The sequence below is a fragment of the Electrophorus electricus genome, chromosome 19 (assembly GCF_013358815.1).
Source record: "Electrophorus electricus isolate fEleEle1 chromosome 19, fEleEle1.pri, whole genome shotgun sequence".
Classification (NCBI taxonomy): domain Eukaryota; kingdom Metazoa; phylum Chordata; class Actinopteri; order Gymnotiformes; family Gymnotidae; genus Electrophorus; species Electrophorus electricus.
The window spans coordinates 1,309,903-1,432,401 of record NC_049553.1 but is presented as its reverse complement, the minus strand read 5'-3'; the positions used below and the strand labels follow the sequence as shown (position 1 = coordinate 1,432,401).

The 122,499-nt window shown below is 40.1% G+C and overlaps 6 protein-coding genes across 10 annotated transcripts; 2 read left to right on the top strand and 4 right to left on the bottom strand.

Annotated features, from left to right (window-relative positions):
* Positions 1 to 892: 892 nt before the first annotated feature.
* Positions 893 to 35,680, bottom strand: cacnb2b (calcium channel, voltage-dependent, beta 2b). 4 transcript variants are annotated; one of them, XM_027014552.2, is made up of 14 exons: positions 35,286 to 35,680; positions 16,515 to 16,592; positions 10,086 to 10,208; positions 9,825 to 9,964; positions 9,592 to 9,653; positions 9,305 to 9,327; positions 9,022 to 9,102; positions 8,432 to 8,490; positions 8,194 to 8,303; positions 7,723 to 7,731; positions 7,110 to 7,261; positions 6,552 to 6,647; positions 5,970 to 6,143; positions 893 to 3,558 (listed from the first exon to the last, which is right to left on the bottom strand). In XM_027014552.2, exons 1-14 carry the CDS (start codon positions 35,331 to 35,333, stop codon positions 2,767 to 2,769), a joined length of 1,947 nt encoding a protein of 648 aa, XP_026870353.2. In that variant the 5' UTR covers positions 35,334 to 35,680; the 3' UTR covers positions 893 to 2,766. The 4 variants fall into 4 exon arrangements, with proteins under 4 accessions (XP_026870353.2, XP_026870370.2, XP_026870361.2 ...); XM_027014569.2 differs by lacking the exon at positions 35,286 to 35,680 and adding an exon at positions 23,974 to 24,402; XM_027014560.2 differs by lacking the exon at positions 7,723 to 7,731.
* Positions 35,681 to 39,045: 3,365 nt separating this feature from the next.
* Positions 39,046 to 44,385, bottom strand: si:dkey-32m20.1 (transmembrane protein 236). The gene is made up of 4 exons (XM_027014603.2): positions 42,421 to 44,385; positions 42,181 to 42,253; positions 41,394 to 41,517; positions 39,046 to 39,740 (listed from the first exon to the last, which is right to left on the bottom strand). The coding sequence occupies exons 1-4, from the start codon at positions 42,672 to 42,674 to the stop codon at positions 39,130 to 39,132; spliced, it is 1,062 nt and encodes a 353-aa protein (XP_026870404.2). The 5' UTR covers positions 42,675 to 44,385; the 3' UTR covers positions 39,046 to 39,129.
* A 97-nt stretch (positions 44,386 to 44,482) lies between these two features.
* On the bottom strand, positions 44,483 to 75,870 carry colec12 (collectin sub-family member 12). The gene is made up of 23 exons (XM_035519734.1): positions 75,209 to 75,870; positions 72,080 to 72,130; positions 60,112 to 60,234; positions 56,895 to 56,981; positions 55,739 to 56,782; positions 55,112 to 55,639; positions 53,516 to 53,658; positions 53,182 to 53,291; positions 52,988 to 53,066; positions 50,957 to 51,053; positions 50,007 to 50,091; positions 49,810 to 49,885; positions 49,516 to 49,611; positions 49,278 to 49,424; positions 48,306 to 48,396; positions 48,014 to 48,209; positions 47,743 to 47,837; positions 47,448 to 47,536; positions 47,134 to 47,221; positions 46,942 to 46,996; positions 46,640 to 46,790; positions 46,406 to 46,539; positions 44,483 to 46,312 (listed from the first exon to the last, which is right to left on the bottom strand). The coding sequence occupies exons 1-23, from the start codon at positions 75,213 to 75,215 to the stop codon at positions 46,120 to 46,122; spliced, it is 3,765 nt and encodes a 1,254-aa protein (XP_035375627.1). The 5' UTR covers positions 75,216 to 75,870; the 3' UTR covers positions 44,483 to 46,119.
* A 1,892-nt stretch (positions 75,871 to 77,762) lies between these two features.
* clul1 (clusterin-like 1 (retinal)) lies at positions 77,763 to 80,166 on the top strand. The gene is given in 11 exon segments (XM_035519954.1): positions 77,763 to 77,781; positions 77,889 to 77,987; positions 78,210 to 78,274; positions 78,461 to 78,586; positions 78,972 to 79,116; positions 79,119 to 79,217; positions 79,220 to 79,412; positions 79,490 to 79,548; positions 79,650 to 79,921; positions 80,012 to 80,093; positions 80,096 to 80,166. Coding segments are annotated over 11 exon segments (1,230 nt in total).
* Positions 80,167 to 80,551: 385 nt separating this feature from the next.
* Positions 80,552 to 108,501, bottom strand: yes1 (YES proto-oncogene 1, Src family tyrosine kinase). Its single transcript, XM_035519673.1, has 12 exons — positions 107,957 to 108,501; positions 96,985 to 97,272; positions 95,530 to 95,629; positions 94,529 to 94,627; positions 93,818 to 93,921; positions 93,449 to 93,598; positions 90,632 to 90,787; positions 88,404 to 88,583; positions 88,031 to 88,107; positions 86,894 to 87,047; positions 86,155 to 86,286; positions 80,552 to 83,010 (listed from the first exon to the last, which is right to left on the bottom strand). Exons 2-12 carry the CDS (start codon positions 97,262 to 97,264, stop codon positions 82,802 to 82,804), a joined length of 1,641 nt encoding a protein of 546 aa, XP_035375566.1. The 5' UTR covers positions 97,265 to 97,272; positions 107,957 to 108,501; the 3' UTR covers positions 80,552 to 82,801.
* Positions 108,502 to 114,166: 5,665 nt separating this feature from the next.
* Positions 114,167 to 120,072, top strand: adcyap1b (adenylate cyclase activating polypeptide 1b). 2 transcript variants are annotated; one of them, XM_027013207.2, is made up of 5 exons: positions 114,167 to 114,520; positions 114,920 to 115,024; positions 115,986 to 116,120; positions 116,611 to 116,715; positions 117,225 to 120,072. In XM_027013207.2, the coding sequence occupies exons 2-5, from the start codon at positions 114,921 to 114,923 to the stop codon at positions 117,406 to 117,408; spliced, it is 528 nt and encodes a 175-aa protein (XP_026869008.1). In that variant the 5' UTR covers positions 114,167 to 114,520; position 114,920; the 3' UTR covers positions 117,409 to 120,072. The 2 variants fall into 2 exon arrangements, with proteins under 2 accessions (XP_026869008.1, XP_026869017.1); XM_027013216.2 differs by lacking the exon at positions 116,611 to 116,715 and having other exon boundaries at positions 114,170 to 114,520.
* Positions 120,073 to 122,499: the final 2,427 nt, after the last annotated feature.

The window sequence follows — 122,499 nt, the reverse complement described above, 5'->3', positions numbered from 1 at the left end:
TTATGTAAGGTCTATCCCAGCTGCTGGGTGTTAAGTCTGATTAGTGGTGTGCCTGACTCGAGGCCTCCCTCTGGTGGCCAGAGGGGGCCTTGGCCTGGCACCAATCCTTACAGGTTGCTGTTTTTTAAAAAAAAACAAATTAAAAGATTAGCGAGATTAAAAATTTGTATGACGTGAAACAAAACCTTGTTTCCCTCCTGTCAGTAAAGTTTTTACTGCCTTTTTCAAACTTATGCAGGGGATGGTGATGGTTTTGAGCATTTTATGAGAAGTCAGTTTATGCCAATGGTTTCTCCTAAGGACTGGACCATCTCTGCCATGGTTTCCTCCTTAGGGTCACTGTATGGTATAGCAGGTGGTCTGTCATACCAAACAAGCCACAAGCACAGGAACTGGCTTGGCCTACATTTCTACCTCAATCCTGGCTCTAGTCCTGCAGTGGGTGAAACTGTAGCAGGGTCAAGATGTGGTGTCATATGAGACAGCAAGCTGGGGTACCCTGCTCAAGAAGGAAACCCTTTCAATCACAGGGGAAGGAACATGTGATTATAAGACAATGACATGAAGTGATATGCCTTGTGAATGTTTTTTTTGGCGCCTACAATGCATCACATGTCCAATTATTATGCTATTGATGAATATTATTATTTATAATTAATATAACAATTAACTATTATTAACTGCTATTGATAGTAGAGAAAGCAGGTATATTGTGAAATAAAGCCTTGAATTGCAAGAATACATTTTGTAATGGCCTGCAAATTAATGGTATTAAATTTCAATTCACATACATTTACTACTAATGAGCAATTGCTGAGTTTCACGTTTATGCCCAGGAAAACATCTGATTAAGCTGACTGATCCTTTTTAATTAAAAGACCAACAAACGATGTCAAAAGGACATACCCTACGTTATGTCAAATTGTCAAATTTATTTCTATAGCACTTTTTACAACAGCGATCGCCACAGCAGCTTTATACATGTTTGACTCCAAGCCCACAGTGAGCAAGCCAAGGGCGACAGTGGCAAGGCAAACCTCCCTAGAGTAATATTCACTGACCTCTTTTCAAAGAAAAATAATGACATAAAAAACAATTACAAATAAATAGAATAGAATTGCATACAGTTTGTAATTAAATCAAGGGCGAATCCACCGTGCTGATGTGAAATGCTATGGTGTAGAATATTCAAAAGATTGATTGGGTTGAATCGGTATGTTAGTGGTAAACATCATCAAAAAAAGGTCTAATTACTTGTCATAATTTGATATCATTACTCATTGTAATCAATAATTTGAGTCACAACATTCATTCATTAAAATTTAAATAAATAGGAACGTTCCGGATTCAGCCGATGTTCTGACACTTAACTGGTTTAGCTCTAGTAAACCTGCTATATAGCAGGTTAGCTTCACAGTGTATGTTGCCATAGCAATTAATCTACACTTATTCTGAGCACAGTTTTTGGAATGGAAACTCAGAGTTAACACACATTTAACAGATCCGGGTTAGTTGCTAAACCCACTTTCTGGAATACCCCCCAGGTTTGGGTTTTGTTGTTGTTGTTGCTTATGTTTGCTTGTGTGTTTTTTACTGCATAGTAGTGATAGACATGATGTAACATACATACAAAATAATGCTACACACAGGAGCAGTTAGAAATTTGTAAATGTGTCACCTAGTTTACTGGATTTACTGCTCAGAACTAGATATGGACAAAATTATCCAAGCTGTGGTAGAAAAACACCTCATTTAAGCCAGGCAGTGCACATTGGTAAATGACAGTTAACACCAGAGTCACAAAAGAAGAAACGCAAAAATGCACAAATACCGCTGTAAAGATAAACAGGCTTTACAACAAATTAGCCAGATAAAGACAATGTAGCCCTATATACAGCACTTATAATTACATTATATTGTGAGCATTTATAAATGAATATGCTTGCTATAAAACAATGTTCACTAGTTCTAGATGTGGTGGTGATCAAATTTTTTCTGGGTTTAGCATAACCTGTGTAGCAATGCAATAATACTGAGATGAGTCCCAAAGTGTCCTGCTCACATTCTTCTTTGCATAGCATTCTGATTTAGAAAGTGTATGTAAGGCTTTGATGATCGTATCCACCAAGTATATATTAAAATGTATTACATGATAAACATTAACATTAAAAATAAATAGGTTTCCAAGATTTCACATTCAAAATATAATTTTAGTAACCCCTTCTAAACATTTTTGAATGTGGTTTAGCAACCAGCTAGCTTAAATTTGAATGTTAACAAAAATAATTTGAACAAATTTCAGAATTGTTTTTCATTTTATGCGCCAAGAGAAATAACAAAATATTTAAAAATGAACAATTAGAATTCTTTACCACCAAGTTTGGCTATTTTTGTAACAACATCCAACACAGAAATGCCCCAAAATATTTCATTCAAAATGTTAGCCACCTCTTGAAGATTCTTTTTTCAGGCTTTTGCCAACTAAAGATTCTGCCAAGAACTATTATCCTAGTAATAAACTAATTAAAAACTTTCTGGAAAGAAAATAAACTATACCATGTAAAAGACTATTAAGAGCAATATAAATCAGATATTTTTTATCTTATTTGAAATACGTAGTTTTTCAAGTAATTTACTTATTGCACCTAACTGTGTAGAAAGGCTTAAGTAAATCTAATTTGTAATGTTTTGTGCATGGCAACAGTATAGGTATTGGCATTACACCTACATTTCACTTATCAGAAGTAACACAGTGCAAATCATCATTTAGTGGCGAACGTATATATCGGCGGTCCAGGTCCCAGTCTGTACACATCTGTCTCTGTCCTTCTCCCAGTTCCTGTCTCGGTCCTGCTCTCGACCAGGGCAGTGGTAGTGGTTATGAGGGAGTGTATAGTGCTGTACATGCTGTGTCTGTAGTGGCAGTTTGTGGTGGTGAGAGAGGGGCAGATGTTCATGGTGGAAGCGTAGCGACCTTATCAGTTGTTCCTGGTGGGACTGTAGTTGGCCTTGGTGTCTGTTTTGCCTGGTGTGCTTGTTGTGCTTCAGCTCATAATCCTGTCCACGAGGGGAGAGATCACTGTGGATGTCTGGGGTCTCACGGTGATGATGATGATGGCGATGGTGGTAGTTATGGTGCTGGTTGTTGTTGGGTCTGTGGATTGTAGTCCTGTTGTGGTACATTTTAGTTTGGTCCAGTTTGTTCTTGTCCAGTGGTAGGCGCTGGCGCCGAGGCTCTGTGTACACAGAGTCCTTACTGGGCATCAGCTCCATGTGTGTAGATGGCAGGTGGGAAGGTTGGTGGTTGTAGTACTCGATGCGGTTCATATTGAAATGCCGGCGGTGGTGGTGATGGTGGTGTTGGTGGTGGTGATGATGGTGTTGGCTATGCTGTGGTCTCTTTGGCTCATTCCCCAGGAGCCTCTCATCCTCCACTGCCTCTTCCTCCCTCCCCTCCTCATCTTCTCTCTGCTCTTCATCCCGAGGCAGCTGCTTCCCCTGACTCTCCTGAGATTCTTTCCTTTTGTTAGCCAGTGGCTTCTTGCTTTGTGGTTCATCCTGATGTCATGATTTAAAAACATGAGGTTAGTGTTAAGATATAGTTAACGCTGCATTTTTTCAAAGGTGGGTTGTACAGTTCCCTCCTATAAAAATGGTAACTTTCTTTATTCAAATTGAGTATGAAAATAATAGAAAAATTTTATATATTAAAAAGTAAGAATTTAAAAGTTATTTAAATGAAAAACAAAGGCTAGTTATTTTTTGTCTGCCTAGCTACGTTATATGGTACATCATTTATAGTTAACCATCATGACATGTACAGAAGGATTTTATAGCATGTGACAGTAAACTGACATTGATTCAAAGCACTTATTTTTGGGGCTTCAACACTGAAATTACACTGGAGTGAGGGCTCTTCCAGACTGGCCAAGTGGGGAGCAGCTGGTACGTGAACAAGTCAGAACACACATGTAGGTAGCAAGGCACCTGAAGTGTGGCGGTATAACTTTTTCCAAGTATAATAGCCATAATAATGCACCTATTAGACAGAATTGTTTGAGTTGTTTCAGTAGCCATTTTCTTAATTGTGCTTTAGGGATATAATTTATAATTGGTTTTAAAGGGTTGGTACTAGTTCAGTGTAGTGGTAAGGCTCCACTAGTTTGTCTCATCCAAAATGTCAACAGTGAACTTGAAGCTTCGTATCAGTGAGCTGAATGTAAAATCTTCAGTAGCCCAGGGTCAATGTATTTGTGGTGATTTTAAAAAGACCTTTGTGCCCAACAGTGTATTTTGAAAGGTTCAAAATTTGTTAGGTAGGTCTGCTGCTAGTCCGGGACCAATTCTGTTTAATAAGCAAATATGCATTTATTGCATACTGCATAGTTGCATAGTTATGATGCATGATGACACTGATGGCCGTCCTGAAAGTAATGTCTGCTAAGGTTTTCCTTTTTTGTTAAAATGTTGCATAATAAGATTTGTTCATTTGAAGGAAGTTGCCTCTGGAGTGGATTGATACAATGATACAACAGGTACTATGCCTGCCTTAACCATGAGGTCATGGATAATATGTCTGCATTTTTGTCTTGAGTGTGTTTAGTTCCGCCATGTTCACGGTATTTTTTTGTCGGACTTCACCAAGTTATTGAATCACACTGGGTCCCTTCCTCTGGGCAGTAATTTCCCAATCAAGGCATGAATACAAAATGGTTGGAGGAACTATAAATGAACCAAGGTCTCTGTTGGACAGGATGACAAGGGACAGGGTGTTTGTGCATTTGAGCATGTGGGTTGTGGCCTTCTATCAAAATAGAAATCGAACGTTGGATTGGATTCGAGTATCACTGAAAGGTTATTTTTTTGCTCTGATTCCACAAATGTTTTACACAAACATCTTTTCATCTGCTTGGCTTTCATTATGAGAGGGATGGTTACTTAACTTCCCAAGCTAGCTCAATGTTAGAGTGCACAGAGGTAACACGTCGATATTTGGCAGAGACAAGTAGCGTGGACAGTCACAGCCATTCTTTCTGGGGACACTGAGCATTACTGTCACGGGCGAAGAGTGTGCAAAAAAACGGGAAGCAAATGTGAGTTTCAAAATAAAGACTTAATGAAACACAGGAAAACTAAAAACTAGTTTACAAACAAAAATGAAACAAACCCAACATAACATCAATAACTGAAAAAGTCACACACAGGTGGTATGGCTAATAAGGCAGGAACATGCATAACCTGAAAACCAAAACAGAACATGTGCAAAATGTTAATCGATATCTCATTTAATCCATTTGTTGCACATGGGAATCCATAGATTCCATCCAGTCAGGTAGGGCTTATAAGGAAGTCAGGTATTGAGCACATTTAAAACATTTATATATAAAATATATATAAGAACATTAATAAATGTTTTAAATGTGTTTAATGCCTGACTTCTTTATCAGCTCTATTTGACTGGATGGAACCTATGGAAATGGACAACATATATATATATACACACACTATTAAATATTAACTGTTAAATACTACAGTCTTTCTACTATAGCATTGCCAACAGAACAGCTAACAAGCAGCTTTGACTACTGTGTAAAAATGCACCATTTATGCTCTGAGGCCATTTACTGCAACACACCAACCATGTCTACCTCACTCACCAAAGGTTCTTCTATCTCAAATCTGTCTTCTATGAAAGTGGTAAGGGAGAAACATCATACAGTAATGTCACGAATAAGCACATCACTTATGCTAGAGGTAGGCACCAAGAGCTACACTGTTCTCAACCATTACACTTAAATAATAAACAAAATGTATCAAACAAAACAGACAGAAAATAGTGAGGCAATATTGTCAAATATGACACAGAAAAGAACACAATATTTATGGCTGCTATGAGTGGTATAATTTGCTAAACCCATGTCTATGCAGAAGTATTTTGTGCGTTTGTTTGGGTGTGTGTGTGGGTGTACCTTAGCAGGTGTGGAGCTGGTGGGGTGTGTGTTCTCTGCCAGGTTCTCCATCAGCGGCTTGGCTGGCTCCATTTCTGGGGGATGGGTGGCCCTCCAGTAAGCCTCCAGGAATTCAGCTATGTGTTCACAGGCATCTGAAAGCTGGTTCTCATCTAAGATAACATCAAACATTTCCTAAAAGATAAAAAAGCAATGAGTAGTGTCAGTAATGATGTGAAACTTAATACACACACAATTTGTATGAATTTACTATATGGATCACGGAGAAACAGAGAAGAGGTGAATCTATGTCACTCCCTGCCTCCACGGTCCCATGGCGTGGAGCAACACAAAGCAATTTTAAAAATACAAATTTTTTGATAATCAGATCAAGCCAGTCTCTGAATAAAGCCTGAAGCGCGCCTCAGATAAGGGGACAAGGAAATAAGAGCAACCCAAAAACAAGGACATCCAGGTTGTCATTCCAAATGCAAACATCAGATTTAATTTGATTTCTCAAAATATGTGAAAGATATATTTTGATCTTAAAAGATGTAATTAAATGTACTACATGTTAGAACATGTAGTAGACTGCACTCTTACATTAGGGCACTGGGCAAGTTTATCTGCAGCCACCATCTGAACATTGAGATGTTTGGTCTGAGTCTTTCCCCTGGTCTTTATCAACCTGGTGAGAACCTGAAGCATCAGAAAAAGGTAAAAGAAAGGAAAGGAAAAATAAACAGGGGATGGCTGGAAGAAAACGAGATCATGTAAAGTAAGACCACAACACTCTGTGTACTCTGCCTTTTGAAACTGACATTTTCTGGAGCATTTGGCAGATGCACTTATCAGGAACGTCTTGCATAGTTCTAAGTTTGAGATTACATGTGGGGAAGTTCTACCAAGTGAGCTAGATGTTTTTAAACCTATATAGTTTATGTATCACTGTGGGTTGCCAATATACACATAACACATATAAAACAAGACAGTAATAGTTTTTGATGACAACAATGAATAGGCAGTAATTACTGTATCTATGTAAGCACTTAAATATACTATAAGGAGCTTTGCTCATGGTAATTGGTCATAGTACTGAATTGCTAGGTAAAAGGTGATTGAATGGGTATGTGTTAGGACCCTGTGACTGTGAGCTTTAACCTTGGGGGAGGAGATTTTGACGTAGACAAGAATGGGGGCCAGGGAGGTCTTGCTGAGCTGGATGGGGTGGTTTATAGTATCTGCATCTAGAATCACCAGCTGCAGACTTCGAGCAAGCTCAAAGATCCTCTCTACCTCACCCTGGATCTGAGCTGCAGGAACACAGAGAGCAAGTTCAAACAAGCAACTTACTGTCAAAACAGTATTCACTTAATATGCCTAAAGAGTATTTACGCAAAACATCTAACAGCCTTTTTTGGACAGACAATGAAAATAAACGAAAAGGGGTTTCTTAAAGCTCAGTAACCATAAGATCATAACAGATGTGTTTGAATCACTGCAGAAGTACTCAGTTGAAACAAAACACCCACCATTAAAATGTTATTAAATTATAAAATAAAATTCCCTTGGCTGACTCTGAACAACATAATACTGTCTGTCATAATACTGTGTTTTCTCTACACAAACATCTCAAAATAATGACGATCGTTTGCCTTCTTGTTGCTGAGAAGGCCAAAGTATATACTGGAATCCTGTGGTTAGGAGTGTTCTCTAGCACAAGTGGAAAAGATGTGCTGAATCTAACAGAAATGGATTTGGGAGCAATACGTACCAGCAGTATCTGAGTCAAGAGAGCAATGTGTGGGACAGAGTGGAGACAACCAATCAGATCTCCCTAACAATATGGCCAACAGCAGCTGGCAGCTGCATACTTCATAATCCCAATTAAAGAGAAAATTGCTATTTAGGTATTTTCCAAAGCATCGGTAGACAGACTTTTCTCTGTAAGTGGGAAAAGTCATAAAATTCTGTTGCTTACTACTCAAAGGGTCCATGCCCCAAACATTTAATCCATATAGTCTTGTTTTACCAAAATGTTAAATGGCAATTTAAGGGAATATGGACAAATAATAAATCTTTTAATAAAGTGATTGGTAAATCTGAACTTGGTAAACACCCTTGTTGTTACATTACACTCATCAATTCACTTTTACGATGAGAATCAGTACATTTGTCCTGTACAGATAGCACCTGAAATCTGTGCACAAATGGAAAAAAAGATGAGTTTAAAATGAAGTATTACCTAGACTGGAGCGTGTGTTGGAGCGGTCTATTATAGCATGTTTGTTGGGATTGTTCAGAATTGACCGTTTAGCAAGGGCGATATCTGCCGTAACCCGAGTAATGGTAATTCTATTAAGAAAAAAGACTTATGTGAGGGAAGTGGCATTTAATGACACTATAAATATAAAGAACCTAATAACAAAGATTTCTGTTTGATTAGTTTGTCCTATTTTATGTGGTCTAAAGTGAATACATACCTGCCTTCAAATCTGTGTTTTAAAAAATCAAAGAGAGCCTTTTGCATCATGTCAGTAACCTGCAAAAACAGGAGGAGGGAAGGAGTTTGAGTGAGCCTTTAATCACTACATAATCTGGCCATAAGCACTGACAGATCCTCAGAAGGTAGATTGAAATTAGGGAGCTAAACAGCAGGGGGTGTGGTAGACCGTGCTTGTAAAATCACTGTTATGCCCAGATGTGGAGTGACAGAAGTCACTGTCTTGATTCTTTGAGGTCCACAGTTATTCTTTGTTGCTGTAGTTAATATAGAACTCTTTTGTAAAAAGTGTTACGTATTCTATTTTAATTACTGTTGTATTATGGCATGCTCATAATCAGGAATGTGTTAATACAAAGTATGAAATAATTAAGATGTTATGACAAATAATGTGTTAATTAAAAACACACCATATACTTTCAAACTGTATCAACAACAGTTTGGTTTGAGGGAAAATAAAGATTATGTCTGTTAATGCCCTTAACAAAAAAAAAAAAAAGAAGAAGCCAAAAATCAAGAACTGAGAGGGTTCTGACCACTCCCTGGTGATAATGGTAAACGGGCTGTTACCTCATAGCCCTTGAGAGAAGGTCCCATCAGAACAACAGGACGCATAGAAGGCACTACATCATATGCTGCTAAAAGCTCCCCCTGCAGGAAGGGGGAAGTGCAGGAAAATTATGCTTTGAACTCTGAATGTTTTAATGTTATTAATTAAGATGACTGTGTGTGTGTGTGTGTGTGTGTGTGTGTGTGTGTGTGTGTGTGTGTGTGTGTGTGTGTGTGGGTGTGTATGCTGCAAGTACTATGCTGTATCACAGTCTACCAAATATGCCTTCACATATTTACTTACCGATTTCTTCTTTACTTGCTGAACTGTGATGTCGGAGAGAATAAAAATGACATTTGGTGCCAGAATATAAAATAGTAATGTGGCTCATTTTCTCATATATTTGCCCTATTTAAATCCACAATCTGTGTTATTTAATGTTATTAGAATTGTTAATGAAGAGTGAGGCAAACATGATGAAGTAATGATGTTTGATCTAATCTAATTAGCACATTAATGGATATGGCATAAGGCTATAATGCTGTGGCCTCCAGTGAGTTGACCTTGCCCACTGATTCATTTGAACTCGCCTGTTGTAGGAGGTGTGATTTTCTTCGAGTTCATATCATCTTTGGCAGCACTAGCTGCTTTGCTGAAAAGAAAAATGGGCGATTTTGTCACGATAAATTCGAACCCTCTGCAGATATCGCCAGTATGTCAACTTAAATCTTTATATTCCTATGCAAATGCTTTCACATCTATCCAATTTGTCAAGGTGCTTGCCATATTGGATGGAATGCTTTGTAAGGAACAGGTTGTGTACTTGGCTAGAGCTTTGGCTGCCTTCCTGGCGTGCACCTCTCTCCTGATGAGAATGGTCTCCAGGTTGACTGGGCTCGGGATGAAGCCCACCTCCCCTCCCTCTTTTACTGGCCGGCCAATCCACCAGTCATTATTAAATTTCTGAAAAATAGCAAGATGGCTTATGACTAGTAATGGCATCTCACTAAAGCCAATAACTTCAGGCCAAACCTCTCGACAGGACCTTAAGAGGTCTGCTGGGTGGTGTCTACGGCTCCCTCACTTCTTTGACATGCAGGAAGTCTTTAGCCTCAAAGGAAACTCCATGTCCTGGTATAGGAACGTTGTCATCATCGGCGGGAGTGTATGTGTAGTTTGTACGCACTGCAAATGCAACAGGCTTATACTGCCAAAAAGGAACAGACAAAACACAGTCAAAATGGTAAAACAGTTTCTTGATTCACAACATGTAATTATGAAACATTTTATTTTCTGGAAAAAAAATATATTCTGACATAAAAGGTGGAGAGTAGTGTTGAGAAAAGAGGAAGGCTTTCAGTAGTCTGTGATGAACAAAGACCAAATACACTGTAAATGTATACGAAGTTGTACACAAGTTAGTGTGGGGGTGAGTGAACTTAGAATAGCAGTGGGCACTGAGACAGAAACACTGCTGAGCAATCTTATACTTGTGCTGCATCTGCCTTGGCATACCACTAAAAGCTTTAAATCCCTTACTTTTTTTTTTTTCAGTTTTGCTCACTGAAGGACCATGTCATTTCTTTTCACAGCCATGTTCAACCACCTTCCTGTTAGCCTGTTTATTTTGACTACATTATTATATTTTCACCTTGGAAAAATGGAATTGGAAATGGAATTTAATAACAGTAGTTGTATTAAATACAAATTAATAACAGTCATTTTAATTAAACTTTATTCCTTATCATGAGTTACTGTGAAATTCTGGGTTACATGGCATTTCATTTATAATGTACACTGGTAGGCATTTAGAATGAAGGAGAAATCACAAATTTTATGCAAAGTTCATGTCTATTTTTAAACAAATTGATGACGAATAATTTAGCTGAAAACAAAACAAAACATTGCTTTGAATGTCCAAACAGGCTTTAATTTTTATTTAAACAATGGAAAAACAACAGCAACAAAACAGCCCAGGTAGGTTTTAAGATGTCTAGCTCCTGTGTTAGGATTTATGGTATATTTATAGCATATCATTTTATCATTAAACATTTTACATTTACACTTGCTGTGACCCTGAATTACATCATAGGTGACAAATCATTAGGAAGTTACATCCCTAGTCAAGAGTGTGCCACTGTCTCCAGTGTCTCTTCTCTGTATGGCTTAACCCCCTGATGCTCCATGGACATATGGTCCAGCCTCTTCTTCCTCACTCAGGAAACTAGCTTGGAGTTTGTAGGTTAAAGGGGAGCATGTGTTCAGGTAGGTAAAAGAGACTTGTGAGCAAGTGCAGCACCATTAAATGCTTTATGTTAATGACTTTGAGGGAGGAAAATGACAATAAATACTTTTAAGGAATCACCAACATGCCGTATTATGTCCCTTCATGCACAATGTCAAAATATTGTGTATTGCCCTTGGTTTTGTATGCATAGCAATATACACGTGGAAAAACACACCAGCCGTTCAACTAGTACATGGTACTCCACTGCTGTGCTCCCTTCGTTGGCTTCCAGTAGCTGCACACATCAGATTTAAAACCTTGATGCTTGCCTACAAAGGCAAAAATGGACCAGCCCCTTCATACATGAGGTTAACGGTCAAAGCTCGATTCGTACCTCGAATACTTCGAACCTCAAGTACGGCTCGACTTGAAATACCGTGCTTTGGGTCTCATGGAAGACAAGCATGGAGACTATTTTCTGTCCTGGATCCAAGGTGGTGGAATGAACTTCCACTTGCTGTCCAGACAGCAGAGTCCCTTGCAGTCTTCAAACGCAGACTGAAGACCCATCTATTTGTGGTATATTTAAATGACCACTGACCCTTCTCCTACATTGACTAACTAAATCAGTACTTATTGTAGGGTATTGTTTATTACACTGATGTGGTCTAACAAACTTTAGTACTTATTGTTTATTGCACTTATCATTGTTTAAGAGAGACCTTATGTATTTTGTACTTATAGGCATCAGCAGTGGTCCCTGTATTTCTACAGTATTCTAGATCATTGGTATATTGGACTCTAACTTACTGCACTGGCCAGGATGTATTCTGAGTAAATGACAAAGCACTTTTGTAAGTCGCTCTGGATAAGAGCGTCTGCTAAATGCCGTAAATTTAAACGTAGTACATCTGTCTTTGCTGTAAATGTGCATGCACAAATGCAAGCATATTGCTTTCACTCACAGCTCACACAACCTAAAATATTTAATGTTTACAACAAGGACAAATGTGGCAATCGAGCTGTTAATTGCTTCATTTTAGAAGGTGAAAAAGGGCAAGCTGACTGAAATAGGACAACACACTCCCTGTTCAGTGAATTAATTAAAACCCACCTTAGGGAGTATGTTAATGGAGGTGTTCACTGACTCTTCAAAAACTTCAGAGACTGGAATCTGGAACTACAGGGAACTGCTGGTCAGATTCAAAGTCTAGGTGATACGTTTAGGGTTTTCTGTTGGGTTTTTTGTCATTTGTCACATTTAGCTAGAAGGGCCTTATTAGCGTTCAAATGTTTACAAACAAACAAACAAAAGGCAAGCTATGAAGTCAGAGCAAAACATCTTTTGCTGATTTTGCTCTGATTTTTTCACAGGAAAATCACACCTCCAAAAGTAATGGGGCAAAATTTGTGTTAGTGAAATTTGGTATCACGTTCTGTGTACATTGTACATTGTACACAATGTACATTGTACATTGTCTACATACATACATACACAACCATATACATTGTACATTGTGTATATAAACATAATGTACATACATTGTTGTACATATATAGAATATATATTCCTCTATGCACCCCTGTTTTCTTTTTCCTCAGTTTGGACAGAGCACTCTCAACCATTTCACTACGAGTTATATTGTGTATGACTATGTATGTGACAAATAAACCAAACTTGACTTGACTTGACTGTGGGTAAAAGTTTGAAACAATTAGGCTATTTAGACATATTTAAAAGTAAATTCTTGATGATTTCACAAAATTATTTTGAAATTTAGTTCCCGATTTTAAACCTTTTGTCTCTCAGAACATGAAAGAAAGTTCTTATAGGCTATAACTTGTGTGTCCTAACTTGAGCACAACTTAGATATTAAATATTCGATGCCTGCTGTATGTCAAATTTTCTATTAGCCATATTTATAAGATCTCCAAGTACACAAGTTAATGAGCCTGTTCTTGACCCTGCTACCTCTGATCTCCCTTTGCTTATCCTTTTGGTTGTGTGTCTGTGCACCTAAGGGCAAATTTATCTAGCATGTAATTCTTGACTTTCATTTTCAATATACTAGGACTACAGTCAGTGTTCAGAGTTAAATTTATAGTTAGTTAGTGTTCACATATTAGCGTTGTGATTATTAACTAACTGCTATCATTAACATTAGCCTTGTTAGGTATACTGTGTGTACATGTCTATAAGCTTGGGTTTATGGATGCATAATAATGAATAGTGTTACTTATTGGTATTAAGCTTGTTTAGCTCATAGCTTACATGCTAAGATGTGCACCACCATATGAGTTTATCAGCTAAGATGTGTGCCATTTGATTGGTTCTGCCTTTAGAACCTCACATGGCTCAATCCACTGACGGTACAATCCACTTTAAAAATTTATATCTGTACTTGGGATGTTACATTAACCCCAAATGGGTTGAGGAGTATAATCAGTCAATACAAAAATAAACTGTAACACTTTACATTAAGTGTTGACTAACTAACATAATAATGCATTAGCTAACATGAACAAGACAAAAAGTAACACATTAAAAAGAATGAACTAATATTAACTAAGCATATAACCACTGCATTAATTTATGCTGTTTTCATATGAAATATTGACTAATTAACATTAAGTAATGCATTTGATTACACGAACGGCAAGTGAGGTACTTCATTAATAATGGTTAACCAATGTCAAGTAAACATGTTACAATTACATTAGTTCCTGTTCTTGTATTTTATTCATGTGCAGCAGTTATACAGAATGGTTGGAAAAGCTGTCTTAAGTAATATCTTAATTGGCTGGAATGACACTCAAGCAGTGGAAGCTACTAATTTGTTTCCACTGTATTCTTGAGTGATAAAACATTTACTTCAGCCTAATGCTGTTCTTTCAGTTCCATTCAGTCATTAAAGTTTAGTTGCTTGTCGGGGTTTCATTGTGTCATAGTTCATTGTTGAGGTGGTTCAGCTCCTTTTTCACCTGTTTGTTGCTTGCTTTTGCTTAATGTTACCATGCATATGAGTGAGTGTGAATTTGAAATTTTTTAGGAAGTCATCATGCATTTAGAAACTGTGAATATAAACATGACTGTATAAACAGCATTTTTTAAAAACAAATAATGCCTTTGTAATGCATTACTAACATCTATTAAACATTACTAAACATAGACAATATTGGTTTTCACTTGACATCAGATATATTAAATTCACTGAACAAGACGTTATAAATGTTAGTAATCACGATTGGCCCCTCCTCAGCATCCTGTCATCATGGTAATCCTGTCTCATGCTTTTCTTTACTCCCTTGTTTTGGTTCCATTCCTGTTCCCGTCCTGGTTTTGGTTTTCTCTGTCTCATTTGTATCACCTATTCATTATTAGGTCTCATTAGTACATGTAAATATACCTTGTTTGTTCAGTCATCTTGCTGGTCATTGTGATTCCATGCATCTGTCGTGTTTGCGCTGCCTGTTGTTAATCTAGCCTCTCTTAGGTTTGCTGTTCTTAGTTGGATGTACTAAGCCCTGTCTTATTTAATCTATCTGTGGTATTTGTTCTATCCTGTTGTGTTATATCCTGTTTTTTGTGTTCGTTTCATTGTTATCTTCTTTGTTATGTCTAGAATTCGTGTTGGACGTTTATCTGTTACGGACTACCATGAATATGACCCTGATTTTGGATTTGTCCTTGATAAATCTCGCTCCTCTCAGCGTGTGTGTCTGCTTCACAATTGCTCCACGTCACACAGCATATATTTGGGTATTAATCAAATGTGGGTATTAAAGTCTCTACCCAGCTGTCAGAGCTACTATTATAACTGATGACCTTCAATGTAGCATGAACCTTACATGATCCCTTATTGGCAGAATTTGCAAAATTACAATATTAGCAATAATAACTATTTTCAATTACTCCTATTCAACCCATTTTAGCCTAGCTTAAATGCTTAAACTCCATTATCCCCAAATTTTACTGGAAAAACAAACACCAAGAATTAAACTAACCATGTTACAAAAATCTAAAACGCATGGAGGTACTGAAGCAGTCTTTTCAGTCTTTTTTTCGAATAATCACCTACAGTACATCATCAAATGGATAAAGCCCATTCACTCAGACGAACCTTGGAGGGAAATGGACCAATACCTAACCAGTGAAATCCAAATCTCAGACTTACTGTTTATCAGCTTAATACTCAAACACCTCCCTGTTTAACATGACTGTATTGCACTTAATACAGTACCAAAATATTCAAAGAGTACCCTACCATTCACACACTGCATACAAAAATGATTTAAAATGGGATTCATAGACTTCAAAATATGCTCACTACATACCCCTGATAACTACACTCATGCAATACAGTACTGTTAATTAACCACAGTACTGTAGAGCCCATCCCACTACCCCTATCTCTCTGTCTGTTAGGAGACATATAATTATCAAAGTAAGATTAAAAAGGAAAACAGCAGAATACTTCTCATAGCACTAACTATCATCATAAAAAGAGCCCAGATGAACTAGAAATCGAGGAAGACTAAACTTTACTCACTGGAAAAACTTACATATAGATTATATATCAATGGATCACTAAAAACACAAAAAATCTAATTCATTTCGACCTGGTCAACATTCATGAAATTCCTACAGTAATATTCCAAATTCAGATTCAACTACACCCATTAAGGAACAATAAAAGCCCTCCAAACAATTACCAGAATTTAGTAATCTTCTGCTGGACTCAGTTCTCTTAAAAATTCATACATACACAACCACTCCACATATCTGATCTTTCCATAAACCACCACACACAAACATCAAATAATAGTATTAAGAACAGTTATTATCTGTAGATTGACATATGTATAAATGTTGAATGCCAAATATGTATACACTCATTTTTATTATTATTTGTTTCCTTTATTTGGTTCTTTTTATATTTTTATTTTATTTTGTTATTATTGTTGTTTTGTGTTATTATTTATTTTTCTTTCTCTATATCCCCCACCTTATTGATGACCTCAAAGATTCATGAAATATGTATTATTATCAACCAAGAATTACAGGTTCTCCAAAGGGTGGCAGGCAAAAAAAGTAATGGAAAGTAATCTGATTGTGTAGTTATATTCAGCTCAAATTACACAAGCTTTATTTGTATAACTTCATAATAATGTAGAGGTACTCAACTTGTACAGAGGAACAGAAGACAAGCTATTGGCCAGTAATACAGACCTGACTAAGACATAGCAAGCTGCTGTCTGTCTTGAGTCTGTACAGTTATAGTGTACCTTGGCCTTCTCAAGCTGAACCTGAGCATTCTTCTCCTTTTCCTCAGTGGCCAATGAGTCCTGACGGTCCGCCGCACCCTGACAAAAAAATAAATAAAATAAAATAACACAAGCAAAAGTAATGAATTGCGATGGTGACAAATCACATGATACACCCAAGAAAAACAAAACATAAATATACAAGAGAAAGAGGAAGATAAAACAGTGGTCTTCAATGAAACCTGACAGAAATTGTTTGTTGGATACAGGGAGTGGCGCGGTTAGTAGCAACTTGATAACACAAAATTCAGTTTCCTAGATTTGCTGGACAATTCTATCCATAGATAGAATTCATATGCAGATGCAATTACACCTTTTCTAAAAGGAATGTCTTATCTTGTTAGTCTGCATTGACAAAGATGTAGTAGTTCTCCTGTCCAGTTTTTGGGTTGCAATGCTCCTGCTCCTCACCAAGTCCAGTCTGATGTGTCTGGTGTCTGGTGTTACCCCTGCTCCAGAATTACCTATTTGTCTCTGCCCATGTTCTGCTCCTTGTGTCACCCCTGGTTCAGGTGCTCAACACCTTACATCATCTCTAAAAATCCTCCTGCACTCACATCCTGCACTCTCATCGCTAACATTACATATTGCTCCATATAGACATTACAATGCTAACATCAACTTATAGTATGGGATAAGCAAGATGGTTTAAACCTACTTCAAATAAACCTTACCTAATATTACTCTAGGTAAGTATACATTTTACCCAAATAAATGAAATACTTTGGAATATTAAATCTCTCATAACCAACATCAATAAGTATAAGGGTTTACTAAGGGTTCAATAAGCATAGCATTTCCACCAAACAACCTTGGAAAGATGTAATAATTTTAAAAATAATGCGGCAAGATCTACTGCAGCACAGACTCAAAGGTTAGGGTTAGCTATTCAATCCCCAGTTTCTTTCTTTCATTCTCCTTACTTTATGTTTGAGAAAGTTAATAAAAATGTTAGGTTTGACATCTGTATGATTACAATCATTAGATACCTCACAAAAACAGATGGTGTGATGTCTGCAGGACAAAGCTGCCATCGTTCTCTGCCATACTCCTCATTAAGAGATACAGGTGTGTGTTTGTGAGTCTGTTTGGTGTTCCAGTCAGGCTTACAAGGTCTTTTCCTGGGCTTTGGCACAACTGTTTCAAGTTTCAAAACAGTTTCTTAAAGCCAAGAAAACTATTTATTTTAATTATACATGGAATATCTTACAAGATGAATTAATGAGTTATGAATAACAGCTAAAAACTACAAATCCCATGAGATGGCCACTCTATGGCACAAAGTTTAATTATAATCTGGTCACAATCTGATTGGGCGTTTAAGTCTAACCAATGAACCCTTTTACTGTTATTTAGCAGCACATTAGCTCCACGGTACCCGTGTTAGGTAAATACACTGGTTATCGCCACGATAATAAAATGTGATTCTTATCACATTAGGCAGTACTGACAAAAATAAAATCCCTGGGCTAAATAAAACGTATGGTGAAATCCTTCATCATACATTTTATATCTAAGGCAGTGGGCTTTTGCATTCCTAGGAAGTATGTCTCAAAACAACTCAGTCGTATAGTATAACCTGTGACAGACACCTATTGTACTATGAGTGTACTGTGATTAAGCCATATTCAAAAAAAGAGATTTATCAGGGTTTTTAATTGCTTAAACTATCTGTGTTTAAGCCTACTTATATGCAAAGTAGGCTTATATATATATATATATATATATATATATATATATATATATATATATATATATATATATATATATATATATATACAGTTTTAAAGTTAAATCTATTAATGTTTTGATATATGTGATTATGAATTAGGATACACAATTTTAAAGGTATGGGTTGAAAAACTGTCACGGAACACACCCCTCTCACTGTCAAGTGGTACGGCCTGCCACATGCAGTGGGAGTTAATTGTTTGTCTTGTTTGTAACCACACCCATGTTTAGCACACCTGCACCTGGTTTAGTCTTGTTATGTTGTCCGCATTTAAATGGATGTAGGCATGCGCTTAGTTGTCGGTCATTGCCTCTGTTCACGTTCACAGTAATTGTTCATGTTTGTGCCTTTCGTCCACCATCTCAATGCCTGTGTTTGTGTTCACCGCTTGTGTTAGATGTGAATGCCGATGTGTTCAATGTTCCTCAATAAATGTCTGTCTCTGTCGAGTGATTCTGTACGTCCTGCTCCTTTCCCTGTGGCACTCAGGCCATTACAAAAATCTTTTAAGTGCATTGTGAAACCATTAAAACAAGGCAAAATGTATAGCGGCACTGGCCAGGGGTCCAGAGAATGTTAATAGTAATTCATACTAACTGTCTCCATGCTTTGACGTGAGATGTTTGAAAGGATTCAGTAGTAGCTTTCATCCATACGATAAGGAGTAGGTTAACATTTTTACAGTACATTTTTATTCTTTGATTTTTGATGCTATTGTGAGATAGGTCGGAGACCCACTATACTTGCAAATGATTACACCATTAAGTGTGAGCAGCAAAAACCCTAATGTGGAAAAATAGTACTAAATGAATTGATTTGATAAGTTCATTTTATTTGAGAAATATGGTAAGAACATGTATGCATAACACTTCGTCCTTGGAGAGACTAAACAACAAATATGAATAAAACAATCTAGACAATAGAAATGGTATGTAATAAAAAGAGAGATTTCATGGGAGAAGAAGAGAGAGGGCTCTATCCCCTGAGGAGTCAGGAGCTGTGTTTTTGTTTACTCATGTCTGCCACAGACGTCTGCTCACCCAGCACCAAGTCTTCTGCCACTAAGTGTCATGCAGCATGCTAAACTAAATCCTGCTGAATTATTAAAGAATGCCCCACAGAAGAATTCTGTGTCCACAGCTCTCCAAACCTATACTTAAAGCCTAATTCAATTACATGGACAGCAGATAGTGAATTTCCACAGGAGTTATTCCAGGTAGGTTCCATTTCAATGTTGCACTTCCAGACGATTCTAAATATGTAATTGTAAGCTTGGCTGTCTAAGCCAGGCACCAGTGTGTTCCCTCACACATAGTGGTTGTGATTCTGGCAACTAGCTAAACTCTGGAAAATCATAGGGTTTTGAGAATTAATATAATGTCCTTGGAAAAAAAAGACATTAGGTGAAGAGTTCAATTAAGGCTCCAGAAAATTCAAGGATATTGAAGACTGTCATAGCAAACATATTTGCTACCCTATAACAGTGGCCTGTGAACTTGCTTTCTGTCATAATAGATAGATAGATAGATAGATAGATAGATAGATAGATAGATAGATAGATAGATAGATAGATAGATAGATGTTCAATGTTGTTCAAAGTAAAAAATCTGTGCTAATTTAGATGCCAATCACTGGATAATTTCCATTTTTCAGGCCATTTTCTGTAAACCCTTTCGATGGTTTTACATGAAAATCCCAGGAGATCAGCAGTTTCTGAAATACAGCCCATCTAGCACCAACAAACAAAGTCATGCTCAGAGTCAATGAAATCACCTTTCTTTCCCAGTAGGTCAAACTTCAGCAGGTCGTCTTAAGCATGTCTACATCTAAATGCATTGACTTGCTGCCATGTGATTGACTGATTAGATATTTCCATTAATGAGCAGTTGAACAGGTGTACCTAATAAAGTGGCAGGTGAGTGAATACAGGTTTGCTATTGTCTCTGAAGTAGCATTTCATGCCACTCTCCCTCTCTATTCTTTCTCTTTCTTCTTTTGAGTTTCAAGCAGCTGCAATGTCGTTCCCCGGAAAACTTCACATCATTGTAATTTACTGTCATCCATGTCCCCTAGGTAACTTAATCAATGAGCTTGACCCACTCCTGAGTCAATTCCCCATTGATAGCAATCTACCCATTCTCCTCGGTGACTGCTACAGTCAGACCTACTGTAGCCATCTTGTCTCCTACTGCTGCTCTTTCCACCCAAGGAGGCTGAGCTTTCTCTTGACACTTTGTACTCTTAAGGTGGTGTATAAATATACAATATAAATACATTTGAGTTGACTTGATTTGCTGTTGTGACCATTTGACCTCACTCTCATCCAGTCTCCTCTCATTCACAGAACAGGCAACGTTCTGGACCTGATATTCTGCTGACCTCCCTAGCACTGGACATCACAGTCACATCCACCTCTCAAATCATCACTTTCTCCCTCTCTCTCTCCCCCACTCCCCCTCCTTCTGTCACAACCTGTGCATCCTTCCATCCTTCCCTCCGCCCCTGCTTCTACTATCTTGTCGACCCTTCCTCACCCCCACTCTTTTTCTTTTCTCCTCTGAGTACAGCTACTAATACTTTCCACTCTACACTCTCCTCATCAGTGAATCTTCTGTGCCCTCTTTCCATCAGATCTACAAGATCTGCCTGCCCCCTAACTTTCAGATGTACTGTGTCTCAACCAATTAGAACTAAGAACTGCAGAGAGACAGTGGAGGAAATCTCAACTAGACACAGACCATCACTCATACCAATTTCTTCTTTCCAGGATCTAACTGGTAGTAACATCTGCAAAATTATTCTACTACAGAAAAAATAGAATCATCAACATCTGATCCATGTAAGCTCTTCACTATTTCTTCTTCTCTCCTTAACCCTCCCCTTCCTCTCTTACCTCAGAGGATTTCATCACCTTCTTTGAGGAGAAGGTTGCAAGAATATGCCATCCAAGTCCAAAGCCTGATCTATGCCTCGAGCACTTCGATCTTGAACTACAGCTTAGCTTGAAATGCCATCCTTCAAAGTCCCTCACTGTCTTCAAACGCAGACTGAAGACAGTATTAAAATTGTCACTAATCCTAAACTTACTGAAATATAACATTATCTTGCAATAGCCTGAATTGTACTACTATTGATTGAACCCTCTTAGCAATTATTGTTGTATTTATTACATTAACAGCATTTAGCTGATGTTTTTATCCAAAGCAAATTACAGTTATGACTAAGTACAACTTGAGCAATTGAGGGTTAAGGGCCTTGCTCAGGTGCCCAACAGGGGCAGTGCTTGAACCAGCTGTCTGATTACTAGTCAAGTACCTAAACCACAGAGCTACCAATGCCCATTTATCATATGCACTTAAAATATTCATTTTGCAATTGTTTCTAGGTATCAACATTTACTCTTGTATCTAGCAGTACCTTAGGGAAATGGTATCTTGGACTATAACCTATATTATTGGCTAGAATGCATTTTATGAGTAGATGACAAAGCACTTTTTAAAGTTTCTTTGGATAAGAGTGTCTGCTAAATGCCATAAATGTAAATGTATACATTGATCTGCCAATAATTAACATTTCTTAGGGGGCTTTTTGTGTCATTTACTTGCTTATTCTGAAAACTGTTAATTTTATCTACTACTGTGTTCAGCCACTATTACAATGCTTTATGATATAAGAAATATATCATAAATAATATGATATATAATAAGACCCATAAATGATAGGACAACTCATCTCTTAATAAATTCTGAATGACAAACATTAACTTCTGAAAATTAGGCAGGACGACTCATACTGATGACCATTAGTTGCAAAGTTGCACTCATTATATCTACACCATTTTTACTATATTAGTAAGAATTAGAAATATAATATAATTAGTAAGGATGAAAAAAATATCATGTGTTGTCACTAACTTCAGAAAATTAACATGAGTAAGATGTTATAGACTTCACCTGTGGCAAGTATAGCTACTAGTGGGATTATAACACAAGGTTTTAAAGAGGCAATATGCAGGGATGCCCTCACTCCCCACATCTATTTGTCATATTCATAAAACCATTAGCTGCAACAATGTCAAAATGAGAAAATCAAAGGAATTCATACATAAAAGACCTATAATAAAATTAGTCTATATGCAGATGAAATTTCAGATTAATTGGTTTTATTTAATCAGTTCAGATTAACACCATTAATTGGTCCAAATCCACTAATTCATCACATATTTGGGCATCAAAATTTCACCCCGGCTGTCAGAGTTACCCAGTTTCAATTACAACCTTCGTCTCAAAATAATAAATGAGGATCTCCAACAGTGATCTCCAATTTATTCTCAATGACACCTATTCAATATTCAATGACACCTATTCAGATAAAGTTTTCTGATCAAATAAGTGAAAATTATGTCCTTTACCATTCCAGTACTAACTGTGTTAGTGTATGGTGCCAGAATAAAGAGACTGCAGAATAAAGCTTTCTGCATGACTTTGATTTTATTATGTGAATATATTCATACTTATAATCTACCAAAATGGCTCATTTAAATGTATTTTAGAACTAGCAGGTTATCCGGTATACAAATAAAACACTGCTGAACATGACATCCTGCAGTTTAAATTGATGTCTAATTGTTGATAAAGATTATGGTTTGATTAAGGCTGCTAATAAGATGTATACTATTGTTATAATAATTATTAGCATTATTATTGGTAGTTGTTATGTAATGTTGTTGTCATTGTTGTTGTTGATGACAATCATGAAATAGTTGTCACTATGGTTATAAGATCCTGGAAAAGCTGTAACCCAACTTCCCTTGATGCTGCCCAGTACACAACATGTTCATCATAGTGGGAAACCTGGATAAGACATTTTAAGTAGTCAGCACAAATCTCTCTCTTACACTTTCTCTCTGTCACAGTGCCACAAATTGTATTTAAAACATACAGTATTTTCATTCCATTAACTGTAAGACCACCAATAGTAATTGCAACTGAGACAAAAAAAAATGTGCAGACAACAAGGTCACATTGCCCTGATGAAAGAACACTCATGGCAGGTTTTACCTACTGGGTAATCAGACTCTACACAGGGATATTGGGACCTGGAACCTTAATGCTTTCTGTCACTGCTTAACACTAATAAAGCCTTATTAGCGTTAAGCTGTGACAGAAGGCAATAAGGTTCCTTTCCCAATGACAGTTCCTAAGAGGCATTTGCTATTCTTAATATCTGGAACCTACTGCAGAGTCTTGGACACAATAACAATAGTTCTTATCTTGTATATACAAAATAATATACTTGGGGGTAGAGGCTAGGAATCTTGACAGTATTTCAACACTTTTAAAAGTTAGAACAACTATTTATTTAAAACAATCCTATTTATAGTCAAGTCTGCAGATAATGTTGTTAATAACCAGAGCCAGTGACAAAATTGTGCATCCTAATTGTTTGTTTGTTTGTTTTATTCATTGTTGCTCGAAGAAATCTCGCTTATCACCAATAACCAAGACTGTGCATTTCTGCCCTGATGTTGAAAGAGAACGACAGGAGAGATCTTAGTCTGAGCGCATAGTCCACAGCGAATAAAAGCAATGAGGATTACCACTGAACGCAACAGATGGCACTCTCCTACCTACAGCATCACTCACTATTTACACACATCACAATACAACACAAGGAGACATTTTTTACCTTTTTCTTTGGTGGCATACCAAATAAATCGATTGGCTTGTCGTCCCTCCACGGTTAATTGCGTTAGTAAACTGTTTATAATACCATCCCGGGAGGTCAGAATAACGACTGAGAAATATCCATACGTTATCTTCTTAATCCACTTCGTCCCAGGACTGACGGACAACTTCTCTGAGTCGGGCTAAATACGATTTACTAGGGATTTTAAAGCAATTTCCCCCGCCATCACGTTCCGCTGAAAGCTATCGAAACTAGCGCGAAAACTACGCGAAACGATCATCAAGAAAAACCACGTACCAATGGCCAGTGAGCAAAGCGTGTCACAGTGAGTGTGTCGTTACTCCTAAGGCTCAGGCTTATATACCGGTCTGGCATCTCTTGCTCGCAATACTATCTTCCAACCTTAGCTCGAACTAAGTCTGAACCTAGTTCTCCGACCCCCAGGCTCAGTTGTGTCGGTTAGGTTTTAAGCCACCACTGGCTTCTGGACCTGTTAGAGAAGTGATTATTTTGAGTATGACCCGAATAAAATATAAAAATGTAGTTAATAACTTGGCGCCGTTTTCTTCAGTGTTAAATAACGCATTAACAAATAATTTACATTTTTATTTTATTTTATTATTTTATATATTTTATCTACATTTTATTTATATATATATATATATATAAAAGCAAGTGTGCCTTTCTTATTCAATGTGTATGTTTGTTACTTGATGTGTTTGATTATTTTGTTACCATAAACATCTTGGGGATGGGGTGTGTGTGTGTGTGTGTGTGTGTGTGTGTGTGTGTGTGTGTGTGTGTGTAGAAGAAAGAATCCTGGACACTCTGAGGATAACAGATGGACTGTGATTTTCCATCAAGGCTCCAAATCCCTAGAGACTTTATTTTGGTGTCCCGAGAAACAAATGCAGCTTTATACCAGTGTTACATAACAGGCCAAGCTGAGAACACTTCTGTGTGGAGAGCATTCTGGGGAAGAGACTACAGGTGGATGATTATATGACTAACATCATAGAAATATGGTACCACTGTGAAGTTTGGATACCATGTTTTTTTTTTTAAATCAAACTATTACTAAAGTCCTATACTTGGAGTCTGTGTTTTTTTAATTTTCCCTGTAGTTTAAGACAGTTTAAGTACATAGCAAAATACATAAAAAGATTATAATTTATTTTGCACATATCCAGACATACATCTCAGTTCTCAAATGCAAGTTTATAGCCATGCAGGTCTATTACATGTGCAAATACATGCACACATATTTCTCTGTAAGCCTCTTAGAGAAGGGTAGATCTGTTGTAAAGCTGTGCTTTGTAATATACAGTTGCAAGTGGGTGGGTTGCCCATGCGTGCATTATTGGTGTCCCAGCCATTGCCTTACATAGGCTCGACTACACACATGGCAATCACATGAAGAAGATATCTGCCTAAGCCTGAAAGCACACCTGACATAATAATATCCCTCAGATGGAAGACTGCTAACTTTGATTTAGGTATCAGTCTGGACTGGAAAAATATGAATTCTGAAAGATACAAACTGTGAAGGTCTTGTTGGAATGATGGCAATTGTTTTGGGCCCAGGTTCAGAAAGAATATTTCAACATCTGTCTAAGGTCCACTTTATTGCACTATTGTTAGATAATGTCTGTGATTGACAGGAATCCTCCAGGAGAGTTTAATGTTTGTTTTCTATGTGTGTTTTCCCCAGTAATCCTTGCTCATGATACCATGCACTATGTCACATACATAACTGAGGGGTTTACGGCATTTTTAACTGCACGTCAAGGTCTGCAAGGACAAGAGCTCACCATTTCCCTCGGCTGACACAACAATAGTGATTGTTGTTGAACCTGCTCACGAGCTTGGCCAGTGGTGGAGGGTTGCTGGCAGGCTCCTGATGTCTACATTAATGACAATGGCACCGTGAAGCTCTCAACTCTCTCAAGACAACTGGTGAAACTAAGTGAGAAGTGCAGAAACAGCTCTGTCACTTTAACATCACTCTAAACGATCACCACCCTTAGTCAATAAGCAGCCAGAAACTAACCATTCACCTAAAAATCCTTGACATCTGCATTACAGCCACTTGCAGAGAGGCACCTCAACCCGGGCCTCACAACTGTCCCTAATTAGGAGTAGAAGCTTTCTCCAGCCAATGACCTGAACATGCCAACCTTTGTACTTCACACCCAGGAGACATTCTTATTCTCACCCAGGAGACATTCTTATTCTCACCCAGGAGACATTCTTATTCTTGGGTGTTTTGGGCATGGCTGTGTGGAGGAGAAGCGAGGCATCCTTCACTTCTCTTCAGTTTCAGCATCCGCTGAGCTCCAGGTCCCCTTCAGCTCCACAAAGTGAATTGCACTACTACCAGGCTTTACAATTGTTCTGCAGCCCAGAACCATGAGCAACCAAACATCTTGCATAGCTCAGAGTCTGGTCCAGCCCAGTCCAAATGATCACATACATGGGTCTGAAAGTCAATGCTGAAAACAAGCCATTAAGGAACAAGTAAGTGTCACACTAATATCTTTGTTTGCCTTTGTCCACCTTTACTTTCTCCCACTTAAGGTTAGCTGAATGGAGATTTAGAGAGAAAGAGAAAGGGAAAAAGGTAGGGAAAGAGAGAGAGAACGAGAGAGGGAGAAAGGTAGAGAAAGAGAGAGAAAGAAAGAGAAAGAGAGAGAGAAAGAGAGAACTGAAATGCCCCATCAAAGGCAAGATAGTGTAGGTACAGAAAACGTAGGTACAGTTTGTGTATACCGTTCTTCTTCAGCATGTGTATTACATGCTCCAATCTCAGAAAATATACTAAGTGGGAAACACAATTAGCACTTACAATGAATGAAACTTGGATTTCATACTGAAGCAAACAGCAGACAACTAAACACCTTGCATCTCATTTTGAAGGGTTATGTGTGGACTGAGTCTCGGCCCAGTGAGAGGTTTAGCAACGACAGCTATAACTACTGAACCTAAAACTGGATGAGTTTCATCATCCGAATTTTCCAGCATTTTGCCGTCAGCTATGTGAAATTTATAGGACTGTATTTTATAAACCATGTCCTTGTCAGAGAAAGAATAAAACCTCTGAGTATTTTATATAGGAGTATTTCATGAAGTCCATGGATAAACTGCTGGTGCACTATAAATGTTTCCATGTGTGATAGGCCATTATCAGTGTTAAAAAAAAAAGCATAAACAGGGATTGAGTTGGCGTATGATAAAAGTGTGTCATGGGTCATACGGTGCCATGTCCCACAGAGCAGCACCACAGGTCCTCTGGAGCTTTTTAATTTACAAGCTATGGCATGTGGGAATAACAGAAAGAGCTCTTAACATAGGAATGCCCTTTACCTGCTTTACCCACACTGGCTGTATCCAAAAGGCTGGTCTTTGGGGGAGTGGTGGGTTTGCGAAAGGGACTGGGACAGAGACAGAGACAGAGACAGTGAGTACTGGCTGAACCCCAAAAAGCTGGCCTTTGGGGAGTGGTGGGTTAGAGAGAGAGACCAAGAGATTGAGTACTAGCTGTACTCAAAAGCCTGGAGAGAGACAGAGACAGACAGACAGTGAGCAATGGTCATACCCAAAAGGCTGGCCTTTGGGGGGTGATGGGTTTGAGAGAGAGAGAGAGAGAGAGAGAGAGAGAGAGAGAGAAAGAGAGAGAGAGAGAGACAGAGAGAGCAAAATTGATTTAGAAAAGAAAAAGTGAACAACAGAGAAAAGCATCCTGCAGTAGACCACTGCCTATACAGCTAAACAAGCACTTAATATAATTCAGCCTCTCTCTGCCAAACAGAGGGCAAGCAGAACGTAATATAATGGTCATAGGAAAACACTGAAATGTACAATAGAAAAACTCAATTTTCAACATTTTTGCCATTAAGTAAGGCACTGAGGCTACAAGCCAGAACCATTTCAATGATAATGGCTAGGCCAATTAATTCAAGATAGAATTTATATCCATCAGTGCATGTTCAGAAACTAAGTGTGCTTTGGTTTGTCTCATTGGATTATCATTTGGTTGGTTAAGGTAGGCTCTGAGTTCATTTACTTTTGCCTTAGATTCTGTGAAATTCAAGGCTTGTTGTCTAAACCTAGCTGTTAGTTGCTTGTTAGCTGTAATTACTACAGGTGTAATTTCGCCCTGACTTTAGGTGTGAATTGAAGGGCGGGCTTAGCACTTATTGAACTGAATTAAATTAGGACGGTAATCAACATTTGGAGAAGGTTTGGTGGTGCTCTCAATCAGTTCATCTACATCTCACCTACAGGACTTCACAAACTCAGCTGAGTATCTTCTCGTTATCTCAATCTTTTATCTCATACATCCACAAATCAAGCATCTGAAACGTGTTTCACAATTCCTGTCCACATATCCCACAGATCTCATCGATGCAGTCATAGACATCACAATCTCAGCAACCTCACTGACTCACAATGCTCGGCACCATCACATATTTTGGTGGCAGGAGGGCTCTGAAACTGCCAATCTGCTGTCCAGAAGGCTGACTTCATCTCAGCATTAACATCCCTCCACTTCCTGGCAATAACAGAAACATGGATCACCCCTGAGAACTCTGTGACTTCGGCTGCCCTGTCCTCTGCCTTTTCATTCACCTATTCTCCGAGGCGTCTCGACAGGGGGGGTGGCACAGGTTTACTTTACTAATGTCTTGAGAATGGCATTTCACTCCACTTTCCTTCTCTACACTTTCCATCTCCTCTTTTTAATTTCATGCCATTACAGTGTCTTTCCCCACCAAACTTCTTATCATTGTCATCTACCACCCTCCAGGTTCCCTAGATCACTTCATTGATGAGCTCGACATCCTTCTGAGTCATTTCCCCATTGAAGGAAATCCACTCATTCTCCTTAGTGACTTCAACCTTCCATCAGACAAACTGCATTCCTCCTGCATCCTTCTGCTGTTGACAGCATTTGACCTCACCCTCAACCACTCTTCTCCAAAGCGGGCAATGTTCTGGACCTGATCTTCACCCATACCACCACAACATCGGACATCGCAGTCACCCCCCTCCACCTCTCGGACCATCACTTTCTATCCTTCTCTCGTTCCCTTCCTTCTCTTTCCATCCAGTCCTCTCCAATAGGTTCCTTCTCCCTCCGTCGCAATCTGTACTCCATAACTCCCTCTTCCCTTACTTCTACTATTTTGTCCACCCTTCCTCACCCTGACTCTCTATCCTCTATCTCTTTGAATACAGTTACAAATACTTTCATTTCTACGTTCTCCTCATCAATGAATCTTCTGTGCCCTCTCTCCTCTAGACCTGCTAAGTCCTCCCCACCTGCCTCCTGGCTAACAGAAACAGGAGAGAATGAAGGACTGCAGAGAGACGGAGACAATCTCACGTAGATTCAGACCTCAGCTCATACAAGCCTCTCCTTTCCAAGTTTTCACTGGAAGTAACTTCTGCAAAGTCATCCTACTACAGAGAGAAATTTGATCCACGCAAGCTCTTCACTATTTAACCCTCCCCCTCCCCCTCCTTCTTCATCTCTTACTCCTGAGGATTTTATCACCTTCTTTGAGGTGAAGGTTGCAGCAATCCACCAGTCCTTTTCCGCTGTTCCCACTCCTCCAACCAATGTGCATTCCACAACATCCAACTCTCTGCCTTCTTTTTCTTCTCTCTCTTCAGATGAAATTCTTCAATTCCTGACTTCCAGAAATCTGACTACATGTCCGCTGGATCCAATTCCTTCCACTCTGTTCCAGACAGTCGCAAGAGATCTGCTTCCTTTCATCTCTGTCATCATCAACAACTCCTTATCTTCTGGATACGTGCCTACTGCATTCAAAACCACCAGGGTGTCACCAATCTTAAAGAAGCCACACTCAACAGCTTCAGCATAACCAATTACAGACCGGTATCACTTCTCTCTTTCCTCTCAAAAGCCCTTGAATGAGCAGTTTATAATCAATTGTTTCTTTTTCTCACCCCGAACCAGCTGCATGATCCCAATCAGTCTGGCTACAAACTGGCACATTCTACAGAAACAGCCCTCATAGCAGTGGCTGAGAATCTTCATGCTGCTAAAGCTGCCAAAGACTCATCTGTTTTGATTCTTCTAGACCTTTCAGCAACTTTTGACACAGTGAACCACAACATTCTTCTCTTTGTTCTCTCCAGGCTTGGTGTGACTGGCTCTGCTTGGAGATGGTTTCAGTCCTATCTGGAGGGACAGTCCTATCAGGTGACATGGAGAGGATCCACATCCAAACCATGTAGACTCTCCACTGGTGTTCAACAAGGCTCAGTATTGGGCCCCCTTCTCTTCTCTTTGTATATTCGTTCTCTTGGTGATGTAATATCTTCTCATGGCTTCTCCTACCACTGCTATGCCGATGACACTCAATTATTTCTTTCTTTTCCACCCTCTGACACGCAGGTCTCCAGACATATCTCAGCATGCTTGAATGACATCATGTCATGGATGACAACCCACCACTTGAAGCTCAACCCCAGTAAAACCGAGCTTCTGTTCATCCCAGGTATTCCCAACCCTTACAATGACCCCATTGTTTCCTTTGAGAACTCCCTGGTATCACCATCTGAAGCTGCCCGTACCCTGGGCATAACTTTGGACAACCAACTGTTGTTCTCAACTCATGTTTCTAATCTAACCCGGTCTTGCAGATTCCACCTTTGTAGCATAAGAAGGATGCCACCCTTTCTCTTGCAGTAAGCTACCCAGGCGCTTATGCAGTCTCTTGTGATCTCAAAGCTAGACTACTGCAACTCGCTACTTGCTGGTCTTCCTCTAAGAGCCATCAAACCTCTACAACTTGTCCAGAATGCAGCAGCATGACTGGTCTTCAATCTTCTGAAGTTCACACGTTACTCCACTGCTGCGCTCCCTTCATTGTAGCAGCATGCATCAGATTTAAAACCTTGATGCTTGCCTACCAAGCCAAAAATGGACCAGCCCTTTCATACATGAGGTTAACGGTCAAAGCTCGATTCGTACCTCGAATACTTCGAACCTCAAGTACGGCTCGACTTGAAATACCGTGCTTTGGGTCTCATGGAAGACAAGCATGGAGACTATTTTCTGTCCTGGATCCAAGGTGGTGGAATGAACTTCCACTTGCTGTCCAGACAGCAGAGTCCCTTGCAGTCTTCAAACGCAGACTGAAGACCCATCTATTTGTGGTATATTTAAATGACCACTGACCCTTCTCCTACATTGACTAACTAAATCAGTACTTATTGTAGGGTATTGTTTATTACACTGATGTGGTCTAACAAACTTTAGTACTTATTGTTTATTGCACTTATCATTGTTTAAGAGAGACCTTATGTATTTTGTACTTATAGGCATCAGCAGTGGTCCCTGTATTTCTACAGTATTCTAGATCATTGGTATATTGGACTCTAACTTACTGCACTGGCCAGGATGTATTCTGAGTAAATGACAAAGCACTTTTGTAAGTCGCTCTGGATAAGAGCGTCTGCTAAATGCCGTAAATTTAAACGTAGTACATCTGTCTTTGCTGTAAATGTGCATGCACAAATGCAAGCATATTGCTTTCACTCACAGCTCACACAACCTAAAATATTTAATGTTTACAACAAGGACAAATGTGGCAATCGAGCTGTTAATTGCTTCATTTTAGAAGGTGAAAAAGGGCAAGCTGACTGAAATAGGACAACACACTCCCTGTTCAGTGAATTAATTAAAACCCACCTTAGGGAGTATGTTAATGGAGGTGTTCACTGACTCTTCAAAAACTTCAGAGACTGGAATCTGGCACTACAGGGAACTGCTGGTCAGATTCAAAGTCTAGGTGATACGTTTAGGGTTTTCTGTTGGGTTTTTTGTCATTTGTCACATTTCGCTAGAAGGGCCTTATTAGCGTTCAAATGTTTACAAACAAACAAACAAAAGGCAAGCTATGAAGTCAGAGCAAAACATCTTTTGCTGATTTTGCTCTGATTTTTTCACAGGAAAATCACACCTCCAAAAGTAATGGGGCGAAATTTGTGTTAGTGAAATTTGGTATCATGTCCTGTAGGTAAAAGTTTGAAACAATTAGGCTATTTAAACATATTTAAAAGTAAATTCTCGATGATTTCACAAAATTATTTTGAAATTTAGTTCTCGATTTTAAACCTTTTGACTCTCAGAACATGAAAGAAAGTTCTTATAGGCTATAACTTGTGTGTCCTAACTTGAGCACAACTTAGATATTAAATATTCGATGCCTGCTGTATGTCAAATTTTCTATTAGCCATATTTATAAGATCTCCAAGTACACAAGTTAATGAGCCTGTTCTTGACCCTGCTACCTCTGATCTCCCTTTGCTTATCCTTTTGGTTGTGTGTCTGTGCACCTAAGGGCAAATTTATCTAGCATGTAATTCTTGACTTTCATTTTCAATATACTAGGACTACAGTCAGTGTTCAGAGTTAAATTTATAGTTAGTTAGTGTTCACATATTAGCGTTGTGATTATTAACTAACTGCTATCATTAACATTAGCCTTGTTAGCTATACTGTGTGTACATGTCTATAAGCTTGGGTTTATGGATGCATAATAATGAATAGTGTTACTTATTGGTATTAAGCTTGTTTAGCTCATAGCTTATATGCTAAGATGTGCACCACCATATGAGTTTATCAGCTAAGATGTGTGCCATTTGATTGGTTCTGCCTTTAGAACCTCACATGGCTCAATCCACTGACGGTACAATCCACTTTAAGAATGTATATCTGTACTTGGGATATTACATTAACCCCAAATGGGTTGAGGAGTATAATCAGTCAATACAAAAATAAACTGTAACACTTTACATTAAGTGTTGACTAACTAACATAATAATGCATTAGCTAACATGAACAAGACAAAAAGTAACACATTAAAAAGAATGAACTAATATTAACTAAGCATATAACCACTGCATTAATTTATGCTGTTTTTATATGAAATATTGACTAATTAACATTAAGTATTGCATTTGATTACACGAACGGCAAGTGAGGTACTTCATTAATAATGGTTAACCAATGTCAAGTAAACATGTTACAATTACATTAGTTCATGTTCTTGTATTTTATTCATGTGCAGCAGTTATACAGAATGGTTGGAAAAGCTGTCTTAAGTAATATCTTAATTGGCTGGAATGACACTCAAGCAGTGGAAGCTACTAATTTGTTTCCACTGTATTCTTGAGTGATAAAACATTTACTTCAGCCTAATGCTGTTCTTTCAGTTCCATTCAGTCATTAAAGTTTAGTTGCTTGTCGGGGTTTCATTGTGTCATAGTTCATTGTTGAGGTGGTTCAGCTCCTTTTTCACCTGTTTGTTGCTTGCTTTTGCTTAATGTTACCATGCATATGAGTGAGTGTGAATTTGAAATTTTTTAGGAAGTCATCATGCATTTAGAAACTGTGAATATAAACATGACTGTATAAACAGCATTTTTTTTAAAACAAATAATGCCTTTGTAATGCATTACTAACATCTATTAAACATTACTAAACATAGACAATATTGGTTTTCACTTTACATCAGGTATATTAAATTCACTGAACAAGACGTTATAAATGTTAATAATCACGATTGGCCCCTCCTCAGCATCCTGTCATCATGGTAATCCTGTCTCATGCTTTTCTTTACTCCCTTGTTTTGGTTCCGTTCCTGTTCCCATCCTGGTTTTGGTTCGAACGTCAATTACGGCTCGGCTTGAAATACCTTGCTTCAGGTCTCATGGACGACAAACAGACTATTTTCTGTCCTGGCTCCAAGATGGTGGAATGAACTCCCACTTGCTGTCTGGACAGCAGAGTCCCTTGCAGTCTTCAAACGCAAACTGAAGATTTGCAGAATATTTAAAGGATAACTGACACTGCTCCCATATTGACTGACAAAATGAATACTTATTGTTGGATATTGTTTATGTTGTTTAACAAACTCTAGCACTTATTGTTTATAGCACTTTATCGTTGTTTAAGATAGACCTTTATTTTGTACTTCTAGGTATCAGCATTCATCCCTCTATTTTAGTTCATTGATATGTTTGATTCTAACCTACTGTACTAGGATATATTCTATGAGTAAATGACAAAGCACTTTCGTAAGTCGCTCTGGATAAGCGCGTCTGCTAAATGCCGTAAATGTAAATTTAGAAATCTGTCAGTGCAGTGAAGTGCCTTTGTAAGAAACCTATGCATGTGAACAGGTCAATGGGGGATTTTTAAAAAGTTGAAAAGTTTACAGGTCACTTTATTGTGTAATGGTTTGTTACATCTAAGTAACATTTTAGAGGTCATTTACTTGAATAAGGTCACACAGTACTGCATATTAGTCAACTAATTACAGTCAAAGCAGAGGACATAAAAAAGGTGGAACAATCTACTATCCGAGCTCATTCTACCGTATAGCTAGCAAGTGCTAGTGTTATTGTTTGTTTGGCAATTTTCAGCATGCAACATATCAGTATTAACATACCAACTCTTTTTCTTTTTTTTTTAAACTAAGCACTGCCTCACGTGAGCTGATCTCTAGTGCTCTAGTCACACCCTTACACGCGCTCTTGGAACCACACTAAAGCCGTAGCAGACGCGTCTCCAAAACCGTGATGACAAAGCTCCTCCTAAATTCTTTTGCCGGCACTTGACATCTGTTTGATGACTTCATGTGTTCGCTGGCAACGTAAGTATATCTAGTACCTGTTAGTTTTTGACAGTTCCCGAGCCAAGCGGGCAGTGACTCACGCGCCATCTCTTTTCCACATTGCAGTGGATGTAACTAACGCCACAGCTGCCTCAGTGTAGGACTGAATGTATTCATAGCAATCCTGCCCCAGCTCTTTGCGAGCAGTGTAACCACATGGACAAAGAATAAATTCAATGTTTACTTCTGTCGAATTCACAGCAGGAGGGGGCTGAAGTATTTACACGGTCTGGCTGAGACACACAGGTGAGTCGCAAAGAGATAAAGACCTGAACATTTGCCCTCTCTATAACAGGTTGCCATTATGACATTGACAAAAGTCCCGTTCCATGTTCACGGCAGTTAGCGCGCATGCAGCATCAGGAAAGTAGCTTAAGCATCTTATTAGCTATATTACAAAAATTAACCCAACTTTGAGCATCCACAATTTTCCACTTTCAGATTTTTCTGATATATCTACATTTGCTCTGTATCTCATGAGCTTTTTTTAAGCAGCATATTGATACAGTATAAGGCTGCTGAGCTGAAATTATGTCTATGCTTTTCGCCTCATCTTGGGTTGCCCATGGCAGGAGTTTTTGGTAACAGGTTACTCACGTAGGTGGACTGTACTCTCCGCCAGTGTCCCAGACCACAGCAATGCATCAAGATCACATCCAGGAGTGTAAGAGGAGGGCACAGCAGAGCAGAGGTTCTGGTCACTTCACGTCTGAGAAAGCAACCTAGTCTCCTGAAGGAAGATCCATAAGATCAGTGTGTCCAGTGAAGGCAAGTGTCTGCCTTGTCCAGATGCTCTCTGCTCATGCTTGCGGCTCACAGACAAGTGCAGAAGAGAGCAGTTATTCCTTTGATGACTTCAGTATGCCTAGTGCACCAAGTGTTCCTTTCTGAAATATCATTTCACAACCTCTTCAAGCTGACTTTTTCCCCTTAAAAGCTTTGTTGGTCTACAGACATTCACTGCTAGCTTCAAGCGTGCATATGTGTGTGTGTGTGTGTGTGTGCGCGTGTGTGTGCGCGTGTGGTGCTCCTGCTTACTTTATTTATTTCTCACACACACGCACACACACGTGCGCATGCGCACACACAAACCATGGCTCAGAGTTTAGGATTGATACACGGCAGTGTAAATGTCATTTTCCTGTCTGACTTTCCCTGCGTCAGCCTCTCCCTCCCATTCAGACCAATCAGAGCTCAGAGCAGCGCCACGTCTCTGTGAGCTGTCCTGTCTCCAGTCTACGCAGGCAGAGGCTTGAGCTTAGACTCCTCGCTGTCTCCATCCTTCTCTCTCTCTCTCTCTCTCTCTCTCTCTCTCTCTGTCTCTCTCCACACATTCCTCTCTCTCATTTGAGCAATCTCTCCCTTTCACCTGATCTCCATACAACAGTAAAGCCTGAAGCTGTGTGTATAGGGTTTATAGAGATTAATATGGCACCCATAGTTACTTCTGCTGTTTTTCTCCCTTCATGTCGCAGAGCCAGCAGTGCAGGAGATTTCAATGAATTCAAATGTGGCACCAGCCCCAGTGTCTCTGCTCTCCTCCAATCACACACACAAACACACACCCACACACATATACAGACTTTCTTCTGTCATTCACATCTATCAGTTCACTTGTTTCATCTGGGTTCCGTATCAGTGCATCTGTCCTTTCCTTTGTCTTCTTTATTGTTCTCTGTCTTCTGTTGAGGAGGAGGGCAAGATCACATATAATTTCCTTTTCTGCATCTATTCAGTATGCTATCTGAAGAGGGTTAAGATGAACAAATTAAAATTAAAGTTCCTTTTCTAACAGCTGTGGGAAACACTCGAACAGTTCCACCCTGCTCAAAGGCACCATTTAAATCTCCACGTCATGAGATTTAAGGTGACAAGCAACTCAGAAGGTATAGCTGCCAACTACCAATAAGAGAAAGCTGACTTTTCATTTCAGGTTCAGATTGGCCTGATCTCGCAATCCTGCAGCTGTGGCCTCAGGCAAGGTGTGGGCCCCACATGGTAGTTTGTTCAAGGGCTGATATAATGTGGGACACTTGTACCCTATTCCTCCAATCCTTTCCAATAATGAGAATGTCTTCTGCACTCTCTCTAAATGAAACAAAGATGTAAAAAATGTTTAGATGGGAATACAATTACAGAGAAAATATTCTGGATTTGCACTGTTTATGTGTTACGAGGTTTAATAGGGTGGTGGTGGCCTGGTGGTTGGGCTGCTTGACTTGTGATTGGGAGGTTGCTGGTTCAAGCCCTGCTGTTGGGCCCCTGAGCATGGCCCTTAACCTTCAGTTGCTGAAGGTTTTGGCTGCCCAGCAGTATCCTAGCCCACACCCATTGATGGCATGGCAGTCAGCAGTGGTATTCTGTACCTCTGTGCATGATGGATATGTGTTACAACCCTGGCTGGGTCAATTTTGTCTGTGTATGTACACAAACAATATTGCATTTGTCACAACAGTTATTAGCTTGACCAGGGATGTCTTGATTCCTCAGCTCTGAATGTAGATTAATGTATATCACTTTATATAACACAACATAAATAAAATAACTAGAGCAAATGTTTTGTTGGAGAGAGGAGGCAGGCTTGGCAGTGTGGGAATGGGTTTATGGAACCCAAGACACAGGAGGGGCACTTGCTGTGGTCTTCTGCTGCCGTAGCCCATCGGCTTCAAGGTTCAACGTGTTGTGCATTCAGAGGCGCTCTCCTGCATACCACTGTTGTAACAAGTGGTTATTTGAGTTACTGTTGCCCTTACATCAGCTCAAATCATTCTCCTCTGACATCAACAAAACATATCTTTCCCAGAGAACTGACACACTGGATATTTTATCTTTTTTGACCATTCTTTGTAAATTGCATGTTTACATTTGCAGCATTTAGCAAATTCTTTTATTCAAAGCAACATACAACTGTGCCCAAGTACAGTTCAAACTATTTAAGATTAAGGGCCTCGCTCAGGCACCCAAAAGTGGTAACTTGGTGATGGTGGAGCTTGAACTGAAAACCTTCCATTTACTAGTCTGGTAACTTAACTGCTGATCTTGGTTGTGTTTGAAAATTTCAGTACATCAGCAGTCTATGAAATACTCATGCCAACCAATCTAGCACCAACAACCACATTCAAAGTCACTTAAATTACTTTTGTTTCCCATTCTGATGCTCAGTTTGAACCTCGGTGTGAGATCACCTCACCCATGTTTACATGCTTAAATGCACTGAGTTGCTGCCATGTTATTGGCTGATTAGATATTAACATTAACAAGCAGTTGAACAGGTGTACCTAATAAAGTGGCCAGTGAGTGCATATAGGAGTAAACTTAAATAAACACAAAAACTATTACTGATTTTGATGGGCAACATAAGTATGTATATATTATATAAATGTCCCTGCGAAGTTCTTTTTTTTTTTTTTTGCTGTCACTATTGTGCAGAAATTCTTCAATTATTTGATTAGGTGTATTGAGGCAGGGCCCTTCTATAGATTGTGAGAGGTTTTTAAAGGTGAAGGAAAAATACAGTGGGAGTATGTATGTGTCTGTGTGTTTGTTCTCTCCACACACTGCGCCAACTATCTCCCTGATCTTAGACAGAGGACACCCACCACAAGGTTAGAGTTATCCAGGGCCACACTGTTAGACAGGTGGGGAGAGGAATGAAGCTGTGTTAATTCTGTTGTGTATTTTGTGCATCACAAGGATTAAGATCTTCTGGGAGTTATATATTGCTGCTAGCAATGTAATGTTATATATGTGTGACAAAAATGGTAAAGGGTGGGTTGTTTTAATTTGTTGGTCAATATAAATTATTTTGCCAAAGTTGTAGTGTAGTTTTAAAAAGCTGCTCAGAGAATGCAGGTTTGTTTTATTTCATAAGCAAATAATTTTTGGAGAACAAGGTCAAGTATATTCCCAGCAGCTTCAAAACAGCATAAGTAGAGTTTGTAGTGGAGTATATTGAAGCAGGATAACTTTTGGGATTAAAATTCAAGGAGTCATGGAATCCAGGCAATCATAACATTTCTTTAATAAAATGTCAAGATATAAAACTGAATTTGTGCTAGACCATGGACATAGTTGTTGAAGATGAATAGCAAATAATTATGAAATCAAATAAGCTGCAGTAGCTACCCACAGTGTCCAAGTTGTCCAGTTTGTAGACTGTTCATTTAGACTGGATAGAACATAATACTTTTTAAGAGGTTGCAAATCATCTCTGATGTTATTTCTATTGTTAACTAATATAGTTAGGACAGCATAGGATCTCATAGACTTATATAGCTAAGCATAAATACATGTAATGTGTAGACTTGCAGCACTCGATCATCTTCTCTGATGTAATTTTAGAGAAACAGAATTCTGTGCCTATTTTGTGATGTGTTTATTTGTTGGCCATCTCTAACTTTCCCATTCCAAAGCAAGCCTTAAGCAAGCCACTTCGTGGGCCTCAGAACATACTCCTTCTCTTAAACATCTTCAGTTTGGTCAACCTTAGGAAGTAAACAAATGACAGGCACCCAAGCAGGTTCTTCATGACATAAAGCACTGGGGTCACATAACCAAAGATCCCCATCAGACAGATTCTCAGAACCAGGAAGGGCATGTCCTGTAACAGTACTCCCAGTGCAGCCAGTACAGGACTGTTAGGAGTTAGCACCACCCGCAGCATGGAGAGGTAAGCCAGGATGTAAGTAGGAAAGGCCCAGGCTGAGTAGAAGACTGCCTCAAGGCCAGCCACCCTAACCATCTCCACTGTGTCCAACCAGAACATGAAGGTGTCTATGAAGAGCTCATGCCGAGGGTCTCTGACCCATAAAAAGTGGAGGGAACCCGAGTGAGACTGCCTGGAGTACAGGTAGGCTGTACTGGAAGAGTGGGAGGCGCTGAACCTGCCCACGTCTCCCAAACGTCCCGATGGTGACCCAATTCTGAACTCTGTCCTCAGTGTCGGTCCGTTTTCACCTCCGTTAGTCTGCAGCTGTGCCGACACAGAAGACACCTGCTCCAGGTGAGTCAGCACAGGCCCAGGGTCTTCCAAGTCTGACTCGAAATTATCAGCTAACCATGAGAGAAAACTATTTTAAAACTTCAATTAAAAGCCTATTATACATTCGTTGCCAAAAGTTGAGACTGACACAAATGTTGGTTTTCACGAAGTTTACTGCCTGAGTTTTTTTAGATCCTTTTGTCAGCTGTATATAGGGTATAGGGAAGTACAATTATAAGCATTTCAGATGTTATAAAACTTTTTATTGACAAATACATCCAGTTTAAGCAAAGTCTTAATGTTTAGTATTGAACCTTCTTTTTAAAGACTTCTGTAATTCGCCTTGTCATGCTGGGTATCAGCTTCTGGGCAAAATCTTGACTGATGGCAACCCATTCTTGTCTAATGCTTGGAGTTGATCACAGTTTCTATGTTTGTTTGTCCACCCTCTTTTTGAGGCTTGACCACAGGTTCTCAATGGGATTGAGATCTGGGGAGTTTCCTGGTCATGGACCTAAAGTTTCAATGTTTTGTTTACCGAGCCACTTGGTTATAACTTTTGCCTTGTGAAATGGTGTTTCGTCATGCTGGAAAAAGCATTGCTCATCATCAAAATGCTCCTGGATTGTTGGGAGATGTTCTGATACCATTCCTTATTCATGGAAGTGTTCTTAGGCAAAATTTTGAGCAAACCCACACATGAATGGTCTCAGGATGTATCACTGTTGGCATGACACAGGACTCATGGTAGCTCTCACCTTTTCTTCTCCAGACAATCATTTATCCAGATGTCCCAAACAGTCTGAAAGGGGCTTCATCACAAAAAAAATAACTTTACCCCATTCCTCTGCAGTCCAATCCCTATACTTCCTGCAGAATGTCAGTCTGTCCTTGGTGTTTTTCTTGGAGATATGTGGCTTCTTTGCTGCCTTTCTTGATACCAAGCCATCCTCCAAAAGCCTTCGCCTCACTGTGCATGCAGATGCACTCTCACCTGCCTTCTGACCTGCCATTCCTGAGCAAGCTCTGCACTGGTGGTGACCTGATCCTGTAGGTGTATCCTCTTTAGGAGATGGTCCTGGGACTTTCTTGACTTTCTTGGGCATACTGCAATTGAACCCCTCTCCTTGAAGTTCTTCATGATTTGATAAATGGTTGAATTAAATCAGCTGCCTTGTCCTCATTAAAACTTTCTCCTGAGCTAATGAGAAGCTCACTGAAATGATGTTAGCAGTCCCATTTTGTGGCAGGGCTGAAATGCAGTGGCTAGAATACAATAATTTTTGTGACTAAGTTAATTTTCACGGCAAGGAATGACTTTGCAATTAATTGCAATTCATCTGATATCTCTTCACAGTCTAGAGTTAATGCAAATTGTTACCATAAAAACTGAAGCAGCAAACTTTGTGAAAACCAAAATTTGTGCTAGTCTCAACTTTTGGCCAAGACTATAGTGCATCAGTATAGCACCACGGATAATGAAATGCATATTTCTCGAGTAGTTTTGATTTCATCAAAGACTTTTAGTCTGTAGCAGTTTTCTATACTCCATATTAGTTTTTATTTCAGTCAGTTAACCCTGAATGGACTGAAATGTCCATTTTCAGATATTTTATCTATAACAAATAAAAATAGTGGGTAAGTACAATAGTCAAAGAAAAAAAAAAACCCTCAAAATTTGCTTGATATTAACAGTTGGTCAAAAATCAGTCACTTGCCAATACCTGGTCCTGAGAGGCGATATGGCCGAATTCTCTCCACAATGTCCACGCAGACAAGGGCAAACAGCACTAATGAGACAGGGACTTCACTGAAATTGTCATGGCAAATTCCTGCATGGACCTGAACCTGTCCAAACAGAAACAGCATGTAGTTTTCAGGACAGAATGTCAGGGGTGGACAAATACCTACAGCCTATCAATATACCACCATTAATTAATGTTTAAGCCAGAACCAAAAGTGCTGAATCTTCACTGTGTTAATCAACAACTCTCTTGCTATAGCCTTATTTTTAAACTGAGTAGTATGAAACCAATTTGTGATATTGTGGGACCACGTACTAATCTTGGTGTGAACATCCTGTCTTGTACTGAAAACTGCAGTAAGGATATAGATGATATAGATTCCTTAGGTCATGAAATACTACTTAAAGGAAGGGATTTTATATTCACTTATCATTCACATACTCATGTGACCTTATACAGTCATAATCAAAGCAAACTGCTGGTTGTAACAGAAAACTATTCACATTCCACAACTAAGTTTCGAGTTAATAATAAATCTGTTGTTTTTGGTATGGGTTACTGAGTAACACAAAAGTCTGTCCCTTTTTCTCCCTACATTCAGGTGGGTTGTTCCTTAACCTTCAGATCACACACACGCACACACACAATCACAACTTTATGCAGCTCCAAAAACTTTTATTTCATTTTCATTTCCTGTGGAATCGAACAACCTTGAGTTGTTTATCAGCAATAACATGCTAAAAATACCACCTGAATATGGTTTTACCTGTGAGATGGCAAGGACAACGGCAAAACATGGCAAAGTGTTGAGAAGGGTAAAAGCAAGCGTGACCGGGCGCCTGTGAAAACATGCGTCTTTGATTCAGAGGAAACATTAAATGCAAGTATACGCAAGACGAAAATAACTTTTGTATCAGTAATCAGTACATATTAGAATGTGAATATAGAGAATTTTCTATTACTTTGGTTAGTGTGGCCCACAGAGACAAAAGTCGTGTATGCTCACCAGTTAGTAACATCAGTGATGAAGCTCCTGGACTTCAGGATGAAGAACTTCAGTGGCACCCAGATAAACAGGGTCACAGTGGTCACATACGCTATAGACACTGACACCACCAGCCAGTAGGCTGTAGTATCATTGAGCCTCACGGACCTCATGAGGGAGGCAAAACGCTCCAGAACCACAAAGATGGGCACACTCAGGCACGTGAACTGTAGTAGTTCGTAGAGGAGGAGTTTGATCGTCCTCCCAGAGGGCATCCTGACTGTGTATCTCCAAGTTCCCTAGGAGTGAAATGTCAGTGTGAGCCCCAAGCTGGCTGCATCCAACACCATCCCCAACACAGCAGCTGAACCAGTGCACGGCTGACTGAGTGCGCTGGACTCTGGCACTGCTTACATTGCACTCCCTGTCCTACTCATTTTATTGCCAAAGTAATGAAGCAGTCATGCTTCTCTTTTATGGGGCCACAGTTAGTCAGTGTCAATGCCCAAACTGAAAAACGTCTTAAAAAGATAGGCGTCAGTCTGGATTTTTGGTTTTGACACAGGTACAAAATGAGGTCAACGGGGCATTTTAAAATAAATATCAAGCTCTTAAAATATGTTTGTTGGTAACAAGCAAATCTAAATCTTAAAAAAAGCTGCAATAAAATACATGCTCTTAAAAACATAAAACCTCTACTTCCCCCTAGTGGAACAGGAAATTGCGGTAAACGTCATTATTAAAAATGATTATTTCTGTTCACATGTAATTTATTTCCAAATACTTTATTTATTTCAATTGGCTATTATGTAAGATAATATTCTGTGACAAATTACTAACTGAAAAATTCCATTTGCATTCACCCCTGTGCTAAGATGAAAGATTCTGCCCTAACAAGGACACATTTAGCTTACAATTAACCTCTTTCTGTGAATCATTAAAATGTTTGCATTTAATTCAAGAACCACTGGTGAGATGGTGAATCTGAAAACAAACTGTGAAAACTTCTTAATATGCACAAGATGAGACATGGTCACAAAATAATATCCAAGTGTTTGGATTTTCCAGTGAGCACTGAAAGTGAATCACTTCACCTAGGCATGGCCTAGAACAAGCCGCCTCTCAAAACTCAGCAACATGGTAAAGGAGATTTTGAATGATTGAGTGGCCAATAATCATGCTGAGTTCAGAGTCTGAGTACGGAGCTCAATGGCTGTAAGTGGAATGAAGGTGCACCAGCAAACAGTATCAAGAGTTATGTATACAACTGGGAATGTGGCAAAAGAAGCCACTTGTGAGGAAAGATCACATCAATGCATGTCTAGGGTTTCCCAGAAAGCATAAAAAAGTGACCCTGCTAAAATACAAAATACTATTTGTGGTACAAACCTAACACTGGACATTCCTCAACAACCACCCCCTCAACAGTGAAGTATGTGGGGATACCATTCACCTGCAGGGACTGCATGTCTTGTTCAAACTAATAGATCTGAAGGATAGGTAGATGGCTCAAAATACACAATCGGCCTACTATGATAAAAATAAAGTCTGGAAGAAACTGCAGCTTTCAGCAGGACAATTCTCCCAAGCACAAGACCAATGCAACACAGGATGACCGAATGGTGAAAAATCTACAATTGCTAAAGTCTAGATCTTAATCCAGTCAAGAATCTGTAGCATTATGTTAAAATTTCTGATCAATCATCCAACTATCCTGTACAACTGAAGCTAATCTGCCAAGGGGTGAAAATCATTCCCAAATTGTGTGCAAAGCTGGTAACAAGTTACTCCAACAGACTTAAAGCTATTCTTGAAGAAAAAGGTGATTCTATCAAGTACTAGGGGTTGAGTACCTATGCAAGGAGCATTGTTCACGTTTTAATATACATTTTTAAAAGATGCTGACAAATGTGAACTTTAAAAATTTAGTTTAAGAGCATATTGGTTTGCAATAGAACAAATACTGGCTGGAAGAGAATATGATTTGTAAAGCAAAATAATTTCATAACTTATGGGGATTGATTAGTTTTACAAAGAACTGTGTGGCAAATAAAACTGATTAATAAACCCTGAAACACAGCACTGTATAGACTGTACATCTGGCCTAGTTTTATTGTGAATACTAATTCAGATGATTAAAATGGTACATAAACAACCAGATACATTTAACAGAACCAATATACGTATAACCTTTAAAACACAGAAACAGTCATTTTTCTCTGTTAAGTTTACATCCGGATCCTGGCTCCTTGTGGAATAACCAGAGGGCCACATTAGAAAATGTTCATGGTCCAAAGTCAACCGCTTCTCAGCAACTTTTTGATTGACATGCTCCATCTACACAGACAATGCCACAGGCAGAGAGAAAGCATGCCACCGTTCTTCATACCAACAGACCCAAATGAACTCACTCACTTCATTTTCAGTCTCAGCCTTCACTGAAGCATAAAACTCTGGTACATAACAAGCTTTCCCATATACACAGTACACATCCAGTTCTGAATGAACAATACTCAAGACATTCTAAAACATACATGGTAATTGTTTTAGGTGAGCACTGAAAAGCATCTAGAAACTCACTGGGCCTAAATATTTTAAATGGTTAATTATTATTTTTTTGTTTAGCCACGTTAGTTCTAGGGTTGAAATATATTAAGAGTTGAGCTGAAATTCAAGACAGTGAGTCAGAAGGGTAAATAAAAAGTGCATGACATCATTCAGCAACATTACTGCTGTCCATTCCTCCTCTCAGAGACAGCTGCTCCAACACATGGGAGTTCTTATATATACACATCCACGTGTAGGCAGAATATCTTCCTTTTTCTCTCATTACTTTAAAGTACAGCATATTTAAAACATTATCAAAATAAATAAAAAAGCACACTACAAACAAGATGCTATCAATTTAACACTGTAAAGAAATGTTTAAAGACACTGGGAAGGTGGGCAGTGCCACCCTGCCATGAAGTGTGGGTATTACTGTATGGACCTCACCACTCAGAGATCATGGGGGGTGCTGTGCTACATGGGCCCAGAGGAAAGAAGGGTGACTGTAGTGTTTGGAAAAAGATCTTGCAAGAAGGCCGTACACAAACTCACACCCCACTCTCTCTCTCTCATGCACACGGTCAAGCTCAGCAATGATGAGAGCAAAGGGAGATGAAATCCTTCCAAGCACCCCATCAGCAACAAACACCTGTAACTACTGGGAATTCTGAACCTTTAGGGAAAAGTATGTACAATATTTGCATGCTCTCACTAATGTTTTTCAGCCTTCCTGGAACAAGAAAAAGACTCTTAGTTAGAGTAAGGACACTACCAGAAAAGTCATGTACCTTAGTTTCCATCTTCATTCAACCACCGTATTATAAAAGAGCAAGAAAGAACAAAAGAGAGAATATGCTGAGATGACATTCTTCAAATTGCACAATATAACTTCAGTAGTCAATATCTGGCACCTTTCTATGTGGTCAGATTTAGTGTGTTTTGTGGGTGCTTCTTTAGTGTCTAGATGGGACTGTTGACAAATTGAGGTGATTTATTTATACTGAGACTGATGGTAAGCTAGGAACATTGACCAGTCATGTATGACCTTTAGTCATATTGTTTTAGTGTCAACTTGCATGTATCACCTGTTTGTTCATAAGTGTGGGTGTTCACTCATGCACGCGTGAGTGTGTTTGTTTGTATCTGATTGAGAGAGATCAGTCTCTGTGGGTCCTATAAGAGGGCCTTTTCCGGATAAGGGCTCTGTTGGGTGTCTGTGGGGTTGGGAAGGCTCTGGTTGGCGGGGGTGTTGTAGCTGGGCGTTTGGGACAGGCCGGCCGGCCCGCTGGCACTGCTCTGGTATGCCTGTACCTCAGCTGGGGTAGCGCTGTACACTGCAGGCTGGCCCATATACATGTGAACATCGCTAGGGGACAGAGACACAGAAATTAGTTTTCAAATGAAATAAGTCTCATAAAGGGAGTATTTTGTGGAGATCAGTTCAGTGCGGTGTGGGTACCTGGGGGCTGCCTGGCCTGGCATGGCAGTGGCTGGCTGGTTCATAGCAGGAAGCTGCTCGACAGGAACACTGTAACCTTGCACCCCTGAGCCAGTCATGCTATATTGGCCTGGTGCCACCTGCCCAGGGTACACCTGTTGGGGGGGGTGGGCACACACACATTGAGAGCGAGTGAGCATTGCAGTCATTTGCCCCATTTCATGCTGGTCACAGCACGCCCTGCGAGCTCCTCACCTGCTGGGTGGCATTGGGCTGCTGCATGTAGTATTGCTGGCTCTGCAGCTTGGCATACATGGCATACACTGGATCTTCATTCATCAACTTGGCATACAGCGACAGAGCCTCCATGACCTTCACGTTAAGCTCAGACAACTCTGAGTGCTTCCTGAAAGCACACAGCACATCAGTCAGTGAGAGAGACGATGAAGAACACCTCCAAGCCCTGCAGCAGCATGTCACAATCTCACACTTTCAGGTTTTCAAAACATTTTAAAAAGCTACATTTGTGATCTTGAGCTCTTTCTGCATCTGGATACCTGTCGATCTCTTCAAGTTTTTGATCAATGAGTGGACCCATTTGGTTACAGGCACCTGAAGTGGAGGAGGAGGAGAGGGGGGGAAAAAAAAAAACAAAAAAAAACAAAACACTCTGAGAAAACAGATCCTAGTAGAGGGTATCAGATGGTCCATACAGTATGTGGTCTGCAGGTGGCTGTGCTGTGCCTTACCCTCCAGCTGTAGGAGCTCACAGGCATCGGACTGGTTGTCCGTCGGATCTGCACTCTGGATCATCTGGAGCAGCTGGTCCATTTTCTCCTGCAAGTGTTTACAGCACACCAAAAGTGACCCAGTAGCGCACATATGGGATCAGGGCCCTTCTGAGGTACTAAAATTAATGCAGGTACTGCCCATGATCAGGACTTCCGCAGGCCATGAACGAGCTACCATGTTGAATATGACATTATGCATTTTAGTTTTCCCTCATTTCAAAGACTTGTGCCTGGCAAGAGATAAAAAAAAAAGGACTTAGAGGAGCCCTCACCTCATCTATGTAGACTGGCTCTGGTTCTGGTTCAATGGTCTCGACCTGGATGTCCTCGCTGAACTGCACCGTCTTCTTTTCCGTTTTTACTTATTAGAAGAAGACAAATGCATACATGCGAGGGAGTAGGGAAAGTAGCTCTAGGAGCCTATAATCTGACCATGACATAGGCAGGACAGTGAAGATGAGACAATTCAGACTGCATAGAAAGTCTTTAAAAAGGGCTTCCTATGAGATAAGGAAATTAATGCTGGCTAGACGTTAGAAGTTTGACAAAGCAAGTCACTCTACTCACTCATCTCTGGTTCTGCTGTTAGGTCTGCTGTCACAAAGTTTGACGGAAAGAGCCCCACACCCTGATATGTCTCACCTTTCCACCAGTTAGGGTCACTGTGACAAAGAAAGCATCTCATCATACAAGCAAATCATACAAGCCAGGCCACTTACAGCAACTTCTGCTATGTACAATATAACATATAGCACTACATGGCAAATGCGGAGTAAAACACATCTGTGAAGTGAGATGTTGAGTTTCAGTTCGAGCACTGGTCAAGGTGAAGGGCAACCTGTCATCTAAGATGGTGATCATCTCGCCAGATTTGAAAGTGAGCTCGTTGTCCTCTGCTGCTTCAAAGTCATAGATGGCCCGAACTTTTCGGCCCTCGGGTTTGTGGGAGGGGAGGAGGCTGTTGGCGCTGGGGTACAGCCCAGAGAGGGCGGTCTGTGGCTGGAGACGCTGCTCCTTCAAAGACAGCTCAATCGCTGCACACAGAGGAAGGAGAAAGAACAAGACCAATCTCAATCGTCTACATTTGTCATGTGCATATATTTATAATATAGACAGACTGAGAGACAGACCTTTAGCCAGGTCCTCCTCTTCTTTTTTGTTTGTGGATGTTGCTGGATCTTTAGCCACTAGTGCAGGACTGGCCTTAGCTTGTTCGGCAGCCTGCAAGTATCACAAAACTGATTTCACAAATCAGCTATCCCATACAATGCATTTGCACATTTCCAAAATAAAGTTTCAGTACAGATCACCAAGTGTCACCTATATATTCCAAAATAAATATAACACGAACATAGTAACACAAAATGAATACACTAACATAATAATTATTGAACCAATCAATAATAGAATTCATCCAAAGGAAAATGGTGAGCACTAACAGCAATAATAATAATAATAATAATAATAAAAAACAAAAACAAAATCATGACAATGCTGCGGGGAAGGTTTTGTTTGGTATTACAGATTGTTGTTCATCCAATTAGCTGTCAGAATTCCTGGTGTACCAGATTTAATCTCTCTTGTAATTCTAAAAAAAATGGCCTCACCATTCCTTGAAAATCCTGTGCATATACAAATGAACAAATTGTGATTCTGGCACTTTATAGGGATCTTTAGAGATTGCAGAATACTCTGGTGAAGGCTGACCCATTTTTGTCTATTCTGGAAGTCACCAACCCTAATTTGTGTTATAATTGGACTGCATTTTTCTATTTAGTCATCAGACTGCTGGGGTTGTAACTTAAGAATAATTTTGACAAAACAGCATAGCCCATAAACCATTGTTATGCTCCAGTGTATTGCATGTTATAGAAAGTGATTATAAAATATAGGTCTATTTAAAGGGTCACTCAACTCCCTTCAATATTTATGCAAATGAGTGTAAGGTCTCCTTTAGCATTCATCACCATGACACTGAAATTTGCACTGAGCCCTACCACACAGATTCCTGTCCTCTCCCAGTAACCCTCCGAAAAGGGACCAGTGATTACTGGAAGATAAGAACAGAAGGGGAGACCAGTACACAGTGTTAGTGTGCTAACCTGGGAGCCAACAGCAGGAAAGGTGACGCCCTGCTCCCTCAGGTTCTTGATCATGGCAGATATAAGGCTGAGCTGGGGATCATTTCGGAAGTCCTCTGCCCACTCCACCATAAGGGCCTTGAGCTTCTCACACACCTTAGGGTGGCCCTGAACAAATGAGACTTATGCCTCAGTTTGGGGCCTGGCTAAGAGACTGAGGAACAAGGAAAAGACTACTCTAATAAATGAGTATGCATACCTTGTTTAAGACATTGCTAACTTCACTGGCAAACTCTCTGGAGCATACCTCCAAATGGAATATTTTTCCACAGTTTGACACACAGGCACCTAATAACTGGATGTGAGGACATATATTCAGTACAAAAGTTAGCTGTACATGCAAAATACGATTTTCTTTACTTCTTAGACTTTAGATATTTTTATTGCATTGAACCGCAGTCTTCAATAAAGAAGACACATCTTGAGCTTGACCAAAGGACATTAGTAAGACCAAAATCACTTCAAGATGGGCAAATAAATATCAAATACTTACAGTAAGGGCTTGCATGGCTACATGGGGATCCTTGTGGTTTACTCTCCTCATTATAGAGCGTAGGCATTCTTTAGGTCTATAAATTAGAAGAAATAATCTCTTCTGATATACTGCAGTCTTCACAAGCTTCACAAGCCACACAAGCGATACAAATAAACATATATCACAAAAATGGGCAGGTGATGGATTTGACTAACCCAGTACGTGACTGCCCAATTTTATCACATATGTCCAGTATGAGGCCCCAGTCTTCAGCTGTATTCATCTCACTGGTCGCTTTCTCTGAAGATGAACATTGAGGCAAATCAATCTCCACACGCGCAAAAAGCATGTACTGATGGACAACTATGCAATAAACTATACTGGGCCAGATTTGTGAATGCACTTGACACAGTGCATTCATTTGCAATATTAGAAACCATGACTGGTAAAATATTTTAGCCCAATAAAATGATAGACTAACGCTGATGGGTGTTATCCATAATTATGGCACCTGCACCACTTTATCACTTCCATGTTGAATTTTGGGTGAATCTGTGCATTAGAGAAACCAGGGGAGAAAGGGCTAGCTATGCTATGCTAGCTAGCTAGCTCTTTCTGCCATATAAGTTAGCTAATCACGCTAGCTAGCCCGCTAACGTTACGTAGCTACCTTTCATTCGAGTTCAACATTTGCAGTGTCACTGCAGCTAGATTTTTGATCAAAGTCCAAATTATTGCCACAGCGAGAGACAAATATTTCACCATTCACTGGGTTCTGACGTAGAATAACATACCTGCTCATTTATCTACTGGTCCAAGTGTGTTGCTTACACACAGAAAATGATAACTTAGCCAAATAGCTAGCTACACACCTGACATGACGAGCTTATAACAGCTAGCTAACGTAACTTAGCTAAGATAGATAGCTAACTATCGCTATCGTTAGTCACGTCAAGGATATGGGACAGGTACAAACACACAAATGTTAAGGAATAGCATTGTCCAGCTGTTGTCTTTTGCATTAGCGTTACTTCACCAGAGACAAAAATGCCGACACAAACCAAATCAAACGTGAAACCATGCTAGCACCAGTATAGGTTTGCTAGCTAGCATAACAAGCTAATACAGGGTTTCCTAGCTAGTTAGCTACATTTACCCAACTTACCAACATCTTGATCAAAGGGATTGGACGTGAAAAGAGGCATTGCCGTGGCGTAAACAAGAACAGCAGCCGATATATCTGAACCTGGTCCTCTTTTTACCTCTTTCTGTCAGAACGTAGATGATAAATGAATATACATAATAAAAAGTGGAGGCAAATCTAAACAGTGAAATTGTCTCTCCTTAGCAGCAAAACGCGTTGCATTGTGGGTAGGAAGCAGGGCACCCGCTGAACCTGCCCTCGCTGTGACGTCATTGCATCTGCCAGCGTAACTCACTTACTCCTGCGTCTGTAATATAACATGTCCCTATTGTTATATTTATACCTGAGTGCGAAAAGAAACACAATACGTTTTTTTAAATAATCGCCCTACGATCATATGATTTAGGCTAGGTCACATGACTGACCTATTTTTCGCACACTCTTCAAAAGAAATCCCTCCCTTTTTGTGGATGACCCGTTGTATTAAAGTCGTTATCATGTTATTTCTGCAAAATCATACTGGCAAAGGCCAGAAAATACACAACTACAATTCGAATAAGGCTATCTATAATAAAGAGGACTAGTAGGGATATACAGGAAGAAAGAGAGATATTTTGTTTACGTCCTCAACTTTGGGGAGGGACATGCTAACCCCCCCCCCCCCCCCACACACACACACACCTCCAGAGAGAAAGAGAAAAAAACTACACATTTGATTTAATAACATGTTTCATGCTACACATTCAGTGTTTATGTCTGTGCACAGGTCATTGTTGAAAGTTAGACAATGCGACTAAAAGGATTCAATGTACTCTACGCTGTAGACATAATTTGGCCTACAGAACGTGTTGTCTTGCTGTGCAAAGACAAAACATGGCAGATAAAAATGTGATGCATAAAACAACAAGCAAAGTGTTAACTCATGTAGGTTATAGCAAAATTTCTACATTTTCATGACAATGTTTTCCAATAACTTTCATAATACAATCAAAGTTCCCAAACTTATAGAAAACTTGTAGAAAAGGCCAGGAATTAGTTGACCATTTCCTGAGCACAAGGTCTCATTCAAGGTCTCCTACAATATGTGGTAATTCCATCAGGCCTATACAGTCAATCACATTAAAGATCATAAACATATTTTCACTTGCAACAAAATAATTCACATTATATCTTAGAAAAGTAATGAAAAATATTTGCTATATTTTATTTCAGATAAAATCAACTTAGGCTACCTTTTATGATGGTTACATCTATACACCAAATGCATGTTCAAACTATTTTATACATATGTACTGTATATATTTGAAAGATTGTAGGGATCCATTCATCATACATTATATCACTGAGATTTCAAATTTTATAAAAAATCACAAAAAATGTAACCTAGTACTTGTGTGAAAAACAGCCTGTTTACAATTATTGAAATTATTGCTTTATACTGTGTGTAGCTTATGACATTAGGAGATTCTAGTTTGCTGCATAGTTCATTATATTGCACTAGATTACTGTCGGATAAATTTTATATCATTAAGTAAAAAGATTTATAAAAGCTATTTACAATTGTATATTTAAAATACATTACAGCTTTTCCATTTTTATATCATATTTAGACATGAACATGACTGGTAATATGTATGTCTAATTGTACAACAGTTTGCGACCTCGACAAATTGCTGATTATTGCCGATTTGTTGTTGTCTTCTTTCCTGTCCAACAGCTATCACTGAAATTGTCTCTTGGCAAGGCCATGTTGGTCCTTGTATTGGAAGGAAGTCATGCAACAGAGGCCACTTGAGCAATCTCCCTGATTGTCATATCCAGTCTTCTCTTAGCTCAGCAATGTTTGCTATAAAACTGGAACCATTTCTGTAGAAAACAATGATGAATTTAAGCTTTTCCATGGAGTGAGTAAACAAACAGTTTTTGGTGTACAGTAGTTTTCAAATAGAATAAACATATCATAGGTTGTCTGTGAAATGATCACATACTCTCAACAGTACGTTCACAAATAAATCCAATGCGATCCGTGCAGAAGAAGTCATTCCAGTTGGCCTCATGAATGAGCCCTGCACAGTCCTCGCCCTCTTCATGGCCGTGGCTCCAGTTATCAGGCTGGCCTTGTTTCCAATTCCTAGTGGGGGACGCATACATTGGGAAGAGCTACTGTATGTAATAGGTTCACAAAGAGACTGGTGCACAAATAGTTAAAGTAAATGTGTTGGTATGTATGTGTAAATGTTGCTCACGTAAAGGTGGGGAGTGTTCCATCTACCCATCTCCAAATGTTTTCCTCTACAATGTCTGTAAGACCCAGCCAAAAGTAACCCTTTCCTGCAATTTGCTTCCGTATCCAAAGCTGGTACAAAACAGATTTATATATGTATTCCAGTACATGAAAATACATTTCTATTAAATAGGTTTTGAGCAGAAGCACTTCAGACATTCCAAAAAAAAAACAAAAAAAAAAACAAAAACCAGATAAAGCAGTGTTTGAATTAAACTAGCTTTAACCTGAATCCAGAAAACTAGATTGGAACTAGTAAAATACAGTTAAATATAGAAATCTAACACAAAACCTACCTGCTCATCCTCATCCCTAATAATAAGCATAGAAGAGGTCTTGTTTTTGCATGTTTCTTTTGTCTCAGCAAAACTCAGTCTCTCTGAAGGAGCTGAGAAGTAGTAGCATTTGTCTCTGTAGCTCTTCCATTGAGGTGAACATCCTAAGGAGGAAAAGGAAAACAAAAGATGTCATGTTTTATATCCTTGAAAAAAAAATGCACAAAAAATGATAAATTAGACATTGTTATAGCAGCTCACGATGACACAATGAAAACACAATGAAATGTCTTATGAATGCAATTATATGCACATTTGTTATGTTATATATGTAGGTTAAAGTCTAATTACATCCATAAAAATTTAGTGCTCTGCACAAGTACTGACAGCCCTGGTACACATTGAGTGAAATGCGCTGTAAAAACACTTTTCTTCATCTTTCATTCAAATTATTAACAAAATATAAGATATAGCCTTTATTTGAAGTACAATGATTGAAATGGAAAAACCTAAATCTTTTCATGAAATAAATCTTTACTCAAATCTGTGTGCCTCAATTGTTGGCACCCCTTCATTTACTATATTATGCAACTTCCCCTCTGACTCTTCTCCTATACTGCTTAATGAGATCGGAGAACACATAGCAAAGGATCCGAGTCCATTCAATCAAATCCTTAAGTTTTCAAGGTCCTGCTTGTGCACCCTGCTCTTTGCATTAATTCACAAGCCCACAACATCGCAGATTCCACCACCAAATTTCACAGTGGGAATAAAGTATTTTTCTGCATATGATGTTTGTTGCCACAAAAGATCTATTTTGGTCTCATCTGAATTCAGTCCCACAAAGGTCAAGTAGCATCAGGCAAACTGTGGGCATCTGGGTTTGTTTATCCTTGACATCAGAGACTTTCTTTTGGCAAATCCCCCAAACAACTTGTGGTTATGTATGGCATCTGATTACATTTTGACTCCAAGATCTAATGTCTGCAATTCTTCAGCTGTGATTCTTGCAGATTATTTGGTCCATGCTGAATTTAAACCATCCTCCAAAACAAAGTATATTCCCCATCCATATTTTATGTTTTAAGATTCACTGTAGTGATTAGGAACACCCAAAAGGTCATGAATTCCTATTTCACTAGGGTTTACATATGAGGCCAAATTCCCTTAATTTTCCAACACTCCATCAAGACCATCAAGACCAGAGAATACATCACTTACATTTCCACTGTCAGGACTAAAACTAAGAGGTTTACAGCAACTGGAGAGTCTAAGAATATGCCTGGACATTTGTCTATATTGACACTACACACAATTAGATTTCATTCATAAAAATGTCTAGGGGTGCCATCAATTTCGGCACTTGTGGGTTGTAAAAGATATTTTTTTCATGATAATATTTCTATTTCAATCATTGCTCTTCAAATAATTTGAAAGAAATAAAAGGATAAGCAATAGCTACTGTTTGTTATAATCTGCTGTTTACAAGGGGTATCAATATTTGTGGAGGGCACTGTATTTTAGAGCAAAGGTGCTAGTCTGTGCTGTCAATTTTGATACAATTTTTAACAAACTTCAAGATTACAAAGGGTTCTCTTATAAAGTAAAAGGTTTTACCTGGTGCATTGGAGGGAGGGGGTTCTTGGACTTGGCGGGACACTGAACTTTGTGGTCCTACTGGGGGCAAAGATTTTGCCACTTGGGGAGGAGGTCTACTTGGTCCAGGTGGTCCAGGTGGTCCAGGTGGTCCAGATGGTCCATGAGGACCAACAGGGCCAGCTGGCCCCGGTGGTCCTTGTGGTCCTTCAGGTCCTGCTGGGCCTGTGGGACCTGGTGGCCCCTGGGGTCCCTGAGACCCTGGCTGACCATCTCTGCCAGCAAGCCCAGGCAGACCAGGGTCACCCTTGTCTCCTGGAGGCCCAGCCCTACCCCCTGATCCTCGGGAGCCCTTTGACCCAGGATTTCCTCTTGGTCCAGGGGGTCCTTGGAAGCCTGAGACCCCTTGAGGTCCATGCATCCCTTTGTCTCCTTTAGGCCCTGGTATACCCGGTGCACCTTTTTCCCCAACATCACCTTTCTCACCTGTTTTCCCTGCAGGCCCCTGGGGTCCTCTATCCCCACGAGGGCCTCTAGGACCAGGGGGTCCTGTAAACAGAATATCATTAATTAAAGAATATCATTAATTAAAATTCCATCATTTCTCATTACTAAACCAAACATTCTAGGAACAGATGAAACCACTACCTTGAAGAATGGTGAAATTGGTGATTAGTTGCGAGTGTTTGCTGTCCACCAGTTTCATCTCCTCCATGACTATGGAGAGGCTGCTCACTTCCTTGTCGAGCCTAGTGGTGAGCTCCTCTTGTTGGGCTTTGAGCTCAGTGCTGTCTGCCCTGGCCTCCAGTACACTGCTGTTAAGGGATACCAGTAGGTCTGAGTGCCATGTCAATGTTTTTGCACAGCTGCGAAGGCCATTCAGGTCAGTGCTGATGGCTCCCAGCAGCTGTGTAGCAAAGCTGACATTCCCTGTGATGCGGTCCATGTCTTGCTCATTGTGGTCCAGGCGTGCCTCTAAAGCATCAAACCTGTTGGAGGTGGCATTGTCATGGTCTCGCTGCCGGTCCATGAGCTCATGCAGACTTTGGTCATGACTATCAGTGACAGCTGAGGCATTCTGTACTTGCTCAGATAGAGAGCCAAGCTGAGAGGACATGTCCTCCAGAGCATCACTGTTAGAGCGGGCCAGCACTGAGTTGTTAGCAGCGAGTGCCTGGAGATTCTGCACCTTCTCCCTTAGCCAGTCAGCATCAGATTTAGTTTGCCTGGATACCTGCTGCAAACTCTGGTAGTCATTCTTCAGCTTCTGGACTGCTTGGCTGGTGTCCTCCACTGACCTCTGGAGGGAGCTGATGAGGTTCCTCTGCTGGCTCTGGGTGAAGTTAAGAGTATTGATGCTGTGGGTGGATCGGCTCTGCTCTCTTGTCTGCTCCTCCAGCTCCAATTGTAGCCGTTCTGTGTCCTTCTTCAGCCCACCAATCAGGTTGTTGTATGTGTTCAGGGTGTAGTTGACATTGCGGATGGTGTTTGCATTGTTCTCCAGAAGCTCCTTTAGTGAAAGGTGTCCATTCTGCATGATCTCCCCTGCCCGCTGTAGCTCTTCCAGAGTTGCCCTATTGCTAGATGCATTCAGGGCGATATCATTAATTTGGTTCTGCAATGTCTGGATGTCTGTTTTAAAGGACATTATTTCACTTGTGGCATTCTCTGACTTTTCACCAGTCTGATCATCTGCATGTAAAAGTGTACATCAAAAATTAACCATTAACCAAGCATGTATAAATGGCACAAAACAGAATGCCTTTCATGACTTGGGTTTATAGTGTTAGCAGATGGAACTCACCAAGCTTCTTTAGGTCTGTTTCCACAGCAATGATTTTACCTCCATAGTTCTCCATCCCTTCAGTCACACTGTCCATCTTCTGGACCACTGGAAAACACACAGCAGAAAATCAGCAGATGAGACCAAAAATTAGACCAAACAAAAGCCCACTTGCTTAAACAAGAATTGGACACAGACATGAACCATACATAATTCAGATGCAGTTTTGTGTCCAGATATTCTTGAGGAAGTTACATCAATAGACACTTTAGAGAGAGGGCCAAAAATTAAATTAAGAGAAAGAGACGCTTCTTCTCCTGCAACAGGCAGACCCCACGGCAGATTCACAAGCCAATGGTGAACATATGGATGCACACACTGACAGCATAAACACATTCCACATGCCCAGTCTCATGCAGGAAATCCATGACATTTAATTTCCTCTGGAATGTATAGTGGCCACTCAGGGGTCACACTCTGACTGTTTGGGTGCCTCCTGAGCCACACCGCTGATTCCTACCCGTCTCTCTGGCACCAGTCCTGCTGTTTTTCACCCTGTTTTCTTGTTTTCACATCACTGTGAAAACATAACTGTTTTCTACTAGAGAAAATGCACTCTTCCAATATTTGTTGTATGCTAATGGAGCGATAAAACAGCAAGAACCATAACAGGACATTGCAAACCACAAAATAAATTGTTCATGAACTGGCTAAGGCACATACCATACAGCTTTCTCCTAGATAGGTCTTAGATACTGTAATTCTAGTGAATGATCCTTGTCACATTTATATAGTCTTATATATTTGGACAGGAACTTCCTACCAACTTCACATTCCTGCATTTGGAAGATTAATTTTTGTATAAACCAGAAAATGGCTGGAATTATATCTCAAAACATCTTATGAACTAGACCAGAACTCATAATTAACTCAAAGGTTATTATTCAGTAAATATATCAAAACTAATATGAAAAGTATGCATCAACATGAGTGAGGAATGAGAGGCTGCTGCCAGTGATAGGATACTGGAGTGAAAGGACTCAAGACTGAATGGCCTAAGCCTCAATAACAACTGAAGCCCTTAACATTGAACAACGACATGCTTGTCTTTTTATCAGATATAAACATTTCCAAACTGTGTTCTGCGATCTTTTAGTTTAGTTGTGTGGTGAATCTTTGGTCTTATTCTTGCCTCTACTTCCTCCATGCATTTCAATGTCAGTGGGAATGTTTTCATACTGTCTTTGTAAAGCAGCAATTGTTTTTTTGAATTTGTATTATTTCCCTTTGTGTCCAAAATGACATCTACTACAGCTCTTAGATATTGTTACAAAGCACATTTTCTCTAACTGGTAGAGTATTAGGAAATATGATAGAGGTATCCTATCAGAGGTATCCTTAATGGAAGCAAAATATGAATGAAAAAGAGAGCAGAACATATTGGTTCCTCCATTATTTACACTTCCTGTTTTTGTCTTTTTCTGATGTGTTATTCAGTAGGGCTTTGCAAAACAAACTGAAACCCATCCAAGATGTTGAGTGTTATCATTCCAGACAGCACTTGTGTAACCAAACACATAATGATAACATGCTTGGTGGAACAACAGAACATGGAGGTCCATTTCAAAGGCTTACTGGTTCGCCACGCACTGGGATCAGTGGGGGGTCTGAGCTGTCTCATTTTGTCTCTCTCTCCTTATCTCCCACCATTAGTTTTTGTGGGAGTATTTTTGGGCTAAGCTTAATGACAAGGCTTAAAATTCAACCTAATGACGAGTTATTTGAAACCGTGGACCATTTACATTTATGGCATTTAGCTGACACTTTTATCCAAGATTATGACTGAATACAACTTGAGCAATTGATGGTTAAGGGTCTTGCTCAGGGGCCTAACCGTGGCAACTTGGTGGTGGTAGGGCTTGAACTGGCAACCTTCCGATTACAAGTCAAGTAAATGTTGTGACATAAGGTCACAAAAATAAAGAAGATACTGTTTGATATTAAATGAGATTTAAAAAAACCTTGTATAATAAGCAAACAGGTTTATGACTAAACTAGGAAGAGGGTCAAGACAGTGAGATGGATAACAGGTGATATTTAGTATTGCGTTTACCCAAAGCAACTTACAATTAGGACTGAGTACAACTTGAGGGTTAAAGGTCTTGCTCAGGGGCCAAACAGTAGCAACTTGGCAGTGGTGGGGTTTGAACTAGCAACTTTCCAACTACAAGTCAAGTACCTTAACCAGTGAGCTACTGCTGCTCGTTAGTGAGCTACCACTGCCTGTTACAATGAATTATGATTCCCTGGATTCCCTTTCAGCATGAACGCTATAAACCCTTAAATGGTTTGAGGCTAACTGAAGGCTAAGTTGTATACAAAATCAGTACAATAGGCAACATATTATGGGCATATTATGGGCATGTCAAGCCTTAGCACATTGGGTAAATGGTTATTGCTGTGATTTAGAAGGGAGAACAGCAGAGAAAAAAGTCAAGTACTACTTCAGAGTATAATTGTAACAAATATGAATGCTCAGATTTCTTCAAGTTAATGAAATAGTTAGAATCTAGTTTCTAACTAGTTTCTTCTTTGCAGAACACCTGTACATGACAACTCATACATTTTGTTCATATTTAGGAGAAATTTCTAAGTACAAGAAAGTTGGCGTGAGTTCTTTTAAATCTCTTTAAATTTAGTAATGCAATTTAGGAATGCATTTGTTTATACAAGTGGTTCTGGCCCAAGGCCCAATGTTTAAAAGTCATATTAAGCCTTACACATAATTTATGAATTAGACATAATTCACAATGCAGGGTTTAACAATGTGTCAAGCTCTCTAGGAGAATATAGAAGGCATATGCCACTATAATGACCATGAAGAGATAATGCTTAGAAAAAAAAATTATATATCTGCCTTATGTCAAATTAGAAGAAGAAAAACAAAAACTGCAGAAGACATACAGCATTTAGACATAAATATTCTGACAAACTGGAAGTTTTCTGACAAATATCGTTTGGCTGTAGTATAAACACACAGCATGTTTGGATGGAAGTTTTTGTGATCTTCTAAACATGGGACTGTATTACACAATCACTGGAACACATCATGGAATACATGTTGGCTTACTAGTTTTGTTTCCTGGAATGTTTGTGAATGGAAGAGCATCAATTTTCATACGAAAAGAATATCTTTTCAAATCAACTGACATAAGTGAGTAAAAGGGAGTGGTCATACCTTTGTATCCTAAGACAGCCACAGCTATAGTGAGCAATGCACAAAGGACATAGAGGAGAGCAATGGCTGCCCTAAGAGCCCAGTCATTCCTACATCTGCTGCATTCATTTCCTTCCTGGATACCTGTGCGAGAAGGAACCGTAGCAGTGTGTTAGATGAAAGTAGATGACCCATTAGATGACAGCATGACTGATGAAAATGCAGCTTCTATGCAATCACTCGATGGCCAAACTGGAGTTTGTGAAGCTTTTGGTTCTTCTGCAGAATCTTACAGTTGCATGTCGCATCACTTAACCGCTTGAGTTAAGTGCCAAGTTTCAGAGGCCAAGACTAGTGTGCAGGCCAGACCTGATCTGAACTTTCCTCAGCTACTGAGCAAATTGTAGAATCTTATGGGGAAAAAAGTCAAAATTTGCAAATGTGATCATATTCCCAGCATTCAGGAACATCTTATCATCTGTATTCATGAGAGCAGAAACCAGGGTTATTGTTGTTGTTTTTTCACTAAGTGAGGTTTGAAGTGATGTACTTGCAAAGAAATGGTTTGTTTGTTTGTTTTGTTTGGCCAAACACAGACTTCCCTATCATCCCCTCTTTATGGTCTTTTGGCTAATGCTGGATGGCTAGCAATCATGACTAAGTAGGCTAACCTCCAGCATCCACAATGTCCTGTCTTCTGCTTATATGTCTTATATGACAAAGTTACGGTGTGAGTCTACTTGCAAGACTTCTTTCATCTGGATTGTCAGTTAATAAAACTCGGGGCAGCGAAGGGGTTTAAGCGTCCAAGGGAGGAGTCATGTGGAGCCGATGCTGATGCAGTCAGGCTTCAGTAAATAAATAGCCAAATGTCCAACCACAGGCTCACCTACTACACATTTAGACATTCCACAGCTGGCCGGAGGTCTACTACCACCCCAGTTCAATAGTAATGTGAGCTTTTGTAGGCAGATGGTCACAGTGGCAGCCCTGGCATGCAGATTGTGCTCTAATGAAAGCCCCAGGAGGGAGAGGAAGGGGATGAAGGCGGCAGGTTGTTGTGGGGGGTTGGACCATGTTCTTGGACCCACACATCTGTGTAAACATTGCGGGCGAGCTCTAACCATGGCCCCGGATGTGGGGACTGCAGCCTCCAGGGGATCCCATTTACGTTGAGGGTGATAGGGGGTGGGGGTGGGAACAACCACCCCTCCCCCAGGGCTTATCATCTAAGAGCAGTTTAAAATCACTGTGTAAACAAGCAGTTGTTACCAAACAAAGGGAGAGAGATTTAAGGAAATGTGTTTACTTCCATGTTTGGTCCACTGGAAGAAAACTATTTTCCCAGCCTTCCATTCTCCCAGCATTCATTGATTAATATGTAAATTAGCATGATAATTTGTGTAACCCTGGTTGTCAGTATATTAAGAGAATATTAAACAGACTTTCACAATTCTGATATGAGCTACTTTCATATATTGACAGAGCCATGTTAACAAAATACAGAAACCTGATCAATTCAGGAGTCAGAAGCTAATCTTCCTGTCCAACTGTAACATTTATACACAATGCACAGACACACACACATATTTGCACACGTGACACTGCTATGCACATCTACACACTTTGGTTTAACTATTAATCCTGGAGAGGAAAGCTACACTTAAACGTAAACTTCTACATAAAGTCTTTGCACCCTATTTGCAAAGGCTACTAACTGACCATGCTGGGGCAACAGGGTTTGGGCTAGGAAATTTCCCAAGAGAACATAAATACTAGAGGTGCTTGCACAGGGATATAGAAAGCCTTACACTCTGAGCAGCAAAATCGAAGTTGGAAGAGTAACATCTGTCATCTTAATCACAAATAAGAATCGGATCTGTGATTTAAACAATAAATGTGGCAGAGCATAGAGTCAAACATTCTGAACTTATGAACAGAAGAAAAAGTTTAAAATATGAAATAAAATGTTTTGAACTTGGTGGAGTCGGCCAAGAGTCGTGTGGTGGCTGTGGTGCTAGCTGAGACGGAACAAATAATAAACACAGTAGTGAGAGGTGCAGAAAAAGAGAGAGAGCAAAGAGAGGAGCAAGAAAGAGAAAGAAGGCTGAGGTTCACATTAATGCGTGTAAAACAGCTGTGGTGCATTTGGACTCAGGAAGTCGGTCAGGGTGAATTCCTGTACTGTGCTTGTTTTTTGTTTTTTTTTCCCTGTACCTGAAGTAAGAGCCTAGTCATACAAAACACTGCTGGTGGAAATTTCCATGGCAACAAAAAAAAAAAAAAGAAGCTCTACCACACTAAAGATCCTGGGTAAAGATGCTGAGCAAACATGCTTTTAGGGCCAAATGTATAACTGACAGATCTCCCAAGTCAATACAGAGAAGAAAAAAATGTCAGCACATAACGCATACAAACCACTAAAGAGAAATAAAGGGTTATATTTTACCTTTGTTATTTTAATGACAGTCTATTTCTCTATTAAAGCATATAGTTTATTTGTCATGGAAATATGGACTTGCATTGCTACTAAAATGATGTGTGTCTAGATTAATTGATATTATGTGACTGATTCATAACAAGAAAAAAAAGTGGTATTTCCCCTGCTGTATATGTATTTTCAGGATTGAATTAGTTTGCATAATGAGCATACCAAAAGCATATAGATAGGAAATTTCCTTTAAAGAACATTTATTTTGAAAACCTTCTGGAAGTGTTGGCAATTTTCATTAAATAGCATTGTTCACATGTTACTAATACAGCAATTTAAGCACTTCTTGAGGGCTTTCTTTAAAAAACTGGACCTTTCAAATCACAGACACCAAACAAAAAGGTGCTATCTTAACCCAATTTCTAGCTGCATGGCTTGTTGTGTTTCTCTGATGACTGACTGATTGAAACCCTGGACAGTGTCCAGCAGCTTCTAGTGGGCAAGCACAAGTGCTTGTTTTTCAACCTGGTTTGTAAATGAAGGCAACCCAATATGAAGCCCTAGATATTTGATTCTAGATCAAAATATTTTGGTACACCCTGGTTGTGGCTGTATGGAGCTCTCTGAGGCAGTTCTGCAGCCAGGCTCTCTCTGGCCTGAGTGGAGCAGGCTCCAGGGAGACATGGAGCTGGAAGAGAACCAGGAGCATCATGTTAGGCACCAGAAGTGTTACAATGCTATAGAGGGTGATCTGGCACCCCTGCAGCACCCCATTATAGAACTAACGAAGGCTGGAAAGTTTACACACATGGTCTCTTAGTAACGTCAGACACCGCTGTCAAAACGTTCACCCTTCCAGTTAATCTCCTTAAAATCTGATTAAATTCAACACAGCAGTGCCTGACAGTGCCAACAGTGCTGCTTTCAAGAGCTTTTGCTGGGCACACAAGAAACATACCTTGGAACAATATATACAGTTATTACATACAATTATTAGTCTGGTTGACTGAGAACTATTCATGGCCTACAATATTATTTGCGGAATCTGTATTTTGGTTGTATTTTTTAGTCTTTCAAATTTGTGACATTAGATCAAGCAAGTGTGGCTTCAGCACAAGCATAAAAAGCTTTACAAAAATACATTTTTTAAAATTCTGATCATTACACATCTCCCAAATTGACAGCAGATCATTGCAAAACCACATGCCCTCAACTCATCTCAGTGGAGTACATTTACTCTATCTCTCTCCCACATGCATCCACCAATCGCTTGGTGGAATGTTAACAGGCAGGCACTTACAAAAATGGGAAATAACCACAAAGACAAATTACCACACCATTATGTCAGTAAACCCCTCTACTGCACTGCACGGCACTGCTAGCTTGTAGCACAAACTCTGTTTCTAACATCCTGCTTTTTTTTCTCCACTTTTCTTGACTCCAAGCAGGTTTATGACTCTTTAAACAGGACGGGCCTCATAAGCCATCTGGAGCTCATTAAGCCAAGCGCAAATCAAAGGATACTTAAGAACATTTGATACATTGCCCCACTATGCCAAGGACTAGGGAATAAACATCTAAAATGACAATTCAAATTCTGACAAGGATGCCATAAGGGTTTCAGTAAATGACACCTTTTTGGGTGCTGGCATCACCTATGGTTGAAATGATAGACTTAGCCTCAGTGGTGGAAGGATGCGTCATTGCATGTAACCTGCAATGGAAGAACTGATTGCATAGGTAACCCAAGCAAACCTGCCATGTAAGTGTCTAAGATGCAAGCTCCTATAACGACAGGAATGGCTCAGGTTCACACAGGATGCAGGGGAAAAGCATTTAATTATTTGGCCTATTTTGAGTAATATGATTGGTTTTATTAAAATATGCTGTGTGATTTTGTCAACAGTACATATTACACTAAGAAAGATGATCCTTCTAGCAGATAGGATAGGAGCTACACTGATGGATTTTTGAATTGGTGTATAAGTACTTGTTTACTGACATTCATTGAGTTACAACTCCATGCTAAATTAACTACTTGTTTTATTAGTCTTCAAGTTTCTAATCACAAAACAGATAAATCAATACAGAGTATACTAGGGGGGAAAGCGTCCTCATGGTCCCGTCCTCGTGGTCCCTTATGACATCAGCAAACAAAAGAAATAAAGAAGGAGGGATAGAAGAGGAGGAGGAGGAGGAAGAAGAAGGAGTCTTTGCACGAGTTCAGGCAAATAGGCTCTTGCCTAACATACTGGCACAGTTACTTGTCCATGTGCAGATTGTTTTTCAGCTAAGATAGCTTCCATATGCAATCAAGACCATGTGAGAAAAAAAGATCTGGCTAAATACCATGAGGATTTCTGTGAGTTTTAGTGGCAGAATGGTCTGAGGGAAGGACACCACCATTTTGACATCTTTCAGTGATGCAACTATTGAGCAATCGAGAGGACAGACAGCAGAGCAGCAAACAGCAGAGTCCACTGTGATAGGCTTCAGTCTGGATCAGCATCAGGTTATGAGGTGTGGAGGTGATGATATCTGGCCCCCGCAAGAGAAACTGTCCCGCATTTTCCTAAGATATAAACCTTCAAAAGACTCATTTAAACTAGCCCATAATTGCTGTGATTCAGTTTTGTGTTTGTTTTTATATATATTTTGTATGTGGAGTTGTTTTCTTATGCATGCATGTATGGAATCCCAAGCCAAGTGTCCTACAAAATGGGACAATAAAGTAAACCCTAATTTAAAACTAGTCCAAAGAGAAGGCAGAAAAGGGGAGGTGCAGAAAATCTTACACTAAAACAAAACTGATTCAAGATGAGCCAGACACACATATTCTAATGAAAATCAGGAAGTCAAAACTCCAAAGTGAAATGCCTTAGGTCTAACAGCTAAAAACCAGACGCTACTCTTGTAAATTGGCCTAAAAGACCACTAAAAGAAATATAATTCTCAAAACGTAAACATTTACTGCATAGTACCTCAGTTATTTGAACCATGTTTTTTCCAAGATCACAATTGCAAGAGCTTGGAACCTGAGGGGCATTTTGAGTTTTATGTATATATATCCAATTAAAGCTCTTGACATCAATCTAATGGCAAAAAGATCAGATACACACGATAAACCAATTTATAATAAATTATGATAACGTGTTAATAAACACAGACGGTACAATGTATAGCTGAAATGTACTCTCCTGTAAAAGTGATCAAATGACCCATATTTCCCTCTGGTTCCAAGCCCTCGAGATATATATATATATATATATATATATATATATATATATATATATATTTATTTTTATTTTTTTGTTTGTTTTGTTTTTTTTGGTTTTTTTTTGGGACTGCTTTAGAAAACTACATTTTTCCTTATACATTAAAGTCTTTAAAACTATATCCTATGTCCTGCATTCATCCAGTAATGTGTTATTATGCAGGTGGGGAGTGTTTTCAGTGGACTAGAGTCCTGATGAGAGATCTTATCTATGCACTGCCTTTGCCTTCCTCTACATATGCGCACTCAACATCATGGAGGCCAAAAATGTTTTTAATGGAGCTGCACAGTATGCTGCATCCCCCCCTCACAAACTCCAACCATGCCTCCCCCTTGCTTCTGAGATAGCACATTAGCATGAGATCATTTCCAGTAAAGTGGGACCACATGCCTTGCTACGAGGGGCCTTGTTACAATATAGGCCTGAGGGGCACATGCCATCATGATCACCCAGAGCCCTACGGGACAGCTAACCACCCATTCCAGCAGTGCTCTCATTAGTCTCAAAGTCCAAGAGATCCATCAGGCTCACCATGGTCCACTAACAGCTCAATCAACTGCTTAATGGCCTAGGTAATATGCCTGTACCTATAGTTAAACAAGGAATAACTGATATAACATATCATGCTCATGGGAGCAAAGTTTACATTAAAGTGAGTCCAATGGGACTAATATTAATGACCTCAGTGATAGAGAGCATATTAGGAAATAAAAAAGTTCCCTTTTTCAATCATTCATGGTTATGGTTTTTGAAGTGCCTGAGGGGAATGTGTACGTCAGGGGCTAGTGAAAAGAACACTCGGCACAAATGCCTAGATGGATTTCTACTCCAGCACATCACCATGCTCTTGACAGCCATGTGATATCATTCCTCAGCTTTATGTCATTTTGGCAGATCTAAACAGCTTACTCATTCACCCATTAGCAAAGCTTGGGCTCATAGCCTAGAACATTGATAGCAGGTTAAGGACGAAATGGTCACTGTAAGTGAGAAATGAGAATTATTTTAAATGGCCAACATTAAAATCATGCAAAACTGCAAGCATTTCTCTCTGAAGACATAAGAGGGAGGGACTGTTCATACACCCAGAGAATTTGTTAAGGTCAGGTTACGATTGGGGTAGTTACAGGGACATCCATAAAACTCACATTAATTTATTCGGACATTCAACTGCACCGAGATAACTCTTGTTGTATGAAAAAGTGATTGATAGGACATTTTGGCATTTTCTACATGTATTGTGACACCATTCGTGAGATTCCTGTAAACTGCTGCCTTATTCTCTGGAGAGTATGATCTCAGTGAATCAGATGGTTTGAGAATAAGCCTGGTAAAAATTAGCATGAAATGATTAAGAACACAAAATGACATTGGACAAAATACCACAAATCAGGGAAATAAACTGTCCTCTTAGGAAATCATATGTAGAGTGATTCAAAACAATTCAACACTTGTTGCAATGAAATCCAAGACACACCAAGGACTATTATTAAAGCCATTTAGGAATTTGCCACATACTTTCTTATTCAGCAAAGACAAATGGAGCAAAACCCTTGGGTGTTGTTCAGAAACTTTCAGCTGTGCAGAACCTTACAGAAGCAGCTGGGGTTTATGCACAAGGCCTGGGATGCAGCATGGAGGTTTGGAGGTTTGGAGCAGGAGATGTTCATGCCAGTGGGTGGCCCAGAGAATGGGCCTCACGCCCTGACTCAGCGCATGGCCCCTGGAGCACTTTAAGGCTGAGAGTTACTGTGGCAACTGTCCCCCATCTTACGCAAAGCAAAGACCCTGAAGAGCAGAGTGTCATAAACTGATCAGTACTGCAAAGCCCTCAAACAAATGCAGACCTCAAGCATGTGTGCTGCCTCACACTAATGCACAGTGCCACGAACCCTAAAGAAGAGTGGAACCACATTACCTATTACCTGAGCTGACCAGATCAGTGATCTGGAAAAAAACTGTAAAAAAAAAAAAAACAAGCTTCATTGTAGTATTCAGATGGTCCCAATGTACAGGACTTGAGAGACATGACCATGCATATAACGAGAGAAAAACACTGATTTGAGATTTGCTTGCATAAATACAGTCTTACTGTATTTACAGTCTTACTGTATTTACTGATTCAGAGCTTCTTCAAGAAGCTTATGTAAATATATTAACTTGCAAACAGCTCAACAGAACAACTAATGCAATGCTTGACTATTGATTACTGTTTCAAGCAGTACAATTTAATTTTTTCCCCTCACATCTTCAAAAAACATTGAAGAGAAAAATCTGAATGAATAAAGCATGAGGCAAAGTAATGCTGTGACTCTAGTCCTTTGGACACTAAAAGTCAGGAAAGTTTAAGCAACAAAGGTCCAGTGACACCAGGTCTGAAAATGGGATCTCCAGTAAGCAGTGCCTTTGACTCTGAACAGAGCAAAAGGAAAAATACACATCTATCTTTCACTCACACTCTTTTTTCCCCATTCTTTTTTTCAGGCCAGGAAGCATGGAGTTGATTTTGGCCAGTGTAAGAGCCAAAAGACTTTCATTAATATATCAGACACAGAGCAGCACTTTGGCCCTGCAAAAGAAAGGAAAGCGGCGAGCTCCATCACTAACATATGTGTTGTTTTTGACTTGGTGCCAGACCCTGCTGAGGAGGAGAAGCACTGGATCCATCCATCACAGGAGTGCGACACCCTATCATATGACAGCTTGTTATAGAGGTGCCCGCGTCCCTGGCAGAGGGCACCCCTGGAGGCCCACTGCTGTGATGGTCTGGCATAGGGAAGAGCCAGCCGAACCTAGTCTTCTCCGAGTCAGAGAGTGTACCTTTACCCAAGAGAGACATGTGGGAGTTTGCACCAGATGGGCTTTTTCATACCTTGGATTTATATTCATTTGTTCAGTGCAAAGTGTAAGAGATTCCTGGGTGACCCTGATTCATTTGAGGAGACCACCACTCTAGTGACCACTCCACTTCCTGACCTCTGCACCCTCCTTTGGGCATGTGTCCAGATGTTCTGAGAACAAGCTGGTTTTAAAAGATAGGGAGTATTTATCCCTCCATCGTTGTGGCCCTTGTTTTGTTATTCCTTAAACGGCGATTGCACAACTTACACTACTGCTCTGCAGGATAACAAACACATACTTTTGTGGCCGCGTATTTGTCCTTTCTCAAGAGCCTGCACTGAGAGCTTCAGCAAGAGAGCCTCTGAGGACTAAAACTGGCCTGACCCAGCAATGACCCTAGCCATTTTAAACTGTTGCCCTCTCCAGAACCCTTATGGCCCAAGTCATGTATTTCCTGCTGTGCATGTGTCTTTTGCTCATGGGCTTGACTCAAACCACAGGCATTACTAATGCTCTGTCTTCCACTGAGAGTTGCATGTTCCATTCTCCTGATTCTGATCTGTGCACTCATTTGTATGACACAGTCCATTTACAAATTGGTTTTAGGCTCTTTGCTCATTCATTTCAAAATGGCTCTTGGTACAATCTGGAGAGCTTCCTCCTGAATGATTATCAAAAAGCCATGTAAGAGAAGGCTAAAATCTTGGAGAGCCCCTGGAAGTTAACCTGAAATACTCTGTGACTTGAAAGATAAAATAATGTTCTCACTGCTTGTTTGCCCCCATCTGCATTTTTCTGAACTTATACTGAGAGCATGTATATAGCATATTTCATCTTAACATTATCACTCAAGATTACACAAAGACCCTAAGAAAGGTGTTATAAATCAGTGCACTGCAAACATTCACGCCCATCACTAAGGTTGGGGTAAAGCTGATTGCTATGAGTTTAACACACACCTTTGCACATTAATCTCCATTGTAAAAACCTTCTTCAACCAGCCAAAGGAAATTACATAGTCGATGAGTTATAAACGCAGATATCAATTTTCGGTGTCAGACCCAATAAAAAAATCTTATTTACCCTCAGTGAGGCCACTGGGATGGATTTCTGAATTTCTGAATTCTGAAACTAAATCTGTTCATCTTAGTAGTTCCTCCCCAAATGAACATTATTATAAAAATCTGACTGTATTATGCAAAAAGCACTCAGGTTTTACACAATTTTTTATTGTTTTTAGTTACCCTAATTGTTTCAGTTAAAACTACCCCAGAAAGCATATTTGCATAAGATATTCAGATGAAACAATGAACAAGAGGTTTTGACTAGATGTGGGTGCTTTGACCCTTAAACTGAAGTATGAAGATGGAAAACTGCAATGCCAACAGGTATGTCAGATCCAAAAAGCCATCTTTGAGTATTTATCTTTGGTGCAGTGAGAGGGACTGAATATTTTCCATGCTTCCTTACCCATATCTCAACTGTCTCCTGGAGAAGGCCTGCACCACTATGCTGAGTATTGGCCGGTGGGTCAGGGGCCCTTACAGGGCCCGCACCCCCACAGCTTTTCACTCCAAAGTTGGAGCCCCACCGCCAGACTCCCACAACCAGCAGTCCCAGTCACCCACCTACCTCGACTTCACAGCCACCCAGCCAGATGTGTGAGCTGCTGCTAAACAAATGTCTGCAATGGGTGCAGGAAACAGATCAGCAGCTCTTCAAATTGGGAGATAATCTGTCTCAGGGAAACCACCTTTTCAAAGTGCATGTAAGGGGCCAAGTAGTGGATCAGATTACTCCTGCCAGTGTGATCGTGCTATGTACACGCAGTGCTAATACCTATGGGTGAAAGGCTGGTTAATGAAGTGTTGATGGAAATCCATCACATGGCACAGACCATGAATTAACACCCAGTGACATACGACTTAAGTGTGGAAATGGCTGACATTTGCTTTCTGTACCAGTCACCCAGAGAGATGGACTGCAGTTACAAACAGTTTGAGTTTGAGGTCTGTATAGGACAGGGCATTTAGGAATTAGTAGGCTGCTCTTTCTGTGGCCTAAAAGGATATGGTGTCATGGGGAACTGCATTCTAAAACAGTATCAATATCGGAACAAATCCTGAGCTATATTTTTCCAAAATATGTTTCAAAAGAGCAAAATCAAGCATTAAAAACACGTCTCATATTTAAAACAAAAGATAAATGGAGTGACAAAACACAAATTACATTTAGAACTTTCCATAAGCACCTATTGTAGTGTACTCACCTTGCTACGTAGCATTGGCATTTGGTAAATGTGTATGCTATGATTTTATAGGCACTCTTGCTGGGACTACGTACTAAACAAAAAATCCCACACTATTTAACACCTACATCATCACTGCAAAGCATCGTGCCTTTACATGCAAAACACACTAGAACACAGACCCACACACCATGGCTGTCAGTGCCTGATTCTGAAAATCTGATGCACGTGTGTAAATCATGCCTGTAACAGAGTTCACCTGGGCTCTCAATCAAAACCACTTGCAGGCTACAATTAGACAGACCACAGTGCATGTTCTGCCAAAACATGCAACTTGGTGATCTCCTGCCAATTTAGAAAAGCATAATGAGATTATTTTCAGTCATTATTATGACATTCGTACAAACAGCTACACAGTTCCCCAGGTGTTTATCTTTCAAACTCTGTCAGGCTCATGGACAAAACTACAGGGCACTGCATATGTCAGCTGGACTCTGCCTGTGAACAGAAATCCCAAACCTGTTAGAGATCTAGCAACACTGCATCTTTTCATTACGGGATAGAATAATATAGATATAGATATATAATAATATAGACCATACATTTGCTTTAACACATGACTAAAACAAGTTCTGTAGGTGATCCCAGTGCTTTGTGTTGTTTCAATGCACAGACAAAAACCCAATGCTACTCAGACCACCTACATTCATCCAACTATTAAATTACATACTTAACATGATTTGGTGCCGTAGTGGTTATGTCAAGCTTAGTTATGACCAGGGAAGTTTGCACTTTACACCTTTTGGTAAACTGACACACAATAAAATGTCTCACAAGATTTTTAAGCAATAAAGTTTCTTGTAGTTTATTATAAGGGTCACTGAAACTTGTAGATGGCCTGAGCTCTTGTCTGAAAGTCAGAAGATGGTTAAAAGATTAATGAACAGATATTAACTAAAAAGCCAGATTGCAGTCTGGCTATAATAACCCCGTGTTTATTATAATTATCTGCTTTACCTGTAAAACATAAACCACTTCTCAAACACTTCAATGACACCAAAGAGAAAAGAAACTAGAAGCCAGGCCTATATACATCCGATATATTTGCTCTCTGAAAGAATCCAAAAGAAAAATGTTTCTCAAGCCAAACACACAAAGTCAAACACTTCTGGGTGGTCAGGAACTGCTACTCACCAAACCTTTTGTAGCCAAAGGACTGAACTTCCTCCTCATCATTGAAGTCGTCTACAGAAAGACAAGATGACAGTGTTAGGATATGGAAATCAGAGGCGGTTCAAGTTCATTATTAAGTTAATTTATTACTTGCACAAAAATCTCATTACCAGTAAAGACACCTGGGGAAAAAAGAGAAAGAGAATACATTTCATTTGCATACCAAATGGATTGGAAATGTCAAAAGCCCAAATTGTCAAAAAGAAGTTTCATTTTGGCAAAATAGTTATAAAATAAACTGGACAATTCTGGACCATACTCAATAAAAACTAGCATTGTTGGCTGTATTATAATAATATTATTATTATTATTCCAAGGTCACAAATACTTTGCTTAAGCCTGTGGTCTCCAGAATCAGACTATTTAAATAACACTGGCTAGAAAGTCAGTTCTAAGATTAACAAAATGACACCATACTCATTTCCTCTTCTGATTTTAAAGTTGAGTCTAGTGACCCTGAATGCAGCCAATCCAATGGTCTTTTATGTGAATGTTACACCCACAGGAAATCACATGGGTGACTCTAAGCACATTTACATGCCATCATTGGAGGGCAAAGAAAATAAAGAAAGCACTCACTTTTCTGAGTTCTAAAACTTAAAAAACATTTTTAGATCCTAAATCCACTGACACGCCCCCAAACACACACACACACACACACACACACACACACACACACACAACCACATAAGCCCATTATCACCAGAATAGACATGTAGGCATTATCACTAGAACTGTAGTATAGTGTAATTCTCAAGAATTTAATGGTTGCATAACAGGTTTTAAGATGTTCTGAGAGTGACCATCCACTGCCCAGTGATATGGATACACAGTCATTTACCAGATAAACACATAAAAAGTGCACATCTCTGTTTCTTACATACATTTTGAGTGGAAAACAAACTTTGTAAGTTAGATTTAGTTTTTGCCTTAAAAGGAAGACTGCTTAAAAATGTGTAGTAATGCTAAGCCTGTGCTGAAAAATCACATCCTCAAAAAATATTTCTTGTTTGTTTGTTTGTAGTATTTCTGATACTCTTTGTTAAATTGTTTAGTTATTGAAAATTTGTTTTTAGACACAGTTTACACTGGAGATCAAGGAGTTTGATCTTGTTAAAACAGCATTCCATATGCATCTTATTTAAAATATCTGCTGAATGAGGGGTCACAATGAAGAAATTTAATCAAAATGGCCCAAATACTGTAGTTTGACAAAACAAGGCAACTGTTAATGAAATGAACTGTGAAAAAAAAAAGTGATTAACAATTCAAAAGATATGTTTTCTCTAAACTCATATCAAAACAAGGCAGCTGTGAATTAAATGAACTGTGAAAAAGTGGATTACAATTCAAAAGACATGTTTACTCAAAACTCCAAAACCATAACTTAAACTCAAAACAGATCTGAATTTCATGAATATATAACTCATTTGTCAATTTCCTGGGTTTTAATGCCAAAATTATGTGAGTCTGGCATTTCCGTCATTATCCCAACATGGTGTCACGTGACCACCAATTCAGCCACAATTTACCTGAGGGACTTCTGCTGACTTCTTAAAAACTCTCTTTACAGAAAGAAATCACATAGCAAACTGAAGGATGTGGCAGGCAGAATCACTTTAGCTTACTTTTGTTGTGTATGAATGGTTGACTTCTTTTCTCATTTGCATTTTGGGTTAGTCCATATAAAACTAGTTCACACAGGAACAGGCCAAATGTTTACACACCAGAAACATTTACACAACATCCACGACTTGTATGATCTAGCTACGTGATTCTGTTAGTAAGAAATTCTCTTGATGAACTAAAATCTATTTTCCTCATTCAATATATAGCTTGCTTTGCTCCATTTCAGACCAGGATTTTACACCAGTAAATGTCTTAGGCACTCCAAATAGACAGTTAAACTGAAAGATCAAACATGTAAATGGAAATTGAAACATCAAAAAATGTTTCAATTCCCATTAACTAGGATTACAGAACACTGGGACGACAAGGCCGTGGACTGTGATGAGTTGAACACACACCGCTTAAGTACAGTAAAGGTTCAGCGGAAGTGAAGCTTCATCAGTGTTTTCCAGAAGATGGCAGTAGGATGCTCAGATATCTGATAAAGAGGTTTTCCGCAGATGCTTAGTCTAGTCGTAACAGAACGTAAAAGGTGTTGTTAATGAACGCAAATAGGCTTGCAGCATAGAATATAAATCAGGCATATGTCGTCAAGTGTTTTGACGTATGAGAATTTGTACATTAACTATAATGTGTTATCTATAACTATAATGTTGTCTAACATACAGTCTAAATTTTATCCATTTGCAATGACATGTAAGAAAACTCGGTGAGTTGTGTAACTCTGCCGCTCCAGGTGGTCGCATCAAGATTCATAAAAAGGCTAACAATCGCAGATTAACATCAGGTTCTTGAAACACACTGGGTCTTTTCATTTAATTACATAACCCCGAGTCCTTTTCCCTCCACTGTTCACACACTCGCCTTTACTTATCCTTATATTTAACACCCCACCGTGTCTCTACAAGGGAATGAAGCTTAAATACTAATATTGATATATCTATTGAGTTTTAAACAGTACAAACTTTGTACTTTGTACTATGTACTGTTTAAAACTTAATTTAGACAAATACACGTGAAGAATAACTGTAAAACAATAGATTAAAATATGCGTTTCATATGTAGGCCTATTTATAAAAGTCTTATACAAGCGACCAGATGTTTTCTGTCTGGGTAATAAAAAATAGTCATAGTATGTGTAAACAGATTACACAATGGTCGCGTCAGTAAAACATTGTTGTATTTGCAGATTCTTATTTTAAATCTTAAATCTTATTTTAAGTCTTAAATCTGGACATGCGTCCAAACACACAGCCAACCAACCTTGACACCACGAGCAGTTAATCGCAACCAGATGTTACACACACAGGAGTAAAAGGCATTCTTCTCATAACGGAAAAAAAAAAAAAAAAAACACAATGGAGAAAAATACAAAGAAAAGCGTGGATTCGGTGCTTCGCTGCTCTTAGATTTAACTAAAACACAACATAGCACATCTGAAACACGTACTGCAAACCTTACCCTTCATCGTGGTAAATGGTGAGGCAACCTTGCTTAACGAGTTTGGCGTCAGTGATCACATCAATTGCATGACAAAACTATATTTCAAGAATTATTCCTAAATGCAAAATAAAAGATCTTGTCACCCCGTCCGATTCTTCTAGTTGCGACACGGTTCTAAGCGTCTTGACTCTGGAAAGTTTTCAGATGTCAGCAGTACACCTGAGACCTACGTTCACTTTATTGGTCTCCGTGACGCAGTTGTTGTGACAATTTGCACAAAACATAGACATCAGCGTATTAAAAAAGACGTTTCAAATGTAAAAGCTATCTTCTTCTCCATAAGAATGTATCCACGGTGAATAAGAATGGATGTATGTTAAGTAAGGATGCCTTCGTTACTGCGAGTTGGCTTCTGCCCTAGAGCCACAGAAAATCCGTAGGAAGGTCTGAGTCCGTAGGGTGTCTGCTGGACCACTTGTTTTTTACATCTGAGTGAAATTTTCTGCGCGTTGATTTTTAAAGGAAAACCAGGTGAAAACAACGCGGCACTACTCACTATGCCTCAGACGCGGCTGCGCATCTGGAGTTAACTTAAACCTCACAACCCATGGGAGGGTCCAAACACGTCGCAATACCCCATTTACTTTAAACGGGACTTATCACTCAAAAATATCATATATATTTATATCGCACGGGTATTGCTACAGTGCAGTACTAATATAACTTTCTCTGTTAATTCTAGGATCACCATTGCCAAATCCTACATATTCATTTTTTTTCTTTTACTGAAAATTAGGGAGTGTCCTGCTTTTTTTTTTCCTCCCCTAGTTGGGCTGTTATGCACTTTCACTAAAACTTCTTATTTATGGCAACGTTTTGGAGCGCTCTCAACATCTGTGCTTAACTATGAAACCGTATTGCCTGCCAAGCGAAAAGTCTTCATCCTTCGCATGTGTTGATTGGGGCCTGGAATAGTTTTCACAATTGTTCCCTTCCCATTCCTTTTAATACCAACATTGTTCATTTTGTTCTCTTCGTGCATCAAACTATAATCCCTTTGCCTCTGGGGTCCATAATTAACTTCTCATTCTTCTGGGTGTTTCAGGAGCTCGTGATCCATTGCACCGCCTACTCGCGCCGCAGGAACTAGAGCTCCCGCTTGCCAATTAACTTCATGAGCGTACACGCACACACATCACCAAAACACAGGCATATGAGCTCTGCTGTTGGGGATTTAACTTTTCAACTTTTATATGTCAGTTCCAGTTTTTAGTAACTGACACCAGGAAATAAAATTAAACGGTTATTTTTTCAAATTTATTCTAGTCTATCTGATGATCTAAATATGACATGCCAAGAATATGCAGAGCAAAATAACCATCAGAACAACACAATAATGGCTCATTACCTACTTCTCATTCTTATCGATACCATTCTTTGTAACAAACATCTTCAATCCTTCACTCGCTAGGTGCTGATCAGGCTATGGGATGGAGAGGAGCTGGCTACTTCCAGTGGCCTTTGCTGTTTCTGATTATGAGTGAGAAAATGACTATTTTCAGGGTCACAGCCATGGAAAGAAGGCACTTTTGAAAGGACATGCTTCACTAATGAGAACCACAAGAGGAATGCTGCCCGATGCATCCTTCTGCTACTGACTATACATCAGTGCATATGTAAGAATCCATAAGACTTTTATAACGTGCCATTTTTAATGGTTTTATTATAAATATTATGTAATTTGCACATGTGTATGTATTTTTTATTCAGCTGCCTTGTAATTTGAAATTACTAAGAGAAGCTCACCAATACTTTATCACACATGATATCTGTCTAGGCTACAGGATCAGTCTACCCTAAAAATGCTGTGAGTCCCTCAGGTGCCACTGTCTAAACTCCATGAGGTGGCCGGCATGGTCTTATCCAGCACCATACACAGTCTTTCCATTACAGTGCCATATTCTTAATGAAGGCCCCCTTACAGGGGTTAGCACAATGGTTAGGCTATGACTAACTGACTTGTTTACAGGCTGGCTCTAAATACTTTAATCAGATCACCTCTGATATAAATAGAAGAGTGCAAGGAATGCAAGCATCTGTGGGATCTTGAAAATAACTAAATAATTTAATGTATAATAATAATAATATTATTATTATGGAAAGATAAATTGCAGGAACTCTCTGCTGGGAGTTCAGCTGACAGTTCCTGCAAGCCTTTAGTTGAGGGTTAACAGTGGTAAACTGGCAATTGTGGGGCTTGAATTGGTCTTCTAGTAACCTTCTAGTAACCTTCTGATTACTAGTCCAGTACCTTAATTGCTGAGCTATCCCATTACTGTGAATAATATTTGTATTGGGAACAGTGGCTATTTAGGGAATGCCTGTGACACCACTAAACTGCCACATTGCCTTTCTGGCCCTTCTATTTGAGCTTCAGTGCCCCTTAGTGGTCTATGTTTTGTGTGCTTTACTAGCTCTAACTGAGAGGATGAAATGCCTAACAAGGAATAGCAGGCATACTGTGCACTAAACACAGAGCCCACATTCTGTTTATGGTATCTGTGGAATTACTATGGATCATATCCTCCCATGTAAGAATACAATAACCCAATTCCACCTTATTGAACACTACTGGGGCTTTCTGCTCTTTAGAAAACAACTGAAGGTATATGTCCAGGAAGGTTGCTCTCTCATATAGACTTTGCCGGTCTCGATTCTGTGGAGGAGGAGAATAGGAGAGCGCTGATGCCCTATCTAGCTTTGCTGGCCTCCCTAAAGGCCTTCCACTCTGCCCCTGGTGCTACTCCACTAACCATATCTGCAGATGCACTCAAACATGGGTCTTGTCTAACTATGAGCATTATGCTATTGCAGTAATTCAGAAACTGTGTAGAGTTTGTGCAATTGATTTAGCAGGGGCTGCCTTGCTGTTGATGGAAGTGCATATGTTGTGGTCACCTCAGGAATGGCCTTGAAGAACCCTGTATGGTGTTAAACAGATGAACATGTTGACATGTAGTCATGGGCAGGTCTGAGGTAAAGCAAAAGCACCTGAGGAATTCCCTCCAAAACAATGGAATGAAGGTCAGTGATGTCACTCTGGAAGCTCAATGATGAGTGAATAAAAGATTGAGAAAGAAAGTAATCTATATCTGTTGATGTCAGATAATAAATCTGTTCAGTCTAAAAATCTTGTGAACTCGAAAGAAGTCTGTTAGACTGAACATACAAATATTTGGCACAGTGTTCTGTCCCTCTATTTGCCACCAGGTGGCAGCAGGGATAGCGCAAGGTGTGATGAAGCTGGACAAGACGGTGCAGCAGTGAAAGGAGACACTGAAGTTCTAGTGGAAAGAGTGCTGGCACTGCCTGGAAGTCACCTGCAAGATGACCAAGGCCTACCCCCATGGCTTTTGCCACCTTCTCTAGGAAAGTACATTTACACTGAGCCCTCAATCCAACGACATCACAGCTGACAATATGTCAGTTGCCTCCTATAGCAGAATGAATATAGCAGTGCAGTGGTAGCTCAGTGGATAACGTACTTGATGTAATTGGAAGGTTGCTGTTTCAAGCCGCACCACTGTTAAGTTGCCACTGTTGGGCCCCTAAGCAAGACCCTTAACCCTCAATGGCTCAAGTTGTACTTAATCATAAGTTGCTTTGGATAAAAGTTTCAGGTAAATGTAAAAAGATGTATCTAAAATGGATGCATTTCACTTGGTTTTTCTTCACTTTCAGCTGGAGGGCATCTTTTGGAGGGTGAGCACCTCCTCCTTAGGCCTGCAAGGTACTCTGTTGGAGCCTGCCCCAAACCAGAACACCAAGTTCTCACCCAGAGGTAGTGAGGATTAAGACCTCCTTCAGTAAACTACTCCTCAAGGCAGGTGACTCGATCAACTGCAATGTGTTGCTGGTGTCCTGCTTCCCAGCCAGCTGGACTAGGCTCTCCATGAGGCCTTAGCACCAGAGCTCCAGGAGGAAGAGGAAGGCAAGGTGGCAATCTACCCCACAGGCAAGGCCCTAGATTGGAGGCCTCAGGCACAGGGCTACAGGATGTGCTGGAATTGTTTTTTGCCTTTAGCAGGAATGCGGCAGAGGCGTTGAATGCTGTGATGACCCAGGCTTTCAACAACCTGCATGTCTCCATGCAGGAGGCAGAGACAGAAAAAGATAAAGAAGCGCACACAAATCTGTTTAAATATCTTTCCATGCCCAAAAGGTGGGGTGCAACATTGTGGACATGCTGAAGTGCCTTGTTTCAGAGAAAGGACTGTGCTGCAAATTCCTTCAGGCCAGGAAGCTGGGCAGAGATCTCTGCAGACAGTCAGCAGCATGCAGACAGCTGCAGAGCAAGTGAAACAAAGTATTCAACGTAAGGCCGCATTTCAGATAAGAAAGCATTACACTTGCTGAGTATCGCAAAAAATGATCCTGGTAGTTAGTTTGATATCTTGTGGTCAACTCTGTGGTTACGTGTTACACTTCGATCTTAACCGATCAATCTGTGTGCGTCATGTGTGTCTGACTGTAAGGGAGATGTAAGTCGAACTGGATAAGGCATCTGAGCTGCTGCAGTTCTCCAAGCAGCAGTGTGAGGAGGTGATGGCTATTGGTGATGGCACTAGCTGGCTCAACACCATGGTCTCCGAGTTTGGCAGGGTTGCAGGGCTTGCCAAAGGCAACACCACAGCCAAGAGTGTCTTAGTGTTGGCACAGTGGGCGGATGAGGTGGAGGACAGAAGCAATGAAATTACATAGTGGAAGTGACAGAAATCATCAATTAAACATTTAAGGCTCTTAAGTGTGTCACGTTCTCAGATGGCAACAAAGGAAGGAGCTGATAGCCCAGCAATTAACCATAAATTGAAGGTTCTCATGCTCACTGTGCCAAGCAGCCTGGAACCAAAATTCCTGCTTTTATCCACTATGTAGCCCATGAGGCACTGGGCCTATATAAGCGCAGGTCAAGGTAAGGCAGAGACCAGTATGTGTCACATATCTGCACAGCAACTGAAAAATATGCATAACTCCTTGAGAGAAGCACTGAGGCCCGTACTGTAGCCACAAGGTCTCATCCCCTCCCCCCACTCATCCTAAGTGTTATTTGAGAACAAAGCAAGTGCTCTACAGTTTCCTCTGAATCTGCAACCCTGCCATTTAACCCATCTTTTGGTATGCTTGATAAACTATGAGAGCCCCCAAACTGCAAAACACCATCCTTTATAGTAAATGGTTCAATTCAGCAAAGCAATGCTGAGCTAGACCTCCTTCAATATCAGAAGGCAAGTACACTTTCTCCAAGTTCAGTCTTTCTGCCTTCAGAACTGAGTTGCACTGCAAATACATAATTACACTGCAAACCTTCTCAGACTTTATTTGAGCAACTAAGGAACTAAGGCATGACATTCTTATCATAATAGCAATAACAATGGGAACAAGAAGAGCACAGGAGGGGAAAAAAGGTTTCTTGTTTTAAAATTAACATGATGGAACAGGCAAGTTAAAAGCATTACGTAAAACTTTATTTTTCACTGTACAAATTCTTCAGATTAGTAATTCGTTGCCAACACATCAGTACACACCTTCTCCACACTCTGGTTCACCCCTGCAGCGAAAGCCTTGCCCGGTTCTCTTCCTTCAGAGAACAAAAGAGAGAGATTTATCACAAACTTGTCCATAGCCCTTGTAATACCCTACAGCTCACAGGGACAGAGCGGGGGAGGGGTGGTGGTGTGAAAAGGGGCTGCATTCTGGTGACAGAGGGGGGAAACTCTTGACCCCGGGGTAAAGTGAGCGTCATACACCATGACAAAAGCAAGACCTCTCTCCATACCAAAGGAGGGGATATTTAAACAAATAACACTCATCTTTATCTTCCTTTTACACACTATTAGTGTTTGACTTGCATCAAGTGCAAACTAATGTGAAGACCAAATGAAACAATTATTGACCCCATATGACCACATATAACACTTGTACCTCTCCATAAAACTGCTGAGGTAAAAACTGTTAATAAACTACCATTACCTCGTGGGTTTTAAGCACCTACTAATTACCATTTAAAGATTCATATTCAGGCTTGGCAGGTCAAGCCATTCCATTTAGTTTACACCATCGAATAATGACCACAATGTGCCGTGTGAAGAAATTTTAAAGCTCTTGCTGCTATCAGGATGGAAGGAGAACGTTTCTGACCATTATAACTTTGGATCAGCTCTTGGGCCAAACTCCTGGACGACAGGTACGACGCCAGCGTCCATCTGCACCCAGAGAATCACAGCGCAGCTATGCCAATTGCAAACAGCAGAGGGCGACGGCGTTCCAGAAAATTGGTACAGTACCAAAAAGCTGGGAAGGTGGTTAAGCACGTTTCAAAGTTACAGTAATTCGGTGTGTTCACAAATGTATGGCTGTGACGCAAGTGTAGTGTCTCTCTTCTAATATGAAATAGCGGGACCATATTTCTACATGAACGACTAACGTGGTTATTCACAAACAAGAATAGGGGCGTGGCCTAAGAAATCGAGACACCTTTAATATAATGTGTGGAGATGTAAGTACGGAAAGATCTGATATGTAGACTCTGCTAAAGTTTTCTTTAGGAAATCATTGCATTTACACAAACTAGACCTATGTGCAGATTTAAACGATTTCCAATAGATAATCCAAACTGGAGGGATCATCCACATTGTTAAATTACAGCGGTTCAAAGACTTTAAAAGAATGTACACGCCTCCCATTATAAATATACTTTCACAAAATTTGCAGTTAGCGGAAATAAGGGCTTGTTTTGCTGGCACGTGGTGGAACTCATGAATAGGACTTCCTTGCACACGATGTATCAAATCACTAAAACGCACACAAATATTTAAAAAAAGAAAAAAGTCAGTACATCATGATTTTATGATCCAAGTCACTGACATTGACAAATCTTTCCCCACTAGTTTAACTTACAAAAATCGACCTCTGTTCTCCTCATGCTCTCTGTTCACACGCATACATTCACAATAGCAACTATCCGCTTTCTCTCTTGTTGACAGCATAGCTGACAGTCTTATGCAAATCATTTTTCAACCACAGTTATTGGTCACTTTAAACAAACATTTGAAACTACCTTTTAAAAACAAACAAAAACAAAAAAGGAATTGAAATCTAAAATTAAAGGCAACAGAATCAATACAATTACATTTTTGATTTGAAAACAGTCAGAGGCTGTTTGGGTGATAATTGAAAAACAAAGCAGAGGGGAAACAAAAGACCAGGAAAAGAATACAGAAAACATTTGTGCAACTGTGAACCACCCATCTGCAGTGAACCACTGCTTTCTCTGTGCTGACACGAACCCACACACATGCTCCCTTCCCTTAACACTTCCCTACAGGCTTGCCCCCATTTGAGACAGGCTATCAAAACCAAAAGGTTGCAAATCAAGAGGCCCTAATGTGTACCTTCTGTGCTCTTGAAAACACAAAGGAGTTTTTTAAATAAAATTGTAAAAATTAAAAGAAAGACAGAGAGAAGTTCCCTGGGGGAAGAAGTGTGCAGAGAGGGTGCAGTGGAGTCAGCAGCGCCGCAGCTGGGGATGTGGTCTGCTGGGGGCGAACAGCTCTACAGGTTGTCTCCAGGCTGGTACTGTGGCTCCGTGGCTGTGAAGTAATCCTCCAGGAAAGACTGGATGTACTCGAAGGTGGGCCGCTCGTCAGCCTCCTTCTTCCAGCACAGGAGCATCATCTCGTGCAGCGACTCGGGGCAGCCCTGCGGACAAGGCATCCGGTAGCCCCTCTCCACTTGCTCCAGAACCTCTCTGTTCACCATGCCTGGGCAAACACAGAAACAAAAGTACACTTCTTGTGGAGGACGTTCGAAAAGCATGTACGATAATCCAGTACGCTGCACACATGCATAGGTGTACAGTTACAAGGCATCCTCTACCCTTGTAACTCCCCCATCACTGGGGCAGAAACGTTACTAATTACTACATTACAAGTTACTAGTTACTTCTCTCAATCAACAATGAGAGTAATTACACAACTCATTACCTTAAGTTACTCTCTTAAATATAAATGTAGACCCCATATATAAAGGAATGCCAGCTTAGCCACATCTAAATATAGAATCATCTTTTTTTTGTGCATTTTCTTCTTCTCAATCATTTGAACTGGATAAGCTTTGCCATCTGTATTTTTATGGAAGGCATATTTGTAGCTTACCAGTTATCAGTTATTGTATTTCTCTTTTTCTGGATAGTTATTTCACTTTAGTGTTTAACCTGTTGTGTAAACACAATCATTCCTGCCAGCACAGTCACAATTCCACAAAGACATGCCAGGCACAAGCAACATGCACAAGCATCTTTTTACATACATTATTTACACAATTTTGTTTAATTCACTTTTTTAATATTAGGCCCAATAACATTCAAACTAGGTATATTTAACATTAGGAAATTCAAGTCAACAGTTTGTTTCAAAATGCTTAATCAAATAATCTGATTCACATCTGATACATTCACTAGTGAAGCTTTTTTTATTTTCAATGCCCCACTTGACTTTCCACTTGTACATACACCCAATATCATTTAAATCCTCTTTTTTAAGCAAGCCACCAAATAATCACAGAAAAATACAAGGAGGTGACAGACAGAGTCATCATTAAGTAAACAACTCTGAAGAATGTTAAGAAATCTGTCAAATTTAAGTCATACTCAGTACTTTATTTCTGACAAGAAAGTTTTAACTGGAAACATATTTGCTGCACTTACAGAGAAACAAAAGCCTACACTACCTAGAAACAAGAACATAAAACAAGATAATTAAAATAAATTAATTTATTATTACATTTTTTTCCCCCTGACACTATGCACTTCTGCAGGCCACGTTCCAAGCAGCGATGGACCGATCGCAGTTATAGGAACAAACACCATGGTCATTGGAGTTCTGTTTAGGAGTTTAGCAACAGAACACACCACATGATCTCAAGTTAGCATGCAAATTTTCCTTCCTGCTGCCAGAAGAGCCAATCCTGACCCTCTTTAGTGCCCTCTACAGCCTTGGACAAGCTCAACCACAATATTTTCCCATCCACCCTCACTATTCATGGCATTTCTGATCAACGAAGCAATGGTTTGTAGGCAACTTCTTATTTCTTTCTTGGTAATGTAACGTTCACGAGACTTCCACTTTTATGCTGGTGATACTCATCCGCCTCCTCCCTCCATTGCGTACTTCCATCGCAACTTGGAACTCTGTATTTCTAGAAGACCTCACGGGTAGCAACCGATCCCCTAAAGCTGGATCTCAGCAAGACAGAGCTGTTACATATTCCTGGAGATACCTGCCCACCAAATGATCTGGTCATATCCCTGGGGAACTGCCCTCAGTTGCTTATTCAGTCCTTTGCAATCTTTGGGCTATTGCAACTCACTTCCAGCAGGTCTACCACTATATCTCTTTGCAGAATGCAGCTGCATAATTTGTACTCAACCATTCCAAGTTATCCCACATCACTACACTGTTGGATTACCTTTACTGGTGTCCTGCAGTTGCCTTCATTAGCTTTAAAAGCCAGATGCTTGCCTACAAAGCCAGAAACGGACAAGCCCCCACCTACCTATCTCAAAGCATTGGTTATACGCAGCATCATATATTCTACTCTTCATGCTACAAGTATATGACTTGATCCACCACCCACCCCTCGAAAGACAGGGACAATGAGTTTAACGCATGTTGTCCAGATCATCTGAACAGCTGGGTCCCCTACAGTCTTCAAATACAGACTGAAAACTCACATACAAGTGCTAATCATGCACTTAAAGGGAAGGGGAAAAAAACTCCTGCACTTTCATCAAGAGTAGAAGAGTTCTTAGAAAAGATCTTAGTTATTGCTAATTGATCTAGAAATTCCATACTGGTACAACAGTCAGTCATTCTAACTGTAAACCTATAAGGACTTTCTGATAAAGTAGCTGGTAGGGAGAGCATAAAACACATAGTAATATAATACTTGCAAAGTTGCTCCATATGGTACTAATCATAGTGGAAATGGTTTCTGACATGCTGTTTAAGTGCTTGCTCAAGACCCCTAATGAGTGTTTTGCAGCAGAATAAATTATCTACCTGTTCCATTAATCTTTCTGAGAGGCCCAAGGTCTCCAGCTGCCAAACCTTCATATAACAGCCAGTCCACTAGCGTTCATACCTTACTGTGGCAGCAGGAAGCTCACCAGCATGCTGCAGGGAGAACAAGTATCGTATCTGTCTGGAGGTCCTTCTTGCAAGGGTTCAGGAAGAACCATGGATTCAGGACATGAATGAGCAGGAGTTTGAGGAGTTCATCAATTATACAACAGCTCTAATGTTGCAGAACTGATTAGTTGGAGCCAAATGTGCCTTGGGGATGGGGGACATGCCAATGAAACGGTGAGTGAGGTGTGTGTTTGGAGGAGGGGTCGGGGGGGGGGGGAGGCTAAGGAGAGTAACCTAGTTACTGAAGCAGCATAGCAGCGCACAAGCCTGGGGGGGGGGAGTTGTCGTGGGGGCGTGTGCTGTGGGCTGGCCATCACAGATGGCAGTAAATAAGAACTGGTGCCCAGTGAGTCTAAATGCCCACCTCAGCCAGATGGCTGCCCCTGCTTGATTATTACACACACACCCACACACACACACACACACCCACCCACACACACCAGTACCCAGTGGCTCCAGCAGGGGGTGCACAGGAGCACACAGCTGTTGGAGCTCACCATATTGCATACAGACAGGCCATGCCCTTCAAAGTGCATCAGACAGCCAGCCTTCGTTAAGCTGGCTGGTAGCAAAGGCATTAATTAAAACAGCAGCTGTACTATACCGCATGGTGTGTAAAAGCCTGTAACCGACCAGCATGTGGTCATATAACCATGAGCTGGGACGAGATCGAGTCCAGTGAGGTGCTGTGCTGGCGCGAGGTTTAGAGGGGTTCACCTGGGTATGGTACTCTGCCCTTGGTGACCAGCTCAGTCAACAGGATGCCAAAGGACCAGACGTCAGATTTGATGGTGAAGCGGCCATAGAGCGCTGCCTCAGGCGCTGTCCACTTAATGGGGAACTTGGCTCCTGCCAGATCACAGAGACAGCAAATCAGCTTTCAGCCAGATATTAGCACGAGGAAACAGTACAGGCTGAAACTACAAAACCTGCATTTTGTTTGGGGGCATTAATGACCCCGCCAGACACCTTTTCTCTGAAGGGTTAAGCTTTTTTGTGTTAATTTATGAGATAAGCAATCTCTTAAGTTTTGTATAACACTTTTGATCTAGACTCATTCCCAACTTCACCTCTCTGAAAGGAACAGATGTCACTATAATTACTATTTACCATCTGTCTGGAGTTTACAAGTCTGTAATCAGGGAGCTGAGTGCATCCTGCCTGCATCAGCACAGTATAGACTCAGGTGGTTCATATACCTCAGATACAGCCAACACCCCCTTCTTTAAAAAAAATAAAATAAAAAAAAACAAAACAACAACCTGACAACAGCCAATCAAATGCAAGCTCTTACAGCCTCTCAGTTTCTTTCTACTTTTGCTTTGCTTGTTTTTGTTTTTTTCAGTTCACAAGCTAGTTTAAAGAATGAGAGACTGGAGTTTGTAAGGCTTTGCCCTTACATGGAGGACTTTGACCAACCAGGCACCTCTAAATATTAACTGATTCTACCACTTGCCTTGCCTCGCGGTGTACTCGTTGTCCTCGATGAGTCGGGCCAAGCCGAAGTCAGCGATCTTGCAGACCAGGTTGTCCCCAACCAGGATGTTAGCTGCCCGCAGATCTCTGTGGATGTAGTTCATCCTCTCGATGAAGGCCATGCCGTCGGCAATCTGCAGGAGACGGAGAGCTGAGCTTATAAACCTGCGATCCTGTTAGATGGTTGATTAGGGGCGGGGCCTGAAGGTCAGTAGGTCAGGGGTCCTATTTGAAGGCACAGCAACATGGTATTCATGGGTTCAGTTAAGAAAAGATAAAACACTTTAAATGTACTTTTTAGCATTATTCGAACATTGGCAGTTCCAGTCAAGGGCAATAACCACATGATGCAGGATTAATTAAGCCGAGTGCACAGCCAGCCTCAGTTATAACAATAAACTGAAAGTGGCCTGGCCTTTCTGGGGAGCACCTCCTAAGAGCTGTGCCACTGGAGACATCATGGAATGCTAGAAGCAGGTGCAAGAAAGCGATTTGTGGGAGGTTTTTTTCCCCCCTTCCAACAGCACATCTCTGAACTCCCTGAATTGTGCAGGTGTTTTCAACAAAGCATCCTTGCTGTAAGAGAGACATGAAAGGGTGAGAAAGTGAGGTAGCGAGTGAGAGACATGAGTGGGGGGGGGGTGCACTAGCTTGAAGGCTTAGAAAAATAACAGTAGTGACAAGGTGGGGGAGAGAAAGACAGACAGAGAAAGAATGATGTGTGTGTGTGTGTGTGTGTGTGTGTGTGTGTGTGTGTGTGTGTGTTCAGTAGCAAAAATCAAAACTGTGCCGACATTACAGTGAAGTGGTCCCTGAGGAGTTAGTGTTCCGAGCTTTAGACAGAAGATGTAGTGTGTTCCTGGGAGAAGACCTGTGGGTGGCAAGATGCCACAGCAGATACTGAACAGATCTGACAGCCACACTGGGGACAGAACTGAAACCAGCCACTGAGAAACATGCTGCCCTCCAAGGACCTGCCAGACATTTGTCCGCATTACAGTGCCAACTGCCAACAGGAAAAGCAGAAAACAGCTGGCTCCATGTACACCACGTCAGGCAGCTGAGAACGGTGGAGGTGGGGGGGGGGGGTGAGGTGTGCATTTAGGGTTTTAAATACCTGTGCTGCCATGTCCACGAGCTGGGGAAGCTTGAGGTATTTACCTTCACCCTCCTTCAGAAAGTCCAGCAAACTCCCTGACACACACACACAAAAATGTAGTAACATTAAAAACAATCCACTCAATGCTTCAAACATTCTGAAGACCGAATATTCAAATACTGTTACTCTCACTTCCATCAAAGCAGCAGAAATATAAAGCCGTATATGCCCAGGTTGCGATGGTAAACGCTTCCTGTGTCACAGGGGTTTGGGCTGCATTATTGACATGAATTCAGCGGACAACCCCATACACCATCTACACAAACAAGTGTGGAGCAGGAGTCTCACATCATGAAAGTACTCAGTATACAGAGTGTTCTGAACACTTTACCTTTGCCCATATACTCAGTGACGATGTAAATGGGTTCCTCAGATACGACAGCATAGAGAGGCACCAGCTTATCGTGCCGGAGTTTTTTCATAATCTGGGCCTCCTGGAGAAAGGCTTCAGGAGACATGGTGCCCGGCTTCAGGGTTTTGATGGCCACCTTAGTAGTCCCATTCCAAGTGCCTAACCCCCCACCACACACACACACACACACACACACACACACACACACACACACACACACACACACACACACACACACACACACACGAGAATTACATAAAGTAACCTGTATAACATGTATAAATTTATATCATGTAAAATTCAGTGAGGTGGTCTGTGAGGTGGTCTGTGTGGAACGGAAAGGAGACAACTTGCTATATTATTGCAGTTATTGCTTAGTCATTACTGAAGCATAACCAACTGTACTTGTCAAATCCAACACAGTTCCACATTTTAGACATTTATGTCATCAATCATTCCAGTCTGTGAGGATGTCCATCCACTCCATGTTTGACTTTCATCTCAACCAGGTGCCACTTTTGCATCGTGTGGCCTTCAAGCCTCTGGTACAGCTCAATACCATGCCTCTCTCTGTCCTGGCACCCAGATGGTGGAATGACCTTCCCTGGCTGTCCATGCAGCAGATATTGGCTATCTTTATATGAAGACTGAAGACTCACCTGTTCACTTATTGTGTATTCTTTGCTGAATCTTTAATTTTATTGTATCTTGTCGTCATCTTCTGTAGTATAGGACCTTTTTGTAAAGCACTTTGAGACTTCCTCTAGAAAAATGCTAAATAAATTAAGATTCACTTATGCACTTTAAAAAACCTGTTACTACTAAATTTACTAAAAGGTCCAGACCCAACCGCCGCTTCTGAGTGATGTTCTAGCACACTCCACCCCCCCACCCCCCCTTTTTGGGTCACCATTTCCCAGCAGGTGACAAGCGTTCATTTGCTGCTTCTGGCATCGAGCAGATAAAAGGAACTCCCACGACTGAGTAACGTTCTGTGGCAGCTGTGGCTCGCCGTGGGCCAGCCTCTGGGAGTGGTGCTGAACAAACTCTATCCCACTAGAGGCAGCCATGCTCAGACAAAGAGGCAAAAGTAGCACAGAACATGTGGTGTGTGTGTGCGCTATGAATTTATCAAGCTAGTCTGCCATGTCAAAATAGTCAAACCTTGTATAAGAGAACACACTTACATAAGGTGCAACAAATTTGAAACAAGCCCCATGACTGTTAGGGAGGTACAGTGTATGTTAACATTGACACATTCCTGCATGGTCATTTTTATCTTCATCTCCAAGTTTTATTCATGAGAAGTATTTTTTGTCCATGCTAAAAGTGGTCAAGGTTTTTGTTCTTTTACCATGCCCGCCCATTTTCTCACCTTATTACAACAAAAACTCAAGGACCCAACACAGTATGACGCTTGCACTGAAGATGTCACCTCGTCCGATGATGAAACGTTTGCAACCGAAATGCCAAGATCAGAGAACAATAAAACATCGAACTAATCAACCCGAACTACTGATATTTACATTGATTTACTTTTTTTTTTATAGCATTATCTGATTTTAATCAGATTGCACCAATTGGATACAAACAGATTACATGTGTGACGGTAAGGTTAAGACTATGTATGCTGTATCTTTAAGACAATGGATTTAGACATGTCTGTGTGGCATCATTTACTGGGCACTGTTGAGCTGGGCAGACACGGTGTGCCACAGCTGCTAAAAGGCTGTCGGTTAGTGAGTACTTTTATTTTACATTTCATAGTAATGCTACCACTGGGCTTCCTACTGTGTCTTATTTATGTTTGAATGGAAAATTAGTAGCTGGGAGATCTGGCTTTGATTGGTCACTGCAGTTACCACACCAGTCACATGGAATTCCCACACCAGCCTCTGCGTTACTGCCCATGTGTTCTTTGATAGCTCCACTCTTCACAGCGAGCCTGAAGTACCCCTCTCTCTCTTACTCCAGGTAAAAGCATTACAGTGGGCAGCATGAACATTTAGAAATTCAGCCATCTACAGTCTTGAAGAATTTCTTGACAACGCTCCAGACATGTATGGGGATGTGCACGGTTATGCAGTCAAAGTGCCATGGCTTCAAAACAATTATGCATAGAACCTGGTACATGACGTATCAATGCGTGATCATTTACTGAATTTGCACAAGGTGGGTATGTGTATGTATATATATTTGACACATACCCATCCAGACCTCTCCAAAGCAGCCCTGACCGAGTTTGAGCTCCAAGCGCAGTGATTCACGGGGGATCTCCCAGGCATCCTTAGCCAGGCCCTGGGTTTGAGGCTTTACCGTTGGGCAGACTGTAGTCAGTCTGTAACACAGCCCGTCTGCATGCTCTGTACACACAAAATATAAAATGAGATGTCAGGCCACAGTGAGCAACTACACACAGAAACCAGCCTGCTTACACAGTGACAAATCTTGTTGCTAAATAAAGAGCAATAATTGAAATTCATTGAATATGTATGCAGTGTTCTCACCATATACAAAACCCCAATGGTCAGTCCAAAAATCTCCCTGCCTCACACAAAGGAGTGTTGGAAACTCTTACCCCATTCAAATATTCCTCAAAATTGGGGAACTTCCTAAATGTTTGCCTGGACTGGCTGTGGACTGACTGACTTTCTTCAAAGTCTACACCCTTCAGAAAGCAGTAAGAACAGCTAAGCAAGACCCAACTGTCCTTTAACACCTGCTCCAGTCACACAGTCCCCAATGAAGGACATGGATTGGACAGAACAAACAGAACCCTGAGGAGGAATTCCTGAAACAATACCATGACCAGTGCAGTATTAGCCAATACAAAGAGGGAATGATATGCATTTATTTGGTGGCTTCTGATGTTTGAATCCCAAATAATCTAGTAGCCCGCCATCTTGAGCAACTCCTGTTTTTCAAAAATCTAAGCTCCAATTAAGTTCAAGTTCGGTTTAAAAGGGGGGTTAAAAGTTTGGTTTAAAAGAGGGAAGAGTTCAGTGACTGAAACGAGGGCATTTTATACCTTAACGAAATAAGCTCAAAATATTTAAATCGTCATCATGAGAACTATTTAAACAGGAAAGAACAGCAAAGTATTACGGGTGTAACGATACGTGTGTTCGTCTCAGACCATGACGATGCAGCTGCTATGACTGACGAAGGTCAGATGGAACCAAACTTCACAAGCGTGAGTTCTACCCAGAAACCTTAAGATGCAAGTTAGCCGTGCCATGCTAAGCTTAGCTCAAGCTCACTGGTGTTTGTCCAAGTCGGTGGCAATTGCAGACGACACCCATGATGGGTCCATCACGTCATGACCGGGGGGGGGGGGAGTATGCGGCAGCAATAAGTCAAGCTGAACTTCATGTAAATGAATCCGGCCAACCTGATGGGTCTATGAAATCAGCTGGGTCTATGAAAATAGCTGCTGTTTGTGCATTTGGTGTCAACACCACCACGTTTTAAATATTTGTCCGTTTACAAACATTCCAGTGGGGTATCAACCCAACAACACCTGGACAAATGAATCACGGTGTCTAAAGTATCAACAGATTCATTAAAGAAGTGAGCCTTTAGTCTGTGTTCTGCTTACCTGCTAGTTCAGTTAAATGTTATGAAGCTCATTCAGACGTTTAATTTTGGATGACATGGGAATGCAGTGTACACACCTACATGCTGCAGAAGAAGAGGTATTTGATCATGTCTGTTGCCTTGCCGCTAGGTCATGGTGCATTTACATTGGTACGGCATCACCCCGTAATAATAATAACTTGCATTTACCAGAAGCTCTTATCCAGAGCTACTCAGAGTTCCAATCACATTACAGAATGTAGGTGGGCAGATGTAGCGTTAGAAGTCTTACTGAAAGACTTTTACTGATATAGTGTGGTGCATTTGGCCAGTCAGGGGATTGAACCTCACCGTCTGACGGCACAGACAGTGGTCACCCACTACACTATACCAACCAACCACATAGAAGCAGATAGCATTTATGTTTCATCAGGTTGGGCTTAAGCTTTGACTGTTGAAGCATAGCCCAAGTGGAACAAACCGAATTTATTACATTTTCTACTTTAATAACAGAAGAGATGCTTTTCAGTTTTGTAGACAATTGTGACCTTTTGCCTTTAAAAAAAACAACAACAACAACAAAAAAAAACAACAGCACAGGCCTACATAAAAACACAACCTGTGAGAGTTCATCATTTACATTACAGTTTAATACATACAATAGTCTATACTGACTATCGTGGAGTGACTATACGACAGTACCTTGCACCACCGTCAAAATAAATGGAGAAGAGCTCTAGCCTTGTGCATTGGGTGGGGGTGGCTGTTTACTCCCCCCCCCCCCCCCCACCTTGTTCCATGTTAATAAACATATTATTCTTGATTTCTTGAACATTAAAAATTTCATGGTATCCCCAAACCTTTGGCTTAGCTTTCAGAAGATGTAAATAAATCTCTTAAAACACCACCAGCCCAACAGACTGGCTGTGTAACAGGCTCAGGGAATCTAAGTCTTAGAGTTTGCCAGTGGCTGGATGATAAAAGCATTCCACACAGCACGTGCTGCGCAGCCGCTAGTGCCAGTCAAACGGCAGCCACTCGCCTCAATCAGCCACACACATGCACTCCTCAGACCTTTTCACACTTCGAACAGAGTCAGGACCGACTCCAGAGCCATTCTCTCACGAAAATCCATGAGGCACTGAGTCTGACTGTGTTCCATCTTCTCTTTCAAGAGTTACCACTTAAGAGCTGTGGCTATATTTAGCAGAAAACTGAATGGCTGTGTTTAGAAGTACAAAAAGCAGCATTAGTTATACATAAGGACCAGGTAACTCCACAAGCTGTGCCTGGAAGTGGATTACTGCAAGAGGAAATGTTTCCTGACCTGAAACCTGGTCTTTGAATTTCAACAGATTTTAGCTATGGTTAAAATGACTAAATTATTAAAAGACATTTCCTTAAATGAAGTGTAATGTCTTGCTAAGGAATTCTGAGATGTAGTGTACCTGTATAGTGTTTGACCAGTTTCTGCAGTGTCTCAAACTGGGCCCTCGTGGTGATGTAGTAGCCACCGTTATCAAGCTTACGAATCTTATAGTGTTTCACATTGTCTCCCTTCATGTCATCCCAGTCTCGTATGGAGAGAGAGTAGGCCCCTGTTGGAAGGAAGGAATTCACACAGTCATAAATACGAACTACACGCACAAACCACAAATACACACCCTTGCTCAAACCCGACCACCACACACACACGCCCGCCACAGTGATGGAGGGCTTCTCATTCTTAGGATGAAAATACTGTTCCAGTCAACTAGTAGCACATCTAAGGTGACAAACGTATAAACTGTTAACAAGCTTCACATTAAGTCTCTCACCTTTCGTTGTCTCACTCTCTCTGACCAAGAATGTGCCCCTCTGGTTGCCAGGAACCAACAGCAGTCGCTCGGCATCTTTGCGCCCCATTTTTCCAAAGTACCACCTGGAGGAAGAACAAAAGGAAATGATGCTACTTTTCCTCAACCTGCCTACAATGTCAAGTCCTAGCTGAAAGCATGCTGCATCCGGACAATCTCACTTTACGTGAACGGTGGACAGCAGTGACTCTACCAGTTCTCAGGTAAAAAGCAAACCAGGAGCTTTCTACCGTTCTTGCCATGCATGGCTCAGCAGCTTGACTTTTGCATCTCTCTGTGCTACAGGCTATTAGAGGGACACCTTTAATGCATTTGTGAAGGGCATGGCTAACTAGAGAGCTTGGGAAAGCTCGTGGCCATTCCCGTGATGACAGCAGAGGGGCAGTGCATTAGCGCATCCTGCTGACAAGCCTACGGAGCATGAGAGAACGACGGAGCGACACGGGCTGAGAAACAGACAGAAGAAGAGAATGTGCGAGTGTGCTGAAGATACAGGATGGATGTGTGTGTGTGTGTGTGTGTGTGTGTGTGTGTGTGTGTGCGCACAGTTGTGTGTGTTTATGAGCGACTGGCCACTGGGGTCTGCATGATCATGCACTCTTAATTCGAGCAGGGAGGGTCTGCTGATTGGATCAGTGGAAGAAAAGAGGTGGCGGAGGAAGACGCTCTTACTCTTCTGCCTGGATGGAGTCAGCAGGGGCCACATAATTGCTGGGAATATAGCCCTTCTTGCCTGTGTTGATGGACCGGGCCTCCCACCAGTCTCCCTCACTGTGGAGCAGAGCCAGAAATAGCATCAGCATATGCACACACAGACACACACAGGGTTGGGTACCAAAAAGGCAGGGGTTCCTATATGGCTGGTAGCTACTGGACCAAACAGCAATGCAAATTTCAGTGCCTAACTGCAGTACCAATTAAAGGGATAGACATACATCAGATAATCTGTGAGCTAATCTTAATCTATTAAGAGCTGGATGCAGTTTGAGTGGGTTAAGAGATGTTTGCATGGTTTTACAAAGGCTATTTGAGTTGCTGTTGACTTCTAGTGTTTGTTATCAACAATAGCAGTTACCAACTTTTGTTTTAAACCAACGATGGAAAATTTGGACTCCAGACATGCCTGTGCTGATTGATTGCATCTACTTCACCAAAAAGGCTTCCGATATTGGCACATGCAACAAATGTTTAAAAAGCATTGCATGTAAATGGAAGAGTAAAGACCTAAAATCTATTTACTGAAGCATCCGATACCTAACATGCACGCAAACATGAGATATGCTCACCGCAACCCAGCCAACAAGACCAGACCAGCCAAGACATGAACATTCTGAAAGAATGCCATGAACTGAAGGAATTTGAGGAATCTAGGTAACGCCAAACTGCTAGTGGAGTAGAATTGTCTGCTTGTAGTTCTAGGAGAAGTGGCCAGACAGAGCTGGCATGTGGTTTGTTGAAGGGCCAAACCACACCGCTGACACAGACATCTCTTTAAGAAAAGCCTTAACCCTGGTCCTGCCTTGCACAAGGCTGCAACCCAATGACAAATTAACAACAAAAAAGGTACTTAATTTTGCTCAAATCTGTTCGAGTTGCCGGATCGGCCTGCTGTACAGAGCACAAACTATTACATTTTTTGCTTTGGCGTCTGCGGGTAGGAGTGTGGAACTCACGTGTTGTTGATAATCTGAAATCGGTCACCCTTCTTGAAGGAGAGGTCATCGGATGTCCTGGCTTCATAGTCGTATAAGGCCACAAAGAATGTCACGCCTCCTAACGACGTAAACCAAAACAAAAATTATTTAATGTCATTTCGCAGCTCTAGAGAACCATGAGGGACCAGAGAAAACTAAGTGAAAACTTAAATACGCAATTAAATAAGAACTGACTGAACATTTTAAAAAGCAGAAACTATATTAAGTCATTTAATCCCATTATCATATAATTACAGCACCAAGTTCCAAAGCAATCACATAATACAATTCAGCTCACTATATATGGAACACTAAAAGGAACATTCATTGATTACTTACTATCTAATTACATAGTACTGTCAGTTACTAATTGACTTTCCGCTCATTTTTAATTGCATAAACAGAGGCTGTCTCCTGAGGTGACGTTTGCGTGTGGGCGCAAATCTACCCAACCTTGCCCAGCTTATCCTTCATCCTGTCAGTCAGGAATGAAGGCCTGGCTTGAAGATGACTACCCTTGATCTGCCAGAGAACTGGCAGCAAACATGCACACAAATGCTTGGATCAAATATTACCCATCACAGCACTGGAGCCATTAGCTGTTGCTGTACCAATAGACTGTTAACGCACTATGCTTCACCAGCTCAACATATCGGTTATATCATGTGTGTTGATGCACCGGGACATTCTGTCATAAAAAGGGCTTTGCAGAGGCCTCGAAACGTTCATTTAGTTTAGCTGAGGCCATAGCGATTCTCCCTCTTAAGCAAATTCACAGATATAGTTGACAAACTGAGAGGCTTCTGAAAGCTCCCTTGAGACAGTTCAGCTCTGATTTCACTGAAATTCAGCTATGAATGCTTTCACTCAGACCAGCAAGTGAAATGCTGAAACTAAGCTTCAATCTGCACTTGTATGATGCATTAAAATGACAAATTCACTTCTACACAAATGACCAACACCTTTTGTGGATAGTGTACAGAATGGAGACAGCAATATAGTAATCAGCAGTCTCTTTATGGGTTCAACAGACAACAAACACCCTGCTGAAAAGTCACTTCATTGGAACTGTTTCCCGTCTTGCCAGAGGACACACAGCAACAATCACAGAGAAAATTGAACAGAAAACAAAATATAATTAGCTCCACCCCTTCAATCCCTTACGTCCTTGCCCCACCTAAGAACTGTCATTTGGATTTCTATTTGAGCATGAAATAAGTGTAGCCATACATGTTGGTGCTGTTATCTGCATAACACCTGGTCTCCATGACGTTTGCCTTAAAAATGCTCATGAAAAGAAACATAAGTAAGCTGCTCCTGTGAGAAGGAGCATAACTTCCTGCCAAAGCAGGCAAGTCACCGAAGATGGCAGATGAGCTGGTTCTACATAACAGTGCTCCTGTAACACACCAATTTCTCAAGACAAGTGCTCACCTGTGACTGCACCAGGAAAGGGGTTGCTCACAGCAACCGCCGAGAAGGAGGAGGCAGCACCACCAAACGGCGTGATGGTGGACGAGGAGCCACCAAAGGGAGTAATAGTGGAGGAGTGGCTGTTGAAGCTGTTGCCAGGGCCTTTGACAGCAGGTGATTGGCCCATCTGGGTGGGATCCGGCCCGTAGTGGCCCATGTGGGAGGTGACCGGGGTGGGGTTGGAGGCCTCCGGTCGGTACTTCAGCATCGGCCCCTTGTCTTTGCTCTTGACACAGCCCATAGTCAAGCCTGGGGAGAGATGGCTAGGGGTTAGCTATGAAAATAAATGAGTGAATAAACAACAACAACCACACACTCAAAGAAGTATGTAGTACAAAGTTTTGCTTGCCATTTCCGGGCTTTAATGAACATTGGAAAAGCCCAGGGAAAAAATGGGTTCTGTGGTCTTATGACCAGACAACTTATGCAAGTTGTAACTTGTGGTTACCAGCCACCTTTGTGTGCCACCAGAAAGTCCTGTGAAACTTTAATGATCGTTTACCCATCATGCACATGTTGCTCTCTGAAACAGCATCTTGTTTTTTGATCACACTATGTGTGTGTGTGAGATCGAGCTTTGTCTAGAAGTCATGGCTGCATGCTCAGAATGGCTACTACCTTATAAAAATCATCATGGCTTCATCTTGACTAAAGCTGATCTTTAGAGAGCAGAGACCATTTCCATCAGAACTATTAAAACATTAATACCTGGAAAGTGTCTTGTCTTGGAAAAGGTCTCAAATTGGGCGATGGAATGTTGATGTTCTACTTTTTATAGACCTTCACAGTTTTATGAAGTAACTATCAACGGTGACAGCTGGCAGGAAAAAGCAAATGGAATATATAATTACAGGAAAGGAAATAAGACCCTTAAGAGCACAAGGTATCTCCCCTTCCTCACACAATAAATCATGCCTATTACTGCCCCTAGGACACCACACCCTCATGGGGTGGGGTGCATAGTGCAATGTTGCAGACCTTGCTGTGTTACCAGTGTGTGACTTCAGACACCTACACAAAGTCCCCTCAGTGTGGTGAGGGCTCATCAGTGCTGCCTGGTGGCGGAGGGGGAATTTGATAGGATAGCTTGTGAGATGAGGGCCTAATCTGCAGTCATCCTACAGCCAGGTCAGGGTCTGAGGTCTGCCTAAGATGGGGCACACATGCTTGAGACCCGAGGAATGTGACTGAGGCCTTGAAGGAACAGGTGGCCCTGAGAGTGCCGCAGGACAGAGAAAGACAAACACTGAGTCACTAACAAAGAAACACTTTTTCCAAGTGTCTCTCAGAAAAGCACAAAACATGTCAAAACATGTAACAAAAACATGAGAAAACAAAAGGAAGCTACTGCACATGAACAGCATGGCTGACCAATGACACAGCCCCATCTACCTTCAGTTCAGCTGAAACGAGCAACATGTCCCACCACGTCTCCTACACAGACCTCTCTAGGAGAATGTGGCTCTCTTTGCCAAAGTGGAAAAAAAGAAAATAGTAAAGCGCAGTTGGAGGCACAAAATGCATACTGATTCAGGACAGGACGCAACAAGTTTCCTCTTAACACCATGCGGTTCGAGTGAGTTACAGTTCAAAGGACACCCAAGCAGGATCTCCAGTCACATTAGGGCAGGACAGGCTCGATGTCCAGAATTTTCTGAATGACCAGCAAATTGTATTCACAAAAGTTGGACTATAGTCTATAGCCATGCCCAACCATTGAATCCAGCCTTGGGAACATAATTTAGTACCAATGTAAGAGTATGCTTTCAGGCTTGATTAGTTTTCAGCTATGAGCTATGAGCATGTGACATTTCAACACAATCAGAGCTTTGAGAAAAGTGCTTTTGAGCATGTGGGTGACCAGTCCAAAGAGCCAAAGAAAGAGTACTTTGCTTACAAGGGCAGAGTACCATTTCTTCTTTTTTCTTTTCAACCTTCACAGTGACTTTAGATAATACTGGCTCAAGTTTTTATCTGTGTACACTGGAATAAATGTGACCAGGTCCTGGGGCAGAGCCTCACAACCGTTGGGTGTGAAGCAACAGGATTTCAGCCAGTGACTTCCACAACCAGCGGAAGGCCCATGTCTTGGTTTGAGATGTGAATCCATTATCCCATATCTTCTGAGTGTTCAAAAAAAGGACTGTTGCAAACCAGAGTGATAATTCCCGTCCACCTCCTTATTTAAAGATGGGGGCACATACAGTGTACATGGCATTGGACACCACAGAGCAGCGAGTGAAAAGAACACCTGCTGAAAGTACTCTGCTAAGATGTATATACACAAATGAGAGCAGTAAGAGAAGATTGAATGTAAAGGATTAATTCAAGAAAAGCGAGTGAGTGAGTGAAAAAGGCTGTGAATAATGTGTATGTGAGGGAAGGGTGAAAGAGCCATCATAGCAGAAAGAGCCATCTGCAGATGTGAGGACTGCTGGCACACAATAGCAGCTCTGTTCCTTCAGAGGGGAAAGAGCGTTAGCTGTGTGTCCACATCAGTGACACGGACGGATGGGCCTACTTTTACACTGCGCCAATGAACTCAAGAGCCGACTGTCTACAGCATGCGCGCACATACACAGAGACGGGCAAGGACATTCGCAATACTCTACTTGTGTCTCATTAAATGGTCATACAATGTAAATCTCTGCACCCAAACTGATCTATGGCACTTAGAGCACATAACACTATCTTGATGAAACGATGTCAAAACTGGAACCCAAGCAAGCAACCTGCACCACTGATCATTCCCACAACAAAGAATTGCTCAATGCCCTCCAGGAGGCGCTCACACCTCTAATCCTCCTAGGTCGTTTCGCTAATCTTTTGCACGGCACTCAGTCCACCAAGACTCATCGCTCATATCATTCTCCTCCCTGACTGAACAGTGATCAGGGGTCCAATAGTGATCGTCAATTTAGATCGTAATGCCATCGTGTGTGTAGGATTAAACAACTATATTTAGTTTGTCCTTTCAGTTCAACTACGGTCATAAGGTCTCTTCTTTCTTGTCTTTGTGCCATCCATCCATACAATGAAACTGACATTATGGGTGACAGTTTTGATGTGAAGCAAAACAAAACAAAAAACATCAGATGGCAAATCTTATGTTTTTCTTGTTTCCAACTATAAAATTCTGACTGTACTGGCACAAAAAAACCCATATTAGATTTTTTATAGCTATACATAAATACCAGCTGAATTTACTTTAAGGATTGGTAATGGCCAGGCATTGTAATAATTTTGAAATCATCTGGAATGTCTCTGTGCTTGCAGCATAAGGTACATGGGGGCTGGTCGCAGTACATGATCGAGTATGACCGGCTTGGCCATATTCAATATGGCCTCCAGGCTAAATCAGAGCTTTCATGCTCTGCAGAGTGCAGTGGGCTAGCAGGGACATCTGAGATTTATTATGGTGCTCATAACATAAAGGCAAGCAATGGGATAATATAACAAGGACTGTATTGATCAGATGCAAAATCCCTCTGCTTCCTGCCATATGCCCTGAATCCCAGCAGGGTAAGTGGAAGAGTCTGACAAATGATAACCCCTCTGAAAGACTGCAGCACGGGAACCTCTGTGTACTGTGGAGCTTTTGGGTAGCTGCTGTGAAGGTTGGGAATTGGGGCAGTTTTTCATGAACACTGTACTTTATATAAAAATAATACAATAATACAAATAATAACAGTCCAAAAGAGAATAATTTTTTAAAAATCACAATTAATACCACAAACAGTGTGGTTCAGGAACTAATTACTGGAACAGTTGAACTGAACAGTAGGAAAAACAAAACACTCACATTCTTGTTCTGATAGTAAATGTGGCAAGATTTTTTAAAGCAGTCATTACTTATTGAGGAGTTGATTTCCACCTAATTTTTTCCCCACTGGATGAACAGTTTTGTTAATATATTAGGGCTTTAAAGACATTCACATTAGATCTTTAATCACTCACCACATAAAAATGCATTTAAATCATCATGAATGAGTTTGTGGTGTACTGCTTCCCTGCAGATGGTTAAATGGTGCCATAGATCGTTAATGCATGCTGTGCCATCTGCCTGCATGGAATTCTTCCAGTAGGAGCGACGAGGCTATTGTACTAGACAAAGCGCAGTAACTGCGTTTCCTACACATTTAGAGCAATTTACCTGTATGGGGAGTGACCATGCACTCTTTTGTCATGAGGTTTTCTATCTACAGAAAGAGCTATACCGATAACGGACATGCCTCAGCCCGCCAAAGCCAAAACTGAATTTTCATTCATTGAGGATATTTTTAGAATGTTTTAAACACGCAAAACAAAAAAAAAGCCATAAGAATGTTATACGTTGTGCAACTCTTCCATTTAAAATGGTCCACAAGCTAAATAAAATTTACTTTATGGATGAATTTTCTGATGTCCCAAAACTGCATAAAATGATGGAAAGAGAGTTTCGTGTACACTTCTGCTCCCGAATTTTGGGACAAAGCTGTGATGACAACTTATTTGATTTCGTATCTTGACAAGGAATACCAGTACATACTGAACAAACCCTTAACAAGCAAGGTTAAAAAGGGACACCAAGTTCAACATAAACATGATGAAAAATTAATTTTATAAAAGAATATTACATGTTAGAGAAGTAAAGAACAGGTTTCTTAAAAAAAAAAAAGACACAAAATGGAAGTTATAATGCCTATGTGTACAAGCAGATAACCTGTACTTTCTGTCAATCTACGTAACTACCTGTACACACACAAGGTGTGGCCACAATGTGATTACTAGCTGGACCAACTGCGTGGCTGTACATTGACACTTGTTTGCACCCGTATGCGTCATGCCTCATGACATCAGTTCCCTGATTCTGACAGTAAGTCATTTAAGAAACAGGACCATTTCACTTTACAGGATGTCCACCTGGGAACCGATGCATAACTGGTTGGGAATCACAACTCCATATCTACTTCTTGTTTGAAACCCATGGTGCATAAGTACCACCCTACCAAATCTCCACAGCCAACACCATAAGAACTATACTATTATTAGATGTGATTTTATGCATAAATAATTTCTGGAACCTGGTATATGCTACTAACTATAGTAGCTAAAAGCTACTAAATATAGTAGCTATATAGCTTTTACTTACAATATCATCTTGAACAATTACAAGCTTATCATCCAAGTGGGAAAAAGTTACTGGGAAGACCATTTTGAAAACTAACCAAACTAAATCTTATTGAAATAAAAACAAATATTCATTATATAAAAGTGTGCATCAGAATTCATGGTCACCATACAGTGTTACCTTCTTAAAATGCTTTCAAAATGAGAAAATGATCACAGCTAGCAATGGCAACATATGTAATTGTAACAGGCAACATAACATTTTTCAAGAAAGTATAAAATTATGGCATTTTCCCAAAACAATAACTTCTCCAAATAATGATTTCACAAAACAGAGATTCTCAGAACAACATACTATATCAAAAATGATGCATCTCAAAATAATATAGTAACAGAGAACAATGAGTCTCAAAATAATGAAATGGGGATTCTATTTATTTATTTATTTTTTTTTGTAATCAGATTTAATTTTAAGTGTCAGGAATGGGCTTCCATATCGTAAGGCATGCGTTTTATCCAGCAAAGGTGTTGAATGAAACAAAGCAATACTCTGCCTTTACTATCACTGCAAATATTTCAAAAATAAATATTACATTTTTAAGATAGTTAAATGTAACTGCTTACATTTTTGTTTCTAATTTACAAAAATGACAGTGATGCATTTTTTCTCTGACTGCTTCGGATTTTTGGGGGCTTATGATGGTATCCATGGTAAGGCAAAATCCATATCATAGCACCATGGTATTCTCTTTAATACCTGTATACTCCCCAGCTCTAGTCTAAAGCAATTCAAGTGCATCTTATCAGTGAGGTCAGAGTCGGCAGTCCCATTCCGCCCTAGCTAAATCACATTACACAGTGACTACTTGACCCACATTTTAATGAAGTACTGCTCTTCCAGGCACTTTGGTGCAACAGTCAAAAATGAACACTGACAGATGCAAGATTATCTGTTTAGTTTTGATTAGATAATTTGAGGTGGCTTTGTTACAACTACCAGTGATAATGCCCAACTGAGAAAAAAAAACGAGATGCTGCTCAACCGTGCAGGGCTGGACAAAGCCTGCTCTGAATCTCTATTACAGAACACAGCTGAGACACCATACAAAATGGTACACACACACACACACACACACACACACACACACATCGCAAAGGGAAGATTCCAATTAAAACAAGGAATAACGGTGTCATGGTGACAGCTGTTGCTTATACAGTCCAGTCCTGGAGCCACAAGGCTTGCTCCAGCTGGGGAATGTAAACATCAGGCTAGAAGACTGTGGTACTCTCTTCGCAGAATGTTGGCTCTTTTGATGGTGCCAATTTTTGGTGTTTTGATTTACCTGGTCTTTAAAATTTTGGACCACCTGGTTTCTTGCTTGCAACCAGTAGCTGTCCATAGAGCATCCAGCGAGGGAGGTGGGAGCCAGGCCTTTGAAAGGCAAGACATACCTTGCAAACCTGTGTCTGAACTAGTGCAGCTTCACTGAGTGTTTGAGGGTGCAGAAGTATGTTGGTATGAAGTACTGCCAAGGTAACAGTGAAGATTCTCTTATTTGGAAGGTGTCGAGGGGCCTGATATGGCAAAAATGTCCAGATCTCCAACCCATACAAGAGTGCGGAAACACACTTTTGGTGACAACATGGTTGTTCTCAAACACTCAAGAGAATGGCCTAGCAAAAGCAGCTGAATAATGGTAAATTTTAGGCTGGATATCAGCATAAACTAAGCAAGCTGCAATTAAAATGCTACTGAGGTAGCAGAACTGTCGCACTTGGGAGGAGTACCTTTAATATTAAATACAGCTGTGATGGAGGATAGAAGGCTTTCTAGGATAATGACCTCCGTGTATTGATTAAAAGACCCAGCGAGTGATGTGCGCCAGACAGAATATCCAGAGCAGCAGCATAATTGCGAGACAAAAGACAGTCACTCGGAAGCCGTTGGATATGGACATCAGAAGTCTTTTGTCTTTAACTAGAGGCAATGGATGTTAAACAGGTTCCCTTCAAGATGAAACCAAATACATACTCTGCCCTCTTCCTTGAGCAAATTGTGACACAGGAGTGTGTTTGCTGCCAAAAGAAGGCTGACAATCACAGAAACATGTAAACAATTCTGTTTCACACCAACATTCTCAAGAAATGGTGCAGTCTTCTAACCCCCAACAACTTCCCAGGCCTTTATACTAACCATGGAACTATTTGAGAAATTTAAATACAAAAAAGATAGAGAACTTCTTGTTTTCTTGTCAGAACAAAAAGCTTCGGTGAGTTCAGTAAATTTAGAGATTCCTCTGCTGTTCTCTACATTTCTCCTAAGTTTGCCATGATACAAAAATCATGTCCAGGGTGCCAAACTTGGCTTCTGGAATGATGACCTATACGATGAAATAAGAGCAAAGTCAACAATATTTTTGCAAAAACCAGACGCTGCTAGGAGAGAAATGTGCCGGTTATTGCCAAAAGATACCATCTCCATTATTCCTGACTTTCAAGTCTTTTGGTATGTTTCCATTTGCCAAATGTTTAGGGATGTGATTGTATTGTGGGCGCGCACACACACAGACACACAATTAGGGTATCCAGGACTCCAGAAGACATAAAAGACACAAGAGGCAGCCATTACTATAGCACAAACCAGTCCGAATTAAGGGCCTGAGAGGGAGGGGTGTGTACGCATGTTTATGGATGGGTACGGATAAGAACTAGGTGTTGGAATACGAGTTCCAGTATTAGCCTAATATTGGCCTGAACTGAGCATGCTCCCAGACACACAAAGCCAACAAACTCTACTTTGGAAATTAACACACAAGCTGTTGGCTTGACTGTATGACTCACTATCGCTGTGAACACAAACGAAAGCAAGAAATCTAAGTCAATGTTTCCTCCTGGAAGGTCTGCCAGGTAGAGACCAGTGACAGCTGGATTGGATATCCAACATCATGCAGTTACATAATATCCCAGAGAAAGGAGCCCAAGGACCTTCTCAGGCCTGCTACCAGCCACACATGTACCGAAGGCATTTCTTCATCTGGTAAGCTTTGTAGTTAGGCTTAGAGAAGAGTTGAAGAGTGCACACAATGCCCTCTCACTGACAGCAGTACTCTGCTTCTGGGAACAGAGCTCAATATACATAAATACATATGTACACACACACACACACACACACACACACACACACACACACACACACATATATATATACAGGCTGAACTGACTTTTGACTATTTGTTTTTCCCAACAGAAAAAAAAGAAACAAATTGCATTCTCTATATTTCCCCAACACATACACGTCTACATTAATACGCAGTATTAGAAACAAATTATAGCAGTACAAGACAGAAATGGTGCAAAAGCATGAATAAGGTCACCAAAAACATGCCTACAACTGATAAGATGACATGCTATTTAATAGCACACTTTAAAGTGCAATCACAACATGCAGGTTTCTGAAAGGGGGTTGGGGGTGTGTTGGGGGGAGGCGGGTTCTTATATATATAGATATATATATCTATCTAATATCTATCTATCTATCTATCTATCTATATATATATATCTAATATCTATCTATCTATCTATATATATATCTATCTATATATATATATATATATATATAATTTTTTTTTTTTTATATTACCCTCAAACTGAAAACAGATTACTTAATTTCACTGTGGTCTCCCCCAAGATTTCACACTTGACTTGCACCCAAGCAGACTCATACCACTGACGTAGCTGCTCTGCCTTGAGAATGCTGTATTTGTAAATAGAGAGTTTGGCTGCAGCTGGCCGCAGTACTTTTAAGTGGATCTGTGTAATTGTGCTGGTATGCTTGCTGCACTGCGGAATGGCCTAATCGCCATGGCATCCTGCCGCTGCTGCCAATCAGAGCCGGGGGGGGGGGGGTGTATGACTTCCTTCCCAAGTCCATTCATACCACAAAAGCCACCTGTTGTGCCTGTCAAAGGCTAGAATGAGGGAGTTATGGAGGAGGAAAGAAAAAGTGAGAAAGAAAAATACATGAAGGAAAGCAAACTAAGTTTGCAGTAGTAATCCCTTTCTATTCTTATGCAAATGTTGATTGTAACAGAACTAAAGATCAAAATAATTTCTACATACATGTACCTGGTCATATGATTCATCGTTCAGAGTTCAAAGTATCATTTACATACACCTACTAATGTTCTGAACAGCTTCGATCCTTAATGATCCCAACACCGTTTTCTCTCATATGTATCCTGGTCACTCTCAGAGCACTCAGTCTTGGAAAGCACTTGGAGAACTCGGTCAGTTTAGCACTATCGCTGCCTCAAAACAACTTGTAAGAGCACAAGGCACCAGATAATTAACTGATTAGCTCAATCAGTAGAGATGGAAAAGGAAAAGCTGTGATGCTGCTGCTCTCTAGGACTGGAGGTGAAGGGGAAGGAATGGAGTCCCTCAACAGCTGTCAGCATTTCAAAGCAACCATTTGTCATGTGTGCTTGGAGACTCCTCTACCAGTAAGCCTGATGAGTTGGCTTCATTAGCCCAATAATACCCCCAGCCCATCTGAAGTGCTGCTCACACAAAACGTTTAAAGTCTATACGCTGCTTTAGGCAGGGCCAAGGGCAACGGAGACTGGTTGAGCCCCCAGAAGAGCCGCGTGTTTATTCTTAAATTCCCTTGGTTTAGAACACCCTGCTTCACACGGCTCAGTTGATCCAAAAATGTGTTTTCAGATCGGTTTAGCAGACATCTCTCTTGAGCTCCAAGTTTGTGTCCCTTTCTCAAGGTCAGTGGCCTCTTTTCTCTAGGACTGTACTCCAGTCATCAATATCTCATATCAGATACCCACTACAGCTCAAGGTTGGTGTGGATAAACTGGAAAAATGCAAACCCATATTATCCTTGTTGTGTGAAATGATCAGAAGAGAGAAACAATTCAGAGGCTGGAAGTGGTAAAAGACCACTGGAACTGGCATGGTTCACTGTGGGATACCCAATAGGCTGACGTTATGCTCACAGGATTATCGAGTTGGGGGTCATTTCTCTGGCACTTGCACTGTCTTGGACAGACAGACACATACATACATACATACATACATACATACATACCTTTGTTTTGACATGTTGAGGTAAAACAAAAAACTGATGTATGGTACTGCAAGTTGCAAGCAGGCCAAAAATGTTGGACTTCTTGAATGACAAAAATGTGTCAGTAAAGCTGTGCACTTATGTATGTGTTCAAAAATAATGCTATAAAACTCCTTTAAAAAATCACTGCATGAATTACATACATACAAAAAACCCGATCAAGTTATTGACGATGCCATCAGTCCTACAATACGTAAAACCTAGATACGTTGTCAATATCTCGTTGGTAATAGCAGCCAAATAAATTGCTACAAGTAAGCTATGGAGCCTTTTAAAATTGATCAAGGCCTTTACTGGTGTTACTTTCCAACTAGGAAATGAAACAACCCATAACAGAAAATTATATTAGAAGGCTTCGGTTGTTCACTAGGCCTGGCGATTCGATCCAAGTGGGACATGATGTTTGCACGGAAATTAAGATTTCAGACATGAACTTTGAAGAAACACGTTTCTTTACCCTGAATAAGTCTACATACAACGCTAACGCGAATGTGGTGGTGAAATCATTTTTTGTATACTTTCGACACAAGGAAAACAGTTCGTCAATCCTGCGACTTCCCGGTTCGTGTTAGGAAAAGAGTCAAATAAATCTTATCGTGTTTTCACGCACAACCATTTTCGACAAAATCAAAAACAGGACCTAGGCCACTTTCTCAATGGAACAGTGCTCAAATTAGATTGTCTTACCTTTACACAAACCAGTCTTCTTTTCTTGCGGTTACATGCGTCTTCTAACCACTCCAACTTCAATTAATGATTCAAGAGACGCTACTAAGTTAAAACCTTTTGTTATTACAAAGTTAAAATCTCAAGACTGTCCCATTCCTTTCCCATTCTTGACACAACACCCCATGAAACGAAATATCTGATTGTTGGGTTCAGTTTAGGAAAATCCGTAAAGTGGGATATAAATCCAGTAACGTCACTTGATATTTGCTGCAAACGGTGAAGCCAAAGGAAAAGAGTAATGGAGACCAAACACTGGCAAACAAAAACCTTTAAACCGGAACCGGTAGAGATTGCATGGCTATGCTAGATGACAAAAGACAGTGAGGAATAGAGCGGACTCCCGCAGTTGTCCGCCGCCTCCCTTCTCCGACTTGGGGTAACTTGCAATAACGCATCCAATAATATGGCCGCCACGGGGTTTTACTCACGGTGAGAATATCTAACTGAATCCCCAGACGGAAAGAAGATATGATGTCAGTTATTTGCAAGCGTGCAAACACCGCAATTTTGCACTCTAACCAACTGTGTATAGTGTAACGTTGGCGATTTTATTGAGCTAATGTTTAAATTGTCTTTGGGCGCCCCCTATCTGTCGGCTACATGTATGCATCTTAGCTGCACTAAAACTGATTGACGGACCTCAGTCCCACGAATCGGCCCAGGTCACAAGCGAGCACTTGCCACAATGCATTTTATTGTTGTTGGTAAATTAGCTTGCACTCAGCAGTAAATGGCGCTGACTTCCACATATTGCAATGGTCAGCCCCCACGTCAGTTCACCGTTAAAACGGTCTCTTGATCCAAACATTCAGGACCGTTAGAACGGTCACTTTATCAAAAACCTTCAGGACATTTGGCTGAATCTTCAACCTTCCCAAATATTTTCATCGTCTTAGAAGAAGGCTGTAATAATCAGTAATAATTTGGAGTACAATGTTCATAATTATCAAAAAATATTTTTTATAAAGCCGAAACAAATTAGGGAAACTCAAACAAGTCTCAATAGTAATAGTAATCAACTGCGTCTTAAAAACACATGTTATATGAATTACCATTTAGGACTAACAACTCACAGTACTGACATATTTCAGTAATAATATTGTTGGCTTACTTCTAGTTACATGACTGACCATACAATAACTTGATTTTTAAAATAAACACTTCCAGGGGTTCTCAGACTTTAAGTTTTCAGTCATTTTTTTCCCTAATACTGTGATCCATGAGTATGTGAGCAGGGTTTGCGAGCGCCCACTGCAGCGATGTCATGAAATGAGGATCATCTGAGTTGGCAGTAGGTTTAAGGAGGGCGCTTCTGCATAGCAGACGGACCTGTAAAAAGGGTTGGATCTGCTGGGGTTTAGTTGGTGGTTGCATTCTGGGGGCCTTCATGGTGCCTAGCACGGACTTTGCCTTGATTAGGACATCTAATGCATTTTAATTGAGGTTTACTGCAGCTCGTGGCAAGATGGTGATTTCAAGTCAGACGACGGAGTTTCTAACTTCATGGGTGTCTCGACGGCCACCAGACGAGGGGGATTCTGTTCTTTGAAGTGAACTTTATGGTGGTAGAGCTTTTTTAGACGCGGTTATTCAGTAGCTAGAGTTTGGATCATGTATGATGGGTACATATAGTATTAATTGTTAAAGAATAACTTGGTATTGTAATGTAAAATACGACAATTAAATTATGATGTGAAGGGTATGTATTTGATAGCAGTGCGGCGAGTTCTCCAAAGTATTGATGAAACCGGATTCTAGCTGTTTTATGTTGCTTGTTAAGGATTGTTATACTGCTTAATTTAGTATCGGTGTGGAAGCAGCGGTAATATCGGGATTGCTCATTGCAATACTATGCGCCTCCAATATCTTCCTGCTTGTTGGACTTTCCGGCTGCAGATCTGTGTATTCATTTTCTTTTCTTTTTAAAAAAAGACTGATACCAATGGACTTGTCTATAACTAAAGCTCTTGTGCTAGCTAGCCCAGTCGTGTCACCACTCAGTCACTCAAAACGTAGGCAGTGACTAAGAATATACGATTAAAGCTGTTAGAAATGTTTATACTTGAGCATGGCGATTAATTGTTAAACGTTGATACGAGACATGAGCTTTGCCATGGATAAGCTCATGAGTGCGCCATCTACTGGACTGGAGACGACTCATAAAACGGATTTACTTAACTCGTGGTAAAGCTGCTTTACGAACATGTCAGAACATATGGTCGTAAAGACATTTTACCACAAGATCTCTGCAGTGTGTATGACACATTCGCATGGGATAAGAGATATCGGTGTAAGTTAGGCTACGTGGGAGCCACGCGTAATACATAAGATAGCTTTCACCGGTCGCTACGAAATATTTGAAGGAACAAATATCTGTATAGGGATAATATAAACCAGGAGACTTTAGATTTTGTCTAAATCCATGACTCGTGTGTCTGTAATCCTTCACACATCTTTAATCCAGCAATACTGATATTGAATAAAAGCGCTTATAGTACCGGTACCTTCTGTTTGGCCGTTATCAGGCTACGTTTAGAGTTTACCTAAAGCTACCAGACGTGTCGCTCTTCTCAGAAGGCCTTGGCAAGGAAATGCTTCCTCCAGCTCTTCCATGCTTGAGAAAAAGCGTGAAAACTCATTTTCCACAGACTATAAGGGATCATTTACTGACTCTGTCAATCACTGTGATATTAAAACATTATAACATTAATCCTGCAGTTCGTTTTATAAGAGGTAAAAGGAGCCCGAATGTAGCGCGCAGTGGGTAAAAAATGACCGATACTGAGGATACGGACAGGTCTGAAATAACAGGATCGTGTACCTCATGTACTTGACATCGCAGTTACATGCCATACTTGTCATTAAATAACCTAACAAAAATGGGCTGATAAATTTGGTTAAACTGACGTGGCAATATATTTTTTACAAGAATAGCTGTGGCTGTCATACTAGTACATATTTCTAACAGTTTTACAGGCTACAATCAGATGAAAATACACCAGTGGCAAAAAGGAGAATAAGAATAAAACACTAAAAATTGAGTTTGGATATGTCTGCTTAGAGTGAAACAAAAAATAATATTAATTCTATTTACACTTCATATTTTAGACTAAATCAGAGTCTGGGAGACATGATGTAGATGTACCAAATGAAATGACTGGTGAGTGAAATGAGTGTACAGTACATGTCCTTAAAATTTACAATTCAACATTTTAAAAAAAAGTCAATAATGTATAACCCTAGGAAATACTAAGCAAAAAGGGTCCTTTTAGCAGAGGAGCATTCATATTACCTTACACTTGTGCATTTAATACCCATAAGCTTGCTTCTAGTTCTACTTTAAGAATTTAGTTCTTCACTTACTTTTAAGAAGAGCATAAAGAGGGAGAAGAAAATCTCAGCACAATAGTCAATAGCTTTTAGAACACCAAATTTATTTTAGGAAATAATTGTAGCATCTTAATTCTGAAAGCAAAAAGTTACCAGTACACCTGAATTTTTTAACTATTCTGCAATGGATGATTTATTATCCTTTAAAGTGAAGTTTAAAGTAAATAAAAAAATCTATATTATGCACCAGTAAGTTCAATGGGCAGGGAATTAGCAGGGCTTGAGCGATTTATCTCTGCAGGTTAAATCTTACACTATTTTTGCATCTATCTTACATCACTGAAAGTTTTGATGACAAGCAAAACCAAGATATGTAGGCAAAAAAGTTCTAATCAGTAGGCAATCAATGAAAATGTTTTAGATTATCGACAATCTCACAAGAATTAATTCCTTTTGATAGCCGGCTTTAGTGATGTCTAGCTAACAGTGTATGGAGGACTATGATACCCATAGATGGTGCATGGTTCTATAACAGAGTGGATATTGTCAGCAATTGTTCCGAATGAGGAAAATAGGTGGTGTGTCTTTTTTATGCAAGTGGTTAAATGAGCGATGGTTTATATAATCTCCTAAATCCTCCTTGGAATACCTACCCCCCTTACACCACTATGTGTGTTTTTATGTACCATGTGTAATAATGCCTGAATCTTGAGTGAAGGAGAAATAGCAGATTTGAAGCTCTGAATATTGTTCACATTGGATATTGTTCATCCTTGAAAATAAATCTTCAAAGTACAGGATTGAAACGGAGGGAAAATCCAACAGATGTTGAGATGTTACATTAAATCAGTTGAGAGAATTAAAATTCAAGGCATCAGAAGTGTAACAACAAGAAATACTATCACAAACCTCCTGGGTAGAACTACATGCGAACCAGCATCACAACAGCTGTGTGTAACATTTTGACAGTGTCTAATGTAGCAAATGTGACTCATTCTGAGCCATTTGTAACAATCCTTCCTTCACCCAACAAATATTCCTGCAGAAAACCAAATATGACATGCCCTTAATTAATGAGGAGTTGAGAGAACCACATGTTCTCAGGAGTTGGCAGTGTGTGCCACTTTTGATAACAATAGAAGAATGTTATATTTTTAAGCAATTGTTGTAGCCCATAAGGTCATACGTTCCTGAGTCAGGGCATTCTGGCATTGGTAATAAAGAAAATCAATCAATCAATTGATTAAAATATTATTAGGCCTAACGTACTATTACTTTGATTAATTGTATTGGCAAGCAAAGTCAGAAAAATCCAGAATGGACTGTGATGAAGTCTACTGTGATGCTTTTATAACAGATTTTAGATTATCTTTTAACAAATTCAATACAACATTCATAGGACCTCAATTAATGTCACTTAATGAGTAGCAAAATATATCGGACACTTCAATCTAACATTAACTCTAGCCTTAATTATCGGATACCTTTATCCTACAGATCAATACTGTGGCTAGGTAGAGTGGATAGACTTCTAAGACTACAGCTAAGTGCTGCGAGATGTAGCCTTAAAAGCAACTGCAAGTCGCAACCACACGATGGCGGTCTTGATGTGTTTAAAGTAAGACCACACAGTGACAAAGAACCACGATGCAATTCCTACTCTAGTTAAATCACTAACAGAAAACGAATGAGTGGGTATGTTCATAGTGTTCGTCACACCACGTCAGAGGTCACGGAACGTCAATGTGAATTGTTATATGTTCGTGCTTCGATTTGTCCTGACCGACGTACATTCACGCGTGAACGTGAGCCAACCAGTAAACCAGTAAAGTAGTTTATATTCATAACAGTTTATATATATATATATATATATATATATATATATATATATATATATATATATATATATATATATATAGAGAGAGAGAGAGAGAGAGAGAGAGAGAGAGAGAGAGAGAGAGAGATATATATGTATATATATAAACTGTTTATATATATATATATATATATATATATATATATATATATATATATATATATGTATATAAACTGTTTATATATATATATATATATATATATATATATATATATATATATATATATATATATATATATATATATGATATTTATGTTTAGATACTCATATATTTTAATTTTGTAACAAACTAGCTAATAGATGTACAAATTAGTAATCAAAACAAGTAGGCATGTGGTTAATACCTTTAAATAAAAGAAATGTGGATATTTTACCAACAATTTTCCTACTTACTATTTTTTCTGTATCGTAGGTCATTGTTGGACTTATCTTAAGAGTGATGTTTACCGAAGATGACTGATAAACATGCACGAGCATGAGATTATGATGTTTTCTAAAAGTAGAAAAGATTATCATTTGTCTGAGATAGGCTAGAATCTACGTCTGATATATTAACAGGACAACCTAACATATTTGTAGGTAAATAATATATTTTCAGTGTTACGTCCAAATCTTAGCACCACAAGTGTGGAGAGCTCCCTAGTTTTGCCCTTTTTTCTAGCCACGATTTGTACCTGATTCGTTTAAGGTATCATGTTCGCTACCATTTAGTTCGTTGTTAGAGTGTGGCATATTATAATTTACCAAAATGTCTGTATGGAATTAAATGATGTTATTTGAGACCTCGAAAACGCCCAGTGTAATATAACCTCATATGACTGTCGTGTAAAGTTGAAAAAAGTTGCAATTTGCCCAATCTATAAAAATTAAGTTTTAATGAAAAGTTCCATTTGTGGCATATGAGAGTGACTTGCTCAACGACGAGGAAGGAACTGTACTATTATATTCCGGGAGGAAGGGTTGATGACGTCTATAGCATACTTAATGCGACTTATTGAAAAAAAGGCAAGACTCGCTATTCATGGATAAAAATCCGAGGGAATCAGAGGGGGAAAAGTTTTAGAAAAAGATATGTAGACAAACGAATAAGCAAGCCTACAACGAACCTCGTCGACTTTTTGTTTGCAAAGGTGATTTTGTTTATAGTACTTATTGTATAAAAGTGATCGGGTTGGTTGAACCGACAAGCACATAAGAAAACGGCGGTGGTGCTTCAGGGAAGAGGTGCCGTGAGAAAAATCCCGCTCTCTCTCACACAGTCACAGCCGCACCCGATCCGCATCCGACAGCATTTCTCTCTACCGACCCTACAATAGGTACGTGTCCATCTTCGGTCTTTCAACAAAAACGGTTGATTTCGGCATAAACCATGGAATCATGTCGAAGAAACTCACAGCTTCGGATTTTCCTTTTTATTTTTAAATTACTATCGGTTTTATCGTCTCATCGGAGGAGGATTCTGTCGCGCATGCATGGCATTCCTTAAACTTTTCGTACCTGAACTCGTGAATGGATTTTAGAAAATTAAACAATTGGTGGTGCTGTGTTTCTTCTCTGGAAACGTTATCACGGGAGAAGTTCATTCCGTTATAAAATATGACTGTAGAATTTCGTGCTAAAATATTGAATACACAAATTTACCATGTTTAAGACCTGTTACATGTAGCGTGAGTTGAAAGATATGAATTTTTTAACTTCTTAATATTTCTTTTCAGCATGGCCAGATCTAGTAAAGCGACTTTAGCTTTGCTCATCTACGGAATCTTAATGCACTACAGCGCCTACTGCACGTCTATTGGGGTGGCTTTCCCCAAGATGAGGTATGTAGCCACCACTTCACGTTCTGTGGCGAACATTTTGTTCTTTTCATTTTGCTCTTCATTCTTTTTCATGCTTAGCTTTTCAGGTGTTTGATTTTACACCTTAACGGTTGATTAAGGCAAGGCGGTGATTTTTGAATAGGTTATCTTAGAATCCTTCATCTACTTACAACTGCACGATTGCCTCTTCTAAGTCTCTGATTGGTAACTGGAAGGAAACAAACACGATATGATATGATTTGATAAAAATCGACTGATAACAATTCAGTTAACTGCTACTGGGGGCTGGGTCGTTTTGGTAGGCAACAAGTAACACATACATTTGTCTAGCGCAACACTACAAGCTAAAGAATATTTCTACTGGGACGTGCAGCCGCAGAGCAGGTTACTCTGTTTGAAAATAAGAAGCCTGTGAATGTAGCGGGTGGCCCGTAAGATGACGGTGGAGTGGCGTCACTGTGCAAACAGAATCAAAACGACTGAGAAGGCTGGGAGACCATTTCCACAATTAATTCTGTACTTTGACTGCAGCCTAATCGGCGTGAACTGGTTAGGTGAAATATCTTTGGCTTTTGTACCAGCAAATACCATTTTTTAGAGTAAGTGCCTCTAACATTTGTTTGTACATTTTAATGGTTGTAACGAACTACGGAAACTAATTCTGTTACTAAAAATCAGTACGTTTGGCTTCATGGTGTATGCACACTGGTAAGAATAGTCAAAATCAGGCTAAAATTCCATAAATGTGTTTTCAGCATTGGAGTGACTTTACGTCATCCTATTTGTCCTCTTTTTTCCTATCGTTTTTAACATCAAAAATAAAACAATAAAATGTAAGAAAAATGAAAATTTGCTTTTAAATTAATTTTCTAAAAGCCCACCTTACAAATTTGATCAGCCGCAGCGCCGCAGTTGTTAACTGGACATTTAACTAACGCGACACATTTTTTTCTCATTTCAGACTAGAAAATGACGTATTTGACGAGGACGGGAACTCGTTAAGCGACCTTGGCTTTGACACTGATCAAATTGCTATACGAAGTTCTCCTTCTCTGACTGACGACGTATACACACTATACTATCCGCCGGAGAAAAGGTGAATAAACACCTACTTATTATGAATAAGAGATCAGTTTCATTCCGTTTAATTTATGTTGTTCCGTTTATGTCTGCTTGTGTTGTTTATTGGAGTTAATGTTTGTTTTTTGTTTTTGTTTTTGTTGTTGTTATGTAAAGTGGCTATTTATCTAATGTAGCAATAGATAGATAGATAGATAGATAGATAGATAGATAGATAGATAGATAGATAGATAGATAGATAGATAGATAGATAGATAGATAGATAGATAGATAGAGTTGACAGAGGCAGAGAGCCGGACATACAGATTTAGAAAATGAGAGGCAGACGATCGATTGGCTGATTGATCAAGGGAGTTGAAAGTAATGTTAGGCAGCCTACTTTTTACTCGTTTGACCGTGACTGGCATAAGACTAAACCTTGTGCACATCATAAACGGAACGTTTACTGTGGTGTTTCACCTCTTTTCTTCGGTTACTGATGATATGTGTTTGGCGTTTTATCTCAGAGCGGAAAAGCATGCAGATGGATTATTAGATAGAGCCTTGAGGGACATCCTGGTTCAGTTATCAGCACGAAAATATCTGCATTCTCTGATGGCAGTTCGTGTAGGGTAAGGGCATTTCTTTTAAGCGTTTATCTGCCGTCATTTTGTTTTCGCCTCTTTTCAATGGAGGTGACTTCTCGTCGTCCTGTCTTGACTTTCCCTTTTCTTTCTATGTCTACGACACCTTTTCTTTTTTTCCGGTATCTAGTGTCTTTGTCTGTCGGCTCGCCTCGGCGGTCAACTTCATGGATAATTACCAAAAAATAAATTAAGAAGTTATATTGACAGTGCAAACTATGATTCACCAGTGGCTTTTATTATGTGTAGGAGAAATAATGTCGCGAGCCAATGCGTCAGAATACATTCTATTCTTATGCATAATTTATAAGGATTGTCTAATGCTTCTTGTGTCTATTTTAAGTGAATTCGTTCTTATTTTTATCGAAAATGTGTTAAGTGTTTAATATTTGATTATTTTTTAACCACAAGAATTATTTAAACCTATACTGAAACCTGTTAACTTGTAGCAATTGTGAGAGCTAGCTGGCAGCCTAATACAGTGAATATATTCACAGTGGGGGAAGCAGCGAGGAGGAAGATTCGGAACCATTATCAAAAAGGCATTCGGATGGGATCTTCACCGACAGTTACAGTCGCTACCGAAAACAGATGGCCGTCAAAAAATATCTAGCAGCAGTCCTGGGAAGAAGGTACAGACAAAGATTTAGAAACAAAGGACGCCGTTTTGCTTATTTGTAGCGTCGATAAAAAAAGAGCTCGCAGCTGCCCTCCTCTTGTGTACATTCAGTCCTACGATCAAAGTCATTCTAATATAAGTGACTAATCAGTGGATCGCGCCTGTGTTCTTTAAACATGTATTTATGTATGAAGTAAAGCCATTAAAATGATTATTTTAATAATAACATTGTTTTTCTTTTTGTACAAAAGCACTTCAAACCGCACAGTTATACTTGGTGATCAGTCGTTTAGTTTAATGTATATAGCTTTATATGTTGAAATCAAAACTTACCAAAAAAAACCAAACAAACAAAAAAAAAAAACATTAGGAAAAAATATATGAAAATTGTGCACCTTGGACGTTATGCGCTTGATATCTTTTCAAATTCATCATATGCAGAAAATAAATAGATTTTAAAAAGACAATCAAAGTTCTGAATGTTATACTTATTTTTGTAAACAAATAAAATGATAGAGTTTTTATTTTATCCAAAGTTGGCCTAGGGATGTAGTGAACATAGGCCCTGTGATGCCCAGGCTGTAGTGATCATACAACAGGGGTCAGGGTGCGAGGCAAAGACGGCAGCACAAGTCCCTCCTTATTACACTGTTGTGAGTCACCTGTCTGGCTCATTAAAAATAACTGTCCTAACTGTGTTTGTGAATCAGTATGCCTGACTAGAATTGACTGAAAGTGTAATTTAGTCTATATTGTTATCCATATCTGGTTAAACTTGGTCTCCAAAGCTCATTAGGCAAATGTCATATCACCTACATCTAAATGCATGATACGTAATGTATGCATGCATGTGGAAGCCCCCTCTGTGTGCCTCATGTAATCCATGTGTATCCCATGTGCTTAAGAATGGCTTATTTTTCAAATACTTCCATTCCAGTAGCTCAGTCTGCTTCCCCTGTCTTTGTAAGAGTGCTCAACATGGTTATGCAGGCTATTGCAGAGTTAGACAAGCCGAATGGAAAATAACCCGCCTCCCCCCAACACACCCCCAACCCCTTTTCAGAAACCTGCATGTTGTGATGGCACTTTAAAGTGTGCTATTAAATAGCATGTCATCTTATCAGTTGTAGGCATGTTTTTGGTGACCTTATTCATGGTTTTGCACCATTTCTGTCTTGTACTGCTATAATTTGTTTCTAATACTGTGTATTAATGTAGACGTGTATGTGTTGGGGAAATATAGAGAATGCAATTTTTGTTTCTTTTTTTTCTGTTGGGAAAAACAAATAGTCAAAAGCCAGTTCAGCCTCAAAATGTATTTTGGTAAGGTCTCACGTGTGACTATCGCTGATTGTGTGCCCATTAGATTCTAGAGCAGTACTGCTACAGAGACGACACTTTCTGCATACCTCTGAATAGACCTGCTAGAGTTTGTTTACCCATTTTCATTTAGCTCCACCTCATTGTGTTAATGTGTATCTCTTTAAAGAAAGTGTGGAGACTGAGAAAGGGAATGAACCCCTGAGAGATGACTGGGGAAGTAAAGTGTCCAAGAGTCCAGGGAACCCAGGTGCTCAGAAAAAGTTATTATTACTTATGAACCAGTTTTGGCCCATGTAGATTTGAGTTAAAGATAATTATTATGCAGCACTGAATATTGAAACAACCTCTATCCATCATCACCAAATGGTGTCACAAATTATCAAAAGTTTTTTCCTCTTCATGCTGGCTCTAAACCACTGTTTGTGGTTTGTTTTCAGTATTTTTCATACAACAGAAAATCAGGCCTTAATTGCCCACTGATTCAATCTCTAGCCTGGCGTTCCAGGCGTGAAATGTATGTAAGGCATGAATCTTCCTTCAATTTGGCATCGTTCCCCAGGCTTTATATGAGTGTGGATGTTTTTATGGGAGCACCGTGCGAGCGTGTGTATGTATGTGTGTATGTATTTGTGTGTGTGTGTGTGTGTGTGTGTGTGTGCGCGCGCGCGCGCGCACGCATGCGCGCGTGTGTGCGTGTGAAAGTGTGAGAGCATGTACAGGGTAGTGTGTGGCAGACAGCATGGCTTTTGGCTCTGGTGCCTTGCTACAACGTATGACAAAAATCGCCACTTAATATGGATGGCAATTTTTAGTGGCCCTACAATGCTGCAGACTATTAGCTTACATTTCACTAACTCCATATTTTGTTTATTTTTACTCTTTTTTTTTTCAAATTTGTTTGGACCAATATCTAATTACAGCCAAAAAAGCATGGCTAGCATTATATTGTGATTCAATTTAATATTGAACTGGTGTAAATGGAAAAAGTATTAACTGTTTCTAGGCTGTTATAAGTTCAATGAATGTGTTATTGTGGCAAGCAAAGTGTTTCTGTTTCACATTTCTCAGTAAACTGACTCATTATATCCCAACTTATGTAGAGGCCCAAAAAGCTTAGCTTGGTTTTGTGTTGTTTCTTGTTGCATCGCCTGAGGGTTGTTTGACACAGCTAGTGGAAAGCCTGATGAAGTCCAGCCCACAGCCCGGCCTGTTGTGTACATTTCTGAGAGCGCCAAAAGCCTTAATGTCAAAGTTTGATCTATATCTGAAATATTATGTGTGAAAAGTGAATATTAGCAAAAGTGAAGTCAACATATTAACACATAACTCCTTAGGGGGGGTGACATTTTTAAATGTTAAAAAAGTGTTGTAAGATTTGTATGAATAAATTTTTGTAAACAACACATTTTCTAACTGATGTCTAATCTTTGAAACAAATCCCTTTGCTTTTCTTATCTAACTCTTAATAAAGAGCAATCCTGTTTAGCCCTTATAATAAGATCCTTACGCCATGATGCTCGATTGGGAGCAGCTAGCTTTGTGGACATTATAGGAAAGCATAAGTGATAATTCACTACCCGCGGGTGTTTAGGTATTCAACAACATACACATGCTTCTTCACTCACTTCACTCACTTCTTCACAGTATTCACAACATAGTATGGCATCTTTTCCAGACAGCTCAGGTGTTAGCTAATGTACAAAGCCCCCCCAACACACACAGATATTCATCACACTAGCCCTTATGTGCATGCTTGTGTAGAGCTATAGAGCTATAAACACCCATACAAAATTTAGTAAAGCATTCATATACCATTCTTGCATTAATAAATCTTAATTACTACTGGGAGATTATGACCAATTGAGAGAAAATTTGAAAATACCATCTCAGCTTACAGCATTCCTTGGAGATGGAGAAAGAGCTTTTGCTATGTTCTCAAATGAAATAACCTGACTGTAATGGTAACTAATCTAAAAGTAATATGATTCTTAAATGTAAAAAAATTAACAATATATAATACAAAAGGAAGTTGTGTGCAAGATTCTGCAACATTTGTCGCAAGACAGTGAAAGTTTACTCCTCCAACCTGCTATCATTCAGAATTAATCACAAGAGGTAAGTGAAATGTTCTATTAATGCAGTTAAGAACTTTGTCCTGCCTCCTTGCCTCCTGAGGGCTGGTGCCTCCTTGCCTCCGTCGGAGGCTATATCTTTTTTTTTTTTTTTGTATGACAGCTATTATTTCATACCAGGTAAGAAGAAGAAAGCACTACAGGCAAAGGTTTACAGCTGAAACTGCAAGAACAGCAAAATGCTTAGCCCAGGTGTATACATTGGATGAACACTGGAGATTCCAGTTCAGCTGTGGGGATTTTGCTGTGCACTATGTTACCTGAACCCAATGTCAGAACAACAATTCTGTACAATTTTGTGTTGATTAAAGGGCCACACTGATGAACGCATTCACGCTATACAATGCATGTGTAGCATTGTGAAGGCTTTCTTTCATCCTCCTCCAGAACAGGGCAATCCCTGTGATGGATTGTCCCTGACTCACCTGCCATGATAAGACATCCCGTCAGTCCTAGAGGGAAAGCAAAAGCTCTTTAACACACATCACCCCATATTAGCAGTAATGAACTTGAAGTGATCTTATTGCCATCCTACCACTTACACCAGCAGTGAGTGTTCAGAGATTTTACCAGAATAGTCACTTGCTCTCTCTCTCTCTCTCTCTCTCTCTCTCTTACACTTCCTCTCCTGACTCCCTACCTCTCTGTCTTCCCCCCTCTCCCTCCCGTTCTCTCTCTCCCTGGGATGAGTCTATCAGTCTATCTCAGACTGTTGAAAGTGTGGTTGCAGTGGGCTGGTCATCACTCACAATGTGTAGTCACATGGGGAAGGGCTCTGCTTGCTTCTGCTGAAGATCTGAAGATCTTTGCAAGCTGCGTCAGGCACCCATGCTTGAAAATGATGGCTTAGAGACAAAGGCAAACAGGTGGGCACACTTTAACTGAGGATATGAAAGACCACTGAATGAACCACAATGGATTTTTGGGCCCTAATTGCACATGCCAGCAATAATGGTTCTCAGAGGATCTGTGGACTAGACAGGCTGGATTTCAACTCACTTAAAGTGCTTGGGTGAATAACAGGAATGAATGAGGAATACTCTTTACAGCCAAATATTTTCCTAAATGTTACTATTTTTTCTTTAGAGATTCTATCTGGCATTATGGTAATAATGCACATCTTTGCCCAGCCACTTACAAAATGCACCATTCAACGTGTTCTGATGAGTTACGTGGGGTTATTTTGCTAGTAACAAAATCAAATAAGAAACAATAATATAACACTTGAAGCACGTATGCTGCTGTATTATCATTTACACCAGAAACTGAAGGCTTTTTGCACTGAAGGAACCTCTGAGTGTAAAAGATGATCTTGTTTGTCTTCTTAGATTCGCTTGCTGGTTGTTGCCATATGCACAAATATTTTAAACCCAATCCCACAATTGGTTGGAAAAGCATATTAAAACAGTAAGAGACCTTTTAAAAGGCCTATTCCTCATAGAGGGTGATTTTTCCATGACGCCAGCCTGGGCCACCACTGGTAAACAAACACAGCCATCCCTGTTATGCTGCTTTGCTTGTTGGGGACTTGAGGCTGGGAAGCTGGTGGCTTTGGGAGTTCCTCCACCCCATGGGACTGGGCCGAGCGCATGGCTGCAGCTCCATTAGTGCAAACTGATCCACCGCATCACACAGAAGCCAGATCCTCTCCCCCATAGTCAGCTAACCTAATCAGGGAGGTGTTGCCGAGCAACGAGC

What these genes read in the sequence shown, in the direction of transcription:
- cacnb2b (XM_027014552.2), bottom strand. Translation starts at nt 35,333, where the DNA reads ATGCATTGCTGTGGTCTGGGACACTGGCGGAGAGTACAGTCCACCTAC. An exon ending in GGAGAGTACAGTCCACCTAC is followed by an intron (nt 16,593 to 35,285) that starts GTGAGTAACCTG and finishes TTTTTTTGTCAG; the next exon opens with GGTGCGGCGGACCGTCAGGA. An exon ending in AAACACAGATTTGAAGGCAG is followed by an intron (nt 8,304 to 8,431) that starts GTATGTATTCAC and finishes TTTTCTTAATAG; the next exon opens with AATTACCATTACTCGGGTTA.
- si:dkey-32m20.1 (XM_027014603.2), bottom strand. Translation starts at nt 42,674, where the DNA reads ATGCCCTCTGGGAGGACGATCAAACTCCTCCTCTACGAACTACTACAG. An exon ending in ATCACTGATGTTACTAACTG is followed by an intron (nt 42,254 to 42,420) that starts GTGAGCATACAC and finishes ATGTTTTCACAG; the next exon opens with GCGCCCGGTCACGCTTGCTT. An exon ending in ATATCGCCTCTCAGGACCAG is followed by an intron (nt 39,741 to 41,393) that starts GTATTGGCAAGT and finishes TCTCATGGTTAG; the next exon opens with CTGATAATTTCGAGTCAGAC.
- colec12 (XM_035519734.1), bottom strand. An exon ending in AACAGACCTAAAGAAGCTTG is followed by an intron (nt 56,783 to 56,894) that starts GTGAGTTCCATC and finishes TTTTACATGCAG; the next exon opens with ATGATCAGACTGGTGAAAAG. An exon ending in AAACTTGAAGAGATCGACAG is followed by an intron (nt 46,791 to 46,941) that starts GTATCCAGATGC and finishes GTGTGCTTTCAG; the next exon opens with GAAGCACTCAGAGTTGTCTG.
- yes1 (XM_035519673.1), bottom strand. Translation starts at nt 97,264, where the DNA reads ATGGGCTGTGTCAAGAGCAAAGACAAGGGGCCGATGCTGAAGTACCGA. An exon ending in CTTTCCTGGTGCAGTCACAG is followed by an intron (nt 95,630 to 96,984) that starts GTGAGCACTTGT and finishes TTACGTCGTTAG; the next exon opens with GAGGCGTGACATTCTTTGTG. An exon ending in CGAGTACACCGCGAGGCAAG is followed by an intron (nt 86,287 to 86,893) that starts GCAAGTGGTAGA and finishes GTGATCTGGCAG; the next exon opens with GAGCCAAGTTCCCCATTAAG.
- adcyap1b (XM_027013207.2), top strand. Translation starts at nt 114,921, where the DNA reads ATGGCCAGATCTAGTAAAGCGACTTTAGCTTTGCTCATCTACGGAATC. An exon ending in GTGGCTTTCCCCAAGATGAG is followed by an intron (nt 115,025 to 115,985) that starts GTATGTAGCCAC and finishes TTCTCATTTCAG; the next exon opens with ACTAGAAAATGACGTATTTG. An exon ending in CTGATGGCAGTTCGTGTAGG is followed by an intron (nt 116,716 to 117,224) that starts GTAAGGGCATTT and finishes ATATATTCACAG; the next exon opens with TGGGGGAAGCAGCGAGGAGG.